At 45.7% G+C, this 144,179-nt stretch overlaps 3 protein-coding genes and 1 long non-coding RNA gene across 6 annotated transcripts in view; 3 read left to right on the forward strand and 1 right to left on the reverse strand.

Moving 5' to 3' along the window:
• The first annotated feature begins 16,976 nt into the window (after positions 1 to 16,976).
• On the forward strand, positions 16,977 to 60,128 carry LOC142575901 (uncharacterized). 3 transcript variants are annotated; one of them, XM_075685690.1, is made up of 10 exons: positions 16,977 to 17,124; positions 42,147 to 42,298; positions 44,411 to 44,500; positions 44,952 to 45,704; positions 46,369 to 46,947; positions 50,354 to 50,463; positions 51,916 to 52,031; positions 52,748 to 52,998; positions 54,858 to 55,021; positions 56,055 to 60,128. In XM_075685690.1, the coding sequence occupies exons 3-10, from the start codon at positions 44,413 to 44,415 to the stop codon at positions 56,220 to 56,222; spliced, it is 2,229 nt and encodes a 742-aa protein (XP_075541805.1). In that variant the 5' UTR covers positions 16,977 to 17,124; positions 42,147 to 42,298; positions 44,411 to 44,412; the 3' UTR covers positions 56,223 to 60,128. The 3 variants fall into 3 exon arrangements, with proteins under 3 accessions (XP_075541805.1, XP_075541804.1, XP_075541806.1); XM_075685689.1 differs by lacking the exon at positions 42,147 to 42,298; XM_075685691.1 differs by lacking the exon at positions 42,147 to 42,298 and having other exon boundaries at positions 44,952 to 45,065.
• A 10,360-nt stretch (positions 60,129 to 70,488) lies between these two features.
• Positions 70,489 to 82,320, forward strand: LOC142573996 (uncharacterized). The gene is made up of 4 exons (XM_075683196.1): positions 70,489 to 70,772; positions 74,466 to 74,539; positions 78,280 to 78,412; positions 82,095 to 82,320. Exons 1-4 carry the CDS (start codon positions 70,682 to 70,684, stop codon positions 82,262 to 82,264), a joined length of 468 nt encoding a protein of 155 aa, XP_075539311.1. The 5' UTR covers positions 70,489 to 70,681; the 3' UTR covers positions 82,265 to 82,320.
• A 17,910-nt stretch (positions 82,321 to 100,230) lies between these two features.
• Positions 100,231 to 103,708, reverse strand: LOC142575902 (uncharacterized). The gene is made up of 3 exons (XR_012826730.1): positions 103,687 to 103,708; positions 102,783 to 102,971; positions 100,231 to 100,886 (listed from the first exon to the last, which is right to left on the reverse strand). It is a non-coding gene; the product is annotated as an uncharacterized LOC142575902 (long non-coding RNA).
• A 20,450-nt stretch (positions 103,709 to 124,158) lies between these two features.
• Positions 124,159 to 144,179, forward strand: part of LOC142575903 (ribosomal RNA small subunit methyltransferase NEP1) — a 25,161-nt gene continuing 5,140 nt past the window's right edge. The window contains exons 1-5 of the mRNA XM_075685692.1: positions 124,159 to 124,299; positions 124,404 to 124,505; positions 125,294 to 125,435; positions 131,806 to 131,864; positions 133,225 to 133,377. Coding sequence (XP_075541807.1) covers positions 124,165 to 124,299; positions 124,404 to 124,505; positions 125,294 to 125,435; positions 131,806 to 131,864; positions 133,225 to 133,377 — 591 coding nt within the window. The 5' untranslated portion in view covers positions 124,159 to 124,164. The remainder of the gene's footprint in view (positions 124,300 to 124,403; positions 124,506 to 125,293; positions 125,436 to 131,805; positions 131,865 to 133,224; positions 133,378 to 144,179) is intronic.

A 144,179-nucleotide genomic window follows, 5' to 3' on the forward strand; every position in this document is an offset into this window, starting at 1 on the left:
TAAGAACTCGAATTAGCCTAGACCTGAGGAGGGAACGGAAGAAACTAGTACATAAGAAGCCGATCAATGAGTTAGCGGTAAGAGGGAAAATAGAGGAATTCCAGATCAAGCTACAGAACAGGTATTCAGCTTTAACTCAGGAAGATGACCTTAGTGTTGAAGCAATGAACGACAATCTTGTGGGCATCATTAAGGAGTATGCAATGGAAGTCGGTGGTAACTCCGCTAGGCAGGATACCAGCAAACTATCGCAGGAGACGAAAGATCTGATCAAGAAACGCCAATGTATGAAAGCATCTAACTCTACAGCTAGAATAGAACTGGCAGAACTTTCAAAGTTAATCAACAAGCGTAGGACAGCTGACATAAGGAAGTATAATATGGATAGAATTGAACATGCTCTCAGGAGCGGAGGAAGCCTAAAAACAGTGAAGAAGAAACTAGGAATTGGCAAGAATCAGATGTATGCGTTAAGAGACAAAGCCGGCAATATCATTACTAATATGGATGAGATAGTTCAAGTGGCTGAGGAGTTCTATAGAGATTTATACAGTACCAGTGGCACCCACGACGATAATGGAAGAGAAAATAGTCTAGAGGAATTCGAAATCCCGAAGGTAACGCCGGAAGAAGTAATGAAAGCCTTAGGAGATATGCAAAGGGGGAAGGCAGCTGGGGAGGATCAGGTAACAGCAGATTTGTTGAAGGATGGTGGACAGATTGTTCTAGAGAAACTGGCCACCCTGTATACGCAATGCCTCATGACCTCGAGCGTACCGGAATCTTGGAAGATCGCTAACATAATCGTAATCCATAAGAAAGGGGACGCCAAAGACTTGAAAAATTATAGACCGATCAGCTTACTGTCCGTTGCTTACAAACTATTTACTAAGGTAATTGCAAATAGAATCAGGAACACCTTAGACTTCTGTCAACCAAAGGACCAGGCAGGATTCCGTAAAGGCTACTCAACAATAGACCATATTCACACTATCAATCAAGTGATAGAGAAATGTGCAGAATATAACCAACCCTTATATATAGCTTTCATTGATTACGAGAAAGCGTTTGATTCAGTCGAAACCTCAGCAGTCATGGAGGCATTACGGAATCAGGGTGTAGATGAGCCATATGTAAAAATACTGGAAGATATCTATAGCGGCTCCACAGCCACCGTAGTCCTCCATAAAGCAAGCAACAAAATCCCAATAAAGAAAGGCGTCAGGCAGGGAGATACGATATCTCCAATGCTATTCACAGCGTGTTTACAGGAGGTATTCAGAGACCTGGATTGGGAAGAATTGGGGATAAAAGTTAATGGAGAATACCTTATTAACTTGCGATTCGCTGATGATATTGCCTTGCTTAGTAACTCAGGGGACCAATTGCAATGCATGCTCACTGACCTGGAGAGGCAAAGCAGAAGAGTGGGTCTAAAAATTAACATGCAGAAAACTAAAGTCATGTTTAATACTCTCGGAAGAGAACAGTAGTTTACGATAGGTAGCGAGGCACTGGGAGTGGTAAGGGAATACATCTACTTAGGACAGGTAGTGATCGCGGATCCGGATCATGAGACGGAAATAATCAGAATAATAAGAATGGGCTGGAGTGCGTTTGGCAGGCAGTCCCAAATCATGAACAGCAGGTTGCCGTTATCCCTCAAGAGAAAAGTATATAATAGCTGTGTCTTACCAGTACTCACCTACGGGGCAGAAACCTGGAGGCTTACGAAAAGGGTTCTACTCAAATTGAGGACGACACAACGAGCTATGGAAAGAAGAATGATAGGTGTAACGTTAAGGGATAAGAAAAGAGCAGATTGGGTGAGGGAACAAACGCGAGTTAATGACATCTTAGTTGAAATCAAGAAAAAGAAATGGGCATGGGCAGGACATGTAATGAGGAGGGAAGATAACCGATGGTCATTAAGGGTTACGGACTGGATCCCAAGGGAAGGGAAGCGTAGCAGGGGGCGGCAGAAAGTTAGGTGGGCGGATGAGATTAAGAAGTTTGCAGGGACGGCATGGCCACAAGTAGTACATGACCGGGGTTGTTGGAGAAGTATGGGAGAGTCCTTTGCCCTGCAGTGGGCGTAACCAGGCTGATGATGATGATGATGATGATGTGGAGCAGCAAGGATGGCGGCGGGTTCTGCAGCTGTCGATGATGTAAAATGCGATGTCTTGAATTTTATGGTGATGGACTTCGCGGCAATAACCACTGCTCCTGCTGAGCTTACAGAAGAAACTGAACCATCCGCGTAAATGTGAAGACGTCCTTTGTGTTTCTCATACTGGATATGTAGTGTGGCTTGTTGTAGGGCTAAAAATGACGATTGTGATTTCTTTTGGATTTCAGGAACGGTTAGGAGTGCTTCGAGGGGATGCAGGTACCACAACGGTAATGTTGGTCCAGCTGCAGACGGGAAGGTCGAGGGAAGCACTGAACGATCCGAAGCAATAATATCGCTGAACGCAGAGTGTGGCCTAGAAGCAGGAAGTAAGGCGAGGTGGTGTGACAGAAACAGGTTGAAATGCCCGAAGTGCATTCTTAAGGCATCGGCGCGAATATGCGTTGTGATTGGGCGATGACGAGCGGCGATGACAGTCGCTGCTGAAGATGCACACTTCGGAAGGCCAAGGCATATTATCAGTGCTTGAGCTTGAATCGACCGGAGGACGTGTACGTTTGTTTTTCGGATCCTGCCCAGCACAGGTAAGCTGTAGCGCATGAACCGGAGGAAGAGTACAGTATAATGTTGAAGCATCGCTCGTACAGATGCACCCCATAATTTTCCCGTAAGAAATCTTAGCATGTGGTGAGTTGATGATCATGATGAGTTTCTTCTCCATGTGGGCAAGATGAGGGCTCCAGGAAAGGTCGCGATCTATTATTACTTCTAGAAAGCGGTGGGTCTTCTCATAACTAATAGCTCTTTACAGATTTTAATGACATATGGGCCCATTGCCTTGCACGTGAAGGCAACCAGCGAGCACTTCTCAGATGACAGCTCTAGTCAACGTCATTGAAGGCAGTTTGACATCAGCGTAGCCGCTCTCTGAAGCCTGGCACGTAAGTGTAGACACGTCACCCCTGATGCCCAGATGCAGATGCCGTCTGCGTAGATTGACAGATACACGGACCGTGGAAGTACAAGGTCGATGAGCCGCAAGGTTAAAGAGAGTGGGGCCCAGGACTCCGCCTTGAGGCACACCGCGACAAGAACAATGGTGCGTTGTTGCACTAGCTTCTGTTTGTACAAAGAAGCTTCTGCCCTTCAAATAACTGTAAATCCATTAGTAGACATGGCTCTCAATCCAATATTCTCCAAGGCACCCAGCAAAGCTTCATACGATACATTGCCGTATGAGCCTTTCACGTCCAATTACATCGCCGAAGATAATCCCTTTAGGCTTTTTTATTGCTGTGCAGACGAGACAAGGCCAATCAGTTTATCTATCGAGGACCGTCCACTCCGAAATCCGATCATGGCATCAAGGTATATCTTGTTATGCTCCAGGTAGGTACCACTCCAGGCGAGTCAGTGCCCATCCTCTCCATCACGTTTTCAAAACAGCTGGCAAGTGCTATGGGGCGACAGGAGGCCAGGTCGAGGGGAGGTTTACCTAATTAGAGCAAAGGAACGAGGCGGCTTCACTTACAGGAGGGAGGAACCGATTTGTTGCGTCACGAGTAGTTGTATAAGGTTAGGACCCACCGAGCTATTTGACCGACGTTACACAGGACCATGTGTAACACGTACTTCCACAGAGGACCAACACGTTCTAACACAGGACCAACACTTACTTCCACTCCTACGTGCCGAATACATCATCCTAATGGAATCCCCGCCTCCATCGCTAGCACCCCTGAGGATGCATCATTCAAAACTGCTACTTTGAACTTGTGACATCACTTCTCTCTGTAATGCCCCAATGGCATTGAAAGCAAGTAAATAAATAAATAAATAACTGAGTCAACACACGCGGTTGGAATCGAATAAGTGCAATTATTTTAATCAAAATGAAAAGAGCACGATAATCCGTCTCACGACCCGTCGTATTCCACTAATAAAAAAATAACGGCCTGCTCCTGCAAGAGGAAAAGGACTTGTTCTAGGTCAAGCCGATCTTCGATTTTATCGCATTGTGCGGCCGGTGCGGTCATGCAGGCATAATGGATTTAAGAGGCTGCGCTTTCCTGCGCCCACCAACAGGCGTGCTCTTCGTGGCTGTGATTCCCGTTCCCCGTGTCGCGGAATTTCCAACATGGCGGGAATCCTAGCAACGAAAATCAGTACTTTTCGAGGTCCTATCGTCTTTTTTCGAAGACGCCTAACAACTGGTTTATGAGGAAAAACTCATAAGTGCCAATAAAGACGGGAAGAAATGCACGAAATAGGCCAGTCCATACATTCTTGGCGCATACCTTGTGTATATGGGTGTCCCTCTCGTTGTAGCCATCGTCGTCACCGTAGTGGTGTTAGTAATTGTTGTTCCTGTTGTTGGGGGAGAGAATTTTTAGAGGTCGCCTTTGGTATATGTGGCAGAATTTTCTTCTCGCTGGGCTTGGATTAGTCTAAAAAGTGGACAGAACTTTCACGAGAAATCTAAATGTACGTTCGACTATTTGCGAAAAATTATACTTCAGTGCATAAAAGCGTGTTTTTTAAAGAAAATCCAAATGAAACAACAATGAATTTTCACCGAAAGTTTGACGGCGCTTATCTCAGAACTGGTGCTAGATTCAAATTTGCTTCATGTAAATGTGCCTTGAAAACTCAACGACTTCAATTCGCAAATTGCAATATGCGCCCCACAGTAACTAGTTTGAAAGTTTATTAATAAACTTTTGATAATTTATCACTCATACATATTGATGTCCACCTCTTCTACTATTTCAGCTGAAGGAGTAAATTTGTTATATGATCCCTCAGGCGATATTTAAAAATTCGATAAGCTAAAAGAAAAAAAAAAGTTTGATGTATGATTATAAAGAAAGTAGGTGCGAAGTACATAGTACAAGTTGCCTCCTGCAACTGCGCAAAAGCTAAACAGCCAGTGGAGTGTGGTCGCCAGATTTAAACGACCAGCAAGACAGAGAAATAGTGAGCCCGCATATGCACACTGCTAATGACGCGAAAAATAATTGTTCACTGCAAACCGGCTAACTGTATACGCAATTTTCCTGTTGCTCCAAAATGAACGTCGGCGCATGAAGGAATATGAATAAGAACGAAACCAAATTATTTTATCAACAAGATCACTTGCTCGGGAAATCCGGCTTTTAATGGTGATTACCATCTGAAAACGCCGAAGTAGGGAGCCGCGCCAAGGCAAATACTGAGTGAAAGATCTTAGAAGCGCTCAGAGCGATGTCATTGGGACATTTCATCAATGCGCAAGCGGCACTTCTATCAGAAAGCGAAGTCGAGTTTTATTTGCTGCCCTGTAGTTCATTTTTTGTTGTCGTTGCTGAAATGTTGTAAGTTTGACAAATGCACCGAAACAATATAGCTGCCAAACCCATATATCGCCGTTGTCTTACCAGCCAGACAAGGGTTAATCTCTTCGGAATGCGTTGAGGCATTCAGCTGCGCTCTGTAAACTGCAATTCTAGAATACAACCAGCGAGTTCGGAGAAAAAAGATTATGCAAATCCAGCGCGCATTTTGAAATCGATGTGCAGCGAAGCCTTCGTGAAGGAGTTAATGAAATGCTATAAATCTTTCCATTTCTGCGTCCTTGGCGTAAAGGAAACTGGCATGAGCGCATGTGCCCTGGCGCACCCATGCTGCGAGATGCGACAGCTCTTACATTGTCGCGTCTTTCTTCTTTTCTTATTTCTCGCCGCCGTTAATTCGCTTTCTTTTTTTTTTTCAAAGTGAGGAGGAATCGGCGGCAACCCGACCAGCGACCGACCTCCTCATCCAGGCAAAGCCACTGGATGGGAGGCAGGAAAAGCTTCGCTTTAAAAATGATTATCAGCTCGTAAACAACACACAACATACAAAAAGAACCAAAAAAGTTCACCGACGATTACGATACTCTCTATAGTGAAATTTGAGCGCAGCGCTACACGTGGAAGAAGTATGCACGACAATATTTCCTATTATGATTATACGGTTGGGTGGTTTATATCAGGCAGAGAACGCTCTGAGTAGCGTGGCTGGCGCGGACAATCTGTCTCGTGCGTCACGTTGCTAACGGAGAGAAGTGTGGCGCGACTTTCTCGCTAGTAGTGAGATCGTGAGAGGCCGCGCGTGGGTGACGCGTGGGCGCAATTCACAGCGTTCACCGCAGACAGACCACCGCTCATGCAGCGCTTTGTTTCCATATATGAAATCGATGGACGCGCTTGCCGCACGCCTTATCGATGGCGTCATCGCTGAACAGACGACGGCGCGCTACTCTGGCGCGTTGTCGTCGAGGTCATCACCGCAGAGCCCGTCTTGCGCGCCACTACGCTCTCCTTTTTCCCCCTACGCTTTCGCCATCCCCTCCTTATCCGCTTTCGCCGTCTTTCACCCTACTCCGCGCTCCGCGTCCGCTATTTCATCCTGAGTTGAGCTCGTTCGCATGGTTACGCCTGTTACGCTCAGTGCAGGAACGGGCGCCTAAGAGCTGAACTTTAAGAACAGTGCTGCCCCGTTGTCCATGGCAATAGCTGTGAAACTGTAGCATCACATCTGGTGTTCCGCGACTGGTATTTAATTTCTAAGGCACTGGAGATACCGTGTTGCAAGAAAGAAACAGCTGGAGCAGTATGATTGTGACGAACCACATAAACGTAAAATAACAGATAGCTGTGTTTAGTCCTCAAGAAGTGACAGTGACTTTAGCATTTAGACAGTCAAGAGACATCCATTAAATTAGTTGACATTCTCATTCGAATGCGTTGTTACTTCTTATTACTTGCTCTTTCCCACCAACAGCGGTGGGTTCGAGTGCATTTATTGACGCTACCTTAATAAACTGTTCCTTAATTTCGTCCTGATTAACACCAAAGATTATGGGTTCGACTCCCACCAATGGCCCTGGGTTCGAGTGCCTTAATCTACACTGTATTAATTAACTGCGCCTTAATTAACTTAGCCTTAACACCAAAGGTCATGGGTTCGACTTCCACATAAGCTCGAGGGTTTGATTCCCAGCGAAAGTCGGGGATTCGAGTGCCTGAATTAACTCTATCTTCATTAACTTTGCTTTTTTAGCATGATGAGCGGCATCGGAGCCAGCTGTGGAAGAAGACGACGAACGCGAGAGCAGTGGCACGTGCATGTGTCTGCACGAGGTGAGCTCACATGACTTTCTGTACTGCACGCCGCGTTTTCCTGACCATCGGGTTAAAGCTGGCGCCTTAATAATTCACCTTGGACACTAGTATTGTATGAAACAAGTTCGCTACACTGGCGACGCAACGTAGCGTTCTGCACTTAGTGCCTGTGTTTCACCGCCGTGAGAATCCTGTTTACAATATTTTACAGGCAGAAGAGGTTTTCAAGATTTCAAGATGGGGGTAGATACATAAATGAGTAAAAGCAGATAACTTGAAGCGGCGATGAGCAATTCTCGAGATTTCATTTTTAGTTTTTTGTTTGCAAGGTAGGAGCATAAAACAGCTTTAGCATTAATAATCACCGTTATCATATTTCAGGTCCGTGCCGGACATCTGAAAACGATTTTCGATTATACTGTATGCACTGTATGCACCAATCATATCTCCACCACGACTTAAAATTTCATGTTCTTATTCCTGCATTTATCTTTTGGGACAATAATTCGCCTTCTCTCTACTTTGAGAATTTTTTGTACATTTTCTTAATGCGAAAGCGTTATATGCCCCATTACGCAAAACTCCGTCGGCGTCGGCGTGAGCGAGAGCTATTACCAAGTACTTATTGTTTTACGGCTCCACGGAAGCTTGCTGGCCTCTGCCCACGCATCTCAGACCTGCTGAAGTTTACCCTTTGTGACAAAAACCACACAACGCCGTATGTGACTTGCGCGATCGTTGTGGTGTACGAAATTCCACTTAAGTGCGACTGGTTATATATCGGCCAGACAGGCTGTTGCATCAACGATAGGGTAAGGGAACACGAGCTGCCTGTCGAGAATAAGATTAATGCACATTTGCCTATGCACTGCGATTCCTGCGCGTGCGAACCAGATCTTTTCCATATCCGCATTCTTAAACCGTAAAAACGAATATTCCTTCGCGCGGGAATTAATGGAGGCCTATTTGATCAACATGAAACGTGACGCCTGTGTCAGCGATACGTCTGTGGCTTTGCGCAGAAGTGAACGACATTCTCTGCACTGTACGATTTCATAACGATGCAAGCTTTGTTTGAATATTGTGCGCAAGCATACGTGGGCACATGGCCAGCTTCTCCTACAAATGTCACCCAGTCCGCTTTCAATAAACTAGTTGCAAGTGACGCTCTTTCCTGTCCTAAAGCCTTTTTTCCGCCCTTCGTTGCGTCTTAACTTCGCTGAACAAGATAAGTCAACTAGCCCAGCAACAAGTATTTATAGATATCCTGTCGTCCCAGCAAAACTACATGGTTTGATCAGCAGTCTAAGAGCTCGGAGTTATACTTTATAGACCCCTGTATAAACCTATCAGTTCCGTCAAATCTTAGAGAAAACAGAAAAATTTGGAGGATGGTTAACCTTCGCCTTTAAAAATGGAACGCGATAGCATTCAAAGATCTCGGACTGCTTCTCATGCCTCCCGGCAACTGTAGCTTAAATAACCGTAATGCTTACCGGGAAACGCTGGCGCCGAACGCTATGCAAGAAGACGAGCTTTCTGGTAGAAACGGGGCCTCTTGCTTGGGCCGCGAGGCGGCAGAGGCGAGCGCAATCCGGAGGTGTTGCAAGGAACCGGGCGCGCCTCCTCGTGGCCTCCAAGATTTGCGGGCGCCATGGGCGGTCTATGTATGGTAGAAACGCTGCAAAAGGGGTTTGTTTGAGTTTCCGCGTAATAATTATGTTTTCTCGTATATTCAAGTTAAAATCAGACGTTTCATGTCTGTAGGTTGTGTGTAAGTTGTATTGTACGATTTCTCTGACGCATTTTACTTTTGAGAAATTCAATTAGTTCAGTAACTTCTTTGCGCTACACGGAAGGCCTACGTGGTTGGGCTTGCATAGTTTGGAATGATTTTTGCCGAGACGAAAGGCGACGCGGGATGGCCGACGCTGGATTTTCTGCGACACGGGACCCTTCACGCTATTGCGGTAAAGTTCGAAACATTAGTGCACCGCCGGCGGCTTGGTACTTCGTTTACGTGACACTTTTTATACAGTATAAGACATGCCTCTTGTCAAATGTGTTATTACGGCCATCCATACTAATATGTGCATCATAAAAAAAATTAAATTATGGGGGGTTTTACGTGCCAAAACCACTGTCTGATTATGAGGCATGCCATAGTGGAGGACTCCGGAAATTTTGACCACCTGGGGTTCTTTAACGTGCACCTAAATCTAAGTACACGGGTGTTTTCGCATTTGGCCCCCATCTAAATGCGGCCGCCGTGGCCGGGATTCGATCCCGCGACCTCGTTCTCAGCAGCCCAACACCATAGCCACTGAGCAACCACGGCGGGTGTTTTCTGTGCGCAGGCAACCTTCCTGTCGGCTTTCCAAACGTCCTGCTCAGCCGCCATCTTGTTTGAACAGGGAAGTAGCCTGCATCGTTTTTGACTTCGATGCTGTCTTCGCGAAGCTCGTTCTCAGCAGCCCAACACCATAGCCACTGAACAACCACGGCGGGTAATATATGTGCATCATCTCCTCCTCGAGTGCACAAAGTATGATTCACCACGAAGAGTATTCCAAGCAAATTTGTTAAATTAAGATAGAAGACCAGTCACACTAGAAAAGGTATAGGTTCATGGCCAATAGTGGGCCTTCAGAAAAGATAACTTCTTGCTTTGAAAAAGTTTTTCGAAGACACAAGCGTTGTGGGAAAATACGAAATTTCGGTTTATCCTAATAAGCTAATTGTGTGATATAAATGTTCTGTGTTCAGAATTGGTTTATGAGGTGATCCCGTCTTTTACGCTATGTGTATTTACTTCTGTTATGAGTTTCGCAGCGTGATGACTTGTATTCTGGGATTTGGCCAGTCAAAATATTTCATTTTATATATGCTACATATGCACATGTGTACTGAATTCATGCACAGAACTTTGCAATTCATGTGCTGTTGGGTTGTATTGTGTTCATACTTTTGATGTTCTACTGAATACCATATTGTGTGACACTATTTACTCTTTTGGCGCATATTTGTTTCCTTCGCTAAGTGAGAACGAGTAGCCGGTGCCGCAATAAAAGCGCCAACCTCTCCTATTTATCATTTCGATTAAAAATATTCACACGAGCACGACACTAGAAATATTAGTTAAACAAACAAGCCTGGAACGATCCTAGGAATGACAGGATGTCTCCTTGAGGTCTGATACATAGACGCTGACATATTATAAAGGCACCATGCATTAAAAACAGAACCCCTACAAAAAATAAAGCATACAATCGACCAGGTTAAAATATGCTACTCTGCTTTCACAAAAATGCTCAGCTAAGTGTACTTCTCGTCATACTCAAGCCATATATTAAGCAAATGACGAAGATGCGGCTGGCTCATACATACATACATACATACATACATACATACATACATACATACATACATACATACATACATACATACATACATACATACATACATACATACATACATACATACATACATACATACATACATACATACATACATACATACATACATACATACATACATACATACATACATACATACATACATACATACATACATACATACATACATACATACACGCACGCACGCACGCACACGCACTGTTTCTACAGCAACTCGGGCCAATGTCAACTGTCACTGAGGTTCAATAACTGTTTTCCGCAGAGGATGTGTGGTGAGCGATTCTCTTTGCGCACTGAAACGAGGACAATCACACAGAAGGAGGACTGACAGCGCATGGGCCGAGAATTTCGACTATATGCCAAAGGGAGACGCAGATCTAACTTTATTGAGAGAAACCACAATATATATATATATATATATATATATATATATATATATATATATATATATATATATATATATATATATATATATATAGTACAATATAGATATATGTAAATTTTGTGCATTTGTCATCAGAGTGTGCTCCCCTAATAGATATACATCTTCGCGACGGAATACCGGCGCACTCGTGGTTTCTCTTGCGCTGCATTAGACCGGCGTATTCTAATGCAGGAGAGAAAGTTCCGGTTCAAGATCGAAGCACTTCGAGAGAATGAATTCCTATTGCTTCACGGGCCTGAAAGCTGAGCGGACGCTCCATGCATCTACAGCTCGCGGCGATGTCCGGTGTTGCACAGGCAAGAATAGCTGCATTCCTTGGCGTCTGCGATGGTGACTGGACGTTCTCGTTATGATAGCCGCTATAGCAAATGTGAAGTCACTTTTACTCCCGTCGCGTCGCTGGTGCATATTAGCAATGCAAAAATCGAGCGGGAACAGTATTGGAAACATTTGGAGCAGACAGGGAGCAACAGTGTAGTTACTACTAAGACTGGGATTTTACGCGCGAGTCCAAAGAAAAAAAGAAAAGAAATGACATATTCGCCGAGAGCATTGCCAGGGTCTTTCAATACTTTATAGAAAACTCTGGTAGAACGTAGTAGTTGGCTCGCTTGGATTCTCTCGTGCTTGGCTATCCGCCTCAGACACGTTTCGCAACACAGCTGAAAAATTCCAACTGCGTCATTATACATAGTCTCTCTCTCACACCGCCTCATCTCTCGCTCGCTCTTATGCTGGTGTCACACGCACACTTCTGATCGCAGTCGGGGCCGATCCGCATCAAATTGCTCGATCGCTATTAACAATGGTCGCTAATACAAGGTCCAACGATCCGATATGAGTTTGGGTCAGATCAAGTGCACCAAGGGGCATGCAATGCACGTACTGCGCTTTGCAAGTTCTCTGTTTGGACAATTTGGACAATATTTAAATTTTACAGCTATTAGTATTTCACTTTTACAGTTGCTGATAAAAAGCATATTCATTCATTCATTCATTCATTTACAAAACTTTATTAGTGTCCTGAAGCCCGGTCTTTTCAGACCGAAGCGGGCCGCGTCCACGTCGGCACCGCCAGGCCGAGCCTTATGGCGTCATTGTGGACCCTCTGGACAGCCCGTAGTTGATCTTGATATGAAGAGCTTGATATTATCTTGCATATTAATTCATTTTTTTTCATTCAGCTGCCTTGCATTCTTGTTTTCAGCGTTTTCAGAATATTGCGCTACAGAGCGCAGAAGTGAGCCAACAGTCGCGATCAAGAAACATGGCGGCGATCCGCGATCCCACGATCGCGATCGTCGGATCGCGATCACGATCTTACAGTGACCGTGTAGCAGCAGGTGGATCCGCATCTAGCTTAATCCTGATCGGCGCCGATCGCGATCAGAAGTGTACGTTTGAAACCGGTGTTGCTGTTTTTATTACGACAGCGACTATATGGACACACGAGGCACGTTCGCACCGTCAGTGCTGTCGCTGTGTTATCCGGCTATTGACGACGCGTGGGTACGACGATGGTTTGGTCTCCATAGACGCAAAAGGCGCGCAGTGTGTTCGGTTGATAAAACGACCAGGCCAAGCAGACGCACCCTCGTGCTCCGCCCAGTGGGGTCTGCAGCGGAACCAGGGCAACCTTGCACCTCCCATTGCGGGTGGCATGAGCGTTTGTGTGCCTAAACACTAGCTTTCCTACTGAGCATATGCGTCCGCATAAAGCCCAACGTGGTGCTTACAGTTATCCGAGCGGAACGGCAATGCACTTCAAGCTGCAAAGGCTGGCGGCTTTCTGTCAGTCTCACGTCGTGCACGATTGAGGTGCGTTACCTGCAACGCCGGTGGCAGCGCTCCCCATCGTGCTATCGTTATGAGCCACCTGGCTATATATATATATATATATATATATATATATAATATTTGCCTAACGGGTTGAGCGAGACATTCTAAACTGGATATTGTTACGTTGGACCTGCGTAGGCTGGCGATCTTCGGGGACGCGACCGTCGGAAAGGCGCCACCCTGTCTGCTGCGACGACTCGCTTTGAAAGGACGAAATCTGCCTGGCCCGCTGCGGTGACTCACTTTGTGAAAACAACGATGCGCCGAGTCAACAGGACATCGGCGCCACCATGTCTGCGGCGGCGACTCCTCTTGAAAGAACAACAATACGTCAGTCCCCAGCCCGACGGCGCTACATGTCTAGGGGCGGGCGGCGGAGCAAGTATTGTTAGTATGTACGCCGTCCCCGGCGCGGTCTGTTTGGAGCAGGGGAGCTCCTGGAAGATATTTTGCGGTGCCGTCTCATGCAGCTTAGAAGTCGTCAGTCAATGGACAGACGCGGCGGCCACTGACGGCGGAGTCGACTCTGGGATAGAGAGGTGCCTGCTCGGGGTAGCACCGTGTCTGCGAGGACCCATTCACCTCGATGTGGTTAGTGAAGCCTGTGTGGAAGTGTGTGTGTAAACCCTCCCCCTCGAAGGCGGGTCGGCTACGATGACTGGACGCTCCAAAGTGGTCGACGGTGAACTGCCGTTTTCCCTCACCTAGGGATCTAGGGAGGACAGAGTGTATTTAAGGAGCCGTTGGCGGCTCCTCAGTGTGCATTCCTCTTTCAGTCATGTTAGACCGATCAACTGTAACGTTCTCATGTAGACACTGTAAATAAATAACATATTCCTCGTTCTCCATGAGAACAAGTCTCTCCCTTCAACAACGTCCTGAGCGTGGGTAAGTTGGACGACGGCATGGGCAAGCTACCGTCTACTTCATGTCCGACTCCGATCATTACAATATCCGTTTCTCCTAAATTTTAGCCCTTATATCTCCTTCCAATGATTCAGTTAGGAAATTAGGTCATTCTTCACTGTCTTCATCGGCTTCACTGTCTTAATTCTGCTTCATATTTATTTATTTACTAAGACCACTATATGCACCAAGAAGCCATTATTGTGGCGGCAGTTATATACAAACAACATAAACAAAAGAAGTAGAAGAAAGTCTGTACATACCAAACAAAAAGAAACAAAACAACAGCGTCAATTAGTAACAATCACGCATGTTCAGTTGCAGAAAAACGCAAAGCGAAAAACAAACGTACTGCGATAAGTGGTATGACATACAGCCCGGCATACAGCCCGGTATGACATGCTGCGTATCATGCAGGTGTAGCTAATTGTGGCGATAAACGATTCGTTTTATTTGACCGGGAAATGTAGCTTTGCTTCACCCAAGACAATTCCCCCTTGGTTCGCGTTATTATGCTCGCTCCCCGCGTACTATCAGCGTACCTTTCTTTTGCCTGGCTTATCAGTTTAGCCTACCTAAAACTTGAAATATTAAAACGTCCTCGACCGATCAAAATGCACTGAACAGATATGCCAGCTCAATGATCATGCTTGTGAGCAAAAGCGATTCTCTTGTGTATAGAGCAGCGCTCTCTAAGACAACAGGGTGTTCATCCAAGAAACTACAAGGAATTGGATGCTTGCCTTCCGGTTAACCTCCCTTGCCTTTCGCCTTTAATTATTCTCTATTTCTCTCCAAGACAAGGTGCAGGCTCTGACAGAGAAAATTCCACTTCCAGGGGTCGTTTTCAAGTTGCGTCTAATGTTTACGTTCATTGGCGACGTGCAGAATCGCTGTCGTCGTTTTAGTCATGTCGAGGAGCTTGGTGCGTGGCATTGGCAGTTCCCGACGACAAATACATAGGAGAAAAAGAAAATGAAAATTTTGAGGGAGAGAGAGAGAGAAACAAATTTTAATGATATGCTGGAGATGTCAGCTTGGCTGTTCGCCTGACATGCTACTCCAGGTGCCGGGTGATGATTATCGTATGTATAGTGATAAACTCTTAACAGCACATACAGTCATACACACACGTATATATGAAATACTAATTGAACGGTGCAAGAAGCGAATCCACTGGAATGTCTAATAGTTTCAAGTATTCTTTTTTTTTTAATTAGTCAACATCCTTTTTCACAATTGATATGAAGCAATCTTCGCATCACTCAGAACGCTAGCAAGTTTCGGTCACTGCATTGTACATAACAAAGTAGGCTTTATTAAGAACAGAGAAGAGAAAAGGTAAACGGCCAACCAGACACGAGTCCGATTCGCTACCCAACAAAGGGCGTTAATAAAAGCAGAAATGGAGCATTAGGAACAGCTAAGCAGGACCCGTATTCGCAGAAAGCTCTTACGGGAGAATTTTTCGCGAGAACGAATTCGATCCAATCCTGATGTTTGACATTCCATTAGCGACGGCTGCCAGTGAATGGCAACGATCACGTACAAGCTAAAAGCATTGTGAATTCAACTCTAATCTGTTCGCAAACCCGGGACTTTTCGGAGCGTACGCTCATTATTAAAACAAAGCTTTAAAAGCAGTCATGAGAGCCCGTTAACGTCTGTGCTCATTTTAAAACTAAAACAGATATGACTGAAAAAAAATGTAAAGTTTTTCATTAGTTTGAATAGTCGCGGCAGATGGTGTGCCTAATATGTCAAAAAATGTGTCCGGGAAGCGCATCAAGAGAAACTTAAGTACTAAATTCGTAAGTCCACAGACAAACAGTATATCGTTATAATAGTTAACGGTAGTATAGTACATAAATAAACAGAAAATTCAAGATCGTACCATACAACGCCCACTGCCAATTGTTTTGTCTGAAGGAAATTTAAGTGCGAATAAGCGTGATTTAGCCGGATATGTGTGGTTCCCTGAGCAATCCACCGTGCTTTGTTACGTAACTTGACAGTTTATGTCCATTACCGCCGGGATAAAATTTATCGCACTTGAGCGTCAGTTTCGTTTTTGATCGTGCTTGTTCCACGATCCATGTTTCATTTTGGTCCCGATGATTACCGCAGTGGGGGGAATCCCCTGCCTCGGAAGCCGCAACTGTCTCTCTCAAAGCTTACACCTCAATAATTCCATGGAACAGGATGATCCTATGAGGTCACACCTTTATCGGGTGGTCAGCTTCGCAAGAGCTGAGCGAACCCTATAGGGGTTTGCATCAATGCTCTGAGGATAACCAGGGCCAGTGTCCACAAATTTGTTTTTACGTTAAAGCTGTCTATAAGAGTAGCTGCTAGACCATCATGAGGCCGGGTTATCATTAGAGAAGGCGGGTGGCCAATGGCAAAAAAGTAGTTAACGAACGAAAAGCTTTGTGAATTTGCTTCAGATTATCCAACATGATATGGCCGGTGGCAAAGTGTGGACGACTCCGACAACTGAGCTGGCGTGGTGCCGTACATCCGAGAGAGGCTTCATCTGCATCAAGCGCGATAGGGCGGTTGATAACAATGACACTGATGATAGCAACGAAGCAGGAATGGAGTGGCGTCGTTGATTATGAAGAAGCTACACAGAAACCGAAGGATGCCGTCGTGCTGTATCCCCTGTATGAAAATGGTGTGGTTCTACAGCTTGCTACAGCGATCAAAACAAAACAAAATGTTATGCAAACACTAGGACGCTTCCACGTCCCCGAAGACGTTTATTGTCGCTGCACGTGGTTGCTCCAATGCAGTTCGAAGGCGCGCATAATTGTATGCGCTGTCGCTTCGAAATGCGATCGTCGTCGAGCGCAAGGGCTGCATGCGCACACTTCTACGCGCTTGGCGAACCGGTAGGCACAGAGTCGTTCGGACGCGCGTGGACTCCATAACAAAAGATCATCTCTTTCTCAAGGCTGCCTCCTGGGCATCCTGCTAGGGCGGCCAGCCCCAACCGGTTATGACGTCATGGCACCGCCGAAGAAGTCGCACGCATTCGCGACACCACTCACTTTTTTTTCTCTCACTCTTTCCTCAAACTCATTTGAGAAAGTGCCGGCGCCACCGCAGCACACAGAAAGACGTGCGCGATCCGCTATCCCACTGTCCCTCGGTGCTTTCCGCTATTCAACGCTTCGATGATTTGCCGCCTGACGCTGCCCGCTCACCACAGCTGAAAGGATACCACATACAATTCGCGTGAGTGCCATCTACCAGCGTCCATTTATGAACTCACTGGTCGACTGCGAACAGCAGTGGTCTTTGTCGAGCCGTGCGTACTGTCGTAAGTCTCGAACGTTGGAGCCCGTAATTTCGAGTGCGTACGTTGACATCTTGTGATAACCAAAGCAAATGCGAGACAGCTAGACGACAATCAGTCGTTTATTGGCTCACGTAAATAGGATACGGGAAACATGGGATGGCGTGCCACAAGTGAGAAATCGGGGAGCCGGAACGGCTACATGCAAGCGCCATTGCGCCGTTAACAGCATTCTATTTCTGTGGATCATATATTCCTTATATCAAAAGTACACGAATTTACTTATCCCTATTGCCTGGTTTTCGCATAGTATGCCATAAATCTACTAACACTTCGCTCACGTGCTAACGGTTACGGACGAAGCTCCGAGCTAAGCTCGCTATGTTTGCAAGCAGAGTACAACATAGTGCAGGATTACATGGGGCCAGATAAATTATTGCGGACACGCGAAGACCGAAGCCACAACTATAATAGCGGCTTGTCGCTACGAAATCAGGATGCTTTCGTCGTTTTACAGCGCTGCCGTGGCACTAACGCGAAGGCGATTGCATCGCTTACCTGGCAGTGATCATTTGAGAGCGGTCAGCTTGGGACAGGCCAACGGCTAGTTGCGGAGTTTGTCCTAGTGCAACAAAAAAGAAAAAAAAAAGAAAACTGTCATGTCTGCGTGTTGCGTGAAAAATAGCAAAAAGCTGAGAAGACACTTCTATAGCCAAATATATTTTGAGCAAATTCTTAGTGCTAAACATATTGCTCTACATTCCAGAATTCGTGATTTACCTCCTATGGAAATGAAGCGAGTTGAGCATAAAATTTAAGCTAGTATCGCTTCTAGCATATTAAAAGATGCTAGCGCGAAATAATGCCACGAATTTGTATCCGTCTCCTAGGTTCGACGGCTAGGAAAGCTTGAACTGTTTAATGCACGGGGAATGAGTGCAAACTCGATATTATAATTTAGAAATCTTCGCACCTAGTAAGTGACGCTTGCTACACGTTAACATATATGATGGATGTGTACTAAAATTGCAGATTACAGTTACAGCGTAAGTAAAGCGATTACAGATTACAGCGTAAGTAAAGCGAGCGTAAACCGTGAAATTATACACCTACCACCAACGTGCGCGATAGATGTTTGCTAAAACAATCTCCGAAAAACGAAATGAAGGTGGCATCTGTACTAATGTGGCCGTTGTGGCTACATCGCTACTGTCATGGAACATCGCATCAGAACTTTCCATGGGGTATACCCGCTGATATTGTCTTAGAGTGGAGAGAGAGAGAGAGAGCAAATGATAAGGAAAGGTAGGGAGGTTAACTAGGACTGAGCCCGGTTGGCTACCCTACACTGGGGAAAGGGAAAAGGGGACGGAAAGATTAAAAGAAGAAGAGAAAGTCCACCGGGGATATCGTTCAGTCACTCAGTCCGGATCATAGTCGCTGACTCAATCCAGTAGCCTTCAAATATCGCAGCAGAGCTTTTGTGGCCTTTTGTAGCTGCGATATGCGAGGCCATGGTCCCAAGATCTTCTTCAAGGTGAACGGTGTTCTATCGAGCTGATTGAGAGCTGTGCAGAGGTCATGTCTTTCGTTTTGAAAAGATGGGCAGTAGCACAGTAGATGTTCTATAGTTTCCTCGGCACCGCAGACATTGCAGTCGGCGCTATCAGTCATTCCAATCAAAAACGTATATGCATTGGTGAATGCGACGCCCAAGCGTAAGCGGCACAGCATTGTTTCTTCATTTCGCAGAAGTCCTGGTAACAGCCGCAGTTGCATAGAGGGGTCGAGGGAATTCAATCGTTCTTGGGTGAATTCAGGTGTGTGCCACTTCTGTAATGTCATACGGTGCGCTACCTTGCTTAGGTGTTGGGCTGCGTCGGTCCGCGATAAAGGTACAGAAACAAGGGTTGCTCCTTCGTGCGCTTTCCTGGCAGCTTCGTCAGCGAGGTCATTGCCGGAGATACCGCAATGGCTAGGCAGCCACTGAAACACGACGTCGTGTCCTTTCGCTATCATATGATGGTGCACTTCTCGTATCTCCGACACTAGTTGTTCACACGACCCGCGACGAAGAGATGACAGAAGACATTGTAAGGCCGCCTTCGAGTCGCAGAATATTGCCCACCGATTAGCGGGTTGGTTGTTAATGTAATCAACGGCACCTCGGAGGGCAACAAGCTCCGATCCGGTCGATGTTGTCATGTGAGAAATCTTGTATTGGACGCTAATTGATCGTGATGGTATAACCACTGCGCCGGTGGAGCTGGTCTGAGTGGAAGAGCCATCCGTATATATGTGGACTCGGTCAAAGTAGAAAGTGTTCAAACAATCCAGAGCTGCTTGCTTCAGGGCAAAGGTAGGCAGGTCGGTCTTCTTTCTTATACCTGGAACCGTGAGACGCACTCGAGGTTGTTCTAAACACCACAAAGCTGAGGTTGAACGTGCTGAGGGTGTGAAGCCCGATGGTAGACAGGCACGATGGATGCTGACCTCGTTGGAGAAGGACGCCTTTGGTCGTCGTTCTGGCAGGCAGGCAAGAGAGCTTGACTGCATGCGTGAAACATGACGAACATGGGCCCTAAGCGTGTCGATGCTAATGTAAGTCGTGATCGGATGGTCTCGAGCCAATATAATGGTTCCTGCTGTTGAGGCGCTCCGCGGAAGTCCTAGGCAAACACGTAGTGCCTGTGCTTGCACACTCTGTAGTTCTCGAAGATTTGACTTGCATGTTTTAGCAAGCATGGGAGAACTATAACGTAGCAATCCGATAAAAAGTGCTCGATATAACTGCAGCATGGAGCCCACTGACGATCCCCATGTTTTCCCGGCGATAAACCTGAAGACATGAACAATAGATGTGAGCTTCTTCTTCAAGTGGGCAACATGAGGGCTCCAAGAGAGGTCCCGGTCCACAATGACACCCAAAAACCGATGATTTATCTTGTAGGAGATAGGCTGGCCATTAATGCATACTGGATAACGAGACATTGGTTTTCGTGTAAAAGCGACTAACGCACATTTTTCTGTTGAGATGGTAAGGCCTTGTGTGTGAAGATAGTGAGATGCCTGTGTTGCTGCCTTCTGCAGCCTTGCGCGAACCTGCAGACGAGTGACCGCTGACGACCAGATGCAGATATCGTCGGCGTAGATTGAGACACTCACTGTTTCCGGTAGGGATTCGGCCAGCCCAAGAAGCGCGAGGTTGAAAAGAATAGGGCTTAGAACCCCACCTTGGGGAACTCCTCGGCATATGTAGTGGTCGGCAGTCGGACCATCTTCCGTACGTACGAACAAGCACCTTTGTGTCAAGTAGTTTCTGATCCATCGATATACTCGCCCTCCTAGTTCAAGTGTCAAAAGTGCGTCTAGAATGGGTTGATGGGAAACGTTGTCGTAAGCGCCTTTCACGTCCAGAAAGAGCGCTACTGATAATCGTTTCCAAGATTTTTGCTGTTCTACAGATGACACTAAGTCGATGACACTGTCAATCGATGAACGGCCTCGTCGAAATCCCGCCATAGAATCAGGGCCCAAGAGTAATGAGTGAGGCCATCAGTGGATGTATTTGTCGAGTAACAACAAAGAAAGTAGTACGTTCCATCTGTTCAAACTGCGCTTTCGCCTGCTATCAAGTAACCTTTTCGAACGTCAAATCCCAAAGTTGACAGCACCGTGAGAAGTGCTTAGAGGGCACGTTAACAGCATGGTACTGTGCTCTCTGCATAGAAACTATACATCAGGCCACCCAGTTTTGTTGGTTTGGGCTAGCGCTGCAGCGTTACAGGGGCGGTCCCCGTCTTTCTTGGCAGCATATGTAAACGCTGAGAAACATTCTTTCACGGTTATTACGTATTTACGTGTTTGGTCATTCCAACCCTCTCTTTAAACAGAGCAATGTTTTCAGCATTCTATCAAGCAGTGGAATCTGTAGAATATCTGCTAAAGATCAGACATACCAACAATTTTATGCTAAATATGTGATGAGGTTACGACGCTTCATAAGACCGTAATTACGCATTCCGGCCTATTACGCGAAGTTCTACGAGACGAAGACTTTCGACCATCAACAGTTCAAACCTTCCAATTATTTATATACTTACAAAATAAAGCTGGTCGTCACGAAATTATGTTCCACATGCCTTCTGTCGCCACGCGAAAGCGGCACTTCCTGCTGTACGCTGCGTGGAGGAAGTGAAAGAATTGGCAAATAGTGGATGGGCGGTCTTGCGACTGGTATTAATGAAATCGAGAATGGTCGATAATAGTCGCAACAACAGGGAAGCAAGCGAGCGAAACATTCAGTTATTGCCGCTTCGGTGAATACCTAGCTACCGTCTTTACGAGTCACATAACCACGATTCAGCCAGGCTAGAAGGGGCTTCTTCACCCAGCGGAATGTAAACATTTTGATGGCGCCTATCATATCTGCATGCATCCGAAGTTGCAACATTAAAGCTCGCGTTTCGTGAGCATGATTCCCTGGTTAACTGGGTATTCCTGACAATCAGGTGACACTTTTTTATAGCTCAAGCAAGCTTGCCAAAAGGAAGTTATAAGAGTTTTTATAAAGTGCCTTTTAAATATTCAAGGCAAGAAATCTTCGTTCGGCCTTAGTGCTTGAAGTTACGCTGGTTAAATGTGGCTTGACAATTTTATGATTGTTCTAAAGTTTTGGATGTCTGCCAGGACTATCTCAAGCACTGCAGAAGTTTCTTAGTCTTTGAAATGCGAGGTGGTGCTGTGCAACTTGGCAGCATTTACAATGAGGTACAAGATACCATGACCTCGCTGCGTCAGGTCACGAAACGAGCGAACATCTGAAGTGTCTGCAACTTGTAAATTGCAGGGACAATCTAAGGGCAACTGACGACGCTAACGCCTGCGACTTGTGGCGCTAGGTCTCGTTATGCGTATGCTTAAATCCGTTAAAAAGCCGCGCGGAACGGTACTATCGCAGGTGGCAATAATTAGAGCATTTTCTTATCTATCATAGTACTGCACGCAATGTTGTCACAGGCTTATCAGAATCGTCTGTGTAATCGCCATCACAGGGATACATGTTGCTTTTCCGGTTTCATTGGCATCCTGTGGTATTCTCTCAACTTTGAGCTCCCGGCGAATCCCTGCCACACTGTGCAGCAGTCCTTGCGACTCTTTTTGCTTCATGGCGCGCTTCCAGTGGCAGTATTCACGTCCGGGTCACTAAACTGTGGGAGTCGGCCACGAAACGACCACAGGCCCCCTATTTCAGAAACCTTCTTAGCCAACAGCGTCGTTGTTTGTCTCATCCAATCTGCCACTGCAATTCTCGCATTGCTTTTACAGCTCTTCGAATGGACAATAGCTTTCCTATGCCGGAAACACACATTTTTAGTCGTTTTTCTTCTACTACTGCCAACCCCGCGCGCTTCACCTAAAACTTCGGGTTTCTGCCCAAGAGCTTGCAATAAGCCGTATGTTCCTTGAAAGACAAAAATTGCTCGTCTATTAGTAGCTGTTTCCACCTAGTTATTCGATGCCTTTACTCTTCGATACCTCACTTGAGAGTGCACGGCCCCCATCGAGCATCAAAAACAATGCTGCGTTGGCACATTGGTACCTCACCTCTGCGATCGCATGTCCCAACGCCTTTGAGCATGCCCGTTTCATGGTCGCTAATGATTTCAGTTGTTTCACATTTGGTTAGATGATCTTGTCATGTCCTTATCATTTTTGTCCTGATGTTAAATGATATCAGAAAATTCGGCGGCTAGGTAGACCTCCACGAGCTTACGCCATGGGATTCTGAAGCGATGAGGTACAAGTCATCAACAAACTAGTGTCTGTCTCTGTCTTGTCCCGTTTATTGCGATGCCTTCGTTCTTAATAAGCACCGCTGTACTATTAACATGTTCACATTACTCACGTTTAAGGTGCAACTGGCATTTTACGAGGCATGGTTTCTCTCCCTCAAGGTCCATACTCACTGAAAATTCCAAAGAAAAACATTTCTTCAGCACCTAAAACTATATTGCCGATGCTTATTTGAATAAAGACGCCGTTAACTGTAATCTGGTGATGTCATTCATCTTCTACAGTCCTTAGAGATGATCGTTTGTGACAGGCAATAAATTATCGCCATTCCAAAAAAGAGCGTAAAAAAGGAATAGTATGGTTGTAGATTCTGGAGTCCCGTAGAAAAAGTCGCTGAGCTAAAATTTTTGCTTGACCCATCTCCTCTATCTTACCTTGTAAGCACGCACGCACGCACGCACGCACGCACGCATACATACATACATACATACATACATACATACATACATACATACATACATACATACATACATACATACATACATACATACATACATACATACATACATACACACACACACACACACACACACACACACACACACACACACACACACACACACACACACACACACACACACACACACACACACACACACACACACACACACACAGTGAGAGAGATAACCAGAACAGAAGAAAATCAGGGAGGTTGACCAGACTCATGTCCGGTTTGCTACTCTCCAATAAGCAAAGGGGATAGAGGTACGAAAAGAGAGAAATAATTGAGAGCGCAGTTCGTGGGCATGTGAACGTGCGCATAGAATGTATGAGCGGTCGCAGAGAGCCGTCGACTTGTAGTGAAATAACGATTTCATTGCTTTTTGTGCCACGGACGCACGCGGCCATAGTCCACTGATTTCCGAAAAGTAGTTTAGACTGCAGCCTGTTTATTGCTGTCAGGAAGGGAACACGCTCGACATTGTACCGGGGACGAAGCTCCCTGGTAAATAAAGCAGTTTTCTTCCGAAGTTAGGGTTCCTTTAACTCAAAAACACTCCGCGCGCGTGCATATGCCATCTGGCGTCGCCGTTGTATGTTTAAGAAACCTGTTGCTCCAACGGCGCAGCGATCGGATAGTTGCATGCTTCAAAATGGTCACGCGCATATTGCATAAGGTCTGCGTGCGCGGCGACATCCAAAAATGCCAAAGGTAACTCGTGTTTGCTTGTTTCTCCTTCGCATTTAGACGATGCTTAGGACGCGAAGCAAAGGCGCGTCACGAGCTTCTATGCGGTCGCAGACGTTGACGACGTGACAATAAGGAAAAACCCGGCAAGTGCATTCGGCTGTCCGCGCGCGCGTATGGCGACGCCGTCACCAGTTACACAACCCCTTAACGACGAACCTGCGATCGGCGCTTCCTCCTCCTCCGGGGCGATCTTCTCTGAAACGGATCGCTTGGCTTTCGTTTGCTTCTGTTTTATTTTCTCGACCTTTGGGGCATCAAGGACTGAGCCAGTACAGATGCGCGTTATGCGGATTGCGCGAAATTTGCGGCGCCAGTGGCAGCTGGCTCTTGTACGCGTCGGTACGGTCTGAATATATATATCGCTGTCGAGGCAACGCGCTATGCTTTTCATTGGGTGATTTTGTAAATTTCTCGCCCTAGAAGAGCTTCTTCGATGCTCGGCACGTTCGCAGTACTTTATCAACCGCCCGCACTGGTTTCGCTTTCAGGTTTTTTCCTTGTGCGTTATCTAAGGACACTACCGGGACGTTGAGGACATACATTTTCTGCAGTTATGTCATTGGAAGCTTCTCACAGGCACACTAGAAACAGTGGAGCATAGCGTATTAGTGTGCACTGCTGTCCAACATCCAAGTGCGTCGTTAAGACAACCTTACAAAGCAGAGCAGTGTCTAACGTGCTTTAACACTAAGCCGGTTATTCGTACCTGCGGTAGCATTTTACGTCCGAGTGTGGAGTAATGGGAACGGCGCTAACCTGTTGCACGGTACTTTCTTCCAGCGCGTAACATTCAACCAACTGTGAGCTGTTTTGAGATCATTTTCTGCCCTACGGCATCGAAGGATGGGGCTGTCGCTGACGTATACCCGATGTTTGTGTGCGAGCGCAACTTTCCGCTATTCATCGGTATTAGTACACCATTTGCACCGAATGTTTGACGGGATATTAGTGTACATTTTCACGCGAGTCCTCGTCATCAAATCTTGAAGTCCTTGAAGCCAGATATACGTAGGCAATTCCACTGTCTTGTTCTTTAAAGGGAATATTTCTTAGCCTCTCGCCCCTATATTACTGTCCATTTCCAACCGCTGTCGACTGCGCAGTTGCACAATGCTCCCACAATTCTTAGAAACTATACTAGAAACTTAGAAAATATACTGCCAGATATAGCCACAAGATATACGTACAGTCTTGTGTCGGCTTCGATTGTGGCCTAATTCGAACCACACATTAATTCTGCAGCCCTTCCACACCCTTAAATCTCATGGGTACCTAATTAGCCCCGGCGGACTGTGGCGTTTCACTACAGGTTGTACGCTGCATGTGTTCTTAGCTCACTCACGTGATTTATGACGCATGTGCACAGTAGCAAGCGACTTAAGCGCGCGGAAACCAGCACGGGTCTATCGGCCGTAGGAATCTCAGGTACGATTTACAACTGCTCGCCAGTGTTAGACGACGCGATGCCCATCCGTGGGGATTTGGTGGACATATATGTATCACGTGTTGAGCAGAGGAATTGTCAACATGGAAGTCGTTACGCACGCGCTTCCTGCTGCCATCCACGGACTTGTATTATGATACGAAACGACGGACACGTCGTAACTATGAATAAATGGACCTGCTCGTGGTACATACCATGTGTTGTATTTCATTGCTCCGTTCTCCAAAACTAAGAATAGCTTCGCTTACATGGACAGACATCAGGAATGCGCTGTGCCTGAATTTTCCTTTCCATCCCGTAGCTGTTTTGGGATGCTAATAATCATCCGGAGTAGGCAGTCGATTATCTCCTCTCATGGTCGATTGTAATTAGTCGGCAACTGTGTTTGCATGCGTCTGAATGCTCGAGCGTGGCGTGCGCGTATATGAAGAACTTGTTGCTGCATAGTTGGGGCTCTGAGACATAATTGCCGCTAAAAGGCAACTCTTTCTTTCATGTCGGTGGCTTGCGTGCGTCCTTTGTGGCGGCAATTATGTCGCACACTGCTTGTTTCTCCGTTATGAGCGCGCGCGTGCATATACGTTTTCGCGAATCTCTATATCTCCCTCCTTTTGCGTGTGTAGATGCGAGTGTGCCCGTGGCTGCGTGCGTTACGCGTTGAACTCAGGCCCGCGGAAAAAATTGATATGACTCTTTGGAAACGATCCTGTAGGCGATGCCATGTTTGATTACGTGGTGACGCTTCCATTGGTTGGCTCAGCTGCCTCCGTTGCCTCCGACGCCAGTGTGGATGTATATTAGCGCCGACGGTGACTGGGTGCACGACAGGAAGCTTTGGCCACAGTTTCAGAGAACACGTAAAAGCGCTTTCGGAGTTGATTAAGCCATGCCCAAACCGCGCGAGCAGCGCATATGGTGCTTGTTCTAAATACGGAGCTAAAAATCTGTTCCAAGCTATCCAAACTTGCCGCTTATGAATTGAATCAGGATCAGCGTGTTTTTCTCTTCGTCCTTTATTTGGCAAATAATCTGAATCAGTGGCTTGTCACGTTTCTGACTCAGCAATGTTCCTCGATGCGGTTACTATCTGATTTTTTTGTGCCTAATCGCTCGTGGGTGTGCCTCAGTTCCGATATTTTTCTTACAGAGTACAAGGCTAGAAACGTAGCTGTTCTGTTCATTGCAATACCTTGTAGCGCCTCCCCCCCCCCCTCCAAAGATGTAATACCCCTAGTAATTCGCTTACTCTTGTGGACCGCCACGAAACATTCAGCTACAACCATTCATGTGCTGTCGGTGTTTTTTTTTATTGATATGATATAAGGAGATGTTGGCGCACAATTTAAAGCGCCGACTACTCCTTATCTCTTGGGTGGTTCCGTCATACATCATACAGGGTTCAAGATTACATATCAAGTAATCTTTTCTCGCAAGCACCAGGACTTATCACGCAACGTTTCCACAGGAAGACTATGACGTAAGGAACGCATGGTACATACAATATACAAGGTAAATGTCTCCACACTTACGTAGATGAAAGTCCCAAAAGTACAAACGATACTGTCGCCTAATAACACATTGTCTAGTAGTCCGTCATTAATTGTGCGTATGAAGTGCGCACATATTCTAGTGTGCGCCCATTCACTTATTCTTGATACGCTGGCTACAGAGTCGGCGTGAGTATGCTCGCGTGCCAGTAGGGGTAGATGCGTGTAGATAACGTGAGCGAAACTTACTATGACAGGAGACGGAGCTACTTCCTTTGTCATTGTTTAGCGAGCGGTGATCACTGTTGCCGACGTTCTGGGGTTGAGGTCCTTTCTTTGGAGGGTAGCGATACAGCGCTGGCGGATGAGTAAAGTCTTTTATTCGCGGGGAAAGTCGTGCATCGCGAAGGGTCGGCAACACAGGCTGTCCTTATGTAGCAGCGGTCCGTGAGCTTGGTCACACAGGTCCATTTCTTAATATGCCAGTCACTATTTTTTTCAGCCAACTACTGCACACGTCTTCAATCTACCACTCCGCTGTTTGCAGCGCGATTGGAGCACAGTGCATTAGCGAAAACTCAGTTGTATTTCCGACAGCTGATCGCACAGAAACAAGGTGTTAAGCGGACAAGCGGTAATGGTTTCGTATTCGTGCACTGTCGCTGAGGCCACGTGCGGCGCCCCCCCCCCCTCCCAAGCGCCATTTCGTTTCTCTATAACAAACTTCTCCGCGAAAGAAGTCAATAAGCGTACCTGTCTGAGAATTTCTTTGACGTGGAATGCTACACGGATGCAGTGTGCGTTCAATGGAGCTTGTACTTGAGAAATAACGGTTGTGCACCGGTTGTACAGGCATCAAACACACTAAACGAGAAGCCGGAGACAGACGATGCTGCAATGATGCGTCTGGCGTCATTCGAGTAATAGTGCGTCACAGAAACACACACAAGCGCCCGCGCGCGCTCACGCACGCAAACACGCACACACTCATTCCCAAACAAACGCGCAGGCGGGAGCACGCGGGCACACATGAACGCAGGCACAGGAATGCGAAGATTCCCCCCAGCAATTGAAAACGTTGAAAAGTACAAATGACAGGGCGCTACTAGCGTACTTGACATCAGCAGTTAGATACCGCAGACGCATCCGACCCTTTTATCTCGCTTCAAGTGGCTCTCACGCGAAGCGCCAAGCCAGTATGCAATGAAGCATCACCGAGAAAGCCACTCGAGAACATACGCACAAACAACCAACATTTTACCTGGGGGACTACTCTTGTCTGTGCGAAGACAAGTCCCTTTGTCAAATTGTTTGCTCGATATGTTTGTGGTAGAGGCTTATTTTGTGATACCATTCGGTGATCTTATGCCCGGAAAAAAAGTGACGTAGTTTGAAACACGGCTGCCAGCAAAGCTAAGCTTATCAAAGCAGCCGGGTATATGAAAGCTTTATTTGACGCGCATTTTATTTTTTGAAATATATATCCGTGCTCTTGAATTTCCTGCGTAAGTAGTGGTGGGTGACGTTGTACGTGTCGCTTTTTACTCAATCGATGTTTCAGATGTCTCTGCGGGCGTGTTTTAGAGCGCGGCTCCTAGGCGCCCGTTCCTGCGTTGAACGTCGGCGTCCCTCGGCGTAACCGAGCGAACGAGCACAGCGAAGTGGGAAAGAGCGAATACGGAGTGCAGCGGGGAATGAAAAACAGGGATAGCGAAGAGTGCGCGAGGAGGAAAGCGGAGGAGGACGGTATGGCAAAAGCGTGATAAGAGCGTAGAGCCGCGCAAGACGTGTTCTGCGGCGACGATCGCTGCAAGATGGCGCCAGAGTAGCGTGTCATCTGTTCACCATTGACGCCATCGATAAGGCATGCGGCGAGCGCTTTCACCGATACCATATAAGCAAACAAAGCGCTGCATGAGCGGAGGTCTGCCTGCGGCGGCTGCTGTGATTCGCGCCCACGCGTGATTCGCCCCGTTTGCAACGTGCCGCAAGAGACAGAGTATCCACGCCAGCCAATACATCGCGAAATGAAAACAGGTATGGAGCTGCACTCAAATTTCCCGTTCTACCGTGTCGTAATCGTCAGTGAACTGTTTCTCTCGCATTTTATCATTTATTAATTAAGCTACTTAGAGTCTTAGCGCAAACAATCCTCCAAGAAGAACCCGTATGATGATTTCTAAATTTTTACTATTGCTTACAATTTGCTAGTAATCAAATCTTCTGCGCATTGTAGCGCGCCACAATGGCTGCCACGTGAGCCAATACTCGTGCTCCTTATGCTTGCACTTCGCAAACGAATTAAAAAAAACACAGTTGCTAAGACGAAACATTGATTTGGAACGTATTGCAAAAGATTTTGAATAAACCCTTGAAACTGAGTCCAGACAGAGTCTGATGTTTGGTTGCGTCTAATGAAGAGAAGCGCCCTTTGATGTGCCTTTCGTCATCTTGCAGTAAAGCATGCTAACGTATAGAAAATGTGTTGGACCACACTGCCGGGGCGCTGTAACATTAAGCTATTGCAAACTGTTTCTATTCCATTTCTGCCACTAGCCCTCCACGATTGGCCAAAAATATTTTGGGCCACCCCCGCTTCGCCTGTTACGCGACGTCAGGAAAGCCGCGAGAACTCGCCATTTGATATGACGTCCATACACTGATTATGCATGATTAGGCCAAACAACAAAAAAATAATTATTTTCTAGTCTACGCCGTTTTCACTGTTAGCCCTTCGCTATTGTTCAAAATCCTTCGTGCCGCGCCCACTTCGCCTGTTTGTCACACAACGTCCCAAAAACGCTAAAAGTCTTCACATCAAAGTGGCGCGTACGTCCTAAAGATCCATGTCGAACAAAGCTGGATTTTTTTTTAGAATAGTCGGCAACTTACTGCCCCGTTCCGAAAGGAATAAAGTATACGAGTCGATCGCTATGGCACTGGCTACTTTGAGCTGCCTGGGAGAATGGATTTCTATGCGTGTAATAATTTTTTTTTGTTTTGCTTAGCACCATAACGTCATTGAGCCCTTTCGGCAAGTATACGAGATCGTTTTGCCAACTCTGCTTCACTGAGGATTCTATTTCGCTGAATTTTAACCTTCCGTTGCACGCAGCCTCGATTTCCGACCAGCCACCGGAAGCTAAGTAAGGGGAAGCGGACCAATCGCAGACGCTGGCACCGCCACCCTCGTCCGGTTACATACTTTCACTTCGCTACGTTGGCTCCACCGAAACCGACACTTCTGCGCACGCCTCGGCTCTTGTCAGCTAATTCGATAAGAAAAAGTTGTCGAGATAGACAATGCTATTTGCTTTTAAAGCAAATAAAGGTGACCCGTAAACGAAGAAAGCGTGTGATTGGGCTGTTCAAACGACGCTCCGAGTTGCCGCACGAGTCTCCGCCGACGCAGTAGTTAGGGAAATCCGACGCCAGGAGTTTGAAATAAAGTCAGAATGAAATAGTTTTATGTTATAGCGCCCCTGAACTCGTCGTCATCACAAAGTTTCACTTTCTACAGAGCATAATTGACTTGAAGCACGGGCATCAACACACAGGCTCTTAGCTGTACTGATGTCCTTTCTTTTCAGTTTTGTGTCACTGCCACACTTGTTGTTTTATTCAGCTTAGAGTTAATTTCTTTCCCCCAGTAATTAGCCCTCTTCCGCCAGCTACAGGCAAATAGAATTTGAAAGAATGGTCTGCAAGTCTATGCTATCTCTGTGTCGCTCTTTATAGTCTTTTCAACACACTCGCTTCCTGCGGCTTCTTTCCAAGCTACGTATGCGTTCATCTCTTGTTTCTTCCGCGTGTCTTCACCTTTCAGTGGTGAAATGCCTAGGGCCATCAGTCGTTCCTTTCTTCTGTGATGTGCGCTCCTCGGTTCTGGCCTTCGGCTTTGGTCGTTATGTGGCGCCTTATCGGTGCTTATAGCAGACGGAAAGTGCCAGAGACGTCCTGGATGACCTTATGGCTTCGGCTACGCTGAGTCATCTGTGAGAGACAGGCCATCAGTGGCTGTGCTATAAAGGAGATACACTGCAGCGAACTTTTCCAACAACTTGCACCGGTGCAAATTCTCAACTTTTATTTTCAAAGGACACAAAATAAAAAAAAATGTACGAGAAGGCGCATGCTCAATATACAAGTGATAGAATCAAACTTATGCGCGTTTTTTATGTGATTCGAGGTATGTTCACGGATTACGTGTTTCGCATTGTGTGTCTATGCTCCTTCCTTTCCTTATCTCTACTTTGTTACCACTTTACCTCCCCCTCCCCTCTCTCCCCAGCGTAGGGTAGCCAACCGGATCTTTTTTCTCTGGTTAACCTCCCTGCCTTCCCCTTTCCTCTCTCTCTCTCTCTCTCTCTCGCATAAGGCGGGCTGTCGAGCCCACGGTCCCCACGCTGCTGCAGCAAGTATAGCGTTACGAATCATCATTCCTACCCACGCTGCTCTAAATTCGTGGCGATAGTCACAGCTGTGTAAACCCACATGCTTTTTTTTCTCAATCGGACTTTATCGCATATACTTGCCTTCTCTACGGCGAGAGTTTGGTCATGAGGAAGTCCCATTGAACATCATATACACAGGGTTCAGCATTGTTGCTTTCAGCCTGCAAGTATGTAACCTCCTTGGTTTCAGTGGTTTCAGGAATGCGGTTTCAACCTAAAGCATTCAATGAAAGCAAATTTAGTAGAACTTCTATTCCCAGCCACAGCAGGAACTCTTCGACGAGTGCGGAATGCAAAAGCGCTCGCGCACTTATACGGTGCACGTAAAATAAGCACAGGGGGTCAAAATAAATTCGCGTACTGCATCACCACGTTCTTGATGTAGTCAGTCATATACGCCGAGTTGAATTACCCGGCCAAATGACTACAATATGTTTTCCTTGTTTTTGCATTTACTCTATACTCTATCGCTATTCTTGCTGTCGAAAACTGGTGCATTTAATCTCGTACATTGTATTGGTTAAGTTGCATCTAATTTTACTCTTGGAAACCTCAATTTGGGGTTCTTGTTTTTAAGTTGTACAAAAGCAACAACCAGCGACGAAAACGTTCTTGTCAAGTGCATCACCGAATGCGATATGAAGTATCTTAACACACCTACCGACAACGAACAAACCGAACAAAAAGCGATGTTCAGCGTCCTGCGTCCTATGCAACGTCCGCTACAACGTTGGCTTCACTTTGCGCCGTGAGGTTGGAATAGGCGATTTTTTTTTCATATAGTAGTATAACCCAGTCTAGCCAATCGACTATAGCCCCCCAGCCAAGTTCTAAACCATGTTTTTAATTTGCAGTTAGAGGAAAAGCAGACGGGGGATACAATGGCTGCACTTGGCGCTTGCGGAAAAAAAGAATATAGCATATATAACTCTATCTCACAGCTTAGAGAGAGTGATTTATTTTAAATGAAAAGCTGAGAGGTTGGCCTGAATTAGACAGACTAGTTACTCGGTGAAAGCGTGAAGCCCGTTCTACTGTTGTTCAAAAGACCATGTCATCTCTTGAATTTCCCGTAAAAGCCTAGTATAAAAAAAGTATGGCCAGAATGCAAGCTGTGCTGTCGCCATAAATTCAAGCACAAACGAGTAAAAAAAGACAAATCGTTAACCTTTTAATAAGTTAGCTTACGCAAGCATCAAGATGTCAGTGGCAGTCACGCTGCTGGCTCGATAAAAACAAAAGGAGGCCTCCAGCCTTCCGTCACAAACGCGCGGACGTGAGTGACGCCTGCTGTCGAGACGGCGACGGACCGCAATGTAAATAAGTATGGCCGCGAACAAACTTTCAATCTTCGAGTTCGCACATCTCGTTACTTTGCCCATCCATTTCTACAGGGCCGAGATCCATGCGAAGCGCGGCTTCTGGCGTGGATTCCGCTTGGATCGCATGGTTGCGCAAGGGCCGCCTTCGCAGTTGAAGCGGAACTAATTTCCATGCGGAATACGCCCCCCTTCGCCTACCGACGGACAGATTAGGATAGATCGCACAACGCTGAGCTTTGAAACTAGCCGCTGCCGTGGACAAGACCTTGGCCTTTCTCGGAAAATGTTAGCAGGCAGTGCCGGCTACGACTCGCAAGAGGCCACTTGAGAGGCTGAGCTGCGCGCGAATCGCATAGATGCAATTAAGAGAAGAAAAAAAAATTGAAGGTAGAACGTTACATAGTTGGGTGCAGTTCTGAGAAACAGTGCTGCGTTGTTGCAAGGAGATAGGAGAAAAAAAGTGAGGAAAACACAGGGAGGTTAGCCAGCGTAAGTACCGGCCGGCTACCCTGTGCTGGGGAAAGGGTTAAGGAAATAGAAGGTGATGGAAGGAATAAAAACAAAAAATAAACGCTCCGAGGGGGCCTTGAATGGCACCGACTAAGCTAATGTGACCGCCAAAGGAGATGCAAAAGGAGTAAGACGAGCTGCGTTTCAAATTCCTACTGGCTTACGCCACGTGTATTCATGTACGTTCGGTGCTCGGATCTTAAAAAAAACTGAATGGAATAAGCGACGCAGCGCGGATGATCTGCAAGAAATCTTAGAAAACGCAAGAATTTTCGAGCACGTCAGGTTTCAAGAACGTTGACATTTTGTAACAGGGGACAGCCATGGTGCAGCTTGTGAGCCACATCATGCTGGTCCAACAAGTTAATATATTCAATTGCGTCTTTACGCACTGTTCGCTATTGCTTTTTTTAAGTGTAGATATAATTTAACGAAAATTGGCACCAGGAACGGCCAGATACCTGGGAAGAATTTTTCAAAGAACACGATAAACAGCCAAAACAAAATTATGGTATAGCCCTCGAGTTCTGCATTTGCAGAGGCTACTTGTAAAGACGCCGTCATTTCTCTGAGCATTAAAACTATGTTTGGCTTGTTTGATCGCTCCTGGGTGGCCTAATTCACCAAGCTTTACACTCGCAAGAACAGTTTGCCATTTATTGGCCGATTTCGCTCCTAATATATTTAATATCGCGATTGGCTTGCAGTTGTTACGAACGCTACATACGGTAGAACTGGTTTGTACATGTGAGAGCCGAATTATATAGGATACATCGCACCACCATCGTTCCCTCGCGCACCGCCTTCTACTTGCGAAGCCACATTCAGAACAGCAGTCAGAATAATACTCCGAGAAATATTAATACTCTGACGCACTGCGTCAACGTGAACGCCACGTGCGGAATAAGTGGTGTCTCCGTGCTCAGCGGTTAGCAGAAAAAAAAGTATTAGAGGACGCGACTCTTTCCGCAAGCATGAGGCATTCGGATCAGATAAGGTTTCTTAAATTTGACCTAAGCACACTCGTCAACGATACCGTTACGTCACAACTATGTACAACAGCACTAATTCATCAACGTTGCGAAAACATATCTCATGCTTCGCATAGGCTTCTGAAATCGTTATGCGTTCCGAAGAAGGATGTCTCCGAAGAAGCATAAGTAGGGATCTGGAAGTTAACAGCTCAAGCAAGACAAGCACTTTGCGGCACGTTTGTTCACATGGAGTAAAAATGAAGAAAGAAAAGAAAAGAACCTTGAACACAATATGAGCTTTACGCGTTTTGCGGACCGAATGCAAAGAAATACGATGACCTTCTTGGAGAAACCCAGAACAATGTGGTACGGGAAGCAAGCGCAGCGTTCGCAACACATAAGCAAAACGTACGCGGTGAAGCCCATTTTCTCACTGGTGTGTCGGTCGGGACCATTTTCCGATAGCACTGGAGAGAAGGGAGTTAGTGCAGCGGGTGCCTGCGACGCTGGATCGTGTTTACCTGCCGCGAAATGCCCTTTTTCGTAATGACTGCTTCACGTATTGCCGTCGTCACTGACGCTGAAAAATGCCAAACTTAACGGACGTCAGCACGCTGTCGTCATCAGTTCTGCGGACCGCGTTAAATTGCAGCGTCTAGACCTTTCTTACATGCGGTGTCTAGCTAAAATTGCAGTACTGTCCGAGACCATTAACTGCTCAGACCAATAAACACGCTAAATGTCGTTAGAAGCTTTAGGTTTGTCAACACTGTCCATTACTCCCTGAGAACTCTGCCTGGCTGCAGGGAGAATAAAGGGTCATTTCACATTTTTATTTCACAGTTAATATAGTTTTCCCGATTGCATTGGTTCTCCTAATTCCCGGGCTCAGATTGCTGTTCGGTCGTCGGCAAAGTTCACGAGCGACCAAAATATTTACCACTTCACGACGTGAAGCTACAGGGGCTCTCTTTGTGCTTGAGCAGATGTGAAGCAGTAAAAACAGTTTTTACGATGAGTAGCAATGTTCATGGTTCGGCAATGACTGGAGGTCGACAAATATTCGGGTGTCGCGCCAGGTGGTTCGAATTCGGCAAATACCTCGTTTATGTTTTTTTTAGGACGATGCAGCTACATTGGCTTCTGATTGCTAATTGGTGCCTTTTATCATATCATTGCTGGAGTACGCATTATTCTATGTTCTTAAACCATATAATTTCGCCGAAAACAGTGACATCTTGTGCATATCGCGGTCGTAAAGTGGAATTATTCGTCGTGAATAAGCAGAACCAGTCGTAGTTGAGTCTGTGACATTAACAAGCTCGCAGAGTCTCCATAGAAAAAACTTATCGAAGGAAACAAAAACAACGGATTTCCACGCGGTGCGCCTAGCTAGAGGTATCGCTTGACTCCAGACACTTTGTCGATCACAATTATTTGACGTTGACACGAGCATGTGCTGGCTGTGCGGCTGGCCTGTCATAGAGAACATGAAATCTTCGAGAAGACAGTTTCAGACCTCTTCATCATCACGCGGCTGTAGTCCGCCTGCGAGAAGTGGAAATTTCCTGTAGCATACCTTTGACGTTCATCTTTCTCGAGTGCAATAGAGAAAACCAAGAGGTGGGAATTATCCCGCAACCTTCTAGAATAAGGTTTCTCAGTGTATGAGTTGCCTTTTAGACCTTAAGCCCCATATTTCAAACTATTTTGGAATGGAATTGTGATGAGATATATTAAATTAATTTGGATGCGTTCTCAACTGTCCAAGTACTATGTCCACATTTCTCGTATTCACAAACGCGTCTTGCCTCACAGGCCGTGGTGGCTTAGTAGCATTAGTGTTATGCTGCAAAACCCGACGGCACGAAGTCGAATCCCGGCCATGGCAGCCGCATTTCAATGATGGTGACATGCAAGAACAGCTGTGTACCGTGCATTGGGTGCACGTTAAAGAACCTCAGGTGTCCAAAATTAATGGGAAGTCCCTATAGTATGGCGTGCATCTTAATCATATCTTAGTTTTGGTACGTAAAACCTGAGAATTAAAAAAAAGTAAACTTTTCCTGGAAAATGTTTCTCTACTTCTCGGAGTGCAACACAGCGCTGCTCATGGAAAGAGAGACTCAGAGTGCACGATTGCGAAACGTTAGCGAAGGAATCGCTGAGAAACATTATTTAAACGTTTCATCTGATGTTGCGCCTACACGTACGCTTCGTGGAGTATTCGACAACGAACGTGTTATTCTGGGGGAGGAGGAGGAGGAAAAACTTTATTTGCTCTAATTGGTTACAAATTAGCGGTGGCAGATGTGTTCGGCCGCCCCATCTGCGCAGGGTCGACGCCCCTCTTCCAGGGCACCACTGAAGGTGGCTACACGGTGAGCGTGCCTTACTAGTCCATGCTGGACTTTCGGGTCGCTGCTGGAGAGCACCCTCTCCCACTGGTCCGCACTCGGGTCTTTTATTTGAAGGAATTGTTGATTTTGAACGCATTCCCATGTAATGTGGTATAAGCTGGGCTTGGCGCCGCACCAGGGGCAAATGTCTCTATACTGGGTGGGAAACATCTTGCTTAGTGTGTTTAGATTTGGGTATGTTCCTGTTTGCAGCCTCCTCCAAAAGGTTGCTCCATGCTGATTTAGGCTGTTGTGGGGTGGAGGGTATTTGATTTGGACCCCCTTATAGTAATTCAGAATGTCTGAGTAGCTTGGGTTGACTGGTATGGGTTCCTCAGGGTCGGTGCTTGTGGCCGCTCGGTTTGTGTGCTCTCGAGCTGCCTTGTCCGCCCTTAGGTTCCCTTCTATTCCAGCGTGTCCCGGTACCCAGAAAATTGTATGCCTGACTTTGTTGTTAGCCCTGCAGGAGCGGAGGATGTGAAGCGCTCTGCGTCCTATTCTGCCGTTCATGTAAGAGCAATTTCGCGTTCATGTAAGAGCAATTTCGCGTTGTTACGAACTGTTAGTGAGGTCTGTGTATCGTGTGTTGTTGGTGTTGGTCATGATGTTCATTGTCTTTGTTCACTGGTGCTTAAAAAAATTTGCTGATGCACAGTACCGACACTTCTACATGGCATTTTATGTCTGCGGGTTTCAATACATTAGCCGATGTGTTGCAGGAACCTCGTTCGGAAAATCGCACTTTTTTAGTAGCATGCATTTAAGGCCTCTCTTTTCCCTTCTTCTGCCATGTCCTTATTTTGTAGCTAATCTCTGATTTCCATTAGTTTTTATTCAACCAAGCATTTCCTTATAATATTATAAACTTTTGTTTAAAAAATATCATTCAACTGCCCTATATCATGAGTATTGCGTTAGCGCCTTTCTAGCACTGTGAGTTCTCGTCAGTAAATCAGTTTTCAGTAAATCCCCGAGCTACAGGCACCAACCAAGAAAGAAATTAATCTTCGAGGTGCTCGCGCAGGGCAAACACATTTTTAGTATCGCGCAACAGTCTCACGTGGAAGCGCCGATGGTTACACGGCTTAATTCTTCTGTGTAAATGCAACCGACAGACCAAATAATGTTAACAATTGTGAAACATCCCACGCCGAATGCGCAGTGCTGAGAAACATTGAAGGCGTGCTGATAGCTCAGCCACGAAGTATGGAGGCCGTCACGTCTATTACCGGAAATCTCGCGCTCCCATGTAACAGAAAGCATATTACCGTGTAATAACCCATGCATCAGGGATCTAGAATTGTATGACTTGAATCTCTCAGGGTAGGTGCACCAAACCACGGCCGCCCTTGTCTCGGCCCACGCTCGCCTACAGTAGGAACCAATCATGCTCTTTAATAAGTAAATGTCAAGTGATTCCAAGAAACCTGCATAGCCCTTATGCCACTTTGGGGCATCCTAAACCACAGCTCCAGTGCACTTTTGACTGGGGTAAATGTAGGTCAAGCTATAACACACCCACCAATTCGGCAAACGCAACGTGCCTTTCGTCGATATGCTCTTGCAAGAAAAATATCTGCCACACCTGACGATGCAATATCAGGAAGATTAAACAAAACGCCAACAGAAAACTGATCACAGAAAATTTTAATAGTGATCTTGTATACGAAATTTACACTCCTGTAAGAGCGTTAACGCTCTGACCACGGGCTAAATATAGAACCTCCCTCTGTTTACTGACACTCTGAAATGCCCTGAACATTCAGAATTTAAACACCAAACACTGAGTAGCAGAATGAAATATTAGAATGATAATTTGTTGTAATTTAAGTGATAGGCTCGGAGAAGCCAAGATGCCAATTTTGTGACATCAGCAGCTGCAACCTGAAGATCCAACAATCTCAGATGGGCATTAATGACCACGTTTTGCAGTGACCTTGTCCATTGTGTAAACGCCTCTACGTACCACAGAACAAGTAGGTCTGCATCTCGGCTGATTTTGCTGATAGTCTAGCATCGCACTTTCCGTCGAAGTCAATAATCAGCTGATGTGAAGACGCCTTGTTCCACGTCGCAGACAGCTTGCGGGAGCGATTCCCTTTTGAAGTTACGTCACGCCGATCCCATGTCACATCACCTATCAAGCAAAGTACCTCAGGTGGCTCATTCGACTGTTTCCGAAAAGTAGCACGGCTGTCCTCTCCCCATCTTCATAAGCACTTGGGCTGGCTAAGCCTCCCGATGAGCCCTGCAGTGCTGGAATGTCTTCACAAAACGACCCCATCGTGGCTGTCCGACACTCCTCAGCTGTCGCGAGAAACTACTAGGATATCGAAGTGTAGCCCGCTGCATTCGAAGGAATATTTACTGCTCTAGGTTCTTCAACAGAAACCCCATCGATTTCCTCTGGTCGCGCCGTCACAACCACCCTTGATCATTCGGTAGTCCCGACCGCCACTGAATTTAAGCAAGACCTAAGGCCGTCTACAGGAACCTGCTTATCCACACAGCCTCGTCTGGAGGCCTTACGGCCATCTACTGAGTGGCCAGACAACTTTATGAGATCAGCTTCTACGCCGCACTAGGCGCAGACGCGACAAACTTCTGAGTATTCTGAATCTGGTAAGTAACTAACTGGGCCGAAACGGGAGTGGCACGCAATTTACAACCACCCTTCGGACCACCGGCAAGCTAATTTAATGACCTCGTGATGCCGTAAATAAAACTGCTTCTCTCTCTCACTTACTATTCTGTGGTGTAGTTGTAACTCTTCGAAAAAAAGGGAAGTCTGCAAACTGCATTGATATATTCATGAGAGATACACTCCCGTTCCAAAGTGAAAGCGGTTCTTCAAGCGAGGATCCTGAATGGACAAAAGCTTATTTCCTAATAGGCCAAGGGTTTCAGTGACAACAGTGTCTCCGACGAACGCTGAAACAGGCAAAAGCGTCATGTAAACAGTCAGCAGTCCAAGTTGGGTCACATGAACTGACCCACCATTTGAAACGAATGAATTCACGTAAAACAAACTGTTCAGCTGGACTAGTGGTTGAAATGGCTGAGCAAAATTTCCCACCTACCAGGTGGTGGAGGCTCACGAGAACTTGGGACTATACGACATCCTCGATAGCATTACTAATATAGTTGGCAGTAGTTTCTCCAGGTGCAATGAACTAGAAGTATTACTGCTGCAATGGTGCAGCTGACTGGTGATGACAACGCGAAGCCCTTGGGCTGCCCAGCCTGGCTTTACGAAGCTTCTGTAGTCAAATAGATGCAGAGTTGGTGTCACAAAATTCACCGACGAATATAATACTCTCTAATACGAAATTTGAGTGCAGCTCTATACGTGTTTTCATTTCGCGATATATTGCCTTGTGCGGACAATGTGTCTAGTGCGGTACGTTGCAAACGGAGCGATGTGTGGCGCCACTGCCTCCCTAATCTAGAGATCGCGAGAGGCAGGGCGTGGGTGACGCGTGGGCGCGATTAACAGCAGCCTCTTCAAACAGACCTCCGCTCATGCAGCGTTTTGTTTCCATACATACGATGCGCGCTACTCTGGTGCCATCTCGTAGCCATCGTCGCCGCAGAGCCCGTCTTGCATGGCAGTACGCTTTTCTTCTCACGCTTTCGCCATACCTTCCTCCACCGCTTACTTCCTCACGGTCTCTTCGCTATCGCAGTCTTTCATCCCCCGCTGCGCTCCACGTTCACTATTTCATCCTTGGGCGTGCTCGTCTGCTCGGTTACGAGGGACGCCGACTCTCGCCACAGGAACAGGTGTCTAAGAGCTGCGCACTAACGAACACACAAGCACACAGGCGGCAGTTACTTTAGGACCTTAACACCTGACCCATGCACCCCCCCCCCTCCCCTATAGAAGAGGTAGTATAAACACAAACCAATAGGCCATCTTTCAAAATTATACCTTAGATTGCTGAGGAACCAACTTCGCGATGGCCAATATAACTGCAAGAAATTTTGATAGAAGAATTGGGTATAATTTAGCAGAGGGAGATCAAAACGTCAGCTTCCGAAAGAACTTCATGACCACACGTAAGCGAAGAAGGTGCGTGCTTTGGAAATACTCCATCGCAAATTAGATCAACTTGATTCAAATTCGAGCTGGTTCAAATTAAACAGGGCATGTTAAAATACAAAGTCCAATTGATCATCACCAATTTTTTCTCTCTCGTGCATTCAAGTGCGTGTGTTTCGAAATAAAATCTTCTTACAGAAATACTGATACGAAATTTACGAGCCACAGTAACGACAGAATACCACCAGAACAATACATTGCCAGTTATTGGGCACTATGCAGATAGCTGGGATTTACAGAAATCTTAGTTGCTAATTAGGCAAACAGATAACACAAATACGATGGTATATAAACGAATCGTAACATTACGTACACGACGTTTAATGCATCGAAATATACGTGCAAGATACGTACAACTGAGGAAAAAACTACCACAGGCAATCAAATTAACTATTCGGTAGTTATAAAATCTATTGTGTTGCATTCCTGGGTGAGCCGGAGATTCGTTTACTCGGTATCCTTGTCGTTATTTAGTTCTTGCCCCATTTGTCAATTTCAATAAGATGTTGTATTTGTTCTAATGCCACTGCGTTTGTCGAACGTATCGTCTGCTGCAAGAGGCCTATATTCAGGTGAATGCTGACGTTAACTTTTGTCTTGATACTCGCGTCTGTCATATCTTGATAATGACCCGCCATGGTTGCTCAGTGGCTTTTGTGTTTCGCTACTAAGCACGAGGTCATGGGATGATCAAATCCCTGCTACGGCGGCTGCATTTAGATGGAGGCACAATGCAAGAAAACCCGCGTTCTTAGATTTAGGGGCTCGTTAAAGAACCCTAGGTAGTAAAAATTAACCCGGAGTCCCCCACTACAGCGTTCCTCAAAAGCAGGTCGTTGTTTTGGCAAGTGAAACCCCATAATTTAATATCTTGTTAATGAAACAAAAAAGTCAACAGTAAAGAGATGTGCGCACTAGGCCTATATACCTGCAGTGTAATGGACAAGAATTCAACCAACAATAAGAGCAGAAATTGACTAAGTGTAACAATAACGTTGCCGTGTAAGCGCGAGCGAAAGAACGGGCCACATTTTCCTCTGCACCGAGCATTCCACAAATACTTCGCTCAACGGCCATTCGTTATGTACACTCGTGTATGGCGGCTGGATGCGCTGCATGCTGGATATATTCTACGTGTCTAGACTCCGATATTAACCCTGTACTTTCCTCGGACATCTCCGAATCCGCCCAAGGATGATGCTCACGCGTGCTGGCTTCTAGGTTGTTTTCTATCCAAGAGGCGCGGCTGCCGCCTTTTTGCGCAAGAGGGACTCAGAGGGAAAGAAGGAAGAGAAATGGCGCCTACTCAGATGTCCCGGCAGCTAATGGATGGGATCTCCGGAGTGGCCGGTTCACTGCTACATACCTCTACGGTCGGTGAATGGTCCTTTGTCTGCTACGTTTTGAAAATGTCCTTGCAGTGCAATCGCAGCTTTCTTTTTTTTTATCGCAGCATCCTAGCGTTAGTCAGACGTCAGATAGTGCTGTCCACATGCAGCGCAGTTAAAACCCGATTTTTGTTTTTCTGCGATGATTAGGGACGTGCCTACCACAGTGTTTAGGCGCATCATGTAGACCAATTCAAGTGTGTGAGAACGCTTAATCCTTAGGCATAAAAATTTCGATAGTAATACAACACACAAGCAAATGAGGAATCGTAAGACACCTTACCGTGCCACGTCCTCGCACTTATCATGCTTATCACCCTAATTTTACCGTTAAAAGAAACTTGTGGCTGATAGGAAAGGGGCGGGACGTTTCTGCTTCGTTCATATCCTGCAGTAAAATTCTGAGCAAACCTCCACTGCACTGACGCTAAGACATAGATCGCAATTGGCATATAAACTGGAAGTATCAAGATTTGCAAGTACAGCTGCTATGCGGTTGCCCGATGACAAGGGAATTTTCTCTTCTGCAGTACGAATTTCTGTTGCAATGTAAAACACTGCGAACCCACAAATGTATGTCCTGGCAGTAAAATAACGGCCAGCAACAAGTCAATGTCGTCGGCAACGATTCCGGCGTTACTATTTGTCATTCGCCATCCACCTTTCTTTCACAACCGCACCGAAGGAAAAGCAGCGTTTGACCATACCAGTGCAAAGTTGTTTCTTCTTTGAAATACCGCTTAAACGCAAACATTAGAGCCGTTATTTCTGATATATGAAAGCAATAAAGGGGAGAAGTTCTGATAGAATAAATTATACTCTTTGTAGGAGTGTCTTAAGTCACCAATATTGAATACCTCCTCTTGAACGTCTCTGTGCGCTCCCCATCTTCGTCTCTCTCACTCTCTCTCTCTCACGCGGCGCTCTGGATCCCCTGTTTCGCTGGTCATAAAATTGCATTGATTAACTTCAAGCGGTAGGGATTGCAAATGTGAAGAAAAAGGGGGGGCTGCGAGTAGGGGAACTAGACGGCATATGCACGAACCGTAACATTCGTATATTATTAATTTTAACATACATGAAATAATCATACGAGTACACAGGTATCCTTCACTGGCGACATCATGGGGTGCCGATGCTGTTTCTGTGTACTCCTCCGATGTCGGCCGGTGGCAAACGCTTGGTCACCATTGGAAATGGGGCAACATTCTAAAGAAGACCGGGCACGCTGTTACTTCACTGCTTTTCTTGCTTTGGTAATTCAATCTATAAATATTCGTGATTACTTGCGAGCCGTTTGGCTCTCCAGCCGTTCAAATGCGAAGTGCGGAGTTCAAGCCTTGTTGAGTGGGTCTAATATTTTGCACTTTCCTTCGATGTTTTCATTTCTGCGCAGTCCCGCCTACGTCAGCTGCCCAGCGCCTTCTTGCGATGTATATTGTGGCGGCCAGCCGACTGTACAGAAGTCACGTTTCCGGAATGATAAAATTTTCACGTCTATTTCAGTTTATCAAGAAACTTTTCTTTCACAAATACGTGACCACTGTTTGATACATAATTGTCTTCTAATCCGGTTAACATTCGAACAGTAACGCTAGTAATGGCAAAATTCTGCCTACTATTCCAAACAACCCCTCTACTTCAAAAGGTCTAAACACAGTGCAGCGCTAGCTGCAATGGACTGAATTCACACCTCACAAGCTCAACATTGATCGAGTCGGGGCCTTAATCGACGACGGTGGGTACAAGCTTGCGCTAAAGTTCCGACTTCCTGTTATCAGCGTGCTTCTAGCGAATCACTCTTAATATGCATCATATGCGACTGCTAGTAGCTCCAGACCATGTGCCCCGCTAAAACTGCACAGCTTGACATGTGAGTTCACATAAATTACTATCGCAGGATCAGCGCGTGCTGTCCTGCCCTCATCATGCGGGAAAGATTGCCAAAGGGCGTGTTGCATGAAAGTTAGAACACATTTCGGATTGCACATTTAGCCCGTTCAGCCATCTACCATGGTACGCCCATAAGTTCTTTCATGTGTTGTCATCTTATCACGTTAACATGCTGCTATTTTTCTTTTTCTTATCCTCTTGCAGTCATGTCGTTCACCCAACACCTATTTATTACCATTATCGTGGGCTTTGCCCTCTTCACCTGCCAACCGTCTGCTGCTGAAACAGAGGAGAGTAAGTTATATGATCTTCAATTCCTCAATTTCTGAATCTACACTGCGTAAAGTAAGAGACCACTTAACGGAGGACGCGTCCTTTTCTCCTACGTGTTACATGTGAATCAGTTGGAAGGTGTAATTGAGTAAGCACGCGCACGATTTGGATCATCTGTTATCCAAGTTTTATATAAGGTCTTGTCTGTGTTTAAAAGGATTTAACACGCTATATTCTTACGAGGTCATACGTATGTGACTGTATCTCATGGTCATGATAAGGCGGCGACCTACAGTGTGTACACACGGGACACGAAGCGTTATGTGTGTTATTGGTTTACTACGCGTGACTCCGGGTCCCTGAAATCTGGTCAGATGCCCTCACAACGGTCCAGGAGAGATGCATTATGTGCCGAATGACCTTCGTCGATGATATGTTTACAAAATATGTCTTGTCTCTCTCGCTACCACAGGCTTACGGAACGCGAAGGAAAACGAAAGCCGACCAGCTACGAGAGTAGAGCGCTCAGCAGTGCTCTGCGGCGACGGCGACCCTCCGCCGGCCATCACCGAGCCGAGGAAGAACAGTGAGTCAAAGTCACGGGTCAAGCGCACGCGCAGATTACCATATAGGTGGGCGCGGCAAGCGCCACCAGCCGTCGGGGTCGGATGGACACAGTACCAGGGTCAAACGGACACCTTCCAGCAGTCCTGGTACACGGACTCATCGGGCCGTGTCGTTGCTAGCGATCCGACTGTAAACGGTCGTCATCTCCCGCCGTCGGCCCCGGCGATCGCATGGGTCGCCGGACCGAGCGGTCCCTTGCCTCCGGGTTCGGTGGTTCCCCCAGGTTTGCAGGACGCATTAACGAAGCTAATAGTTGGCGCCGTGCAGCCGGTGAATCCGGCTGGACCTGGACCCCAAGTAATTCCGACGTCACCGGTCGGAGGGGAAGGACCAGCGGGCCAACCAGCAGCACCCGCACAGCAGCCGTACGGAGTGGGTAGCGGTGCTCAACCCGTTCCGGGAGTCGTTGGAATCCCAGACACTGCGGCTGCCTTACAAGACGAAGCCGAGCAGGATATTAATGGGCCGGAGAAATCACAGAAACCGAGGCAAGGCATGCAGAACGCCAGGGCTGGCGCACAGCCGAAGCTGGTGCTCTCTTTCAAGAAGGCAGTGCCCCCGAAGGAGGAGGAAGATGAGAAGGATGAGAAGGAAGAAAGTAGGTGACTGCGAGAAGAGATTTCTCAGCCTGCTGTTCATTCGCTACGGCTGCTGTGTGGGCGCCTCCGCCTTGTCTCTGTCTCGGCTGTGGGCTTCGCGCGACGCTTCACTCTGCTGCTTCCGCCGCTGCCGCTTGTGCTTTGTAGTCATTGTCATAGAAGGGCGCTTGTGGTCATGCTGACTGGGTTATCGGGCTCATTATTGCTAAAGCTTGGCTGCTTTCGGGGATGCGATCTTCTTTACTCGCAGCACGCGGTGTTCAAAGGAGCATAAGTACAGTAATGTTTAGCATCGCGTTTTTCGCCTTAATAGGTAGACATAGACCCACGAAATCAAACAGTGAATCCCCATTTATAATCGACAAATAAACAATCTACATTCTTTTTGTGACAAATCCAAAATAGGTTCAAATTAAAGAGTCAGAACATGGTTAAGGCGAAGTTATGAGAATCGCAGCAGATGATCACGTGATATGATTAACTCCTGATGCAGAGATTAACAGGCTACGCAGCGTTTCTTAAATATGAGTGTTAGCCATCATCGATTAGTAAATGTAGTAAAGTTGGGCTTGTAGTTAAGATGGTGCGCATTCTACGTCCAAAAATATGACCTTCTGAAAAGCTACAGGCTCACATCAAAACCCTCTTTTTCTCTACGACCAGGGTTACCCCGCATGCCCCCCTGGCAAGGCGGAGGAGGCTTCGTTCCTCCAGGTCACGGCGGAGGTCCGCCTGGCCATGCCAAGAGAGGTGGTGGCAAAGGGAGGAAAGGCGGTGGCCGCGGTGGTGGCCGTGGTCATGGCCCTGGTCATGGCCCTGGTCGTGGCCCTGGTGGACGCGGTCCTCCCGGCCATCGTGATTATGACTACTACGACACCCAAGAAGGCCGCGGAGGTCGCGGTCCTCCCCGTGGTGAAGACTATCCCGATGGTCCGCACCCGGGACATGGAGGCCATGGTCATCCTCCGCCGCATGGAGACTACCCAGAAGACCCGCACCGCGAGCCGCGGCCACCACCACATCGACCACACCATAGGCCACCTCCCGAAGAAGGACCGCGACAACAGCACCCTCCGCCGACGCAGGACCAGTACCAGCCTCCGCCACCACGGGAGAGGCCTCCGGCACAGAGACCCACTCCGCCTCTTCCGTACGACCCCAGCGAACCTGAAGAACAGCCTGAGGACGCCCCCGCAGCCGGGCAGCCGTCGCAGAGTCCTAACCTGCGAGACTTGCAGCCACGTGAGTACCTTTTCAGGACGAAGTAGCAAAAGAACACGTCGCAGAAGCGGCAAAGTGCTCTTTCTTTCGAGACAACTTTCTTGGGAGAACCTGCAATGGAACATATTACATGGTTGCCGAAAATTTCAATCATCGTCGTTAGAGTTTTAGTCAGGATGGCATGGAAAAAATGCAAGAGTGCAAGCCTACAGTTCGCAAACGTTGTCTTCTTATGACTCTATCACAATGGCCAACAAATTGGCCTAACACTTGTCCGCAAACAAAATCTTGTCGACGGCACTGCCACACCGCAGCAACAAAATCAATGTTTTTTTTTAGTTTACGCGTTCATCGCGTATCCGAATTATCGCCGTTGCATCTGCGTGACGTAACTGCTTACATGAAGTTATCTGCATGCGAACCTGGTCTTGGCGATATTGTCGTTCTCACTAACATGGTCCTTATGCATTCTATAATGCGTTTTGGTATGATTGGCTCACTGTAAAGCTGGTTAGGGACGGTGTGAGAGCACAGAACAGTTTTTGTAGTTCGACCACAGGGTTCAGTAGTGCTCACAGTATGCCAGTGTTCTTCAAGAAGCTTCGGTATTTCCACCGCAAAACAACTGTCGACACACCTAGTAAGGTGAAAGATTGGGCCAGTTGTTTTTGCGTCAAGGTCACAACAGCACAAACTAAAACATATATACAAAGAAAGAGACACACGGGGAAAAGGTCAACACACCATCACAATACTAACATGCATCACTACAAACACAGAAGACAAATAAATATATATTTAAAGGCAGCCAGGCACTTTACATCCCCACGCTATCAATATCAGGGTCATCGGGATTGAAGAAAAGGACCAACGTAATGTCAGTCATCTTCGTTGCTCTAATAATTACATAATATTCCAGGACTGCATTCATAAAACGCTCTTACGCTAAAACAATTCCTGAAGGCAGGCGCGCCAGCGAATCCTGTTATTGGGTATATTGTTAGCGAAGGCATATGGTCAATAGAAAAGAGCCCTTACGCACGAAAAGATTCCGGAATTCGGCGGCGGTTTTTTAAAGAAATGGCATGAATGGGTGTGTAGTCCTAATTATATGTTTGCTTGCTACGAAAGCACTCAGTACTTATTAAGTCAAGGACCTTCACTCTTACGTACGCAGAACTGTAACAGCTTCCAATGCAGCCTGTTCGCTACACAATAATGTTTCTTTCTTTTTAGTCTTAATAAGATTGGTCACGAAGTTAAGGAAAAAAATAAATGATGGAAGGAGGAACTTATATCCTGTGCAAGAATAACCTTGCGTAAGCGGCACCAGGTTGGAATTTTTTTCTTCCTTTTATATTGTTCTTAAGTAGACGTCCACTGCAGTGACATTAATGCTAGCATCTTGTGCAAGTGCAGCGCAAGTCAGAAAACGGAATGTGACCCGACGGTCGGCACCACTTATATTTAGATGCGTTTCTTTTTAGTTCTAACAAGAAATTTATCTCCGCGAATAATAAAGGTGTCAGTAAGCAGCAACCTTTGGCGATGATAAAATTATTAAGCCGTTTCAATACGTCCGAAAAAGAAAACATGATACAATTTTGCGTTCTTTCCGTACACGCAACATTTCTGCGGCCAAGTGAAATGCAGTGTGACCGAATTCAAGCAATTACAGCAAGTATTTCGCAGTTCGCAGTTCGCGATGACGGATACAGAAAAATGACGCAAGGACGAAAGTATCGCATCCATGAAGCCCAAATTAAAGTCAAAGTGCTGTAGCCCTGTGTTATAGAAGGATTTCAACAGTTAATAATAATAATAATAATAATAATAATAATAATAATAATAATAATAATAATAATAATAATAATAATAATAATAATAATAATAATAATAATAATAATCTTTATTGCACGAAGGAATACAGAATACAAGAAACGGGCCTGCCAAAGCCACAAGAGGCTTGAGGGACTTGGCCCGGCAAATCAGCGGACGAGCGTGCAATATTTACTTTACCATAGACATCTGGCAAGATAATGCAGGAGGACTAACAGTTGGGAAGCATAACACGAACAAGAAGCAAAACATATAGCAAGAATCAATAATCGACACCAAGACGGCAAGATGTACATTTTTTTTAAAATGATGAACAGCATTTATTTTATTTTATTTTTTTATTTAAGAATACCTTACAGGCCTCAAAGTTAGCCATTGAGTAAGGGGGGCAGTACATAGAAGATACATTGAATACAAGACATCTATAAACCGTATCTGTTTACAACCTTCAACCAAAGTAGAACTGAGATGAAAAAAGAATTATTTAGATCACGATTCACTAGGGAAAAGAAGAAACATAAAAAAACATAATATAATAACAAGGAATAAATCATACAGATTGTTGTCAGTGAAGTCGTGTAATTAATAAAAACAGTAATGATGAAAAACAATGACAGAAAAGTTACGGACGCGACATTCCAACGAAACGGTAAACATAGCGACATAACAGTAATAATGCGAAAATAAGCTGTAAATATAGTGCAAGTATAGAAAGCATTGTGCGACAAACGTAAAACTTCACTTTTCTTTAGTCATGTATTCAATCAAGGCATCACGGAATGAATCGTAGTTAGATTGGCTTGCAATACTGTCCGGGAGTGAATTCCATATTCTGATAGCACGAGGAAGAGCAGAGTAATGGAATGCCTTTGTAGACCCGTGTTACAAATGTTGAGAATAATAATAATAATAATAATAATAATAATAATAATATGGCGGACATGTTAGAATCTATGGGAAGCGAATCTTTCGTTAAGCTGTTTATTCGCGTACACATGCTGCGGACATGATGCATGTGCCAATCATTTCTAAGAGCTACTTGGCATTGGCACGAAAGAAGCATGCGTGTGATGATGACCTAAATAAAAAAAATGTGGCGTAATGGTAACAGCATCGGGCTGTCACGTGGAAGAGCGAAGTTCGAACCCACCTTAGGACACATAACTTGCTCCTTTTCTATGCGTGCCATTAATATCGCAAGGGAGCAGGATTCACAGCCACTGTAAGCAATGTCCAGGAGGGTTTGCTAAGGAGGCTTCGCTTTAAATACTTTCGGCTACCTTAAATGACATGCTTTACGCGTGAACAAGCAAGCAGGATGTTTCATTTATATAGTAGCGGTTGTACGTTAGATGGAATTTTCGTATAGTGACAGAGAACTGTGAAGGGTGACAGACGGTCATTCAATATCTGCCCTCCATTTTGGTCTGTACAGACACAGTTATCTCAAGACATTCATACGCATTAATAGTTCTTCGAAGATTACATAAGGGCCAAATAAAGTGTCTCCGCTGCGTTGTGATTATACTGTTATGCAAACGGAGCTGTGGGTGGTTTATTTTTATTATTTTTTTTTCTGTCCGCGCAGTGTGCGGAGTCCGGAGTCTCGCGTTTGCCGAAGACAAGTCGAGCGACTACCAGACTGTGCCCTTCATCGTGGGCGGCAACGTGACCTCCCACCGGAGCTGGCCATGGATGGTATGTGCGAGGAAGTGGCCGGATCTGGCGACGCAACCTTTTCGCCGAATCTCGCGCCCGCATCGCGTTGCGGCGCGAGCTGGCGTTCCATCGCACTGCTCCTTTCCTTTCTCGAACGGCCTGCCGCGAAAGAAAGCTTGCACAAGGCGCAGTTTTCTCTTTTGTCACATGTACTTTCGTCCGCTCCCAGCGTTTTCCTGGGAGGGTTTCGCATGCTTGAGTTGCGCTGTTCCTTGCAAGCAGTTCGCACAAACAAGAGATTTGCGCTCAAGGAGAGAGCGTGAGCGAGTGTGCGTGATGTTGCGGCACCAGCGGCTCTGGTACTTCGTTTCTTGAGGCAGGCCGAAGCGGCTCAGTTCTGACGACGAACGTATTTTCGGATACGATAATGGTACAATATGTTTGTAGAATAACCTATCTCCGACAGAACTGTCACCATCATCATCCTATTTATGCTCACTGTATGACGAAGACCGCTTCCAGCTATCTACATTTAACCCTGTCTTGCATCAGCTGTCTCCTTCCTAAGCACGCAAGTTTTTCAGTTTCCGTCATACTAGTTAATCCTTTACCGGCCTCGACTGTGTTTTTCGTGCCTTGTGATCTACGCTGTAAATCTATGAGACCACCTGTTATCTGATCGGCACATTGCGCAACCTGCCCAGCTCCATGCTTTCTCTGAATCTTAATGAGAAGACAGCTACACCTCTTTTCTTTCTAATGCATACCGTCGTCTTCGTATCTCCTTGCGCCACCATTATCTTTCTTCTTTTTTCGTTCCATCACACGTTGCGTGCTACATTTTCTTTCCACTTTCTTTGTTGACCTCCAGTTTTTCTTCCTTTTTTTCATAGGCTATTACTGGTAGAATTGCACACTTTTCGTTAATGATAACGTCAGAGAGCGAGAGAAAAATGGCGTGGGAAAGGCAAAGAGTTTAACCGGAAGAAATTCCGATTTGCTGTTGCACGGGGGAAAGGTAAAGAGAAATGAAACACGGAAAGAATAGCGGAGAGATAAAGCGAAGGCGTGAAAAAAAATAGAGGAGGTGGGGAATGTCCGTTAGTACTATAGTCTCTCTAATAGGCCACTGGAACGCTAAAACTCCACGATCTAAGGACAACACGGCACACTCAAAAGAAGATACGCAACACAGATAAACTGGAGTCGGAGCGATGGACAAAATATTGTGAGCGATGGACAAAATATTGGACGCCTTGTTCAATCTGTAATCAAGGCTTCCGTGTGTCAGCCGAAACGTCTAACTATTCTGCTGTCTTTCTAACACGAGTTCTTATTTTATATTTACATGATTCTACTAGGTTAAAAGAAGCACGGACTAACAGCTTCAATCTTACAAGAGAGGCTTGTTCTTAGATGAGAGCATTTACAGCGAGTGGGCAAGAGTTCATAGTGACAACGAGAGTTTTTAATCATTTTTCTCTCTTGCAGGCAAAACTTGAAGTGCTCAATCCCGACGAGATAACATACAAATTCTTATGTGGAGGCAGCCTCATCAGTGCCCGCTACATGATCACTGCTGCACATTGCTTCAGCCCCATACCAGAGTAAGTTTCTCGTCCTTTTATTTCTTTTCAAGATTGAAAATACTAATGTTAAATTGACAACATATTAGCAGAGCGCTTTAATATTTTTTTAATATTAGTTACGTTTGCAACTATATAGATATATAGCACCAAATTGTTCTCCAGAAGCCAAGAAAGAATATGAGACGCTTCAAGATTTGGAACCATTTTTCTTGCTTAACGTGGTATCTCTCGAGATCTTTCATTTACATTCATCCATCACAGTTCTAAGTAGACTATAAAAAGTAGCAGCTGCTTAAGATATATCGGTAGGTCACAGTTCCAGCGTTATATAGAGGTTTGTCTAATCAGCCTTCTGTAAGCATGCAAGAGGTAAACAGTAAAGACGTCTGATGAGGACGCCTTGAAATTTTTGCATCACATGATGGCCTCACATATTTCGGCAGTTTGTGTACGGAGTAACGTTCTATTTCATTTAATAACAATTTAGCTATATTGCATTCAAAAAACGAACGAGATAACTCGAGTTCTCAACACATAATAGAAATAGTTGCGTGTTACAGGTGAGCAGTATTCAAAAGGAGATGCCCCGCTTTCGCAAGCAGTCCGAAATGAAAGCTCCTGTCGGCAACGTTATTGTCGCAGGACTAGTGAGTCACTCGCGCCTTCACATAGCATGATTTATTGAAAGGTCCCCTCTTTTTTTGACAAACGAAACGCAATCTCACCAAATGCAGGCGAGCACAGAACTACCGCGTGGTATTCTTCTCGCCCCGGCCGGGCTTCACGCTGGAGCGTATCGTGGAGAAGATCATCATCCACGACAAGTACAACAGCTACTCGCACTACTACGACATCGCGGCGGTGCGTTTCAACCGCGACCTGCTGCGGCCTTTCATGCCGATCTGCCTGCCCACGCCGACTTTCACTGGCCGAGCCCTCGCAGATCAGGAGGCATACGTCATCGGATGGGGGTCCACAAAATTCGGTGCGTAGACATGTAGCTACTGAACTACGGTACGTTCTCGGGTCGCGGTGGTGTCATGGCTCTGAACTGCGCCCAAATAAAGCGCTTTAAAATTCCTGCGGGATACAGGCTTCTGTGCTACTCTGTAAATAGCTTCTGTGGTAGTGAATTTCATGTTCGTGTATGTATTAAAGAGTGTGCGTGTGTGCTTTTTGTTCAGCTTGCTCTTTATCACTGAAAAGTACATTGTGTCCTTGGGTGTACGTATTTATAATTCACGCACATCTAAGGAAAAGGAAGTACTTGCAGTACAATCTTTTCTTTTTCTCGCCAAATTTAAGCAACTTGCTGTCCTGACTTTTCCGAAGCTATACGATGCACCCGTCTCCCGTTTGCCATACATCTTCATCGATTCTCCCTATTCATCTTTCAGGACACATTGGCGACGTTATCGACAACCTCAAGTTGTTGTCAAGATGAGTTTATCAAAACTGCATGTTCGGCTACCGTGCCTGATTTCTCCAAAAACTAATTGGTTAAAGGTAAAACTTATATATCATGAGATTTCACCAAAACACGCAAGAATTCTTCCAGCGCGCATACTTGAAGGTCGCCTTCAAGAACATCTTAGTAAATTTTCGTCTCACTTGGTTATTTCTGGGGATGCAACACAATATTTAAAGAATGCCAGAGTTGGTATCTTTCAAAATCAGTTTAGCCGGTATTTCACTCTCTGTCTCGCTGATTATACCGCAATATTTCTTGCAGAATTTCTAGCAGTTGTTCTAGTCATGAGAAAATCGGGTCCATAGAATTATAAAGTAATAGTTGACGCCGATGCGCTTTCGGTTTGTACGCATTTAAGTTCTAATAATCGGTCACACCTTCTGAGTATATATTCAACGCGTGCGTCAGTAACTTGTCTTAAGTCCGCTTTGTCTGGGTCGCTGGTCATAGTGGAATCTTTTAAAATGAATCAGCTGACTGGCTCGTTTCCTCGCCACTAAATGGCCTAGTCTTAAATATTCTTCCTGATTTCGCTTTTAAAACAGGAGCTAGAAATAAACGTCTTGTATTTTTAAATTGTAATGATTCATCCCTACTTTCCACAGATGATTTTCTACATCTCAATTTCCGGTGAAACGTGAGCAAATGCCTTTCGCTACAATGCGAGGCGACCTTAACGAGCTTCCGTTTTAGAGTTGCCCCCTAAGTTTTTACTCTCATAGACCTGGTTTATCCATAACTCACTCCCCCGCTCTTTTTGCAATGACCCAGAAACTATTGAAAATTTCTTTTTTTCTTGCCGCCGCACTTCCCCCCCCCCCCTGCAGAGTGTTCCTCTTGCTTCCAACTAGTAAACTGGGTGTAGCGCTTACACCAAACATCTTGTCCTTTGGCGCCAATCAATTAGGCACAAGCCATGGGTCAATTACTGCTATACACAAGTTCATTAAAGCGTCAGCAAGGTTTCGCTGCTAGTGTACCGACTGTGGAATGCTTTACTTTATTTTCATTTTATCCTAAGTTTATGTATGAGACCCTCAAGACATTTAGATTAGCATTTAGTTTCCTAATGCTTCGTTTTGAATCTATGCCTTTACCCCCTTTCGGTATTTCATTCGATGCATTCTTCAGCCAATCTAGTGTGGCCGATTCCCCCCTGTGGGTACGTGCGATGTTTCGAGGCAACAACAACAACCACTCCACACACAAAACGTTTACTTTTTAAACTCCAACGTTCAAATTGCTTACTCCCTTGTTTTTATACGCCTAATTTAACCACCCGATTCATGGCCTATCCCTAGCTGTGGGTATGTGCCACGGCCACTCAGGACAACAACAACAACAACTGCTTTGTCCTACGCTTACCACCGCAGGTGGGCCCAGCAGCAAGGAGCTTCGCGAAGTGTCGCTGCCCATCTGGTCGAACTCGGAGTGCAAGAAGGTCTACGACCCGCTCAACTCGCAGCACATCGACCGGGGCATCACGAAAGAACAGCTCTGCGCGGGCCGCAAGGAGGGCGGCGTCGACGCGTGCCAGGCGAGTGCTTGTCGACGTTCGCCGACCTGGATCCTAGATTGTGGCAAACCCGCAATCCAGGATTCATGGTAACGTTAGGTTACATAGCTTTCCGAAACGTCTCATTCGGGGAATATAGATGGATATATCCGGCAGCCTTGCCAAACGCACTGCGCGTGAGCTCCGCCTCGAGGGACAGCCATGCGCGTGACCCATTTCAACTGTCACATCTGCGTGAGCATGGAGATACCTTCAAAAATTGCCTGAGGGAACTGTGACGCAGGTGTTTTTGCGGAAGCAGCAAGTATGGCATTCAGCCAGCGTGGGAGTCACGGGAAGTACATGTATTTACCTAGACTTCGCCCCCTTTTTGCCTTCGCACGTGTACGTCCTGACACTGCAATTGATGATTTAGAAAAATATTGTTGCCCCGTGAATACAGCCATTCATAATTGTTACGCTTGCAGGCAGAGTCGAATGGTCTCGCTGTGCTTAGATGAGTGCTTAGAAATCGAGAAACGTGAAGTAATGTCACAAAAAGCATTTGAAACCATGATCACAAAAAAAAAAGCGTTTGAAGCCATGATCGAGCACGAAGGTAAGACATATCCATGTGCTGACTATCGCTCTCATGGTACCGGAATGATTGCAGTGGCGGATTTCTATAGTACGTAACTTACAGAAGGCCATGAAAGCGCCCTTGAAATACCTCAAGTCGGCAGGTCTTGAGAACCGTGTATAGACTCGGTGCGAACCTTCCACTGTGTGCGAAACTGGGCTCTCTCTCTCTTCTCTCTCCCTCTTCACCCCTATACCCCTTGCCCCAATGCAGTGTAGCAAACTGGACGTGCGTCTGGTTAGCCTCCCTGCCTTTCCTGTCTTCCATTTCTGTCTCTCTGTAGTAAACTTTTTTGGGCGCGAGAAGTGCCCAACGTAAAAAGAGACGTAAAAGCGTCGAGTCGCAAATACGCGTGAAATACGCTTCATGTGGTTGTCGATCTTTCGTCAGTTCGAAATAGGCCGGTGACAAGTGCAATTCTCTTTGCACCTGCAGGGTGACTCCGGTGGGCCTCTCATGGTGCTAGACGGCAACAAGAGGTGGACGCTGGTGGGCATCGTCTCGTTCGGCCACTCGTGCGCAAGCCCAAACTTTCCGGGCGTGTACACGCGGACGGACTCTTACCTCGACTGGATACGGCAGAACGTCAACTTCACGGCGTGACCCCACTGTCGTTCCGTTTTAGGATCTTTGAAATTCGTTTCTATTTTTAAAAAAGAATGCGCCCCAATGGGTGCTCTCTTTTTTTTAATGCTAAGAAATCTGCGCTGGTCGCACAAACAAATGTTAAAGAATTTTAACGGGACCTACATTAGCATGAGCTTTTCTTTCGCGGCAAAACTGTACTGCAGTTGCGCTCACTTTGTAATACTAACAACAGTCTGGAATAAGGAAATGCTCATTGCCGCTGGCTTTTCTTCTGATAGAACGTCGATGGAGCGTTTTTATTTTATTTTTCGGTACTTTCTCAAGCGCAGATTTCCTAGAAAGAGATTTGCGAGTGCAAGATCTCCTAGCCAGCGGCTTCCTGGACTTATGCGTGAACATGAACAGCCGCAGCGATTCTACTTTAAAGTATGGTTCACTCGATGAATCCTCTTCGACAATGTGTGATTATCGCTGTAATTCCGAGCCACAGTACTTAGTTGGAAAAGGAATTTTTTGAAAGAATTACTTGTATATGTGCGCATAGGTTTCCTAAAGATGGGAAACTTCATGTTGTGCTTAGAGTTAAAACTTCTCATTTGAAAATTCACAAACTCGGGGGGGAAAAGTTGTGTTATTGCCCTGAAACGAGGCGTGTTGTCTACACGCCAGGAAGCGGTAAAATGGCAACAATGACAGCTCACCGGAGACTCACCAGACGCTGTAAGAAGCAAAAGTGTAATAAATCAAAATCAGGATAGCCAAGATCACGGAAGAAGCCGACGTATACGCCGATACATCGGGTATGCAGAATTGGAATCATGTATGCACCAGATTACAAGGCACTTAAACCAACACGAAGACATGGGCTATACTCCAATCGCTGCTGGCTAAGACGGAAGCGAAGACGGTCACACGCCTGCACGGAAGACGACTCATACACAGCTTCCAAGGCATGTAGGAAGATATCCTCAAGGCAGTCCCAAGCATGTTGCTGGGAGACGGTAATGTAGGACGTGTCCACCCGGAATTCTGAGAACACAAAGGCAACGTCATCCAGAACTGGACCGTGCTTTTACAAGAGCAATAGTGGTAGAGCCCCTAAGCAACCTGACCAGAAAAACTGCACCAGGCAAAGACAAAATCAACTATAAGGCACTGCGCAACCTAGAAGCCACAGCGATAACCTCCTTCCTAGAATTTATCAATGATTGTTGGGAAGCGGACAAGATGGCCGGCTGAGTGGAAACACGCCGATGTCACCACAATTCCTAAGCCTGGAAATCCGTTAGCCATATAGAACTTGAGGTCGATTTGGCAGACTTCGTGCGCGGGAAGGTTATATGAGCATATGATGCTCAACAGGCTTTCGCTGTGCTTGGAAGACAACGAGCACTTCCCAAACACGATGTTTCGCTTTCGGCAGCACCTATCAACACAAGATATCGTCCATCACATCGAGGAGGAGATAACGGATAAGTTAAGCACAAACAACAACAGAGCCATTCTAATGGTAAACGTAAAGGGCGCTTTCGACAATGTCTCACATAAAGTGATATTTGTGCATGTCAGCAGCTTCAACTACGGGGAGAGCATTTTCTGTTATGTCGAAGACTTCCTATCCGAGTGTATGGCAACGGTGGGCATAGGAAATCTTAGATGCGAAAAAAATCAAGGTCCTGGCCAAAAGCACGCTGCAGGGCTCGATAGTTTCTCTTCTGCTCTCCAACCTGGTGTTGAGCACCCTACCGAACGTTCTTGGTGAAGTGGAGTAAACTGAACATGCCCTGTATGCTGATGACTTAACCATATGGAGTCTTAGGGGGTCGACGAGAAGACAGGAAGAATCAAGAAGAAGACAGGACTGAGTAGAGAGGAGTGAAAGGTACCTGGGTGCTTGTGGACTATCGTGTGCGCCTGAGAAATCGGAGCTCCTGATTCTGAAAATGAGAACAAGAGGGCGCCCCCCCCCTCACAACAAACTCCTGATCTTGATGTAACGCCGAATGGAATCTACATCCGAAAGGTTATACACTTCGTATCCTTGGAATGGTCTTCCAGGAGTATAGAGCGAGGCATGCCTGCATCATTAGTTGTATCATTAGTTGCTAGAAACATTGATACAGCCGAACAGGTCGCCACAGCAATGGCCACAAGGACCTGCCGTGATACATGTTGGTCATCGTCGTCACAGACTCTCAGGCAGGCTGTCGCCATTTTCGCGCAAGAAGAATCAGCAAGACTGCACTCAACATCATCAACAACAAACATTCCTCAAACGTACACTGACTGAACCTCGAGACACGAATCCTTGGAGGGAAACCAAGCGGCCTACGCCGCCACCCAAGAACATGTACGCCGGACAACCCCACCAGTACATCGTCTACCGCCACACGAAGGCGAAATGACACAAAGAAAATACTAAAACATTCTAGAACATTGCCAAAAGAACAGCCGAGAATATCTGCCACCACACTGCAAGTTTAACAGAGAAGGAGCCGTCATACTACGCCGACTTCAGATGGGCAATTACTTCCACGGCACGATATTACACGCTACGTACCGCTCAACATATGTACCAGAGGCTGCTAATTCTGCAATACGCCAAACACCCTAAACCCCACAGTCTGGGAATGCAAAAAGAACCCGCGGAGAACGTCCATCCGAGCACCCTCAAAAGACCAGGGGAGGCCGAGCTGACAAGTCCAAGACCTGAGGACCAGCTGCGGCTGGTGAACAGGTTTAGGTTGTCAGCACAGGGCCACGGCTACCTGAAATAGGGTAGCCGCCCACCTTTGGGCATTAACAGCTTGGTCTCCGTAATAAAGTTTATTTACTCAACTATTTGTTTTTAATAGATTAAGCAAGTACTGAATTCTGAATGCCTTATTGTATTGTATATAGCCACAGCAGATCTTCATGAAAAGGATTCTATTCAGATGTAGTTCTACTTTTGTGATTATGACCACTTACAGCTTACTGTACATACTGCTCAAGTCATACAGGGATACTAACTAGTAGAAGAATTCAAACGACTTCAATTTTCGGCGTTTTGTTTTATAAATATTTCTTTTATCAAGACTTAGGGAAGCAGCATTGAGGGTCTTCACCTCTTACCATTTCATTTCGCGATTGGGCTCTCTCGCTGCTACCTCTGGTCTACTGTATCATGACAGTAAGGCTCATTACGTTGGTGCTTAATGTTTGACTGCCTTTTGTTTTACCATTTTCGTCGATAGTGTTGTGGTCTGTTCGAGTGCTTTTGTGCTGTGATCCACCGCTATTATGCGTGTTCGTGTAAATGGTATATTAGAGTGTTTGTGTATCTTATTTAATATTACCATTTGTTAGGCTTTACGTGTTTTGTGCTGCATACTCCAGCTGATGTATACGTGAACGAAAATGTGGACACATGTATTGCGCGACAGTTAATTGTTCGGCTTCCGCTCATGAACACCTTCACAACTACCAGTTGGCCGAAACCATGAAGCGTCGGGTGTGTCGAAGAGCATGTGGTAGCATTGAGTATCTTAAAACAGCAGGGGCCGAATCCACGAAGCTTTTCTTTAGTAAGAGCTCCAAAGCGCCCTTCACTAATTATAGGTCCAGCATCAGGATTAGCTGGAATTTTCTTTTACGAACAAATCTAGCGTAATAGCTTTTTGTGAAAAATGGACCCAGCTTCCTTCTCAAATCATTTGTTGGTTTCTATCCTCAAAATTCGATGTCATGCCATTACGTTTGCCGACCATGAAAGACGCCACGATGTTTACCTGACGACAGTGTTACTGAACACCCTCTATGCAATTCATGAAGATGTCGTGCAATTGACTGAGAATCATTCGAGCGCGCTTCGTGACGACGGCTACGCGGATGTTCACTATATTTTACGCCTATGAGGAATAAACTTTTCACCAAGTGCCATTTTCTCGAGCCTGTTCTTTACGCTATTACCGCAGTGTGTTTCTCTTCCTTATTTTAAATCGTGAGATGGAGAAAGCAAGGACAGGAAAGGCAGGGAGGTGAACCAAAAGAGCACGAGGTTTGCTACCCTACACTGGGGGTGGGTGAACGAGGAATAGAAAGATGAAGAAAGGGAGAGAGTAAGCGCTGAGTGCGTGTGGGCGGAACACTATACACAGGGACACAATAAACGGTCTCTTAAGCCGGTGCACTTCAAGTATTGTACTAGTGCACGAATTGCTTTTCGTGCCAGGGACGGGTGTGGCCACGGTCCCAGTATCTTTGACTCGGTGGACGGTCTTGCGTCCAGTTGGTGTAAAGTTTCCCGCAGAGAGGTGTTGTACATCGTAGCGAGGGCAAGTACACAACCGGTGATCGATGGTTTCCTCGCACCCACAGGAGTCGCATATTGGGCTCTCGGCCATTCCCAAACGATAGCAGTATACGTTCGTGAACGCCACTCCCAGGCATAAGCGGCACAGCAAGGTTGTTTCGCCGCGGGAAAGGCTAGAAGACTGTTGTAGCCATAGCGTGGTGTCCATTGTATGTAATCGGAAATTGAAGGCACTTGAACTCCAGAGATCTTGTGCAATTTTTGCGTGCAAGTAGGCGAAGTTGCCTGGCAGCGTCCGACCTCGCCAAAAGTGTTGGACGCGTATGGGTATCTTCTTAGGCAGACCAGGCAGCCTTGTCAGCTAGGTTGTTGCCGACGATTACGCGGTGAGCAGGAATCCATTGGAATATAACGTTGCGCCCTCTTTCCAGAGCATGGTGGTGCACTTCCTTGATGTCAGTTATCATCTGCTCATAAGTTCTGTGATGTAATGCAGACTTGATACTGTGAAGAGCTGCCTTAGAATCACAAAATACGACCCATTTCTCTGTTGGCTCTTCGGCGACGTACGTCATAGCGGCATGGAGAGCTGCAAGTTCGGCCGACGTAGATGTAGTATTGTGTGACAATTTGAATCTAACTGTAACCTGCTTAGCTGGAGCGACGAATGCGGCAGTTGAGCTGGTGGGTGAGATCCAACCATCGGTATATATATGTATGTGGTCATGATACGTCTGGTGCAGTAATAGGAGCGTACGTTGCTTTAGAGCCGGCGATGGATGATTGGCCTTCTTAGTAATTCCAAGAATAGCAAAATTCACTTGAGGCTCTCGCAGGCACCACAGGCGAGATGAAGGCTTCGCCGCCCCGGTGTAAACGATTACGGTATGCACTCTTGATGAGCGCTAATCACTTTTGAAAGGATCGCTTGAGGTCTCTCGGCTGGTAGGGAGGGCAAATGATGGTCGGGGATCCTTGTCAGATGGCGAATGTGCGCTGTGAGAGTCGACAGCTACATGTGTCTGGATCATATGGTCTCCCGCGATGGCAATTGTTGCTGCTGTTGAGGTGCACCGAGGCAGCGCTAAACACGTGCGTAGGGCTTGACCTTGTATGCTCTCCAAAGCGCGAATATTTGTCTTGAATGTACTTGACAAAACTCGTAGACTGTAACGTATCAGTCGGAGAAACAGCACCCTGCACAGCTGCATCATAGAGTGGACTGGTGCACCCCAGTTTTTCCCGCTGAGAAATTTGAAGACCTGAGCAATGGCAACTAACTTGTTCTTCAGATAGACGTAGTGAGTGCTCCACAAGAGGTTGCGGTCAATGATGACACCTAAAAAGCGATGCGTCATAACATAGGACACATCTTGACCAGTGATTGAAACAGGATAAATTACATTTATTTGCACGTAAAGCCAACCAATGCGCATTTTTCAGTGGACACACTGAGGCCTTGTTCTCGGAAATAAAACACAGTCATGGTTGCCGCCCGCTGAAGCCTGGCTCATATTTGAGGGCTAGTCACCGCACAGGCCCAGATGCAAATGTAGTCGGCGTATATTGAGACATGAACTGTCGGCGGTAAGTACTCCGCTAGTCCTACCAGGACGACGTCGAACAAAATGGGGCTCAACACTCCACCACTGCATATGTAATGTTTTGAAGTAGGGCCGTCTTCGGTCTGTAAGAAAAAGCACCTCTCAGTCAAATAGTCCCGAACTCATTGATACATCTGGCCACCAACTCCCACAGCTTCAAGTGAGTTCAGTATGGCCTCATGGGCGACCTTGTCGTATACTCCTTTCATATCGAGAAAAAGTTGCACTGATAGGATCTTGAGGTTACGATGTCAATGACGTTGTCGATGGACTAGTGACCTCGACGAAAGCCTGTCATGGTGTCCGGATAGATGTTGAATCGCTCTAGGTACCATTCCAAGCGAGTAAGAATTATTCTTTCTATCACTTTGCCGACGCAGCTCGAAAGCGCAATATGATGAAAGCTCAAGCGGAGACCTTCCAGGTTTCAGAATGGGGATCAAGCGGCTCGATTTCCATTGTTTAGGAGCGGCGCCGTTCTGCAAAGACTCATTGTAGTATTTGAGCAGCTCATCACGTGCGTCATGTCCAAGGTGGCATAGGGCAGTATACGTGATGCCATCAGGTCCTTGTGAGGAAGAACGCCTGCAGGTCGCCAACGCAGCATCGAGCTCTTCGAGTGAAAATAGCACGTTCATTTCTAGTACACGTGCATAAGGGATGTCATTCAGTGCTGTGTCAGTAATGATGACCACGGACTCAGCAACCCATGCACAGAACTCTTCTGCCACTTGAAGTTCCGAGCGGAGTTGGTATAGGGCCAGAGCAGCAAAGGGCTTCCTTTGATGCGGAGATGAGCGAAGTCCTCTAACAGTTCTCCATATGTGCGAGAGTGATTTTCGGGGATCAAGCTACTGACAGAAACCTTTCCATCGCTTGTCTTCCAATTTATCCCTACGACGCTGGACTTTCTTTTGTATGCGTCGTGAAGCCCTTAGATCCAAGACGGACTTCGTGCGCCGATACCTCCTCTCACACTGTCGGCGTGCCGCACGCAGCCTGTCCAGTTCCATGTCCAAGTCTGTTCGCCTTGCTGACCTTCCAATCGAGCAGATGGATGTTTTCAATGCTTTTGTGATTGCATCTTCGATAGTGTGTGAAAGGCCTTCCCGACATGCGTCATCCATATCCTTCTTAACCTTTGGCCAATCAACTGCACGCAAGACAGTAGAGGTGCGTTGCTCAACTCCTCTAATCTTTATGTATATTGGAATATGGTCGCTTCCATGTGTTTCTATGTTCATAAACCATTGGACACTCGAAGCAAAGCGCCGTGACACCATTGTCAATAAACAATGTGAGCTTACTTGTCTGACGTGTTTTTTTGTTAGTTGAGGCCTCTCGGTCACCTGGCGATATAATAAAGGTATCGATAGTCATTTTAGAGTATCGTACACACGAACACCGCTCCGAAAGCGGTAGCAAAACACCCAAAACCAAGCGAGCGAGCAGCACAACGAACCCCACCATCGGCTACCGTAGCGGACATATTGCTCACTACGTAATGATAATGATAATAATGCCAGCGCCACCTCTCCGTCGCATACTTTAATTTGCAACGCCACCGATACTCTTATTTCCGTTGCACTGTGGAAGGTACAGCTTCCCTTCTCTATATGCAGGTTGCGAACGTAGTTCCCGCGCCTACTAGGGCGCCCCTCGCGGCGGCGAGCGCGGAACCGGCAGGATACGACCGGCCCGCTTGCGTTTGGAAAGCCTGTATGTGCACGGTTTCGCGCGTAGTTGTTGCCTTTTCTGAGCAATGCCGAAGTGCAACCCGAGCTGTTGAGTAGTGGGCTGCAACAGCACGTACACCAACTCACGAGGAACAGTTTTACAGGTTTCCAAGCCGACCGTATGAAGCAGAACGGCGTCAACACTGGATAGCGCTCGTCCGACGGCATAAGCTGTTTTATGTTCCGGCGTTATGCCAAGTGCGTTATAAGGCTGAATTCTTTGCTTTTACAGCAATGATGGCAGCAACGGGACACCTGCAGTCGATGGCGTAGCTAGGTCGTCTGGCACCCGGGGCCCATAGGTCTTCTGTCCCCCCCCCCCTCTCCCAGGTTTATTCGAGGAAGGCGAGGATATCAACAATTTCCGTGTATCTCCAGACGTATATGACGCCCCCCTCCCACTGGCCCCTTGCACCCGGAGCCCACGCCCCCCCCCCCCCCTTTGCTACGACACTGCCTGCAGTGCGTACCAGGACATGCAGCAAACAAAGTAGTTTGTTCCCACACTGTACCGCAGTAAAGCTGTGGAACTCTTTCCCAATCCTCTCCCATTCAAACAGCGCTAGGGCTTGCTGAGAGATTTGAGGAGGGGTTGCAGCCGGCTGAGCTGGCATACACCCTTCTGCGCCCAGCATATCAACGAAGGGGCAGATGAGATCACCAAATTTTTTCACAACGTGGTTTATTGGAACCTCCTTTGCATGCACTGAAAAATCGCAACATAAAAGTATCGCTCTTCCAGTAACTTGGGCGAAAATATTTTCCCAGCGTAGTCTAACACAACTGGTAAGTTCATCCCCTTTTCTTGTGTTTGGGGAGAGCAACGTTAGAATACCTCTGGTAGGTCTTACGAGTCGTTTGTACGCCCCACGTTCTTGGATGAGATGTTTTGGATTCGTATTTGCCGTCCTGTATGTACAGGGAAACTACCGCGGCGTCCTTGCACTTCCCTGCGATGCCAGCACGGCAATCGCAGCTCCCCGCTAGGATTTTTCTGCTGTCGCCGATCTTCAAGAATCAATGTCGCCTATAATTTCACGCGTCCACACCGTAGATAACGAAGTAACTTACGCTGAGCTTCACGCATCTCGCTGGTGCATTATTTTTCGTTTGCGGAATAAACCTAGCAGTTACTTTCGATCAGCGCGAGTTCAACACTTCCCTCACGTCGTAGACGTGCCCCACTTCACATAGACGACATCCTTTCTCTAAATTCTTTTCACGAAAAAAACTATGAAGATCTTGTAATTCCCGAAACCCGGTTAAAACTAATATCGGCACGCTGTTTCGCGCCATCGCTACCGTTTGACAGGACGCCAAACACGCAGCGCGGGCTGCTGACGCCGTGAATAATCCTACCACATTCGCGCAACTATTCGTCAGATGGCGCTAGGGGTCGGAAAGACAGGGCGCCGCCTAGCACTTGCAACGTGCCCATAGGTAGTCTGTGGTGCTAACCTGACCATGGGTGAGAGCGCGGCCGGGCCGTCTTCTCTGAGCTTTGTGCGTGGGCCAGAGGCTTTGACACGTCGTCGCCATGCGGCGTCAGAGCCCCCCGCGGATATCGCCCGGCGAACTGCTTCGCTGGAGAAGGTCCGGAATGCAAGAAGCGTCGCACCGTCGAGATCTATGTAGCGATCGCATTCGCGCCCTGTCCATTTGTGCTTCGACGCTGCGCATGTTCGCGGCGTCTTTTGCATGCCTATAGCAGTTGTGCTTTCCCTGTGACACAATAAACGTCGCACCGTCGAACGATGCATGTCTACTCGAGCCTAATCACAATCATGTCTACCCACCGACCTAGGCACAGCCGTAATACCAGGCTTAACGATGATTATATACCTATGTATAATAATTACAGTAAATAAAAGGTTAACCAAGTGAAACCAAGACCTAACCAGGCTAAACCAAGCTTTCGCTTTGTATATATGAAGGGTTAACTGAGCTAAACCGCAGGCAATTATTTTGTTTATATCGTGTGGCGCCTGACAACACACTGCGGTATCTTGGTCAAAACTTCCATACCATGATCCGTGCTTTTGAAAATCGCATCCATGTTTGTGTGAGCAGGCTTCGTGAAGGGAAGAAGTATTCCATGTTTGCCTGGGATATGTAGCCACCAAAATGAACACACGCTCAAGTAAAGAAATTTGCGGGATGATAACTGTGCAGACGGTGTAAATAGAATATTCAGCATAATCTAGAAAAGTCCTCAACAATTTTTGAGTTTACAGTGAGTGCACGAAATACGTGCATGCCTCGCCTTCTTGCATGGAAATTACAACACGGAGAGAACATACGTAAACGTAATATGTTCCCGTGGTGTCGTTCCTCGCTCTTTTTTGTGCGCACTTGCCGGGCATACTTTTCTGTAGCTGGCGGCGTTTAGGGCTACATTGAAAAATAAAGAAATGTAATAACAAGTGGCGACCTGAACGGTAATCGAAAGATATAAAAGGAGGCAATGCGTTCTTTCAGTTTGGTGGGGCATAGTGCCTCTGTCGGGAGATAATTGCTGACTTCTTCACTTTCTGGGCACGAGATAGGTGTAAATGCGTAATAATAATAATAATCATAATAATAATAATAATAATAATAATAATAATAATAATAATAATAATAATAATAATAATAATAATAATAATAATAATAATAATAATAATATTCTTCATTGCCATCAAAAACACAAAACCACATAAACAGGCCGGTCTAAGCCTCAGTTGTCTTGTAGGACCTTGCCTATGAATATGATACATATGGCGAAAAAGAAAAAAAAACATAAATTTATGAGACATGTAGAATAAAAAAATTAAGGAAAAAATGGAGAAGAACAAGATAACATTTGTTTATACTATTTAAACGAAGGAATTTGAAGGAACTAATACAATACAAAAAACGCTGTGGAGCTTAATTTCACCATCTCTGCTTTAATATATCTTTCAGCGTAGTTTTTGAAATCGCATGAAAATTTTCAGCTGGTAATTTGTTAAATATGGGTCCGGCACATATGCACAGCGTCTGGCGACATCATACCTTGTGGCTGAACGAGGAAATACATACCGGACGTGTTTTTAAGTTCTCTTGTGGCGGATCTTTTTTGTTTAAAAGAGGAATCCCAAAAATGTTTGACTACAACTGTTTCTATAAACAATGAATGAAAATTTGGTAGAATAAGTTCACGGAAGATATTCGGAGGTATTAGTCTTGGGGAATTGCAAGCAATATTTTTAAGAATATTTTTATAATCCTGTCTACCGTGCATGTCCAACGATCCGAATAGAAGCCGAAGACTGCGATACGGTATCTCAACACACTGTAACCCAGAGCATGTACAATCATCTTTTTTGCAGACAAAGGTGCAAAACTTTTGATATTAAACAACAGCCAAGCTACTGACCTCAGTTTAGAACAAACAAGTGATAAATGATGTTGCCACGAGAAGGTACTATCGAAATAGATTCCGAGATATTTCACAGTGTCCACGTATGGGATAGGCGCACATTTACATGAAACGCAGTCTGACTCATGCAAGTAGAGAGGCGTGTTAATTACAGTAGTCTTGAGTGGAGAGCGAAAACAAACACGTTGCGTTTTTTGGGCATTAACTACAATTCCGTTATTAGTGAACCAAAGCATTGCCTTGTACACGTCATTTTGCAATATTTCGGTGGAGATATTGTAAGAAAGGTGTTTTGCCAGTAACACAGTCTCATCCGCACACTGGAACACGGTATATTTGGAAATTTCCAAAGTAAAATCATTAACGAAGATATTAAGCAACAATGGCGATAAAATGGACCCCTGAGGAACTCCAGCTTTCAACGACAGCTTAGAACTAAAAACGCCCTTATCCTCCGTAGCGATCACTTGAAATCTGTTGCTCAAGTGATTTTCGAGAATGTCATAAAAAGGCCCGCGAAATCCCCAAAAATGCAGTTTACTTAACACGATTTGATGATTAAGTGATTCAAACGCTTTCGCTACATCTAAGAACAGCGCACACGTGAAAAGATTCCGATCGAAAGCGTAGAACAGTTCGTATGAAAATTCCTCAAGCAGTGCCACAGTACCACGCCCTGAACCAAAGCCAAAATGTCGATCAGTTAGGATGGAAAATTTGTTAAGAAAAGAAGACATAGTGTGGAAAATAATTTTTTCTAAGACCTGAGCAATAACCAGCAATATAGAAATTGGCCGATAGCTTTCAATACTATTTTTCTTCCCTGACTTGTGTAGTGATACAACAACTGCAGTTTTTAGGCACTCTGGAATTTCGTCGCCTTCCAAAAAATCATTCAGTATATGCAAGATAATATCTGACAGCGCATTGAAATTCATTTTGATGCTGTGTAAAGATATTCCACCATATCCAGTGGGCTTGTCAGGACGGAAACTAAATAATTCCTTCCAGGTGTACGTACATGACAGCGTGCCAAAGGGAGCTTAGAGTGCTCCAGAATGTTACTAGTTCTATAGAGAATTCCAACTGATTGTTGAAACTGAAAGTGCACTCGTCGCGGCAACCATGTCCCCCGTATGCATGAAGTTCCACGCGAGGGTGCGCCACTGAAGCGTCTCAGGGAAAACAGGGTTAATTGCTGAAACATTTCGGACATCATACTGTATTACCGTTAGTCATATATCAACAGGAAGGAGGAGAGCCGAAGGCAAATCACTTCTGTCCTTCTTCGTTACTGTGCTCGGGTGCACCGGTGTGCACGGCGTATGATACATATAGTTAGAAATCGCGTCATGGCGCTCAGGCGTTGCCATTGTCTCTTGTGGGCTGTTTTTTTCTTTTAGCGAGAGACTCGCCACAGGCTATCACATTTAATAATTTCGGAATAAAAATCAGTGCAAGTTTGTAGGTACCTTCCATTCAAGTGTTGTGCATGTAAGCTCTCTACGCAAGATTAGCGTATATATAGAGAGCCGCCTATAGATCCGAGCACAATACATGTTCTGCGTCTTGTCAGTGTCATCAAGAATGATGGGGGTACGCAGCCGAACAATCATTGCGAACGACTGTTGTCGAGACGCCTCCGCGACCTTTGATGTGGCCACCTATGGGCACCTGAAAAGCACTCGTTGACCATTGTTCGAACGAAGGCCATCGGCGCAGTCCTTACAAAACCTGTTACATCATTTGTGTTACGTCTTTGTTGACTTCCTATTGCATTCAAGTAGTTGCTGCTGAAATGCATGATAATGTCAAGCGTACATTCCTTGTAAGGGAACAGAGCAAAAAATATTTAAGGCAATGCTGACCATTTTTTACTGAAGAAGAACAAGTACGATATGCGCGACGATTATCCTTAAGGTCTTTGCAGAACCGCTCCTGTCCGGTTGAGGCCGTTCAGGAAAGCTAGCACAAGATTCTCTGCAAGATGTGAACGCTGGACGATTCGCCAATTCGGCATGTTTTATAACGAGACTAAATAAAAAATAGTTGCATTGCAAAATTAGTGCAGCGTAAAATGGCCATATATATGTCTCAACTGGCTTCGTACAAGGCACATTCCGTTTCGCATATGCAAAGTTTGCGCATGCAAGCAACGCGAATCGATTGCGAGTAATATGTGAGTGTCGGTTTGAGTGGTTTGTGTCAGTTTAGGGGTTGAAGTACAAACGCCCTAAAAGACGGGCTAGTCGAGTGTTCAACTGCTTTAACAACTATAAGCTTTGGACATGAAGCAGCTTCTGTCAAACACAAGCACACAAAGAAACTTACAGGCGCTCACGCTCGCACACACCACGTACGTACCTCACATGCCCAAACAAATCTCATGTTTACGAGCGTATACGCCTGTAACCATGATTCTATGACGACAGATTCGCCACACGCCAACGAGTCGCCAAGATTCACCAACGAGTCGCTAGAAGCACACAAATAGATGTATGGTTTTCTGAAACACGGCCTTTGTCTAAACCGGCCAACAATTTCCTGGTCTGCTAGACTCCGAATATGAAAGTTTTTTTTTTCTTCTTTGCTGACAAATAGGTCGAAATATATTGTTGGGATAGTTGATTTGTCATGATTGCAAACAGTGCTAGTTGACACGAATGATCGTCTTGCTGTCTCTTTTCTTTTGTCATTCATAGGCCCTAGCGCTGTCATGACAAATTTTAAATCTGTCATCTGTTACGGAAGTGATGTCAGGGTGCACAGGACGGCGTAGCAATTTTCGCGCTCTCTGCACAAAGTCACGAGTCCGGCACACTCACATTGCGTCGAATTCAGTAAGGGCTAGTCGGGAGTGGGCTTGCCGCTCATGTATATATATTTTTGGTTTTTTCACGGTACAGTAATAATTTTATAAAATGCCTTCAGTGACAAGTTTTTCAGGTTTGGTAACCTGGTTAGCAAAACGCGGGCCTTATTGGTCACTCGTATTTAATTCGGTATATTTGTTGTTGTTTTACGCCTCATCCGAATCACTCCTGGAGCGTTGACTCACAGGTGCCGACAAGAGGACGTAGATAGGGCTTCGACGCACGGCGATGGCAGCTGCAGTCACGTTTATGTCACCACTCATCTTGATCTGCTTTTATCGCTTTCTTCTTCTTTTTTTTGCAAGCACACGAGCCCGCTAGGCGGCGCTGAAAGCGCCAGTGGAAGCACAGGTGCTATGGCTCAGTACATATTTAACGCTTTAATTTTTCTCGCTTAATGTATTTTGATTCATTTTGTACTCTTTGTCTTCGTTTTTTTTTTCTTTCGGCACCGTTGTTCCCGCGTCGCGCGGAAGTATATCCCGAGGTTCAGACTTCCTCTGTCCCTAGGCAGGCGACGACCTCTATTGCAGAACCAGAGGCCGTGCAACACACCACGTGACGTCCATGGGTAGAGCGTGTCGTATCGTCAACGAGCCTCCTCCCACAGGCTGTAGCGACACCGCACTGTTGGCCGCAGCACTACTGCTTACGCTGCGTGAGTACGCAAGTCCGAATGCTTTTTGCTTACGCACTTGTGACGTCAAAACTAAGTGCAAGTGCTCCATAGGTACCCGCAGGCACAAATGATTTCGATTTCACGCTTACAGTGTGGTCCAGAATGGAAGGGAACTTCTAGCACGTATTCAAGTGACGACTATGGCTGTAACGAGAGTTCGAACCTCATTTGAGCGGGTATATGCTAAGTAACATGCTTACTTTTGGTGTTAAAGGATCTCTCTCGGTACTTTTTCTTTTGAATTTTTAACTGTTGGCCATTCGGCGTTCACTCTCACGTGAATTTTTTTATTGAGTACAAAAGTACATGTACTAGTCATTTACATTAAATGTACTTGCCTGGTAAATTATGGCCCATCTCTTTTAATTAATACTTGCGCTGAGGCTACTTGGAGTTATATAATTAGAATACAGTGCTGCAGAGTTAAGACAGACACGTTCGTGTTCGCGTTGTGTGTCTGTGTTAACGCTACTGCGCTGTATTCTAACCCTTTTAATATTTTCATTAGCCATCATTACCCGGCCCATCACAACGTGAGAGCGGCCCGCTGCGCGTTAATCGCGTATCTCAGAACTCTCAATAAAGTTTTCCATCCAGAAATTCATCCAACGATCGTGTAAGTGTAGTTTCAGCAAGGGTGGCGTAACCGTGGTCCATTGGTACTTCTGGCACTTTAAAGCTGCAAAAGTTAATTCAAACACGATCTTTATCCTCAGCGGGCTTAGAAATACATTGATAATGGGTTGGATTTTGGATCTCAAATCACCCGCTTAGCTACGATATATTATACATCGTAGAACAGAACCCTAGATGAATTCTTTATCAATCGTAGTTCTTTAATGTTCCTGCAGATAGCATATACGGGCGCTATTGTTTCAGCCCATGCTGCGAGGGTGGCGGCCTTGCCACATTTGAAGAAGGCTGTACTTGCGAGTCACGACATCATTTAACCGCCGTTTACAACTCTCACTGTGTTATGTGCTATAGCTCAGCCCAGTATGACAGCGGCTGCCGTATGTCTTCTATTTGCTCAATTGTTGGATGTGATCGCAGTTACAATTATGCAACAAAACCATTTGTTTGAAAACGATGGCTGTGCCCTTCACTTATTTTGTTCATGTTACAGAAAACAGTCGGCGCCTTTTTCAGGCAGTGACGTTCCCTAAGCGCTGATAAACACGAAATTAATTACATCGAAAGATGCGAAGGTCACCAAAACAGGCAATTTAGCACTTGCATGCAAGCAAATGCACTACGCATATCATAACCTGGTAATTGGAACTTGTCAATTAATTACACAGTCTAAAATGGCACATGATAAATGAAAAGTTCACATCAGCTTGTACGTAATTCTATACTGGCCACCTTTAAAGTTTCAACCAAATATATTTATAAACTTGTCTGTTGTAATTGTCTTCGCACCCCAGGGCGTACGAATCCATTAGATTTAACTGCGATTATTGCAACTTTGACAAATCATTATAGGTCTTACAATATCAACATGCATTCTTCAAGGTTTTTCACGAGTACCGACACATATTCTACGCGGTTCCTGCAAGGCTTCTCCTAAATGCTCCTTCTCGTCGTCCTGCAGAAACAGTTTCAAATTTTTTCCATAAATGTGAAATGCAGCAACTGTCGCGTAGTTAGGCGCCCGTTAAGGAATCGCAAGGGGTCAAAATTATTCCGCAGCCGCAGTGTACGACCAGAGAATACACACGCACACGCACGCACACACACACACACACACACACACATACGCGCGCACACGCACATACACACGCGTGCGCGCGCGCACACACATACGTACATAGGGTGTCCCAGCAATCATCCATCGCGTTTTTGAAAACGCGAAATAACCAAGTACATATTGTTCTCAAATAAAAATGGCGCACACGAACAGGGACAAGATAGTAGGATAGAAAACACGGACTGTGCTCGTCCGTGTTTTTTATTTTGTCCCTGTTCGTGTGCGCCATGCTTATTTGATTATGGATTACCAACACGCCCAACAGTTAGTACTTCTAAATTACATGTTGTTCACAGCCGAGTAGACTAACAACCATTAATATTTTTGTTGATGCCACTCAATTTAATGATTAATTGCAATTTCCTATATTTTAATGACTGCTCTGAATGCCGTGCTGTCAATGAAGAATTTGTAGGAAATTGCAAGAAAGTTAAAGCTGGCATGCTGTCAGCCAGGTACATTTTGTCTGTTTATGTTTTCCGGTTGATAAGGAAAGCCCGCGAAAAATGAAAAGTATCATGTGAATAACCGTCACGATGCGGGTGGACGGTCAGTCACGTGACTGGACACTTGTTGGAGGCGCAAGTGTAATCAAGCAGACACTCGGCCATCCGCCAGAACGCCTATCTTAATTATTTCTTCTTCCTTGTTTTCCCCACTTGACATTCCGTGCACTTCTTCGTTACAATACATATATTCATAAGGCCGGACCCCCGCCGAAACGTCGGAAAGAAAGCATCGTTTTTTTCGTGCGTGCGTCCGCACTCAACCTGCAAGTGCCTGTTCAACAACAGGGTCTCGGCAGACCCTTATATACTTTATATATTGAACGAGAAGAAAGGAAACCGAGGGGCCTGATTTTTATTAGTGAAATCATAAGCAGGCCAACAAACAATGGCATGAAGGATAGTTGCTAATTGAAGAATAAAAGTGACAAATAAATGAAAATGAAAGTAGATGAAAAACAGCTGGCCGCAGGTGGGATGAGAACCCACGTCATCGCATTGCGCGTAAGATGCTCTATACCAATTGAGCTACCGTGGCGCCGTTTTCCCATCCATTTTTAGGGGTATTCTTTTTTGTCTACTAGAATTAACTTTGGGCCCCTCGGTTTTCTTTCTTCTCGTTCATTACATAGCGAGTGTCTGGACTCCGACAGCTTTTATGCCTTCAGGTAGTATGGGCTGGTCTATTGACCAGTTACCTTCAACTGAAAAAGCTCATGGACTATTTAGGATAGATAGGATGTTCTATATCCACTGCCATGGTTATGTATGGTGGTGCTCGTTAACACTCCGTTACTTGCAACACTCGACTGCGACATGTGTCTCAAGATAACTTTATTTTAATTATCTCATTACTTATCGTGATTTTTTGCATAAGAACTCGTCTCCTTTTGAAGTATTTCAGCTCAAGTGAAAGAATAACACAGCCTAACACCGACAATTTTAAAAATCTCATTGAAAGAAAAGAAGCAGGTGTATGATTGCGTTTTTCATGGCCGGGCTTCCAAAATCCGACAATGCAAATATTATCCGTTCGAAGTTATAAGGCTTTTCAGGCATATTCGTCAGAATACGGTTTCGCAAGTTGCGCTTCACATCAATTTGGAACATGGTGTGTTCCTCAAAAACATTTGTTTTTTATTCTTTTCTAAATTTGTAACCACTCTCTGCTTTAATACCTCTGGCCCTGAAGGTATCACAAATGCTTAAGCAAATACAGATAACGAGTCACAATATTAGGCGCACGTGTAAATGAAAGCTGCTTGCTCATTTTCCCTTACTCCTCTCATGTCATTTATGTCTGTTCATTCCACAATGAAATGATGTGGAATAGCCGGCGAAGAAAGTCCTAACATTTCTTACATCATCAAATAACTAAATTAGTCAGAGCGGTTAACTTCAAAGAGTCTCGCATAGTTTCAGATTACACTCCGCTTGAAGAGGACTCAGAAGAATCTGACGAAGAACGCGGGGGAAACCACAGTCAAAATGTACGTATACGTCTATACGTGCGCAGTAAGTACTTCCTAAGTACTTTATTTCTTGGTTTAGTTAGTTACATGACTGCATCCTTCCATACCATCTGTGTCTTAAAGTAACATTTTAAATGCATACTCTGTATCATAGCAGTAGCCAACAGCCCATTTTATTACTTTTGTGGGTTCAGCAAAATAATTGCGCATGTTGAAATTAAGAGTTCGACGAAAACTCGTCTGGTCGGGATTGCTCGTAGTCAAGGGTAAAACGGACGCCTATCAAAAACATTAAAAGAAAAGAAACCAAGATGTTTCGGTTGCCATATGGGGGCCTTGGTCACAATGAAAGTAAGCGAAATGGGGGAGATGATTATGTACGTGTGAATAGATGGCCCCCGTATGGGAGCCGAAACGTCTTGGTTTCTTTTCTTTTAATGTTTTTGGTCGGCGTCCGTTTTACCATTGACCAATTTCGCATCTTCTTTGTCAGTTCCCCCGTTTAAACCAACTAAGAGCAGCACTCTCCTCCACAATTGTCTAGTGACAAGCGTCCACTTACGGAAAGCAAAATTCTTGCAAACTAACCTACGAGGACATTAGCGTCAGCCGCTATAAAGGCGCTGCTGGGTTACCTAATCGATACCGGACGGTGCGATATTTTGTGACTGTGTTACACGGCACAATAGTGCGCGACGTGTCTTGTATGTCTGATTCATTGACGATGTGATTATGCTCCTCCTTCACAGACAGTGCCCGCAAAGGCAGTTAATGCGATCAGCATACTTTACCTACTTTAGGCACTTTCAATCTATCTATCTATCTAGCCTCTTACTTCGATCCAGTGACCCAAGTTGTCTGCTGGCCTATGCCGCTGAGTGTGTGATCGCGGTTGTGATGCCGTCGTGGACGTTTCATCGTATACTACAGTAATTCCAGTTGCTTCATCCGACTCCCGACATGCCGTTGTCATCGCGTCATTATTGTCACAGTGTAGTCGCCATTCCACTGTCATCATGCCATCGTCGTAACGCTGCCGTCGTCGTACCGTCGTTCACGATTTCAGAAACGCCTTCCATTCATCTAGCTGCTGTCATCTTACGGCATTCGTCGTTAGAGCTCATTCCTTCTTCGTCATTTATTCGTATAATCACGCTGTCCTCATTCAATCGTCAATATGTAGTCTTTATCATACCACCATGATTATGCTGCCGTTGTCATGTCATCGTCGTTATGCATTCGTTGTCATACCATCGTCGAGGTACCAGTCGTGGTCCTCCAATCGTCCTAATTCAAGATTTGTCATACGGATCTTGTCATACCGTCGTCATCACACCATCATTGTCACACTGTCGTCGTTATAGAGTCATCATCACGCATTAGATGTCATGCCGTCGTCGTTATGCCGTCGTTCCATCATCGTCGTTCCAGTTTCGTCCTCCGAGTTTTGTCATACCGTCGTCCCCAGGCCATCATGGTCATGACATCATCGTCATACACTCGTCCTCATCCCAGTGCCGTCATGCTGTAGTTGTCACGCTGTCGTCGTACCATCGTCATCACTTAAGAAAAGTCCTCCCATTGTCTTCATAGTCGTTCCATAGTGATTACGTCGCCGTTGTCAGGCCATCGTAGTCATTGCGTCGTCGTCCTACATTCAACGTCACGCATTCGTTTTCTTACCGATGTCATGACGCCGTCGTGGTCCTTCCGTTCCCGCCATTCTAGCTTCGTCATACGGTCTTCGTCACGCCATTGTCGTCATACACTCATTGTCATTCCATTGTCATCATGCGGTTGTCGTCACGCGGTCGCCGTTATAAAACCACGATTTCAGAAGCGTCATCTCATCTTTCCTGTCCTACCTACCACATTCGTCACTCCATCGCCGTCGTTCCTTCTTCATTTCATCGCAGTCACTCCGTTATGTTCGTACAGTCGTCGTCGTACCCTCATGGTCATGACAACGACTGTGCACTCACTCGCCGACTGTGGCAAGTCTGTGTCATAGGAAAGTACGCCGATCCCGGAAGAGTGTATGCTGCTTATAGCTGAAGCAACGGAAATCTCAACATGGCCCCTACCAATATTACATAAAAGTGTCTTAGCAATACGGTGTGTCTCTACATTGGTTTAATGATAATCGAACTAACGTTGGCAGTCACCGTGAGAGCGGTTCTGCCGAATTTTATAGCATTTAATTAACCACTTTACGAAAACCTCGCTTCGCATATATTCAGAAATGTGGGTGGAGTCTGCAAATTTTTGTCCGTGCGTCCATTCTTTTAGGCCGAAGCTTTCTCAGCCTGTTTCTTTTACTTTCCCGTAGCTGATGCTGCTGTTTTGCCGATTGGCCATTACTTGGCGTAGTGCAAACGAGCACCGGATATAGCGCAAACAGAGGCGGCCTGGGGGGATCAGTTGATGCACGTAAGCGTGCACGTGAGCTCTGACATAGAGACGCCATTGTCGTCATACCACCGTCGACGTTTCATCTATTCGTTTCATTTTCGTTATTCCTTTGTTGTCGTCCCATCGTAAACGCCCCGCTGTCTTCGCTCTGCCATCGTCACTGCGTTGTCATGTCGTCGTCAGCATGCCACCGAAGTCACGTCATCATTAACCAATCATCGTCATTCCGCAGCCATCGTTTTGTCGTCGCCATGCCAGCGTGGTCACATACTCGTCCCTATTTAGTAGTCGTCTTACCGTTGTCATCATGTTGTCGTCGTTTTGTCTTCGTCACGTCGGCAACGCGTCGTCTACATCGTTGTCATGCATCCGTGGTCATTATGATGCCGCCATGGCCATACCATCGCCGTCATTCATTCCATCGTCGTGATGCATTTATGGCGTCGAGTATTCCCAGGATACGCGAAGCTGCAGCATATGGTGTTTGGTGCAAATGTGCTCCTGTGGAAAGCGTTGTTCGTGGGTACTGAAATAGGTTTGTTTAATTCATTCCTTTAGTAAGTTATTGAATGGTTGATTGATCGATCGGACCTCATGCACGTGTTCCAATCACCAGTGGCGTAGCCAGAAAGTTTTGTTCAGGCGGGAGAGGGGAACGGGCGGGGCGCACGCTCCTTACCGCGGGCGCGGGGAGGGAGAGGAAGGGGGCAGTGGGCAAGGAAGACTGCATACAAACACAGACATTTCGGCGTGTAGTGCCTCTGTGCATCTTCCCACGTGCACTCAGTGGTCCCTCTTCATCTTTTCCTATTTCTATTCCTCCTTTCCCTTACCCACAGTGTAGGGTAGCAAACTGGACGCTCGTCTGGTTGCCCTCCCTGTCTTTTCTCTCCTCGCTTTCTCTCTCACTCTCTCTCTCGGCCGGGAGGGGGGCAGGCTTGGTGTGCCACCCCCTGATAGAGAGAGAGAGAGAATATTTAATGGCAGAAAGGGGGAGAGGTCGGCCTGAGTGAAGTGCCTCTAGCCTGCTATACCACACTGGGGAAGGGGTTTGGGGAATAACAGAGGTAGGATGTAAAGAGGAAGGAGGGTGGTGGTATGGTGAACATGATGAGGGCTGCACAGCATACTGTTTCTGTGGAATGCGTACGTGTACGCTTCACAGCACAGCACAGTCATCTTCGCGGGCAGAGGTAGAAGTTACTACTTAGGTAGAAGTTACTGCAGTGCAGCTAGGAGACTGTCTATAGCGTTCATAATTTTTTTTGCCGCTGTTAGCGCTGCTGTTAGCGCCACTGGAACTATCCCCTGGCTACACGCCACTGCTAATCTCACGCATCACACAGGGTAATGATGGTCGGAAGACTGGGGTGCCTGGTCGCCCACAACCACCAGCGACGTGTGCACCGATTGCGTCAATTGAGGAAATCGACTGCTTCGACAACGACATTGAACAGCCATCAGGCGACGAATCACCAGGTAAAAAAAAAAAACCGCGCAGTGGCGAGTGCATGAAATAAGGCATTGTTGCCGCTCCACAGTCAATGCTAAATTACATGTCATCTCTCTTTCATATTTTTGTGTTTAACCTGAGGCAAAAATGGCCACTGCTTTTGATCGTTCAGTGATTTGCATTCTTTTCCCCCCAAATCACCTTATCCGCATCCAATAATTTCATATATTTTCCACATTATTACGAATATGACGCGCAGTCTACCTGCAGTTCACATGATGTAGATAAGATTCATACAGAAAACATATGTGGAGTTATTGAGATACGTACGGAAATGAGTTGTTACTGTATGCGTAGATTTTTGGCGCGTTCTCTTCTTTTTCGATTTTCAGGTGAGTGACGGTGGCGCATTCTAACATAGCAAGCCATAGCAGGCCATTAAAATCGATGCCTCTATGTCACCACTTTAAAGTTCTGTACGATAGTTTGCTCAGGCGTTCAAGCTAGGCACGGACTTATGATGAAAACCGTGCTGCATTGGCGCTTGCGCAAACTTATTCTCTTTCAATACCGCATTTCACAGCGACTAAATGGAATCCTATTTTTGTCGTGGTGTTACACGGCATCCATGCATCCATTTTTAAGCCGCGCGATATCCGCGGCGTAATCTCGCTCTATATACGTGTCCCTCGTTGGGTCTACCAACTTGAGTATTCCATGACACATGTTTAGGTCATGATAGCAGCCTGACCATAATAGCTACGTTGCTGGGCATGAGCATCTGCTGCGGTTTACAAAGACTGCACCCAGCAAGAGATTGTCGCTGAAGCCATATATGATGTCTATGAGAATGTGATAGAATGTCAGCGTTTCAGTGCATTACGATACGACTCATATATATGTATGTGCTTACTGCGACTGGAGGAATTCCGGATCAAGCTACAGAACAGGTATTCGGCTTTAACTCAGGAAGAGGACCTTAGTGTTGAAGCAATGAACGACTATCTCATGGGAACCATTAAGGAGTGCGCAATAGAAGTCGGTGGTAACTCCGTTAGACAGGAAACCAGTAAGCTATCGCAGGAGACGAAAGATCTGATCAAGAAACGCCAATGTATGAAAGCCTCTAACCCTACAGCTAGAATAGAACTGGCAGAACTTTCTAAGTTAATCAACAAGCGTAAGACAGCGGACATCAGGAACTATAATATGGATAGAATTGAACAGGCTCTCAGGAACGGAGGAAGCCTAAAAACAGTGAAGAAGAAACTAGGAATAGGCAAGAATCAGATGTGTGCGTTAAGAGACAAAGCCGGCAATATCGTTACTAATATGGATGAGATAGTTCAAGTGGCTGAGGAGTTCTATAGAGATTTATACAGTACCAGTGGCACCCACGACGATAGTGGAAGAGAGAATAGCCTAGAGGAATTCGAAATCCCACAGGTAACGCCAGAAGAAGTAAAGAAAGCCTTAGGAGCTATGCAAAGGGGGAAGGCAGCCGGGGAGGATCAGGTAACAGCAGATTTGTTGAAGGATGGTGGTCAGATTGTTCTAGAGAAACTGGCCACCCTGTATACGCAATGCCTCATAACCTCGAGCGTACCGGAATCTTGGAAGAACGCTAACATAATCCTAATCCATAAGAAAGGGGACGCCAAAGACTTGAAAAATTAAAGACCGATCAGCTTACTGTCCGTTGCCTACAAAGTATTTACTAAGGTAATCGCAAATAGAATCAGGAACACCTTAGACTTCTGTCAACCAAAGGACCAGGCAGGATTCCGTAAAGGCTACTCAACAATAGACCATATTCACACTATCAATCAAGTGATAGAGAAATGTGCAGAATATAACCAACCCTTATATATAGCTTTCATTGATTACGAGAAAGCGTTTGATTCAGTCGAAACCTCAGCAGTCATGGAGGCATTACGGAATCAGGGTGTAGATGAGCCATATGTAAAGATACTGGAAGATATCTATAGCGGCTCCACAGCCACCGTAGTCCTCCACAAAGAAAGCAACAAAATCCCTATAAAGAAAGGCGTCAGACAGGGAGATACGATATCTCCAATGCTATTCACAGCATGTTTACAGGAGGTATTCAGAGGCCTGGAGTGGGAAGAATTGGGGATAAAAGTTGATGGAGAATACCTTAGCAACTTGCGATTCGCTGATGATATTGCCTTGCTTAGTAACTCAGGAGACCAATTGCAATGCATGCTCACTGACCTGGAGAGGCAAAGCAGAAGGGTGGGTCTGAAAATTAATCTGCAGAAAACTAAAGTAATGTTTAACAGGCTCGGAAGAGAACAGCAGTTTACGATAGGTAGCGAAGCACTGGAAGGAGTAAGGAACTACATCTACTTAGGGCAGGTAGTGACCACGGATCCGGATCATGAGACTGAAATAACCAGAAGAATAAGAATGGGCTGGGGTGCGTTTGGGAGGCATTCTCAAATCATGAACAGCAGCTTGCCACTATCCCTCAAAAGGAAAGTGTATAACAGCTGTGTGTTACCAGTACTCACATATGGGGCAGAAACCTGGAGACTTACGAAAAGGGTTCTGCTGAAATTGAGGACGACGCAATGAGCTATGGAAAGAAGAATGATGGGTGTGACATTAAGGGATAAGAAAAGAGCAGATTGGGTGAGGCAACAAACGCGGGTAAACGACATCTTAGTTGAAATCAAGAAAAAGAAATGGGCATGGGCCGGACATGTAATGAGGAGGGAAGATAACCGATGGTCACTAAGGGTTACGGACTGGATTCCAAGGGAAGGGATGCGTAGCAGGGGGCGGCAGAAAGTTAGGTGGGCGGATGACATTAAGACGTTTGCAGGGACAACATGGCCACAATTAGTACATGACCGGGGTAGTTGGAGAAGTATGGGAGAGGCCTTTGCCCTGCAGTGGGCGTAACTAGGCTGATGATGATGATGATTATGACTGCGACTGGGCATTTTCTGTAACTCAAAAGGTGTTTGGAGCCTGGTCGCGCCCTCCCTCCTCCCCCCCCCCCCCCCAAAAAAAAGATAGAGATTAGCTCTGAAGGCTCTACGGGATTTTTTCGTGGACAGCGTTTCGATATTTTTTTGTGAATAGTATATATTGCGTGCCTCTTAATTTTCTCGGGATTCCCTTGACTTGTTCACGCTTGTGCTTTTCTTCTACTCTCATCAAATTTTGAAATTTAATATCTTTTCGCCTGTGATTCATAAACTTGCTGTCTTAGTGTTTTGTTATTTGACTATAGACTTCTGACAAATTTTTGTAATTTCCTTCTTTTCTTTGTACCTTCTTTTCTTGTTTTTGATGTTTTTCTTCACTAAGACATTTTTAGAAAGCTGCTCCTTACTGCCACCAAACTTCGCCTATTTTACGAATAACAAAAAGGAATTGACTGCTATCTATGTCTAATCGTTCCTGAGTCTGGTGCAATCGTTTTTCCGTCTGATGATAATCACGTTCTACCATAAGAAAGTTTTCTCGTAAGAGGAAGTATTTAAAATTCTGCGCTCATGTTGTCCGCACGTAGTCTCTTTTTTTATACCGTCCTCCTAAGTCGTTGTCGGCAATGTAGAGATCGCCGTGACCAAAAATAGGTAATCTGACTCATCAAGTGGTCAGTTGCACCCCTCTGGGCTGTGGTTGTTTATCGCGGCGCTCTCGGTTTTTTTTTCGTCTGTCTCTCGCGTACAGGCACACAAGCATCGCAGCGGCACCTGTTGCGGCGCCAGCGGCCGCAGCAACGGGGACAACCGCACCGTTCCTCCGAACAACCTGCCGCGCCTGGAACCGGGCCAGCAGCGCCAGGCGGCAAGGAGAAGCGCCGCAGCTGTGCAACGACGCAGAGGCTAGAACTCCTCTAGTGGCGCCCGCTTATAGGGACCCGAAAAAGTAGAGAATAAACTTTGTTGTAATTGAACGCACCTTGTTCGACGGCTCTTGTTTGTGATTGTCTTTGACTATGCCAGGCCTCCCCCGGAGAGAGAAAATCGTACAAGGACGACCTAAGTAAGGGGGTGAAAAGAACAAAAAAAGAAAAAGGGGGAGAATAACAAGTTAACAATGCCAAAAAAAAAAAGAAGACGATGAACAAAGAAACGAGATAGGACCTGTGCTGGTCCTGTCGTTTCTTTGCTCGTCGTCTTTTGCTCGCGCTGTTGACTTGTTACCATGAGTTACCAATTTGTAAAAAACCAATACCTTGCAGAAATGGAGAGAATGACGATAGCGACGATTCGGGAGGGAAAGGCGATGTGCCCCCATGCGCGAATGTAGCTGACCCACATTTCTGTTTTAACCCTCATTTTTACATTGGCTAGCACATATGTCGGCGTCGCTTCTACTCGAAGATTTGTTATTGGGCGTATGAATACAGAGTACCTTAAACAAGAATTAAAAGTAACAGTTTAGTTCCGCTCGTAAAAGCAACAATGGCTTCCATGGCCTGCCCAGCACCCACAAGCAGGAAGTGTATATGTGTGTGTGTTTGAGGGGTGCTTTGGAACATTGAACTTGTAACGGCACAAGTATCGCCTCCAGAGCCGGCGAAGAAGGAGAAGGCTCATGTGCATGTCGCGCGAGGTTAGAACATCCTGCATCCCGTCCGTCCACATCTCTAGAAGCCACAATTTCGGCCGCAGTAGTCGCAGCTATTGACAAGGCGATCCCAATAGTTATGGAGCGACTTTTTAACACTTTTGCCGAAGGTATAACCGAGATGCTAACTGCCAAACTCAGTTGCCTCCTCCAATCGCACTCTGCTGCCGCACCCCTCAGTTCAACTAGTATTCCTGCGCAAGACAAGACCACCAAATGGATAATCTGGCTCTTTTTTCTTTTGTACAGCGCATGTAGTTTACAGTCTATCCAAGACAAGAGAGAGAGGTATTTATCATGGTAGAAAAGCTGAGAGGTCGGCCTGAATCAAAGTTCTGACCTGCTACTCGGCGTTGTGGGAAGGGGAAAGAGCGTAGACAGAAAGAATAGAGAAGACGTTGATTATGAGGATGAAGATGGTGGGGAAAATCTTGCACGCTCGAAGACTCCTCAACGTCTCTTGTCCAAACCACTCTCATACCAAAATTTGTTGGGAGCCTTCAGACTATCAGGCTGATGACGAGGTTCAAGCGAAGGTCCCAATAGAATCTTTTCAGTTAATGGTGAAACGACAAATTGGGACAATATCGCTGACATCTTGTCCAAAACGACGGCAATAAATGCAACAGTAATGAACACCGGAACACTTGTTACTCACGACAAGGGCTTCATACCATGCCTGATTGTCAAAATGCGAATCAGTTCCAGCAGCTCCCTAGCCAATAACAGCCCGTAAACTGCATAACGCCGAAACATCGGAAGGCGCTTAACGCGTTTCAAATAGACAGGAAAATAACTCATGCTGCTAAACTTTTCATAAAAGAGACCCGAAAAAAAATCTTCCAAATGTATTGTCAAACCCAATGCCTTCAGTTTGAAGCGTGTAAAGGTGCTTCCCCGAGCGTCTAATTTATTGTTCTCTAACTTTTTCGGCTAAGTTGCTAAGCTACAAGTGACTGAACTCATCGCAGGTTTCGTGCTGCGGAAGCTTTTACGGTAGCACATATTTGGATTGGCTGCTGGGAGCCTTAAAAATACTGCTACTTCTATATACGAGAGCGATATGTGCAAGCTATGCAAGTCTGTTAAAGCCACCCTTTAATATATGTTGTGGGTATGTGAAATATATCAAGATAAAATGGCAGCCTCTCCGGAAAATCTACGGGCGCGTTGGTCGGCCGCGCTGCTCAGCCCAGAACTCCAAGACCAACTTTGGGCCGTCAAGCGAGCCATATAGGCCGCACGGGAGCAGCAGCTCCCAGTGGCCATCCAGGCGGCCCCAGGCCCGGGCCTCCCAATTCTCATGGCGCAGTTGTTGAGAATTCAAATTGACGTGGACAGACGGCGTGCCGCCGGTGCTGCCATTGCGCAGGCGCAGGCGCTTAAGGTGACGAGGTTTTACGCGCTCCGAGAAGTCCGAGCATCTTTTCCCTTTTCATTTCTCTCTCTCTTTCTCTCTGCGCGCCATGCGCGCGAAATGGGTTGCTTTTCTTTTCCATTTTTCAGTTTTTTTTATGGATGAAGGAAATACGTTGGCGCATTGTATTATTACAAACGCTGTGGGCTATCGTATGGAACTGGAACGCACACTTGGATGAATGCGCTATTTGTAAAAGCCTTTACAGGGCCCGTCAGGCGTTTGCACTATCGCCAGCGACGATGAGTAATACAGTGCATTTCTAGCATATCTTCCGGCGTACCGCCAAATGTGATGCCCGTACATATGTTAGTGCTAATTTTCTTTTCCGGTGATAGGTCAAAGCAATCAGTAATGCAATGACGTACTCATGTGCGTGGCCGCGCAGGCATACCGCCTGCGAATGACTGGGTGGGCTCAGAGGATTTGGCACATATTTTAAGTGAATGAGAAACCTTGATGAGTTTATAGTGTAGGATACCAGTCAACTAAAAACCACCCGAAGTTAGTGATGCAGCCAAGTTATGAGGACAACGTGAAAAGCATCTGAGAATCGGACGATACACAACGCGCACACCACATGCGTGACATTGTTTCATCGCACACTCACAAAATCTTGGCTGTAAGCGACAAACATTACGAGTCTCTGTGCTGTTAGCTTGATGCCTGTTTGGAATCCGCTGCAACTAAAGTTGTCGTTCATAACATCTATTATCACGATTGAATCGGCGTTTTATTTTGTTTATTCTACTGCCGCAAAAGTGACCCTACGACAACTGTGAAGACTGTCTTGGGATTGCCGAGAGCGACTACGTAGGTCATATTTTGCCAACTAATGCGGAGGTATATAGCCTATGTGTATACTAAAGTCTACAAATAGGCTCTAAAGCAATCTCAGCAGTATGCAACTCCAGTGGCTTATATCTACCACAGCTCCGTATTATCCACCGGTACCTGCGCTTGGTTACAGCGTACACGGTTTGGGCCGAGATTAATGACTTTTTTCTATAGTTAATTTTTCTAAGTTAATGTAAACCTGAAGCAATAAGACTTTTACAGCACCGGCTGTTTTCTAGTTCATCTCACGCCTTACCACAAACGGTATACGAGCTGTTCACTCAAGTTAACATGGCCTTTGGTGACGTTCCACCCTGTCGCCTTCATCGGCGGTGATATAGGAAACCGTAAAGAATAATTTGTATCGCAAAGAAGTATAGAGGGTGTTTCACTTAATTTGAGCCAAATTCTAAAATACGCAAATGCTACGTAGCTGGAGACTACCAAGGTAATATCGTTTGCCATCGCTTGGAGATACTCATATTGTTTTTGCATTTCCCCTGGTTAGACAAGTAGTCTTAATTAATAAATCAACTTATTAGTTATTATAATTATACATCAAAAGACTCAATGAAAAAATTGTAGAGCAACATGCGAAACTCCCGATACCGCTTTCTGTTGGTCAACACGGGCTACATAAAAGTGTTTTTCCGAGTGTGAAAGAAGCCCGCGAATACTAAAATGTGCCTCGAGCGGCCAATCGCGCGGCAATTTTGCGTATATTCAAAGACTCCTTTCACGCTCGGAAAAACACTTTTATGTAGCACGTATTGAACAACAGAAAGCTGTATCGGGAGTTTCGCATGTTGCTCTACAAGTATCTCACTGACACTTTTCATCTAACTACAATACCTAAAAGTTGAATAATTAATAAAAAGTAATGATCTAATTAAGCCGAATGGAAAAATAATATTATAGTATCTCCAAGCGACAGCAAACATTACCTTGGTTTTTACCAGGTACGTGGGATTTGCATATTTTAAAATCTTGGTGCATGATAGTTAATTGGGACACTCCTTATAATGACGCCGGCCTCGGAGTTACAATTCCACAGAAAATGAACAATATTCATTGTCTTTTGCCCGATATATGTCTGACGTTTTGCCTAGTGGGCCAACTTCAATAATATATATATATATATATATATATATATATATATATATATATATATATATGTGTGTGTGTATGTGCGTTTGTGTGTGTGTGTGTGTGGGCACGTGAAAGTGTGTGTCAAGAAATTTACAGACTGGGAATAGACAAAAGGAAATGTACACCTTATCGAATTTTTTCTACAGGTAATTTATAGGGCGGAAGTATAAAAAAAACAAGCATCATGCCGACTCTTTTCTATAGACAGACTACGAAATGGCAGTAGACGAAAAGAAATAGAAACCTTATCGACTTTTGTCTTTAGACAATCAATAAACTGGGAGTAGACAAAAATAATCAACACCTTATCGAGTCTTGTTTATAGACAGTCCATGGACCAAGAATGAACAACAATTAATAGAGATCGTATTGACTTTTGTCTATAGGTAGTCTATAGAGGGGAACCAGACAAAAAGAAACAAACAGCTTATCAACTTTTGTCTATCGGCAATCTATAAACGAGGCGTAGACAAAAATAATCAACATGTTATCGACTCTCGTCTATAGACAGTCTATAGATGAATAATCAGCAAGAATGGAGTCTGTATCGACTTTTGTCTAGAGGTAGTGAAGTAGACAAAAATAAGCAAACAGCTTATAGACTTCCTTCTGTAGAAAATCTATAGACCGGGAGTAGACAAAAAGAAATAGAAAACTTATCGGCTCTCGTCTTTAGACAGTCTATAGACAAAGAATAAACAAAAATAAATAGAGTCTGTATCGACTTTCGTCTATAGGTAGTCTATAGAGGAGAAGTAGACAAAAAGAAACAAACACCTTATCGACTTTCGTGTATAGGTAGTCTATAGAGGAGAAGTAGACAAGAGGAAACAAGCACCTTATCGACATTTTCCACAGAGCGACTATAGAATGCGAGTAGAGAAAAGAAATAGAAACCTTATCCCCTTTTGTCAACAGACAGACTGTCTCTGTATCAACAAAATACCAAATCTATAGAAAGTCAAAGTCGTCTAGAAGAAGTCTATAGACTTTCTATACACCCTCTAAACTCCTTTTTGTAAGGGATACGCCACTTCGAGCGCTCAGTTACAATAGATCTCGCCATTTGAACCGTAGCGTCATTCTCCCTCTTGTCCCACATCGCCTGCGTCCACCCATGCCGATCGTCAGCACGCGCCGGTCCCAACATCGCGGTACGTGGGCCTCCGCCCCATCTCAAAGGCAGCTGCGCGACTACTCTTCTCGAAGAATTCACGGGGCCAAACACAAGCGCTTTCGGCTACGCTACGGTCCGCCGCTCTCCTTCCTTGGACGTTCCCGCAAGCTGTCCGCTTTCCGTTCGGGGGCAGCTCACTCATCACCGGTTCAGAACCTCTCCCACAGGCTCCACTAGGCGCAAATTCCACTCTCGCTGGCATGGTGATGACACAAGCACAACATTCGCGATGCCTTCTGCGACCACCACAACCCTGATGCCATTGGCATTCGAGATTTCACTGCAAGCAGCAGCAGGCGATCCTTCCGATGTTCTGTGCTCGCACCTTCCGCGGATGCACGGCTTATCGAAGTTTTGCAGGAGCGGCTCTGCCATCTGGGTTTCTTCAGCTCGAGAATCACTTTTACGTCAACAATGTGAGTGGCCAACACTTGCGTTATCTCTGCACAAGTCGCGAGCTGCCAGACGGCCTTCATTTGGAGCTCAGACATCTACAGGTCCGGGTATCTACGAGAGCTTATGGCAGGTCGTTGTTTCGCACTACAGCATCACTGCAGCGGCGCCTCCCTCTCAACGTATGCGCTGCCAGTGCTGCCTGCTACATCTCTCTCGGATTGCGTGAATTCGACGCTACCAACGACGACAGCATCTGCTTTCCGTATGGCCTATCTGACGAAAACTCTGGCAAATTACACAACAAACGAGCCGCCATCTCCAGACAAGGTTTTGCTGGTCGTCGCAGTACGCACAACCGTATACCCGCAGTTGAAATGGTGACGCAGCATTAATCTAGAACGACGCTACCAACGACGACAGCATCTGCTTTCCGTATGGCCTATCTGACGAAAACTCTGGCAAATTACACAACAAACGAGCCGCCATCTCCAGACAAGGTTTTGCTGGTCGTCGCAGTACGCACAACCGTATACCCGCAGTTGAAATGGTGACGCAGCATTAATCTAGAAGAGCGGCAATGCACACTGACACTCGCAGTTCTCCGCCACTGCCACCGTTGCACGCTGTTCGACGACACTGTCCTCAGCGTTATTCCCCTCAAGGATCTGAACTCTCGACCCGCGCCAAGAACCGGCCAGTACGTATCAACTCTACTCGCCTAGTTGCACCGCACTGAGTATGCAGATGTTGACAAGGTAAGACGACGTCCTCAACGCAAAAGTCAATGTACCCTGTTTCAAAGACTCAGCCACGACCACCATATAACCATTTGTGCCCTTCTCCGCGACACGGACTTTACTTGGACTTGTTAAGGGACGCTGCGAATTGCCACTTATGTATTAATAGTCTTGCAGTCTCTCTTCTTTCTATACGCGCGCCTTTTGCACATATTTCCGTCACGATTCGCACTATAGAAGGAGGGTCCTGTAGCGGCGCGACTATCGCCTCCAGAGCCGGTGAAGAAGACAGCGGCTCACGTCCATGTAGCGCGAGAGCAGAACACGCTGGCGCTCGACCTGAGCGGTCGCGGTATCGGCCGCTCCAGAGATCCTGCGGCACCATGGCTGGCCGGTCTAAATGAACAGTGGCCACGGCGGCTACCTCTTCCGGCCGCCTCACAGAATCTCAATAAGGCAATGAGGAATCAAGGCTGTGTCTAAGTATTTGGACATAATTCTCTAGCATAACTAAGTATTTGGACTATCTGCCACTTTTGCCACCCTATTCTCAAGGAATGTCCAATAGTTGTTTAAAGTGTCCCGTGGAGTCAACCATTTTCGCACGCGTCTGTACATGATTAAATGTCGGGTTAAAGTGACAGTACTTCGTAACGTCATTTTCAATGTCGCACAGCCTGTTCGTTGTCCCTCAGAAAAGACACAGTGGCCTTCAAGGACTGAAGAGCAAGGCATAAGCCGTGGCAGAGTGGAGCAACAGTTTGAAGGTGAACATGCGTGTTGCTTTGAGCATGAGGCAGTCATTCAAGGAGGTGGGATGCAGAGACTAACTGACCTATGTCGAATGTGTTGACGGTGAATATTTTCGTTTAACACCCGCCGCGCATTGTTACAGGGCCTATGGCGTTACCTTAATGAGCACGAGATAGTGATCGCGGCAAAATTCAAAAACTATCGTGACTCTCATGTTGTCTTACGGTGACTCTCATGTTGCTCGTGTATTCGTTTGTGACCGTTGAACTCAACAAATCAAAACATCATTTTGGCTTGTTGATCTTGTATCACGGAAGGCAGGGGGAAGGCAGCTGGGAAGGATCAGATAACAGCAGAATTGTTGAAGGATGGTGGGCAGATTGTTGTAGAGAAGCTGGCCACCCTGTATGCGCAATGCCTCATGATCTTGAGAGCGTACCGGAATCTCGGAAGAACGCTAACATAATCCTAATCCATAAGAAAGGGGACGACAAAAACTTGAAAAATTATAGACCGATCAGCTTATTGTCAGTTGCCTACAAAGTATTTACTAAGGTAATCGCAAATAGAATCAGGAACACCTTAGACTTCTGTCAAGCAAAGGACCAGGCAGGATTCCGTAAAGGCTACTCAACAATAGACCATATTTACACTATCAATCAGGTGATAGAGAAATGTGCCGAATATAACCAACCCTTATATATAGCTTTCATTGATTACGAGAAAGCGTTTGATTCTGTCGAAACCTCAGCAGTCATGGAGGCATTACGGAATCAGGGTGTAGACGAGCCGTATGTAAAAATACTGAAACATATCTATAGCGGCTCCACAGCCACCATAGTCTTCAACAAAGAAAGTAACGAAATCCCTATAAAGAAAGGCGTTAGGCAGGGAGATACGATCTCTCCAATGCTATTCACAGCGTGTTTACAGGAAGTATTCAGAGACCTCGATTGTGAAGAATTGGGGATAGGAATTAATGGAGAATACCTTAGCAACTTGCGATTCGCTGATGATATTGCCTTGCTTAGTAACTCAGGAGACCAATTGCAATGCATGCTCACTGACCTGGAGAGGCAAAGCATAAAGGGTGGGTCTGAAAATTAATCTGCAGAAAACTAAAGTATTGTTTAACAGTCTCGGAAGAGAACAGCAGTTTACGATAGGTAGCGAAGCACTGGAAGTGGTAAGGGAATACATCTACTTAGGACAGGTAGTGACTGCGGATCCGGATCACGAGACTGAAATAACCAGAAGAATAAGAATGGGCTGGGGTGCGTTTGGCAGGCATTCTCAGATCATGAACAGCAGGTTGCCATTATCCCTCAAGAGAAAAGTGTATAATAGCTGTGTCATACCAGCATTCACCTACGGGGCAGAAACCTGGAGGCTTACGAAAAGGGTTCTACTTAAATTGAGGACGACGCAACGAGCTATGGAAAGAATAATGATAGGTGTAACGTTAAGGGATAACAAAAGAGCAGATTGGATGAGGGAACAAACGCGAGTTAATGACATCTTAGTTGAAATCAAGAAAAAGAAATGGGCATGGGCAGTACATGTAATGAGGAGGGAAGATAACCGATGGTCATTAAGGGTTACGGACTGGATCCCAAGGGAAGGGAAGCGTAGCAGGGGGCGGCAGAAAGTTAGGTGGGCGGATGAGACTAAGAAGTTTGCAGGGACGACATGGTCACAATTAGTACATGACCGGGGTTGTTGGAGAAGTATAGGAGAGGCCTTTGTCCTGCAGTGGGCGTAACCAGGCTGACGATGATGATGATGATGATGATGATGATGATGATGATGATCTTGTATCTGTGTACAATATGTGAAATCCTTAAGACACTTTTCCGTAACATCATCTAAATTCACCAGTGACTTCTGTGGCCAAATTTTCGACAGACCTCGATTTTATCGTTAGATTAGATCCATAATTTTCACGAATGCCAAAAGAACAACACGAAGGTTGACAGCACCGTAGTTGAATTCGAGGCAATGTTGAAGTTAATGACTGTCGCAACGTCAAGCGTGAATTCAGACATTTTTCCTTAATCTCGATAACGAGTTCAGTAACCTGCCAAAATGTTTAACAAATATTACATACAAAGAAAATTTTCATTTAAACAAGCCCGATCTTTACAAACATTCATTGGTTGAACTATTTATTTCGCTGGTCTTGAGATACTTTTAAGGGTGAAATGTCGCTTATTGGGCATCGCCGAGCGCTACACGATAGCTGGTCAGAATTCATTTTGTCACACTGCTGCGCTACTATAGTAATTCTTGAGCTATACGTGACATTCACGTAGTATGTGCGAGAGTCGGGAAATTGCCACGCTGAAAGCTGGTAGAGGGTCTAGTGCTTTTATAAAGCTGCTAATCGTGAGTAAAGATATAAGAAAACTGATGCGTCCTTACGCGAGTGTCCCAGATATTTGAGGCTCTCTAGGCGTCCGAAACCGTCGCTAAAAAAAGAAAGAAAAGAAGAACTGTGCGATCGGTTGCTTCAATTGCCAGGATTATGCATCTTAACTAAAATAAATACATATTTATTTCATACTGCATCCCCTTCAGGCGTCAGTTGATTCGGTGTACTAAAATTTATTTTCACCATATTTCTTGGAACTTCTTACTCATGAAAAGCACTTTTGCGGAGCGAGTTAAGCATTTTTCACTCTCCTGTCAGTTTTGTCAAGATCGCAGATTGTGGACTCCAAGCGACAACTCACTACATGAAGGTCACATGTGAGAACATTAACTGTTTCCTGTCCAGCATGTTTGGGAAACACCTATCCAGCCACCTGTAAGATATTTTTGATGTAAAACATTGTAAAAAGATATGCTAACCTGCTAGGTGACGCTATACTGACACCGAGAAAAAGTAGCCTACAAATTACTTTCGAAGTCATTTCATTAGAAAAACACTGCACACATATTGTTTTAACTTTTCACTCTTCCTTCTCCTTTTATTCCCTTTACCTCTCTCCCCAGCACAGGGTAGCCAGCCAGTATTTTCACTGGTTAACCTCCCTGTCTTTCCTTCCCTTTTGTCTCTCTCTCTCTTGTAGCACATACCCAATTGGACAGGTTTTCAAATGTGTGTGACCCTTTTTAAATATTTACATAATTGATGTTGCTTTTAATGCACTCTTGACGTGCGCAATTGCGTACACAGCGCCTGAAGGAATTGTTTCTCCATGGTGTTCGGACGCTTTTACCGCGTGTTCTGCGCAATCCGCAATCTGCGCTCGGCTAAAAGTGATCGATAATGCTGGAATACGATAAGGACGTGCAGGGCTGCCGGCGGGTTGCGGTAAAAAAGCGAAAACCGCCGTACGCGGGTTATCAGAAAGGTTAGCAAGAGGGCAACAGGTCGCATTTAGTACCAAAGCCGCTCATTGATACGCTCCAATGAACTGCGTTCAAAGGATATGAGCGGAAAAATTGCAATGATATCCTTACACACAAGTGTAAGACACACACACACACACACACACACACACACACACACACACACACACTCAAAAATAATCATTGCGGACTTTCCGATCCCCACTGATATATATCATAACTGTGCAGGATCCATATACGTAGAGCTATTTATAATTTTAGCATCATGAAACCGCGCAAGGAGTGTGATAGCGTATTGTCCACACAAAGAATGAGATAAAAACGCAATAGCGAGCAAACGAGAGGGGTAAATAAATAAAGATCGCTTGATCCCCCGCGGCGCAGTCATACAATTTCGAAATAATATCACTAGAGAAAATTTTCATGGCTGCATGAACTTGCCCCACCGTAGAATATAAATATGCAGAATGTTTCTACCTGCTCTCCTCGCCACCATTCGACTTGGGGTGGAGACAACCACGCCATCGTCAGCACTACCTGTCCTTACCACTACTTATGAAGTACCATGTCAATGCGCGTTATGGACTCATCTCGTTATAACCAAACATCTTTTTTGCCCATAAAACGGGAACTGAAAACCTGTATTTATGCAATGTCATTCGTGGATCACACTGCTAGGTTTCAGAGTCCGCGTTTCCTTAATATAACGCCGAGTGTGAATTTAAAGTTGAGCTCTATGAGTAAATTGCACTTCTGTAATAGCAAAGTGACCGATCTTACCGTTAGAGGAGGCTGGGTACACCAGAAATAATGTAAGAACGGAATAGTGATGGCGTCACACCACCTCCCTCTGACGGCACACTGGCGAACCGGTGCAGCGGCTCGAAGAAAGGATGTTTAGCCTCGATCTTCTCCCGTAACGATTATCTTTTTTTACGCCAAATAAACACATATTAGTTTTTAAACAATACATAACTAGTGTAAACTGTTCTAATGTAGCTCTTTAGTGCTCATTTAAATCTATTTTATACAGGTGTCTCCTGTTGCCGAACGATATCGGTATCCTCCGTGGTGGGGCGAACTTTCATGCGCTTGGTATACCACTTATTGTGCGCGTCGAAACAATCCTATACAGACATGGTGGTTTCTATCACCAGAACAATATAGATATAAAAAATCATCAAAATCTTTCACAAGAAACCAACAGCATGTCATAAAATGGCAAATTTATGCATATCGTGCGTAATGTAGAGTCAACGCATGGCCTCTAATTAGAGGCGATACTCACGCTGCTTTCAGCTGCGATTTTGGCATAGTGGGAACTATGCCGTACTTTATTAGCCATACTTCCCCTAGTGTCATTGTTGTTAAACAACAACGAGCAATCTATTACCGGATATTGCAAAACGTTCGCGTCGGCTTTTCAAACCTACAGCGTAGAAGGGCAGTGGTCCCTCATAAGAATGGCCATGACCTTTATGTTCCCTGTACGTCTACTTTTTGTGCCCTGTGTGAACTTTATGTTCCGTTGTACTTAATATGAACTTCAGAACATACACTTCGTGAGCACCGCATCTTTACTCATCCTTTTGTATGACTCCAGGAAGCAAACAATCTTTCCTGTAGGATGTGTCCCCTGTGTTTATTGCAGGATGTTACTTGGGTGTATATTACCTGTGTGTGCACTCTTAATTACCTCGAGTGCCCATCCAGGTCGCATAGAGAGTGCACACAGTAATTACCTGTTGACACCTACTACAGTTAGATTTACTCCCCTTCTTCCAGCGTCCGATGCATCGAGAGCCAGACGCCATCAGCAGTGCACATGCATTAAAGCCTAACCTTCACTTACATTTTGAATGGACGCTAAGAGAAAAATAATTTGAGCAGTATTACTAAATTACGCTGCTATAAAACAACAAAAACAACTCTTACCGTGCGAGGAGGCTTACTGAGCCAGAAAAAAACGTAGAAATTGAATACAGATGGCGACGCTGCCTCGAAGTTCTCGCACCAAACAGTTTACCGTTCGGTCATGGATATAGACGGCTTCTGTTCGGGCCTATATAGTCAAACTATATAGTCATAGTTAAACGGCCATGAGCATTATGCCTCAATTTCCACGCTTCTGCCTTTTACAGGCGTTTGAGCCATACTCTTCCTACGCTAAGAAAAATTATAACCGTTGTTTGGTCCTGCTTCCATGCCCGGGACGGCTTGCTAACATTACCTGTGACTGTTCTTTTCATTGTTTTTTTTTGTGACTTCATTCTGGCGATGCGGAAGCTTATTCGGGCCCTGACAGACGAACTAAGGCTTTGCTCGATATGGATTCATTGCCCGATGATCCCTCCGAAAAGACGACAGTCATATTTACCCTCATTAAAGACCTTCATACGCGCTCGACTCATTCCGCTAAAGTGCAGAACTAGTTAGCAACTGATGTCAAAGATATAAGGACGAGCAAAAAGAAAATAGAAGCTTAGGTTACATCAATTCAGAAGAGGCTTGATGAGCTTGAAGCAAAGACTAAATCGACTGAGCACCTATAGAGCGTGCCGTTGATAACGTAGATGACTCAGTGAAGTCGGTTGACGCCCATCTTGGCCACTTCGAATCCCGTCTTGAGGAGCAAGAGGACCGTTCGCAGCTCAATAACTTAATTCTTCGAGGCACTCCAGATTCTCAAGAATCGTGGGAACAATCCGAATCCAAGATGAAGTCCATCTTAACAAGTGCGTTTGAAGCCCTGTCAGAGATCGCGATGAAGCGCCCACATCGCTTAGGATCGGTGCCAATACTGAAAGAGAAAAATATAAGCGTTAGCGAAGGCTTTTGCATAGTCGCACGTGAAGTGAGGCAAAAACGATTCCGGTTTGCTAAAGATCGACCTGCATCCGCCTGCCAAGTGAGTTACAAAATGTCAATCATAAGTAAGAAACAATATGTCTACGACCCGATAAGCTCAATGTGTCAAAGAAAATGAGTCGTCACGAACACACAGAGCTGCGTACAATACAGAGCACCTGTGAGCCTGTTACCGGGCAGTCGACGTCCACTGCTCGCTCTGTGAGAGAGGAACGCGACAGGGTCAGCAAACGCAACGTGTCGGATACGTCACTTCTTTTTATTAACATCCGCAGCAATATCAACAAGGGCGGTGCACTGGAATCGGCCATCGACCCATGCGGACCTGATATCATCGCGTTAACCGAAACATGGCGTCATACACAAATCTGAGACCAGTAATTATCCACGAACTCGTGCGTTTTCTCTATTCACCGCTGTGACCGCGACACACGCCAAGATGGTGGTGCACTGCTGGCGATAATTAAAAGGCTGCCTTCGGATCGGATTAAAATGGCATCCAGTTTCGAGATTGTGTGGGCATTCGTAAAACTAGCTTATCAAAAAAAAAATAATTTTGGGTGTCTTTTATGGCACCCCAAATTTCACAGCAACATTTGCGAGTGATTTGCACGATGCGATTCATAATGTGTGTTCTCCTCACACCCCTGTGCCAATTTTCTTCCTTGGTGATCTTAATATGCCGATTATTATGTAGAAAAATTATGTAGATCTGTAGATTATGTAGACATTACGCAGATCTTATTTTCGAAATAACATGCCTGCCAAGTATCAGTGATCACTGCTTCTTTAATATAAAGTTTGCCTCGAATGACTTAAACCGATTTAAAAAAATTAAATTATGGGGTTTTACGTGCCAAAACCACTTTCTGATTATGAGGCACGCCGTAGTGGAGTACTCCGGAAATTTCGACCACCTGGGGTTCTTTAACGTGCGCCTAAATCTAAGCACACGGGTGTTTTCGCATTTCGCCCCCATCGAAATGCGGCCGCCGTGGCCGGGATTCGATCCCGCGACCTCGTGCTCAGCAGCGCAACACCATAGCCACTGAGCAACCACGGCGGGTTCGATTAAAAAGATCAAGATATTAAGAAAGTGTAGCAAGGCTGACTTTCTTTCAATTAATAATGAACGCGCAGTGTTTCTCCGTGAATACTTGCGTGAATTTGACTGCCGCAATGTTCAGTTAACTGATGAATCTTTTTTAATCAACGTTACTGAGTTAAGAGATAAGCACATCCCTGCTGTCTGTATATTTGTGATCTTGCAACTACTTTTTTTTTGGAACCAATAAATCTGAATCTGAATCTGAATCTGTTTACATGATCACATCTAATCTAAAGAAAAAACATGCTATAATCGTCAGCTAAAGCGCTTGTCTAATAAAAAAAGCACCTGCCTAAATCAGCTAAACTAAGCCATAGCAATGCTCGTTGATCAGCCTACAAAAAGAGCGTTGATGAAAACGCGCAGGCCCTAAAAGATGTCAAAGATAACTTCCTAGGCAGTACAGTACCTTCCATGCTTAAAACTCATCCGAAACAATTTTGGCGCGCGGTTAATTCTAAAGACGATAATATAATAACGCTCAAGGGGTTAGTGATGATGCTATACTGGCCAAACAGTGCCCCGAAATACTAAATGAACTTTTCACAAAAAGTTTTCGTTGCCCAGCCATTCCACTCCGCCCCACGTACGACCATAGGACCATAATGAAATGTTTCCTCTCATTGTCAGTTATGACGGGGTCGCAAGTATAATAACTGCTTTACAAAATTATCTTGACAGCATTTTCACTTGGTGTGATCTCTGGCAAATGAAAATTAACACTTCTAAAACCAAAATTATAACTTTTACGACTGCTGCTAACCCCCCACGGAATACCCACGTGATTAACACATTGCCTATTGAACACGTTTCTTCGTTTAAGTACTTAGGCGTGCACCTATCTGGTGACCTAACATGGAATACCCACATTGACGTAATAACTTCTAAAGCATTCAAAACACTGGGATTTATCAGTCACTTGCATCAAGCTAACCCGAAGACAAAACTTATGGCATAAACCTCTATGATTCGCTGTAAATTAGAACATGCGTAATTCATTTGGAACCCACATCAAATATACTTAATTAGTAAACTAGAGTCTGTACAAAATAAGGCTGCCCGATTTATAACAAGAAATTACTTACGTCATTCCAGCATCACTAAACGTTCCATCACTAGAGAAAAGGAGACTTCTGGCATTATTATCTCACTGTCACAAACTTTATTATAATCAATGGCCATTTGCAGCCCCTTAGATACAGCCTGCACATTGCATACTCCAGCGCCTAAATCACCCTTTCAAGGTTGCAATGCAGCACGCACGTACAAACCTCTTAAATACCTCGCCACTAATGCGTGCCATCCGTCATTGGAATACTCTACCACATGATGTCGTGTCTATAATAAACCACGATATATTTGTACATATCCTGAATAGTTAGCTTAGCATCGATTAATATGTTTGAATCCTTATGTCTACAACCTACGCTATATTTTGTATAGTATTTTATAGCACTTATATTATTTTATAGTATAATTTGCGAGTGTAGTTTATTGTCTGTTTCATTGATGTTGCTGTTACTGAATGTTAACCTGTTTCACTGCAACCCCACTATGTTTACTGTGACCTCCCCCCCTCCCCCCTATGTAATGCCCGGAAGGGCCTCTAGGGTATGTGAATAAAAATACAGATCGCTAAAACCATGCTCTGCGCCGGGTAGTGATCAGATTAATGTGAAATTCTTTCAAACAGTTTAAAACAGGCCTTGAAGAAGACAAGTGCACTTGTCAAAACGCTGGCTCCTGCTTTCACCTTGTTCTCGTTTTGCTCATCGTCTTCAAAGCAGTTTGCTACACGTCAGTCATCTTAACTGAAAATTTTCAGCAATCACTGAACGATGGTGTTCTTTCATCCGAGTGGAAAAAATCGGGAAGGTAACTCCAATTCATAAATCACGCAATGGACATTCGATTCTCAAATCCAGACGAATTTCACTCACTAGTATATCTTGTAAGATACTAGACGATATCTCGGCTTCTCAGTTAGCTACTTCTTTGGAGACACATTCATTTTTATAGCGGAGCTGTATATGGCTAGCCGATATTTCCGTCCGTCTGTCTGTCGCCTGTACGCCGAAAACACTTCCTGCGCAACCCCATGCGCATGCGCGAAAGTAAAAGAGAGAAAGGGGCGCACAATTGGCTGCGCCAGTAGTGACGTCGTTGCTCTCAATCGCAGCTGAGCGCGCGCAGCAGTTTCTCTTCGGCTCCGAAATGGGTAGGCCGCGCGCCATACGTACTCCTGAGGAGCAGGCAGCTTTCAATCAGCTACGCCGGGAGCAGAACCGGGAACGAACTCGTCTACGCGGTGCCGGTGCTGCAGCCTAGGCACAAGTACAGACTCGGTCAGCCCAGCGTGAGCAGCAACTGAGCACCGAGGATTCGGCAGCGTATACCAAGTCCTCGTTTAATGAACCGTCGGGATTAAGCCAGTAATAAACACCTGGGCTGCGCGTGCCAGCTTAGCTGGTTAACCACCTGTATGGAGTGCTTGGGCGGTGCTTTTTGTATCATCACAGCATGCATTTCGCAAATCATACTCGTGTGAAACCCAATTAACACGTTTTATGCACATAATAAGCACCATTCTTGACAATAGGTCCTTGGCTGACTGTATTTTTCTTGACTTTTCTAAAGCCTTTGACAAAATGTGTCACAAATTGCTCATTTATGAATTATGACTACTTAAGCTTGATCCCTGCATTTTAACCTGGACTGAAAGCTTTCTTGCTAACCGCTCTCACTTTGTCTCAGCTAACGACACGAATTCCAAAGAATGCACAGTCCATTCTGGTGTACCGCAAGGCTCAGTGCTCGGTCCTCTTCTTTTTCACATCTATAATATACCATCTTGCGTTGCCTCTTGAGTTCATTTGTTGGCCGATTGTTGCGTAATTTTCCGAAAAATAAAGGTCCAAACGACGCCGCTCTTCTTCAATCTGACATTAACGCCACCTCTGGCTGGTGCACGCTAAATTGCCGCTCGACTGGCCGCTCGAGGCACTTTGCGTGTATTCGCGGGCTTCTTTCACGCTCGGAAAAATACTTTTATGTGGCACGCATTGAGCAACAGAAAGCCGTATCGGGAGTTTTTCATGTTGCTCTACAATTTTCTCATTAATACTTTTCATCTAATGATAATATTTGAGAAAATGGTTGATTAATTAAGACTAATTATCTAATTAGACAGAATGAAAAAAAGATAATTTGAATATGTCCAAGCGACTGCAAACAACATTACCTTCTGTGCGTTCTGTGCAGCTACGTGGCATTCGAATATTTTTAAACTCTGGCTAAAGTTAGTCGGGACACTCTGTATGCGCGGCTTGTACAACCAAGATAGTTCACTTGAAGAATTATTGACCGTGCTTTTTTTGCACTTGGAATACAGAATTGAAGAACGAACAAAGACCATAGAATACAATTCTAATGCAGGTACTGAGTCCTCGACAACATCAAATAACAAAGTAATTTCTTTATTGCATTTCTTTCCATACAAAAGCCACTCTATTTAATGAACATGTAGGTATACCGATGTACGTTTACTATAGAAAACACATTGTTAGGTCACTTCAGTCATCGCAGCACACATATATCTTCGTCAACTGTTCGTATTCTACATTCAAAAATAGCATGTGTCAGTCACTTCAAAGCACGTAATTGCATGGACGGGTTAGCAAAGACAAAACCAATACAATTTTCTGCACAGACACAATCATTTCATTTCTTTTCTCACCGCAATCATCCCATATTGTTAGGGAAGCAAGGATGGACCGTAAATAGAGGCCCACGTGCTGGCCCATTCACGCAAACGAGGTTACGTCGCAAAACACATGGTTTCAAAAATTTATTTATTTATTTATTTACTTATTTATTTATTTATTTATTCATTTATTTATTTATTTATTTAGTAGAAGTTAAAACTCCAAGAATCTTCCTAAAGCAGTGGTTTTAGGAGCAAAACGAAAATAGGTAAATGGTTGGGCACTGCCAATTGAAGTTCGTGGTGTCCGGGAAGGTGGCGATGGACGCAGCAAGGAGGTACCAGTACTGATGTGTTTTCGGAGTAAAAGAGTCATAGAATAAGTTGGTCCTGCAAGAGGGCATACAAACCTTTAGACTGCGTTAATAGCGAGGAGGAGGTCTACGTAGGTTAGTATAGCTTCTAGACAGTTATAGTTTAGCGTGTTTAGCGTAATATAGCGGGCTTAGCGGAATTGCAGTATCGAAATGCGCATGCAAAGAACGCTAAACGACCCATAGTGTTTAGCATACCCACGCTATTTCTCAGATTTAACTTTACCGTCTTTGTGTGGTTTACGCAGTAAACGCTAAATACGAACTGAATTGCTAACTGAATTTGTCGTTGCTTTTGTATAATTCACTTCGTTCATAGCAAATGACTGCGTAAGTAGATTTCGCTTAGCCTCAGGCCACTTAAACGACAAAGTATTATGGAGAACCTTGCGGAGTTCTGGAGATCGCTTCTCGTTTCGAACGTGGTGAGGCATAACGAGAGAGAGAGAGACAGACAGACGGACGGACGGACGGACAGATGGATGGATGGATGGATGGATGGATGGATGGATGGATGGATGGATGGATGGATGGATGGATGGATGGATGGATGGATGGATGGATGGATGGATGTTATTAGCATCCCCATTGGAACGGGGCGGTAGGTTGTGCCACCAAGCTCTTGTTCTTATTTTACCTAATGTACTACATATAAAAAAGAACACATACATAAAGAATTCCCAGCATCAAAATTTCTGAGCCACTATTGGCAGCTTTGTTTCTGCTCGCCTCTGTTTATGGTCTCAACATTTTTTCCAACAAACCTCCAATCGCATTTTACTGATATCTATTGCGGACATGTTTGCTTTGCCCCTGCTATCCCTGAACTCAAGGACTTCAAGGAGGCCAACGGAGGCTAAACCGACAACTGGGTAGAAATCTTCGCATTATAATAAAACATGTTCCAGCGTTTCTCTAGCTTTACCACATCAAGCACATGCTTCTTCGTCCTTGTTGTACCACTCTTTGTAATTACGCATTCTAAAGCATCACGATCTCGTTTCGAAATGTAAAGAGCTTTCCTCTGAGTTGTCATAAATTGTCTTTTTTTATTTCGAAAGAGATTATGATGATGTATGGTGATGACGAGTTATTGGCATCCCCTTTGAAACAGGGCGGTGACAAATAGTCACCTCCTGGTTGATTTAATCAGGTATGCCATATAAGACTTTCATTCTAGCATTTGCCTATACATCTCCGCAATATTCTTCCTCGTACCGCTACCTATGGCAGATACAGTTCTATCAATATCTTCCCTGCTTTTTTCCACCAATACTCTTTCTTTTCTCAACCCGCCGCGGTTGCTCAGTGGCCATGGTGTAAGGATGCTGAGCACGAGGTCGCGGGATCGAATCCCGGCCACGGCGGCCGCATTTCGATGGGGGCGAAATGCGAAAACACCCGTGTACTTAGATTTAGGTGAACGTTAAAGAACCCCAGGTGGTCAAAATTTCCGGAGTCCTCCACTACGGCGTGCCTCATAATCAGAAAGTGGTTTTGGCACGTAAAACCCCATAATTTATTTTTTTTTTCTTTTCTCGACTGCCGACCGGTTGATGCTTCCGCCCACTTCAAATCCAAGCGCTTCTGGAAGGTGTACGTCACCAACGGCTCTCACTGGGTGGATCCCTTCGCATTTTATTAGGACGTGCTGAATGGTCTGTGGATTTTCGCTGCAGCCTACACATGCTTCATCTTGTTGCAAATATTTGCTCCAGTCTGTGCATGTTGATATGTCTCCCGTTATGCTAAATCACTCCTTTCACAGCGCCGTCAGTTTTTCCGGCGACGTTTGGTCATCTTGCGTTGCGTTCTGCTGTTCAAGCATTATGTCCACACGCAATGAGCCATGTTTTTCGCGCAGCCTTACGACTGATGCTCATTTGCGAGAGTAACTTATGCTTGCACGCACCGATTCTTCGATGGTGAACGTCTTGCTGTGCCGCATGTAGTTTAGTCGCAACCGGCTTTTGACGTTGTCGGCAGCAGGGTTCCCGACTACTAAATCACGTGACGGAGTCTGTTGTCGCTTGTTTGCAATGGTCCTGATGCTTCTCGCAACATGAACGCCTGGTAGATGCTTTGGGCGAGAGATGACGTCCTGAAAGCGTATGTAAGGTATAAAGAGTTATTCTTTTATCGAAGCACCATTGAAATTATATAGCCCTATCAACTAGATTTATATAGACAAAGCACCGTGAAAACACAATATAAAAGAAAGAAAGATGGAAAGAAAGAAAGAAAGAAAGAAAGAAAGAAAGAAAGAAAGAAAGAAAGAAAGAAAGAAAGAAAGAAAGAAAGAAAGAAAGACGAACAAACGGCGCACGCTACCTAATGAGAGCCAATCATGCCCTTGTAGCCACATGCTAAGTACGCATTTACTGTGAGAGAGGCATTGTAAATATCTCGAACGTTAAGCCTTTCCAAAATTATACAGCCAACTTGGAGCAACAAGGTGAATCAAGAAAAAGTAATAATTATGACAAAGGTGCAGTTCCAGTTAGGTGGTGAACGCAGCAACACACCGGCATCAGTTGCCTCTTGTGCTCGTATAGAAGAGCAGCAGTGCTAATTATGTATACACTAATAACAGCAGGAACAGCGTGTTAGCAATGTTGCTAGTAAAGAGAGCAGAAAGAGCAACAGCCGAGAACACAATTTTGTGGGAGTTGAGAAAAAAGACAGAATGTTCTAACAAGTTAGAAATTTGCGCTACATAGAGTTGAGTTCCTGACCTCTTGCCCTGTCTCAACAGGTGTCCCTTTTGTAGAAAGAGAGAAAACAAAATACTTGGTAGAAATGCTTAGGCGACGTACCTAAATGTCTCGTAATGTTTTGAAGGGTCTGCAGGCGAGCTCGTTGGTATGCATCCATGGTAGAAAAACAGCGCTGAAAACATGGACAGAAGGAAGAACACATGACAACGCATGCCCTGTGCTCTTCCCTCTGTACGTATTTTCAGTGGTGTTTTTCCACCACCGCGATAAACTTATTCGAAGCAAATTTACGCTGGCAAAAGCAAGAAGCACAAATACACGGCACCCCTTCCTACTTTTTCACGCAAAGATATCTAGAGGCTTACCGCGCGGGCACCGTAAATAAACATGAAAGAATCTGTGCAGTCGACCGCAAAGGTTTTCGAAGCCATGCATTAAGTCGCGAAAGAAGTTAGAATTTGTTTCGACCTCACCGTTCAGTTTGAGGCTTCGGTTGACGACTTCTTTGAGTTTGAGACTTTAAAGGAAAAGTATCCACTGTGGTATTTGAATTCGAAGGCCGCTAAATTTAATGCGACATTTCTGAATCTCGTGCTCCGAAAAAAAAAAAAATTTCTTTTTTGCTGTTGCGCGCGCGGGGAGTCAAGTTGAAATAACATACATAGCTTATAAGCTGCGAATAATTGGTCAATACGTGCATAGTAATTGGTGACAAAAAGAAATAAAGCATGCGCAAGCCAGGAACACATTTTTTTTCGGCTGCATAGTGCCGCACGTTTTAAGCACAAGCGCATGCGATGGTATGAACGTATAGAGAGACAAGATGTCACAAACAAAGCTCGACTCTGAACTACAAGAAGTAAATCAGACGGCGTGCACATGTATTCAAAATTAAGAAAAGGAGCATGCATGCGCAGCACCATGACAGTGTCCCTGCAGAACAATCGAAAGTGTGCTCAAAAGTGCAAAATTGAACAGTGATCAAGCTGAAAACTGTGAAAGATGGACTATGGACAACACATTTTACAAGTCATTGTTGCAGCATCTCCACGAAACTGGCCTGCAAGTTTATATTTAGCTCCATTATGACGTTATGCCGCGTGATAGATGTTTCACTAACGGAGTCGCCTGAAAGCTTGTTTGGCTCTGTATAAGCAGTCAAAGTCACGTGTGCTGGACCCGTGATTAAGAACCAGTTGTCTATCTGAATATTTTAGGTAATAATAGTTACAATCACATGTAGGACAGAGTAGCAGGTGTTGAAAGTCGCAACGAGCACCATACATTGTTGCACCCGTGGTTGGGGGACCGACGACACAAGGGAAAGAGGGAGCCGGCGAACGGACGAGAGGCGCCCCACTGCAGCACGTGCCGGCCGGCGCATCTACAAACAACCTGATCCGTTCCACCGCCTTTTCGGCGAACCGCCTACTCAGTGCGAGGCGCGGGCGCCCCGACAAGGACGAAGGCCTCGGTGCGGCCAAAAGAGAACGTGGACTTTGTGTAACTTCTCCCTTTCCCCTCTCCTTTCTTCGATCTATCTTTTGTAAATAAACCAGTCTCGAAACGTATCCCAACGAGTAAAGTTCCTTCCTTCGAGGCTCCTGCGTGCACGGCCGACGCCGTCGACCTTAGTAAACGCGCAGCAAATTCAGCGGAGTCGTCCAAGAGCGACAGCAATTAGAGTTAGCCCAAAGGCCCGAGCATTCATTTACATTTTTGGTGCCGAAACCCGGGAATACTTCGCCTGCTGACATCGAAAGCGCCATGGAACGACTACAGAAGAAGCAAGCTGCCCTGCGACAAGCAATCGAAAAAATCATCGCAGCTGCCAGCGACCTACTGCAATCGCCAACCATCCAAGTCGGTGAGCTTGAGGAACACCTCGACCTTATCCTCGAACAAGCGGATGAGTTGAAATCTGTTAACGAGAGCATCGAAAAGAAGATAGATCTTCAAGAATTAGATGCAGAATTAGAAGCCTGCGCTGCATACACGGAGAAGATCTGCTCCATCAAAACAAAGATCAAGAGAGCTCTCAGGAGTCAGACAGCCAACGAGAGCCGGTCGACAACTCCGTCAGTCACAGGCAACGCATCAGAGCAGGAAGCATACCACATCGGTTCCGTTCCACCTGCGACATTCCAGCCAGTATCAGCAACAACCAAGTTACCGAAGTTAGAAATCGGAAAATTCAGCGGGGACCTGCGCTCGTGGCAGAAATTTTGGAACCAATTTGAATCGACTATTCACAAGAACAGCACCCTGCCTGCAATAGCGAAGTTCCAATACTTAACCAGTTATCTAACCGGAAAAGCCGCCGCTGCCATAGAGGGGTTGCCGATCAGCGATAGAAATTACGACATCGCAGTGAAGACCCTCATTGAGAGATTTGGGAAGGAGGACGTCATAATTGAGGACCACATGTCGCGCTTGCTTGACGTCCGCCCAGTGCACGATCTGCGGGACATCGAAAGGCTGAGGAGCCTCTACGACGAAATCCGCTCGGGAGTCCGAAGTCTAGAGGCACTGGGAGTGTCGTCGAGCACCTACGGCACGTTGCTTCTCACCGTCCTTCGTAAAAGTATCCCAAGTGAGCTTTGCTTGGCGTACTTCCGACGGAAGGCTGCCTCACCTGAAACGCCACAACACGAGCTTCTCAGTTTCCTCGATTTTATGAGAGAGGAGGTTGAGAGCAGAGAGAGAGTACAGAGTGCACTACGCCGTGGGTACCAGGACGCCGCTATCAGACAGAAAGCGCCAATCAAAGGGGATGTTCGTCTGCAAAACCCATCGGCATCTGTTCTCACCGTAACCGACGGCGAAACGCAATGCGCATTTTGTGGTGCAGAGGGACATCAACCAGCAAACTGTGTCGCCCCCGTGCCCATGGCCAAGAAAAAGGAGGTGATGTCAAGAGAGAGGCGCTGTTACAAGTGTGCGAAAAAGAAGCACCGTGCCGCTGAATGTAGAACTGCAAGGTGGCTGAAGTGTGCCAAATGCTCTGGACGACACGCAACTGGCGTCTGCGAGCTCAATCAAAGACCGACACACCCTCCTTCAATCGGAGATGCTGCACCAGCAGAGACAGCAGTACAATCATCGCTTCAGGTGGGACCAGCACTGGGAAAGACCCGCGTGCTTCTGCAGACTGCACGAGCGTATGCGGAGGGCCAGCACAACAGTGCTCTGGTGAGAATGCTGCTTGACGGTGGCAGCCAGAGAACGTTTGTACGACAGGATGTTTCCCGGCGCCTCAATCTTCGCGTCATAGGAGGGGAGAAGCTAGCTATCTACGCCTTCGGAAGCGAGAGACCGTCTGAAGAAAGAAGGTGTCATCGCGTGGAATGCTGGCTGCGAAACTGGCGCAACAACACCAGAGTTCGGATCGAAGCATTAGAGGTGCCCGAGATCTGCGGAGACCTCCTCCCACCACCTGACGACTCCACGGCTAGCATCGCTCGTGAACAAGACCTCCAGCTTGCTGACACCTTGCCTGACGGCTACCATCCTGGTGTTGGAGTTGAGCTGCTTATCGGGGCCGATCACTACTGGGATATAGCAACAGGAAATGTCAAGCGTCTTGGTGAGAAGCTCGTGGCCATGGAGACTGCGTTTGGATGGACATTGCAGGGCACAGAGTCTACATCGTCCGTCGCAACCTTTCTATCGAGCACCGGAGTGATGCGGGTAGGTGTGACCACAGCACCCGACGAAATCTCTCGTCAACTGAGGTCATTCTGGGAGCTGGAGCACCTTGGGATCGTCAACGATACACAGCTGACCGCCAAAGAAGACAGCGTTCTTCGGGCCTTTGAAGAAACCATCACCCAGAAGAACGGTAGATACCAAGTAGCTCTCCCATGGAAAGAAAACGCGTCAGACTTAACAGACAACAAGAGCATAGCATCGCACAGACTTCACTCATTAACGGCGAAGCTGCTCCGACATGAAGAAACCGTTCTAGACTACGATCAGGCAATCAGGAACTACCTGCAAGCTGGACACGCCGAGGAAGCGAACGAACTGGGTGAGTCCCCGCTGGGGCCCATTTACTACATGCCGCACCGAGGTGTTGTCCGGCCTGGTAGCGAAACAACTAAGTTGAGAGTCGTATTCGATGCCTCCTCCAAAGCGGCGGGAAAGCTGTCACTGAACGACGTCCTCTTCGCAGGACCTAATCTAAATCCAAACCTAGCGGACATCCTGATTCGATTCCGAGTGCATAATGTGGCCATAATGTCCGATATAGAAAAGGCTTTCCTTCAAATCGAGCTTGCAGAGAGTGCGCGCGACGCTGTCCGCTTTCTGTGGTATCAAAGTACACCAGGGCAGGGCGACGCGCTCCCTCCAATCAAAGAGTACCGCATGACAAGGGTGCCATTCGGCGTTATGCCCCAACCACTGGCACGCGCTGGAAAGCTTCGGCGCGCGCCGAAGGGTCAAATGCGTCAAAGCGTCGGTCGGGAACTCGCTGAAGCGGAACGTCGCGCAGCGATTATGTCTACTGCCGATGCTAGAAGTTTGCCGGCGCGCGGCGAAGCTGCGCCGGCGTGCACCAATGGGAGGCTGCGACGCCTCGCAGGCGTCAACCAATCGGAGGCTGCGGAGCCTCCGGCTGCTAGGCCTGTAATGGCCGACCGTGCGGAGACGCCGGCACCAACGATCGTCCGAGTGTTTTGGACGCACGACGCGCGCGACAGTGTTCCTGAAAGACAGTGTTGTAAAAGTAGGCCGACAACGACACGATCAACCGACCGACGACCGTGGGTTGTGGCAGTGCGACGTGGATCCGAAGCGACTTCGAACGACGCCGACTAATCCAACCTGCCCACTGGGTTCCGCCGGGCTCAGTGCGATCGTCTGCTAAAACAGCCAACCGAATCACGATTACCGCAACGTCCGTGCTTGTTGTGTGTGTATTTTGTTGTGCTCAAAACATGTTTACGAGCTCCGAAGTCTGGATAATCAACACTCGCCTATCGCCGATGTTGTTTACGTTACGCGTAGGCCTAGCGCGTCCATCGAGTTCGTAACTGGCGAGTGAACGAACTCACCTGAGAAACTCTGTCCAAGGAAATGAATTTTCAGGTCCGTTTGGTGCTGCAGTGATTTAAAATATGGCACTCTTGACTTCGTGTGACCTGTGATGTGGTGAATGAACCGTGTGGAAGTTGGGTTGGTCAACCGCGGCGTGTTTCGTGTGGTGTCGGTTGACTCAAGTTTAACGGGCAAGCTCTGCGCTGTTTCCAGTGGTAAAGATAACTTCCGAAAGCGAAATACACTAGTAGCCGAACTGTTGGAAGTACTTACATAATCAGCCGTGCCGCCTGTTTCAGCTGACACTGCGCTCTTCTATTCGTCATGTGAATCCAGTTCAGTACAAGTTCACTGTACTCATTCACTCACTTCTTTCTAGTGCGTCCGTCTTTTGGGCTAGTTGGGCATAAATCGCTCTTGTAGCAATCAAGAACACTGACGCACTGAAGCATACGTGACAACGCAGTCATGTTTGAGTCAGTGTGTCGTTATAATTGAGCACTGCAAAAAGAAATTATCTGTTTGCAACGTGTGCCCTGTGTGCAGTACATAGCAGGACCTGCATCATGCAAGACCTATGCATGTAGCAGCGTATGTCACGATTGCTTCGATGCCCGCTTCAGAAGCAGTAAATACTGAGTCAATGAAACTGTAATTGATTTTTTATCTCACTTTTTGCTTATGGAAAGTGTAGATGGTGTGAGTGCATTGTGGGGAAGGTGAAAAGGTGTCATCACTGTTTTGTGCAGTCAGTATGCCTTCAGCCCCTACTAAAATGTTTCTTGCTGCGATACTATAAATTGTAGTCAGGACAAAGATCTACTCAAAACCAAGTTACTAATGCATCTGCGCAGAATGTGTTTGATTAACAAGTTAACGCTTCCACAACAACAATATGCCGATGCACAGCATATGTGCTTACAATAAATACATTCCGTAAAGGTGAACGACTGGGCCTACAATATCAAACTTCGTAGTAGCACCGTAAAAAGTGCTGCCATGCGTATCAGCCACAACGAAACTGCTGCACGTCCAACCTTCTTCCTTGGAGGCACTTCTGTAAAGACTGTTCGGGCCCTTCCCATTCTGGGTGTAGCATTTAGCTGTTCTCTCAACTTTTCCGCATATGTCACCAGTACTGTATGTAAGCACCGGCCCTTTCTTGGGTTTGTGTCCCGTGTCTCCCTTCCCTGATGACCTAAGGTTTTCCGAGCACTACACTTCTATCATTCTGTCACGACTTGAGTACTGCTCATCAGTATAGTTCCCGTACCAAACTCGCGACGCTAACAAACTTAAGCTTGTTCAGCGCCGGACAATACGCACCCTTTACTCCTGTCTTTTCGGTTGTCACAAGCTCATGCCAGCCTTCGAGGATTGCCTCAAACCCCTCAAGTAGCACACCCTGCAATACCAACACAACATTGCACTAGTCTATACTGCAGGGTGTTTGACGTCTCTCTGGACAGCACTAATCTTTCTTCAGTTCGTCTGAACAAGTGGTCAGCACATCCTGAGCCCTCATCACGCCTCTATGGCCCGACACCACAACTCCATGATTATATCTGGCATGCAGAGCTTTCTCTCCACCCCCCTGGCGATTTGGATTCTCCTTCCTTGGAACCAGACTTCATTGGCACTCCTGTGTGTTGTGCACCTGTCGAATGTGTGCGTGTGTGCCATGCTGTGTTATTGAGCAAGTGTGTGTGCACGTGGAGGGGAAGGAAGTGTCTTCTGCATCCTGCAAATTCCTGCTTTAGATGGCTGGTTATCAGATGCTCAACATACAGGCATCAGCCTTCTCTTTAGTCTAGTGTGCCAAGTTACCACTAAGATTATTATTATTATTATTATTATTATTATTATTATTATTATTATTATTATTATTATTAGAATCATCACTTTGACCACATTGATTGTGTTGAAGCCAACGTGACACATAATTCAAAATATTTCTGGAGCTTTGTGGGCTCTTTCTTCTAAAAGGAGTGCCAAAGATGTACGTCTTCTTCATGAAAATAGTGGTGTTGTCTCGAACACTGCTGATGCCTTTGCAGAACATTTCTGTTTGCTATATGGTGTGAAATATGCTTCAAGTAACCTTCCTTCTCAGTCTGGCGTAGTGTATGCTAACAGTCAATGAAAACCTCGTTTCCAAGTATACGAAATGCCTTAAACTTTGCCTTAAACTTTCCCTTTCTTGTGGTGTTGATGGTATTTCCTCCACAGAGCTTAACCCTTTGAGACGCTGTCTACACAATTGGGCACAGCAGGAGCGTGCATCAATAGCAAAAGCACTGATGAAAGTAATGGTATTTAAAATGTGTTTCATACATCTTGAAACACTTATTATTGAAACTGTGCTGCAATTTTGAATAATGTGCAGAATGTTTGAACAAAATGAGTGGGAAGGAACAAAATGAGTGGGAAGGTAGACGGCTGGGTGTTGTTACACTGTGTCAGTACGTTGTATGTAGCGAGTTCACTTCTTTCATTGTTTTTTACAATGTCGTGCACCAGGCATAATTGTCAAGTGGCTGGATAAGTGCTTTTCAAGCTTTTCAAAACACAATAGAGTACATGTTCTCATATTTTGTGTTCCTGTAGTGAGTTTTCGCATGGAGTCGAAATTTTGTAAACTTGACAAAACTCGCTAAACAATTGAAAATTCTTAATATTTGCTGCAGCTGTACACTTTTTACGATTCTGAGTATGCAAGAGATGTGGTGAAAGCAACTTTTCAATCAACGGGATAAAGTGGTGTCTGAAAGGGTTAAGACGTATGGAAGCATACTTGTTCCTCGTTCTCACAAGCATCTTCAATAGTTCCCTAAAGTCTAGTACCTCTTCTAGCACTCGGAAGGTAGCATGAGCATTGCCCATGCACAAATCAGGTGCTGGATGTGCAGTTACTAACTGCCGACCTATATCTATCCTCTTCAGTGCGTCAGGTGTTTGAATCGATATGGGATTCCTCGCTTTCTGTTAGTGCTAAGAGCATTTTAATAAATGAACAGCATGACTTTGTGTGCCGACAACTTAAAAACTATTTCAGACTGTCAACAGTGTTCACCACTGCATCGACTTCCAAAAAGACATTTTTTCACTCTCAAACTGGTGCAGAAAAAATAAGTACTCTTAAATGCTTCCAACACTAGGGCATTAAGTTATATGCACAAAACGCACCATGTGAAATTTTGATACACCCTACGTGATGCTCCACTCCTTAGGGTCGATGAAATGAAAGATCTTGGTGTGTACTTCGACAAAATGTTAAGCTTCTCTTCACATAGATAATTACACAACATGCCCTTCACGCTCTTAGAATTGCATGCCGTATATTGCATGATTTCCATTCACCTGTTGTGTTTCTGAAATTCTGCTGTGTGCCTCCAACTACTAGAGTATGCCTCTGTAGGAGGGGGGGTGCAATGAGCAAATCTAATTCTGACCTCATTGAACGCATCCAGAATAAAATGATGTCTATCTTCAAGCACCACTTTTGCCATTCTGGCAACCACAGTTGAGCCTTCTCAAATATACTTCAACTCGCACCTCTAGATTCAAGTCTTAATTAATCGCACCTTTTGTTCCTGTATAAGGTGGTCCATGACATTATACATTCCTTAAAGCTCGTTAAGTGCACCAGTACAAAGGCTGTCTAGCTGTTCCTGGGCACTACAATAAAAATTTGAATGATTGATTATTATCGTAGTATAAAATTGTGCTTTTTAAGTATGTACTAGTATACTATTTTAGTGCAGTAGCTTTTGTGCAATTAAAAAAAGGGCATGAATTAAGAAGAGAGAGAGAAAATGATAAATGAAAGGTAGGGAGGTTAGGAGGCACGATGGATGCTGACCTTGTTAGAGAAGGACGCCTGTGGTCGTCGTTCTGGCATGAATTAGGAAAGTGCAATAATATGCTATGTGCCTGATCATATGCATTGTGCTATTAATTTCTTCTGAGTTTTAATAATGGTTGGCTACTGTATGCAGTTTTGTGCAATAAAATATGCCACAGCAATTATTGCGTGCCTCGCAGAACAAATTGAATATATCTTCCTCAGTCAAGACATCATAGCAGGCTGAAAACAATAAACTGCAATTTTTCTTTTTGTGGTGACGAAGTGTATAAATTGTGAAAATAACCTGTTTATATATTTCTTATACTATGCAAATGAGCTGCTCCCATGCATGCGAATAAGTGCTTCAATAGTACGACTTGGCAAAGGGCAACGAAAGACTCCTATTAAAACCCTCTAATTCTCAAGCTTGTATTATCTGACGGTATGTCATTTCATTAATGTAAAGAAAGGCAAACTTGATATGTGGAAACCAGTTACAATAGAACATGGCCCTTACACTGTGAAAATGTTTTGTAGCAATAAACTCAATGTGAAGGCCTCCAGATGCGGTGTTGATGCATCAAAACAACCTAGAATAATAGAGGTGCTCCAAGGGCTAGATTTGGCAGAATCAAGAATTGGGGGGAGACAAGATACGAATTACATACATTTTAGCTATTCTAGTTTTTTTTTTTTTTTTTTTGTGAGTGCTACAGATGTTTCAATTCTGTTTTGCTGATTTTCTCAGAAGCCACTTTTTCACGTTTCTCTCATGGACCAACAAGCATAATTATATTGACACGGATGCTTTATCTGTATCCGGTTACCGTATTTCACCGGCTAAAAAAATGTTAAAACGTTATCGCTCGGTGCAGGATGCGCCTGAACGTATCGGAAGTTTCGCGAATGTTATCGATGGTTCTGTCTGTTGTCGACGAACCTTGCTAATCTGATTGCATACGCGACACGAATTGTATTGTAGTTTCTGGAAGGCGCGCGGGCACCAGCGAATAGGCTAACTTTCGACGACTGACGTATGCAAACCGACGCGCTTGACCCGCAGATGAGATTTTCTACGATTGCCGACATTGCTCGCCGCTATCGTTGCCATTGAGCCGGCACTATTTATTTACCGTCACTACTACGTGGCAATATTTCCAACACAGATTTTTTTCAGTTATACCATTGCACGCCCAATTCTTACATAGTTGGCTGTGCAATAAGCTACCAAAAAATGAAATGGTACAACAGTTTTTGATATATGGCATCGTCGTGCAGGTGTTTGCAAAGCGATCTTGCAGACAGACGACGCGCGAGCGCTGATGTCGATATTTTGTACACTATTGTTACTTCAAAAATAAAAACGAACTGTTGCGGCAGGTGTATATTCATTATGCAAACGTGTTTTTTGTATCTAAAAGCACGTACAGATCACAACCTTATTGTTTCAAGCTTAGTTTACAGCAGGCTGTTTTAGGCCGGACTTTGACGGATGAAGACGGAATAGTCCAGCAACAGTGCGCCGCAGCCGAGGAGCGAGCTTCGGCGCGCGTCGGAGCTTGTCTCCAGTGGTTGCGCGCCCTTTCCCTCCAGCCGAAGCGAAGCGACGCGTTCGCTTGCCAGCGCGCGCCGAAGCTTTCGGCGCGTGCCAGTGGTTGGGGCATTACATGTAGCCCGTTTCTCCTCGCAGCTACCTTAAGTCATCATCTCAAAACGGTACAGGAGAAATTTCCTCGCACCGCCAAGATCCTGAGTGACAACCTGTATGTAGACGACTTGGTTACTGGTGCCGACAGTGTAGAAGAGGCAGAGCGCATAATCAGGGAATCGCAGTCCATACTCAAGGCTGCAGGTATGAACCTCAGGAAATGGCGATCAAACTACCCAGAACTGATTGCATCGTTTGCCGAGACTGAAAGCGCCCAAAAAACTCTACCGGAGCTAGGCCCCACAAAGATTCTCGGTGTAGAGTGGAGGCCTGACACAGACGAATTCGTTTTTGAGATGACCGCCCTGATTGGATTTTTGGCAAGTCGGCAAGACACGAAGCGATTCGTATTGCAGGCCTCGGCGCGCATTTTTGACCCATTTGGCTTTCTCTCGGCCATTTCCATCACGGCAAAGATCATGTTCCAGAGCCTCTGGGAGCGAGGTACGGCGTGGGACGAAAGGGTTCCCTCAGATTTACAGGAGACATGGGATAAATGGTGCCTGCCTGTGCTAACAATGGTGGCCGGGAATGAGCCGGCGCTCATTGCGGGGGAGGATGTTGAAAGTCGCAACGAGCACCATACATTGTTGCACCCGTGGTTGGGGGACCGACGACACAAGGGAAAGAGGGAGCCGGCGAACGGACGAGAGGCGCCCCACTGCAGCACGTGCCGGCCGGCGCATCTACAAACAACCTGATCCGTTCCACCGCCTTTTCGGCGAACCGCCTACTCAGTGCGAGGCGCGGGCGCCCCGACAAGGACGAAGGCCTCGGTGCGGCCAAAAGAGAACGTGGACTTTGTGTAACTTCTCCCTTTCCCTTCTCCTTTCTTCGATCTATCTTTTGTAAATAAACCAGTCTCGAAACGTATCCCAACGAGTAAAGTTCCTTCCTTCGAGGCTCCTGCGTGCACGGCCGACGCCGTCGACCTTAGTAAACGCGCAGCAAATTCAGCGGAGTCGTCCAAGAGCGACAGCAATTAGAGTTAGCCCAAAGGCGCGAGCATTCATTTACAGCAGGTGCATCGATGTAAACTTAACAGAGCATAATCGATCACTAAAGAAGTCAAATGCATCGCAGCTGCCTTCCCAAGCACTGTCCCACATGTGGCTGCTCACTTTATTTGTGCATACCGAGATCCTTTAAAAAGACTTGAATCAAACTCGCGAAATGATCGAGGCTTTTCACACTGAGAAAACGGAAAACATCTGCGTTATCCGGACTTCTATTGCAGCATTGTACAGGGAGTATCATTATTTCCTTAGCAAGTGCTCTCATAACCTGGTAATTGTGACATTTCTCAAATATACCCTGCAGTTGAGAGTCAGCGTTCGTCCTGCGTTCTTCTATCTCTCTCGTCTACACTTCACGCTGCAATTAATCATGACACCAACGCGCCCAGATGTACATTCTGCTATAGAGTATTCCGCGGCAAAATGCAGTGCAAGAAATGCAGTACGATAATAACGAAAGCAAGGAAACACTAACCTTGCGCGGTTCCCAGGTGGAGCGTAAGAAGGGCCAGGAACCTGTTGAGTCGCACGATGTTCGCGGAGATGACGGACAGTCGGTGGACCCCGACGTCGCGACATGTCGACGAAGAGCCTTCGGCGCTGCCAGCGCTTCCCCTGCTTCCCCTGAAATTCCTCGTCAGTCCAGTCATCGTGAAAGTCGCGTAACTTACTCCAGAATATCCTTACGTAACACTTTGCCAGAGCGTCAAGGGGAAGTCATGCCAACGCGGAAATACCTCGTCGACCGAACGGTCCACAATTCGCAACGCGCGTCTATAATTAAGTACCAGTGCGATGATGTCGGCGCCCTCCGTGGCCACGAAAGTCCGAGCTGGCGCGCGTATCAAACGCACGGGAAGATATGAATAGGACTGATATGGCGCTTGCGACGGACTCAGCTGTGGTACATACTCCCGGTATATTTATGTCAGATCGATGTAGTGCGCGCGCGTGGCAGCTGTACTTTTCGCGAGTGGTCAGGCTCTCCGCGTGTTCTGAGAGAAAAAAAAAAGGGGGGGGGTGAGGGTTTGCTGTAATTGGGGGAATAGCGCGTATAAGCGCGTGCGTCACCTTGCCTGATTGACCAATCGCTTCGCGTGGAACGAGAGCTTGTCACGCGTGCCCGTTCGTGATTCGTGCTGACGTGCTTGCGACGCCCGTGAGCCTTGATGCGAATGTCACGTGACGCGCTGACAAAGCGTCAAAACAGCGCCGCATATGGCGCGTTCTGCCAGAGCACGCAATAAGTATACAGAAGGGATTAGTATTGCCTAACTGAGTTGATTTCTCTAATTACCTTTAGTCCCGCATAAACATAGGAAGCTTCGTGCAAGACTTTCGAGTCATCCAATTTCCTTTTCGAATCATGCTATAGGGTACCAGTTATTAGGGGTCCGAATGTTTTATTCCACGTGTGTAGGAGTAAAGCTAAAGGGGGGGGGGGGTTATTGGCATTATATGCTGAAGAATTTATTATTTCGCGGCCTCACTAATGTCCCTCGTGTTATATTCGGGTTCGGACTGCGTGCCGATCGACCCACCACGGTGGCTCTAGTGGATATATGGCGTTGCGCTGCTGAGCTCGAGGCCGTGGGTTCGATCCCAGACGCGGCGGTGCGCATTCCGATGGAAGCGGAATCCAAAAAACCTCTTCTGTACCGTGCACAGGGCGCGCGTTGAATGCGCCCAGCTCGCCTGAATCATTCCGGAGTCCTCCACTTCGATGTGCCTCGTAATAAGATGACGGTTTTTGCGCTTAAGAACCCAGAATTTAACCAAATTGTGCGCATAATTTTACAGCGCGACAATGACGGCGAGTACGCGTCCTCTTCTCCCGCCCGATCCGATCACTGCATGCGAGGAACGAGAGCTTGTTCTTTTTTTTTTTTTTTTTCTGAGTGCGCGATGCTCGTTTTGCCGACGTGACGCGATTCACGCGTGGTCCATTGCGATGAGACGGTGTGACGAGTGTCAGTGCGGCGTTAAAACTAAACAGCTGCTTGGAACATGTGCAGTGCGACCAACGACAGAAAAACACTATCGTATAGCTCCGTACGCGGGAGCAACTGGGCGCTTCCTATATATCAAGACGACGGCCTTGTACATAGTGCGTATATAGCGTGTGGTTGTTTATGCTGAACGTTTAGCACGTGGGCCGATTGTTAGACGTGATGCAAGGTGTCTTGACGAACAGGCACAGCTTTAGCGCGCTGTCGTCTCCTCTACGGACGTGTCGAATTTCGTTAACACGAGAGCTTCGCTAAAATCAAAGCACCTAAACTCTTATCCGGATAACAAAATATTTATTGAGGAGTGACGAGAAGTTTACATTTTTTTCCTACGTGTTTTCGTCTGATTTTTTTATTTTTTTTATTTTTTGGCAACGGGCGGCAGAGCAGATGGCGCCATTCGTAAGCAAATGATGAGCTTGCAATGCCGAGGCCCCTTGAACGGACATTTTTACAAAAGTAAAGCGGCCCGCCTCAAACCGGCACGATAAGATTTTTGCTGTAGCAATACGGCGAATAATGTTTTAGGCACATTGAGCAGAACGGGTTTCCCGTGACCTGCTTCCTTACTCATATCCTCCCCCAAAACATTCGTTAAATTGGGTGAGACCTCGAGTTCACTTCGTTGCTATATCGTATTTCTGTACTCATACTCGTACAAGAAGCTCGCGGAGGACTCGAAACAGTTTTGGAAATACGTTCGTCTCAATGGTAAAGAAAATACATATATTCCACCTCTAAATATTCTCACACAATCGTTGACGATGATGCGTCTAAGGCAGCCATATTTAGCAATTATTTTTCGTCCATGTTTAGTAAAAGTTGTTCACGCGTTGTTAACATGGTTTCTTCAACTGAGGCAGAAGTGATGCCTGAGATCACTTTTAGTGTGCCTGGTATGTCAAAAAATGTCAAGCCAGCTAAAACGTGTGGCCCAGATGATATTCCAGCAGCGATAATAAGGAACTGTTCGGCTACGTTATCGTTGTACTTTCACTGTTTATTTCAGAAGTGCTTAGTTGAGAAAGCACCACCTCGTGATTGGAAATTAGCACGTGTTACACCTGTCCATAAGAATGGGCCAAGAAATGACGTTGAGAACTACAGGCCGGTTTCGTTAACTAGTATAACATGTAAATTATTTGAACATGTCCTTTGTAGTTGTATAATGACACATTTGGTTAAACATAATCTTCTGCATCCTAGTCAACACGGATTTCGGCAAGGTTTTTCTTGCTCAACGCAGCTTGTTGAGTTCACGCATGATTTGGATCTAGCTGACCGACCGACCGACCGACCGACCGACCGACCAACCGACTGACTGACTGACTGATTCTATTGATTGGGTTGTTATTGAAAAATAACAACTATATTTTTATTTCTTTCCTGCAGACGAATTACTAAATTATGGCTTCTACATTCTACGTAGATAATAAAGCTTTCTTAGCCTCTTCCTGCACTTTCGAGATCATTTAAATAGTATAGGCTATTCAAGTGCACACTGAAGTCAATACGCCGCGCCCGCACAACTCATGGAAATTGTGCTATAAAATATGCACGAAGATATGTGTGATATAAACGTATACCGGGGTGTTTCAGCGAACACTTTCAAATTTTTGTAAGGGCTGTCTGGGACAGATAACACAATTCTAGTTCATGAGCTGGTCTACTCGAAGAGGCGCGGATATTGCTTGCACAAAAAATTGAAATGCATAATCGACTAATTAACAACAAGTTAACTAATTAAGTTTTAAACTAGTTACCTTATAGCCCATGTTGCAATTTACAAATTCTAGACGCAGAGCTCGCAAGGCGACTCTACTTGAAACGTATTCTCAGGATGACACCAGGTTTCGAGATATTAATTGCCGAGCTTCGCGGAGAAATCCATTGGCGTTCCAGTACTTTCTTAACAAAACGTCGTTCTATGCATTCAAGCTGAAAAATAGAGTGCTTCAGTGCCTCTTCAACAAGGAAGCCTGAAAATAATTAAGATAAGGATTGCGCAAGGAGCGATGGAAAGAAAAATGTTAGGCGTAACGTTAGGAGACAGGAAGACAGCGGTATACATAAGAGAACGAACGAAGGTAGTCAATATGCTGGTTTACATTAAAGGGGCCCTGAACCACCCCTCGGGCTTGGTGAAATAGCATAATCCGCGGGTACTAAACGCTACCGTGAACATCTCCGCCAAGTTTCCCTGTTGTACGCAGTGCGTGTAGCTCACAAGCGGATCGCGATTTCTCTCAAACGGTCTCTTTTCAACAGAAGGCCCTGTCGTCACTCTCTTCTAGACGCAATATTTCGTCAACTCAAGAACTATTTCGTCATTCCCTTAGACGGCTGATATTGGCCGATAGCTGACATCAAGCTGCGCTCGGCTACGTGGCGTAGATACCACCGCCGCCGTGGTGTGCCGCCACGAGTCCACTGGCTAAGCGCACTGCGGCTCGCTGAGAACAACCGCGTTTGACTTATGTTTAGCGTGTCGTAGGCAGCAAAGGCGGACGTCGTGGCGTCTACGTTAGCATCCAAAAGGAAATTTGAACTGCGCGCAACGGTGACATTTACAAGGCGGAGCGTTGTAGGCACGCCCCACTTCGCCGTAGCCTTAGCCGTAGGGCAAGGCATTTAAAGGGACACTAAAGGAAAATACGAACTCGATGTGGACTGTTTAAATACCATTCCAGAAACTTCACAACTCTTGTTTCGTGCCAAGGAAGGATTTAGTTTACGAGAGAATTGCATCTGAAGGATACGAATACCTCTATCGCAATTCAGATCTCCCGCCGCCCGAACGGGGAGTGGTGACGTAGCTTACGCCATCACCGCCCTTTGCGGCCGCCGGTAAGTAAAACGGCGCCCGACAGACGGCGGTACGGTGTTTAGCGCATAGCGCAAACGCCCGGCGATGGAGAAACGAAGCCACGTTGGAAAAGCGGTGGATTCGCCGCTGCAGCTGCTTTTGTTGAAGTGGCGTGGACCTTTCGGCCATGCCGCGACATCACTACTTGCTGTTTGCGCGACTTTCGATAGCCAGGAAAACCAGCGCAGCACTACGCGATAACGAAACTACCGAAAGACGAAAGCGCGGCCAGCGCAGAGTCGAGCGAAAACGCCACCTTTCGACCGCCTGCGTCGTTGTCAAGGGTGTCAATCAGTTATTTTTTTCTAAGAATAAAATAGAACTGGACAGGTAGCATTCTCTATCTTCCTATAATGCAATACAATGATGTTTTATAACGCGTGGTTGAGTACTAGTGACAGAATTTAAATGAGGAGTGCCTTCATCATCGTGCAAGTACTTGAATGTCCCTGGGAAGTCTCTTATCGTGCCCTGTATTTACCTCAGTTTCTCGATTACTAACGCTCTGTTCGCGATAAAATTGACGCCTTAGAGATTCTCGAGCACTAATATATCACTTTAGCTTGACTTAATATTTGCCTTTAGTGTCCCTTTAAAGGGACACTAAAGGTTACCAGAAACTCAAGTTAAAGTGGTAGAGCAATGTTCTAGAACGTCTAAGGCGTCAATATAATCGCGAACAGAGCTTTAGTAACCGAGAAATTGAGGTAAATGCATGACACGATTTGAGACCCCCCAGCGACATTCCGGTACTAGCCAGATGACGAAAGGACTCCTCATAATTTGTGTTACTAATACTCAACTACTCGTATTAAAAATATCATTTCATTCGATTATAAGACGGAAAAAAATGCTACTTGTCTACGTCTATTCGATTCTAAGAAAAAATAACATTTTGACGTTACCCTTCAGTAATATGGGTGTTCGAAAGGTTTCGTTTTCGCTCGACTCTGCGCGCTCGATTCTGCGCCGCGCACGCTTTGGAGTTTCAGTAGTTTCGTTATCGCGTCGTGCTGTGAGGGTTCTCCTGGCTCGCGAAACTTTCATTTGGAACAATCAGCGAGAATGCCACGTCCATGTGATGTCGTGGGAAGCCCTCGTTGCTTTCCCGCTCCGGAGAGCCGGTGTCGAGGCCTCCGTCGTCGTACGCAACGACGCCGGCAGTGCGAGCCCTCAGCAGCAGGTCGCGCTCGTCGGTGCTCAAATCGCTGAAGTTGAGCCCACCATCGCGAGCCAATCTGTCGGTGTCAGGGTCCATTGCGACGAGCGTCGAAGTTAGCGTCATAGAATGAAGTACCAGCTTATGGGCGTCTTGCGCTGGAGTTTGAGGTATAGTAGCGGCGCCTGGTGGCGGTGCGGGAAACGACATCTGGGTCGTGCCAGCTTGGGTCGTATTGAGCCCTGGCTGTGGCGAAGCACGTTTCTAGGCCGAGTTTTGCGTCGATTCGCACATTTTTATGCCCTGTTGCGAGTGCGAAAAGGTTCGTCGCTTCTCATAGACCACGCCGACCACGCTGCGAGCTCGCTGCAGCCTATAGTTTAACGAAAACGGACTCTCCGTGTGCCGTGGGACGTAATGTGGGACGTAATTCGTTTCTCCTTCCGCTAGCCACCATACTGCCGCTTTCGATCTGCTGTCGGCTCTGTCTTGGCTCTGTTTCTGGCCGCGCGTTCGCGTTTTGCGCAGAAAAGCCGTAGCGCCGTTTGCGGACGCCGTTCTACTCACCGATGGCGCAACGTCACTATGAGACCATGATGTCAGTACTCCTCGATCGGAGGGCGGGCGATTTGAACTGCGCTAGAGGTACGCGGACGCTTCAGAACGCATTTTCTCTTAAAATGAGTCTCTCCTTGGCACGAAACAAGCGTTTCGAGGTTTCTGTGATGGTATTTCAACAGTCCACGTTGACTTAATAGTAACCTTTAGTGTCCCTTTAAGAAAGAACGGGAGCACAGCGGAGGCCGTGTTTGATTGCCAATAACTCCACTTCTGCTGAACGCATTGAAGTACTTTATTGCGGCAAAGTGTTTCTCAAGTAGTCTATTTTCACTTCAAATGTATTTCTTCACTTCGATAAAAAGTGGTTCAAGGCACCTTTAAGAGGAAAAAATAGAGTTCGGCAGGCCATCTACAGCAGGATACAACTTTTAAAAATAAATAAAAATAAACAGCAGCTGGCAACCAACGCACACGGACCACGCGAGGTTGTGTTACTTTGCCAGCCAATCACAGAAGCAAACAAAATTGTCGTCAAGCGACCTTTTAAAAATGGCGTCGTACTTGATACCTCCAGAGCGTCTGCTGTTGTTGAAGAGTCTTTTCATGGGCGGAAGCGAGGAGGTGTGCAACAGACATGGACAAACTGTATGGAGTCTGAGCACTTCACTCTTCAAAAGTACGCGGTACAGTTCATTTCATTGCTGAGCCCGTTTTACTCATGAAACTTCACCGCCAACTGAAGTGAAACTTGCACAATAAATAGTTGTAGCGACGTAAGCGTGTTATTAGGCTTTCACCGTGCCGCTATAATAGACGAGTGAAAACATATAACATTACGCGCTAATAATTTTATTTTTGTGGTTACCGGCTTATTTAGGTAACAGGGACAGTTTGAAGCATGAACTATTTGCAGCCTCGCGGAGGAACAGTGGCTGGCGGTTATGAGGGCGTGGGCGGGGCTTCAGTGCAGAGTTAAGTTTTATCCGACTCTTATGCGTAGGACAGATAATCGATGGTTTGTTAGAGTGACAGAATGGGTGCCAGGGAAGGGAAGTGCAATCGATGGTGGCAGAGAATTAGGAGGTGGGATGAAATTAGAAAGTTTGCAGGCACAATCTGCAGTCAGCTAGCTCAAGACATGGGGTAATTGGAGATAGCTGAGAGAGACCTTCGTCCTTCAGTTGACCAACAATGTGTTGTAGTGGCCCGGTTGGTTCTATGACATGTTGGAACATTGCGCTGCGAAGCAATACTTTCGACACAGGTGTTAAAGGGCCCCTCACCAGGTCCTATAGAAAATTTTGGTTATACGCTAGAAGTTGTTACGTGTCCTCAAAAGAGCGTTCTGCCGCAAAAATTTTTCAAATCAATTTTAACTTTGAAGACCCTTTTTATTCAGACAATCTTATCTGAATATGTGTTCGCACACGCGGGTGTTACCTCTAAGTGACGCAGCGTGCCCGGAGAGAAGCGCGAGAGAAGAGCCCGCCTAGGGCTACCTAAAGTGGGTCACCCTGGCCCGACTACATACTCGCCTCATACATGAAGCTTTTCGGCGTTGACAGAACAGCATGTCGCTTCATTGTTTCAATGCTAATCGCATTTAACGTCGGCATTCACGGTGGGTTCATGGTCGGTTTAGATGAGTTCTGGCGGAATTTTATACGTACTGCACACGACTTTGTTTTATTTTGGGATTTTCGATCATCTCTGTAACGAAATTGATGACCTAAGTAAAAGGTTAGCTGCGAACAGGCCTCATATATTGGGTGCAGTTGATGCCGATCTTCGAGCGAAACGATTTCCAATTTCTCCGCTCCCATGAATTCCAATAAGCGCTAAGGAGGTAAAACTTTCTCTTAAAATTTATGTGATAAGGGATGCCGCAATCATTGCTGTCAGCTTGGTGCAGTAAAGGGAATCTAGAAACATAGTGACGAAGATATTCCATGCGATACTGGCATGGAATTTCGACGAAATTACCTCATCAATTTTAATATTTGGCTGCATTTGTGCAATCGCTAGAAGCCAATGATACAATTATAATGCGCAACTTCCGTAAAACCTTCATTTGAATAAACAACAACAAAAACCCAAAATGCTACAAAATGCTACCTTTGATATTTCGGCACATTATAGAATCCTAAGAGGCAAAACATAATAGTAAGTCAACCACTATAAGGCGTCTATAATAACCATCCGGAATAGCTTGAGACGTAAAACTCTATAATTATTCTAATAATTCTGCAGTTTGGCTGAGTCGGTTGCCTGAGAAGTCAACATCAATTTCAATTTTCGCGCTCCTTTTTGCAATCCTCGCCTGTTCAGCGAGTTCCCAAACTTCGGCTGGCAACAAGACATTGTTGTTATCATGGCGGCTAAGAGAAAGCGCGAAGCTGTCGAAGACAGCGGAGAATTTACAAAGTTTGACGTTCCTAAGCACATCAAAAGTCAAGAAAAGCGGCTCATTGTCGTCTTGGAAAAGGCCAACCTCGAGTCTGTCAAGGTGAGCAATGTGCTGACAACATTTAGTTCGATACGTGCGACCCACGTGCAAGCGTTGTGGACGGATGCTGGCATGTGCCTTGGCTGTTTCTGTTGCTCGCTTAGGTCGGCAAGTCATTTGAACTGCTGAACTGCGATGACCACATCCAGCAGATGCGAAAGTTCAAGAAAGACCCGGCTTTCTGTCGGCCAGACATTACTCACCAGGTGAGAGGACGCGACAAATCGCGTACACGTCGTACGAGACAGTAGACACCAAAGTTCATAGACCGCGATATGCCATGCGGCATTCGCGCACCCATTTAAAGGGAACGCCGTAGCGCACGCTCGAAGTTTAAGCTGCACGTTGATATTGCGAGGGAATTCGGTGTTCTTGCGGCGAAAGCAGTTGACACACCCTTGCCACCGGTACCGTATCGGCGGCGCACAGTTTTCCATCCTAAGGAACTACACGGAAGCAGCAGTACTGCAAGGGCGGTTTGGAGAGTGTGCCCATGCAGCGCCTCCTCAATATTGGAGGAGGCGCTGGCCCATGCGAGTGTAACGCTTACCATGTTGCCGGAAATGGGCTCATCCATTTTCGATGCTATCGCGTTCCGTCGTTTTATTTAGAAAAATAGTATGATAAGGTGGAAGCTTGGGCGAGTTAATGATTCAGTATCGACATGAGTGCGCTACGAAACGCGTGCAGTAATACATTTCTGCGAGTGAACTACTTGCCTAGCTCCTGTAGTGTTGCCTGCTAGGCAGGAAATGGAGTATAGGCGCGAGTACTCCGTTGTCATAACTATTATTGACATCCTTCTTGCATTACCTTGAAGTTATTTTTTGATAGGATACTCCTGCTACCCTACTTCTCTGCTGTAGTTGTTGTCATTGTTGTGGAAATGCTACTTTACCCTAGTAGTGTGTAACATTTAATGTTTTGTCCACTCTCTTCCTTTGGTTATATAACAGTTCATCCTAGCATGTTGATGTGACATGTTCATTTGCAGTGCCTGCTGATGCTGTTTGACAGTCCGTTGAACAGAGCTGGCCTCCTTCAGGTGTACGTCCGCACCGAAAAGAACGTCCTCATCGAAATCAACCCTCAGACCAGAATACCTAGAACCTTCAAGCGGTTTTCTGGGTTGATGGGTAAGTACATATAAACTACCCGGCATTAAAAAATTACTGCATAGATACGTGTAAAGGGTGCACCCATGTAAGGGCCGCACCCAGAACTTGGCATCCCAAAATTTGAAGAAAAGAATTTCCAGCAGAGAAGCAATTGCGTTCGGTTCCCCCATGCCTGCGCATATGCATCGGTGAACCTGAGAATGTGTATCCTCTGCTGCAGCCGTTGTATGTAGTTTAGCATCTGTGTGTGTGTGTGCGTGTGAGGCAAAGAGTGGAATAAATATATATATTTTTAAATTGTGCAGAAGCTTCAAGTACGTTAATAACAGAGCACCTCTACAAATCGGCTTGCTTCATTAAAAGAAGGATGTGCTTAAAGGCATTACATGTGTCAGTGAGGACGTTAAGTAGCATTTGTTGTTTCCATGCGTAATTCCATAGTGTACAAAACCGTTAACCTGCAGCATTTCTGGAGCCCTCTCCATCAGATCAGATCAGCCATCACATCCATGTCTGATCTCCTCCGTGTCCAAAGTCTGTCAGCAGCAGTGTGCATTTTTATTTTGCACTTGTAGACCTTATCATTTAGCGAAGGTGATGTCAGATCCGCGGGCTAGTCTGATGCTATTGTAGTAGCAGTGTGCGGGTCTACGTGCGGTTGGCTCTATGTCGGAAATATATTTGTCGACGGCGCGCAGTTTTTGCCGTGCGATACCTATCGTAAGTTGCATATTTCCGACGGGGCAGATCACATGCTTGCAATTTAATGTTGTTCCATTGCTTAGTACCACCATGCCAAAATGTCGACAAATCATAACAATTAGCAGTACATCCTTTGCTGGCCCATCTAAAGCACGCCACTTGTGTATTGTACGCATAGACCTGATCGTGATTCGTCTTTCCCGCTGATATCTGCGTGTGTGCTTATGCTTATAAAAAATATTGGATATAATGTAGGTATTTTCATGTCCAATCTGACTTCTTCATACTAACGAGATTCAACTGTAGTCTGTCTCATTTACCGTATTTGCACGATTCTACTGCGCCCCTGATTGTAACGCACAGTTGCATTACCGCCCAAAATATTGAAAATAACTTGGTGCCGATTCTACCACGCACATCAAGTAATGAAACCTGAGTCAACATGCACCAAGTTGAAACAATTTTATGGAACATACAAAGGCATGCAGCCGCTCACACAGCTGAATCTTAGTAGGTAGTCGCTATCGGAGTCCGACAGCACCTCCTTTTCACTGTCTACCGACCACAGAAAGTCATCTTCAGTTTCATCTAATGCATTAGAAATGCGACATGTACAGCAAACTTGAAAATGGCTACCACAAACCAAGGCACAAAAAAAAAAAAAAAAAAAAAAGGAAACATCCATTCGATGCCAGTTTGGCTAGCTACCTTGCACTGAGGTTTTCTTTTTTTAGTAAAAATTGGTTTCATTTTTGATTTTGAGTAGAATTATTTACGATTCTAACGTGCATGTAAATTTGAACATGCTTTTTATCCCAAAAAGGTGCGCGTTACCATCATGCAAATACGGTATTTATGTTTTAGTATTAAATGCACTCACATAACTTCTTCATAGTCGCATTGTTGTGCCTTTTATTGACTGCGTTTCGAAAACTTTTGTTATTATGTGTATAGGGTGTAACTGCAGTGTTTAACAGCAGGCTCTGCAGTTGTACAGCCCATTTTCACATTACAAACTTGCTGAATCAAACATTCACAAAAGGAAGAGGCAAGCTTGACTAGAGTTGCAATTTGGGCCTGTTGTTATGTCATTGTAAGGTATTCAAGTAATGCAAGCAGTAAGGCAGACACAAGAGGGCACAGATACTTGCACACAGTACTAAATTCCAGCAGCAGTTTATTTCTCTAAATCAGTGGCGCTTATACAGTAGACTTAAATTATTTATTAAATCTGGTTAATTCGAATTTTTGGTTCGATCCCGACCAAAGGTCCCGGCTGGCGTCCATGCATTTCTGTGGGTCCAAACTTTTGTTATTTTGATTCTAAAATTGGCCTTTGCCGGATAAAATTTGAACTTGACCAGTCAGCATGCACATACTTGATCCCTGTGGAGTACCTGATAACGAACCCTTTAGTAGTAGCATGTCTGAATGAAGCTTAGGGGACAGTGAATGCATTGAACACACATTGTCTCTAATCGAAAACTCCTATTTTCGGCCCGCTCTAGGAAGATTTTCAAGCAATAACTGTAGTTCACAATGCCTGATTACGGTATTTACCTGATTCTAAGGCACTCCTTTCTTTTTTTTTTTTTTTTGAAGAAAATCAGACCAAATATTGTTTGTGCGGTGCAATCGGACACGACACCAAAACCGCCTTTGCAACAATCGTATGCTTAGGGCATAACATAAAAAAAAAAAAATAATAATGTAGCGAAGCTGAGTTTACGAAACCGGCCGCAACTGTGCAACAATATTTCTTGCTAAAAAATTAAGTGCACTGTAGATTTCTACTTTGTTTAGGAGCTTTAATTTCACTCCTATGCTAGTTTTCTACTTTGGGCACATAGAAAGTGGGTGTGCATTTAATTAGGTGTGTGTCAGGCTGGGGAAACGATGCCAAATTAATCGGTTTGGTGTTTTGGTATTTTATTGCAATAGCCAATACATGGACACTCCAAGTGAATTTTTGCCGTTGGCATCGCCATGAGGTTCCGTATATATTTAGGTACATGTATACTATATGCCACACCATGCTATATGACATGCTGTATATGCTGTTCATATTGCCCCGCCATTCTACCACTAAAGTTGCTCATACCAAGTCTTATATTCTTGACAAAATTATTGCTCAGAATTTTGAGAATGGCAGCTCCCAAACAACTGTCATGAAATAAAACAGCCACAGAGCATTGTGTTATCTTAAATCTTCTCAGACTTCGATATTATAAGTATTAAACAATTGCAGCACTCAAACCTGAAAATTATTTCATTTGATTGGTGCGGCTGTGCACTACCTCCAGGATCGACCCAGAAAAATATTTTAAACCTACTCGATACGGAAAAATGGTGCTAAAGTCGCTAAGAAAGACATTGGCTTTAATTAATAAGCATAAATGAAAGTGTCTGATGGCAGGATTCAAACAGAACCCCTAGCACAACAGCTAATTTTTGCTTAGGCTATGTTTACTTTTCTCTGCACCTTGTTTAATTCGACCCCACTGGATAATTCACTCAATTTCATCGGTCCTGTTGGGGTTGAATTAATAGAAGTTGACAGCACCATCTACCAAAACAAGTATGTAGCACGTGCACAAGTATAGGAAAACATGTGAGCAATGAAATGATTAAAAAGAGTAACACACAAAGAAAATTCGAGGGCAGCTAAACACTTATGAGTTGTGAATGCAGAAGCATGAATGTCCATTTGAACTCTGCTGACTGGTCCTTCGAGTCAAGAACTCTTTGCGGTCAAGCGAGCACGTTGAGGCACTTGGTGCGTTTTGATTTAACTTTACCAAGGCGCAGTTAGAACACAGGCGAGAGCTTGCGCGGTGAAGAAACGCGCGGATAAGACAGGCTTCCGAGAGTGAGGGGAAAGCAGCGACGCCCTGTCTCCTCGCACAACACCTGGCACACTGGTGTTCTGTTTCACCCACTATAACCCGTTGAGGCACGCTCGTGATGTGGCATCACAGTCAATGGGAATTTAGGCTGCTACAGACACTGGATGCAGCCTTTTTTTGCTCAGTAAGCCATTTGACGCTTTTGCATCTAAACTCTACAGACAGTGGTTATTAGGAGTCGAGGTCAGGGATTGTGCAGGAAATCTAACTCCTTGCTTGACTGTGCTGCATGTGGTTTGCTTACATGTTACACCAATTGCTGTAATCTCTTATGCCTTGGTTATCAAGTTAGGTCAGCTTGCTTTGTTAACGCGATAACGTTAAGGAGCTTGTGTTGCAGAAAATCCGGTGTCGGCGTCGGACGTCGTTTCGGCAAAAAGATTTTTGAACCGTGTATACACAGGCCTTCCATGTGACGCAAGGAATTGACTCAGCTAATTGAATTTCTCAAGCTAAAATGCATGGAAAGATAGTAAACTACGACTTCCACATAACTTACGGACATGATAGCTTTCGGATTGTAATTTAATTATATGAGAAAGCATAATTCCGTTAAGTGAAAACTCATACAACGCCCTTTTCCAGCCTTTCTTCAATGCACAAACCAGAGACGGCGTCTGCCATTAGTGCACGCCGGCGCCTAAATATCCGAGTCCGTGGAGCAGTGGGCCCACTTCCTTGGAACGGAGCAGTGGGCCCACTTCCTTGAAACACTTCCAGATAGTGCTTGCCTCTGCCGCATCGCACTGCATGCAAGAGGCAGTGTCTCTACCAGAAAGCCTGCCTTCGTGCATAGCTTTCGCCGCGAGCGTTTCCCGGTAAACATTACGGTTACAGACGCACATTTTACTGGTGCTGACATATGGGGCAGAGACTTGGAGCCTGACAATGAAGCTTGAGAACAAGTTAAGGACTACAAAAAGAGTGATGGAACAAAGAATGCTAGGAATAGCCTTGAGAGACAGAAAGAGAGCAGTTTGGATCGGAGAGCAAACGGGTATAGCCGATATTGTAATTGACATGAAGAGAAAGAAATGGCACTGGGCAGGTCATGTAATGCCTGATAACCGTTGGACCATTAGGGTTACAGAATCGGTACCAAGAGAAGGGAAGTGCAGTAGAGGATGGCAGAAGACTAGGTGGTGCAATGAAATTAGGAAATCTGTGGGTGCTAGTTGGAAATGGTTGGCGCAGGACAGGGGTAATTGGAGATCTCGGGGAGAGGCCTTTGTCCTGCAGTGGGCATAAAATAGGTTGATGATGATGATGCTGCAGTTGCCGGGAAGCGTTAGAAGCAGTCAGGAATTATTGAATGCTATCGCATGCCACTCTTAAAGACGAAGCTTAGGCATCCTCCAAATTTTTGCTCAGCTCTTAGGTGCCCATTCCTGCATTGAGCTTAGGCGTGCCTCCATGTCATACCTCGTAACAGAGCAAATGCACACGGTGAAAGATGAAGAAATAGCACGGAGCACAACGGAAGATGAAAGAAGACCATGCAAGGAGGAAAGTGGAGGAGGAGCCTACAGTGAAAGCTTGAGGCAGAAAGTGGAAGAGGAGGAGAGGGGAAACGGCCTGCGTGTGTGCTTAGTTGCCGGCGGCCACATGGGTGATCTCATCTGTGCTTCTGAGGGGGCCAAGGTGGCATGAGGTGGTGGGGAGGGCTACCCTTGTCCACGGCGTCAGCTGCTGAGGTCAGTCTGTGGTACCAGCATGTGTGATGGAGATCGCTGCTCCTGCAAGGGATGATAGCAAGCGTCTACAAGTAAGACTCGACGTGACGCTCCCTTTGGTATTGTCGCCGCTGACACTAGTGGCACAATTTCCCTGCGACAGAGGGCCGCTCTCGTCATTTGTGGAACGAAAGCATGAGAAGAAAAGTGTAGTGTCGCACAAGACGGGCTTTGCAGCAACGGACGCTACGATATGGCACCAGAGTAGTGCACATCGTCGGTACATAAACTTAGTGCACTACTTACAGGATTCTCTTTCTAATATAAACCATGTGCCTATATAATCGTTATACAAAATATTGACACACGAAATGAGAGCACATGTAGAGCTACATTCGAATTTCACATTAGGGAGTATCATAGCTGTCAGTCAATTTTTACCCTCAGTGACAGCATCATTAAAAGTGATGGAGAATCTGTGTTCCTAGCAGAATACATTGAAAAAACCATCTTGCTTATATTTGCTTACTTTGTTGCAGTCTTCATGCAACCTATCATTTGAACGTCTGCCACAAGTTAAAGGAACATGGTAGACCATGCAAGTTCTGCAAGGTCTACAGCTAAAGCTGACCAAAATCATTTTTATGGGCATGTTTCGGTGTGTTTGTACACTGGCACCGATTGCAAATGGCTGAAGAAATAACAAGCTACATTATGAGTGAATTTTATGTTCCCTGCTAGGTGCGCAGTGTAATACCTGGCTCAGCTTTCCATGACAGCACGGTTTAAAATCTGGCCAGGTTCCTTTTAACAGATTCAAGAACTTTTTGGCACAATTTGGAGAATATATCCCCCTGTAGCAGAAGTAACATGGCGTATTAGTCAAGTTGCTGCTTCATGCACTGGTACCTATGAATACTATTTCAAGCATGACAGGTGTGCTGCAGCCTCTAAACAATTGCCTTCATTCTTCTTGTAACATTGATAGGCAATTCCTTTTTTGTTTTCTTTTTTCGAATAAATGACTTTTGTTGTCATATATCATTTGACAGTTCCTTGATGAGCACTTGAGTTGTAGATCATGTGGGGACAACGCTGTCTTTTCAGTTCAACTCCTGCACAAGCTTTGCATCCGAGCTGGAAGTGGATCTGTAAAGCTCTTAAAAGTGAGTAGTTGCCGTTTCCAACTTCTCTTGAGAAACTTAAGTCTGAAACTAACACAGCGCCCATTTAAAAGAAACGTGTACATGCACCGATGAATCCCTTCATCTGTAATGGCCGTCTTCTGTCTTATCCCTTGTATCCATGTCCCTGCCATCACTTTCGTTGGGTGCTTCCTTGCCACAAAAAGCCCTGCTCTGGGAGTGATAGGTCTTTGTGAGTGACAATGTGCTTGCGATCTGTGAGTGATACGTCATTGAAGGAATCCATCCCATTCAGCTCTTTCTAGTAAGTATTGAAAGTCTCGCATACCAACATATATATTAGGGAGAGAAGTGAGAATGTGGCCGCTTTGTGAACAGGGAAATCGGGTCAAGGAAATCCTTCTAGTCCCCTTTTCAAACTGACACTTTGTGCAGTGAGCTGTCTTCTTTGTCCCCACATTTGAACATTTCGGCTGCTTGTGCATGGTGGTGCGTGACATGGCATGCTCATTGTTGCTAAATAGCTAGGGCTCCTGCTTTTAGAACAGTATTTAATGCGTTAGCATTCTCTAGGTACACCACACACTTTCCAGGAACTATCTATCTATGTTTGTATGTTTTATCTCACTGTTTTCCTGCCTAGCTGGGTCACTTGGTAGTCCGTGGCTGAATGGATAGCACATCGGCTGCTTTATTTAGGGAACAAGGTTTGAAACCAACCATTGTACCAACTTGGGTCACTGAATATGTGGCAGTTTGTACATGGGAACCTCTTTCATGCTGACATGGGTACTCGGGTAACTAGGTATGCTCCACTGGGAATGTGGGTTCGCTTTTGCTCAGCATTGCAGAAATATAAGGGATCTTTTTTTTCCTTCTAGAGGTCGCACATATCTAGTCACTCAAGTTGGCATCAAAGACGTTCACTGAAGACCAGCAAAGACTGAGTAACACATACCCAGTGTTCCAAGTCGGCTTCAAAGAGTTTCTTCATATAGCGGTACCTAACCAGTCTCGCATCTGCAGTGACCCATGTCGGCATGAAAGAGGTTCACCGAAGAGCGGTCCGTATGTGCACATAGGCACATAATCTGTGACCCAAGTTGGTCTGATGGTTGGTTTCAAACCCTGTTACCTCAGCACAGCAGCCGATGCACCATCCATTCGACCACAGACTGCCCAGTGACTCAAGTAGGCGGGAGAACGGTTAAATGCAAACGCATATAGATACAAGCATAGATAGACACTTAGCCCCTGGAAATTGTGTGAAGTATCCTAAAACACATTAAAAAGTGCTTCAGGGCCCCTTTCTATTTGTAAAATATGAGAAGGGATGTAAAATTTTTGGTAAGTGCTACTTCTCTTTGTCTCATGAGTGCAGGTCATCAAGAATCCTGTTACAGACTGGCTTCCTGTAGGCTGCCGGAAGATATCCATGTCTTTACATGCCGACAAACTAGTCAGGCCGAGGGAGATTGTCCCTGAAACAGATGAGCCAATAGTTGTGGTTATTGGAGCCATGGCTCACGGTTCGGTGAGTTTATTCTGACTGCTTGCATCATCTGCATATCCTCTTTGGAGCTGTCGTTTCCTCACAGCGATTCTAATTGGACTAACGAGTTCACTGTGAAAATCTCCTTGTGTGGGCAAATGACTCAGCAGTTTCAGCATAAAGAGAGGAGGGTGTGGTAATTCATTGGTTGAGCAGGAATGAGTTCATTGCACCAAGAGCAACCAACATCAGTTCCAGTGGCTCCTTAATTTATGGTGGAGTGCGAGGAAAACAAGTCATTCTTACAGCAACATCTTCACCAGTGTGTCGTTGCTGTTCTGCTGTTTGTCCATAAGACTGAAGAAATTTTTCTGAAAGAACTATGATACATGACACCTTCCTCCCAGCTGCTTTCAGGACATATGGAACATTCCAATGGAAATGCGAGGGAACATATTCTCATTGTCCTCCCTGCAGTATGGTAGAGTACAGTCAAATCTCGATTTAATGAAATTTGCAATGTTAAGAACTATTTTCATTTTGCGATCTTAGTTTCATTGAAAACCGTGTATTTTTTTCCGTGATTTAACAAAGTAATTTCTTGACACGGTTTCAACTTGACAAAGTTTTCGGCCATATGAAGCATGTACTTGGAGCCTGTATGGTTAGTAAACCTACCAAAAAGCACTGTACAAGTGTTGCCCAAGGCAAAAGTTATTTCAAGTGTCTTCCGCATGAAAAGTTCGAGCGTAAAAAACCCGTTAAAGCGGCCGCGCCGGGACGCTGTGGGCAGGAAACGCTGCTGCATTGTTTGTCGCATTTGTAAACAACTTGTAGAGGCCAACGGCAGCTCACAGCGCTCGGAGAAACATGACAGCTAGCGATTCCTTCTGCTCAGGGGGGATGGGGAAGGCATTAACACGTGATAACGTTATCAAGCATGCTCAGGATGGGGGTGGGGGGTCAGGAACGTGAGCCTATCGGCCAAGATACGGGCCATGCGCTGTATCTTGCTCGCTCACGTTGTGACAGCAAGTTCGTGGTCATCGACTGAGATCTGTTACCCGAGTGCGTGTGACACTGATAGAACTATGGATCTTACTTCGTGTAGTTTTCTCCTTGCTGTGGCTTTTCTAGTCTTTTTTTATTCCAGGATGGATATCCATATCTTCTTGCACTTTTGTTTTCAATTTGTGAGTTCCAGCTGTGGGCACTAAGCGCGGTCACCCATGCTATGTACAAGATTTACAGCACCGCGCGATGCAACATGCACAAATCTCACACGCTGTGAGCAACCTCAATGCATTGCTGTCAGCGTGATCTGCACCGCACGGGCTGGCACTCATAACTGCACTATTATGGAGTGACCTTGCAATTTGTTTGAGTGCTTACTAACAAGATACTATCCACCGGGAATGCTCCGAGAATTTGTAAAGTTGTTGATAATGCTGGAACTTCAAAATCTTGTGTTAACGAAACTTGCAATTTAACAAAGTTTTTCACTGCGAGTGCAACATCGTTATATTGAGGTTCGACTGTATGTGCTCCCATGGGGCAAAGAATTGCGCAATGCTTGCTACCTCAAATGCTTCGAGTGCATCTCGCGCTATGAGGGGTCCTTCTTTCGGCCGGCTCGGCTTGTTTCTTTGTTTCCTTGTCGCATTGTGTACCAGTTTTAGAGTGAGAGGTCTACAGTTCATGCTCACAGGGGCAGAGCTTTACCCATTCCCAGTCTGAACTATTTTATGTGTGACACTTATGGGGCACATGGTTGTGAACTGAATAAACATGACCTTTGATAATTATTCTATTTGTTTGTATTGAATAGGAATTCTGGGAAAACTTATGCAAAGTGCAGTTAAAATCCATGCCAATCAGCAGAATTGTGTAGGCATGGCTACAAAGATTGGGCCCACGTTGAGGCACCAGTCTTGGAGGCCATAGTATTGACGCAGCAACATACCCTGCCAACTCTCCCGGTTTGTCTGGAAAACTCCCAAATTCTTGCCAATCCTTCTGATTGTACAGGCATTGCCATAACTTTTTCGAAAAACTGTCCCAACCGCACCAAGAAAAGAGAAAAACATAATTGCCATTAAGCACTAAGTAGCTAGTCGAAGTCAGATTTTAATTCACGCCATTGGTGTGTAGGCAGTGTAAGTCTAACTCAATTTGCTTCAGATTGAGATATGTATTGAGGAGTGCGCATGAGGTAAAGGCCTAACATTGCATAATGGCTGTTTGCCTGCGTACAGCACTGTTATGCACTGAAGCATATTAAGAGAGGAAAGGGGCCACTGTAAGATGCGTATGTGTTCCTTAATTACACACATGCACCATCTCTGGTCACAGTACGAGCATCAATGTCTAAGTAAATCGTACTGGCAGCCATTCAGAGCTGGTACACAAAAGGACTACATGGTGAACATAGAAAATGGAACATTTATTCTTCACTCCGCACGGCTAATAAAGGAGGTCCGTGACGTACACGTCATGTGTCTAGAGTCCTGGATGATGCCCCGGGTTGCCAGCTGAAGACGCAGCATCATCTTCCCCCTACAGACTTAGGCACACAGGAGCTCTGCGTTGTCGATTTGACCTTTGGAGTGATGTCTCTGGGTTTGGAGCTTGGACCACTGGCATAGTATCCGGATCCGACTCTGGTGGCTCAGATTTTTGGGCAACCCCGCCAGACGGTCCCGGCACAACGTTGTCTCTCAGGTCTTGATCTTATTCCGCTGGTCGACCACCCACTGTTTCTGCTGGAGCTTCTCATCATTGTACTTGGTCCCAATGTCCACGTTGAATCCCCTGCTGTGTATCTGCTGTGACCATTCTCGCTCCCTGTTGTTCCCTCACTGTGGCAGGTGTCCACCTCGATCTCGTCCAGCTTCGTGTCCACACTTGTTGACCCTGTTGCCATTTTGTAGACTCGTATTCTGCACCTTTGTATCTGTTGCTTGTATATTTGGTGTGATGCAGTCAAAGTCCGTCCTTATTTGGTACCCCACTAGCAACTCTGCCGGAGACTTTCCTTCTTTTCCTGGAGTGCGACAGTAAGTGCACAAGAATCTGGCCAGCTGTGTTTTTAGTTTCGCCTGGGCTGTTTTCTTGAGTTTTTCTTTGACTGTGCGAACCGCCCTTTCCGCCATGCCATTGGACTGTGGATGATGTGGAGCCGTGGTGAGATGATGTATGCGATTCTGGTGCAGAAAGTCCTGTAAGAAAGTACTTTTAAACTGGGTCAGTTACTATGGTTTTGGGAAGACCGAACCTAGCAAAGATGACTTGTAGAGCGTCCGCAGTGGTTTCTTATGTGGCTGTCTTCATAGGGAGTGCTTCGATCCACTTAGTTGCTGCATCTGCCACGACTAATATTGTGTGCCCCTCCAGCGGTCCGGTAAAATCTTGATACAGGTAGCTCCACTTTTCATTGGTGACTGGGCATGGTACGGGCATATACCGTGGAGGCATTGATGCGGCTTCCGTACATATTTAACATGCGCATACCAGGCGTTCGATTTCTGCGTCCACATTTGAGAACCAAAATAGTGACCTGGCTGTCTTCTTCATAGCCGCCATCCCCGAGTGACTCTCGAGTCTCGTGTAACACATTCAAGACAGGTCTGATAGCAGCTGCGGGTATGACAATACGGTGTCCCCAGAAAATAAACTCCTGTGTAAGCGTCAGTTCCTGTCTTTTATTGAAGTAGGGTCAGTATTGCTCTTGATACTCCGCTAATACATTTGACCAACTTTTAAAAGTCAACTGTCTGACTTGCTGCAATGTAGCCTCCCAGTCCATCAGCTGTACTAGTTCCCGTGCTGTTATGGCTTTGTTTGCTAAGGATTCAGTGTATAGCACATACTTGGGTGTTTCTTCAAGACACTTGGCGTCTTCCCTGGTCGGAAGTGGCAGCCGACTCAGTGTATCAGCATTGGTGTTGTCCACACAATTTCAATGCTCTAAGGTATACTGATAATTGTCCAGCAGGAGGGCCCATCTTTGTATCCTGGCTGCTGCCATGGGCGGAATGGCTTTGTTCGGATTGAAGAGACCTGTCAGCGGTTTACGATCTGTCACCAAGACAAATTTGTTTCCATACAAATAGTCTTTAAACCGGGTCACCCCAAAAACCAGTGCCAAAACTTCCGTTTCCAGCCATAAATAGTTTCGTTCTGCTTGGATAAGTGTCCTGGAATGGAATCCTATGTGGTAGCCGATTCTATTTATTCGATGGGAGAGAACTGCACCCACTCCTACTGCTGATGCATCACATTCCAACCGCAATGTTTTTTTTGGGGTCATAGTGGGCTAAAAACCTTGAAGTCTGGATGGCTTCTTTTACGTGTTTGAAGGCAGTCTCTTCTGCCATTTTCATGTGGCTCCTTTCTTTCGAAGGTCGCACGAGGGAGCCAAGTATGTAGACAAATTAGGCAAAAACTTGGCATAATAATTGATCCCAGAAATGCCTCGAGTTCGGTCACCGAGATAGGTGTAGGGCCCCTTATGACAGCTGCTATATTGTCATCCTTGGGCTTGAGGCCAGAAGCATCCATGCAGTGACCCAGAAAAGTAATAATAATAATATTTGGGGTTTTACATGCCAAAACCACACCCAGAAAAAAAAAAAGTGTCTTCCCTTTGGTGGAATTTACATATGTTGTGATTCAGCCTAAATCCATTCTTTCGTAACTGTTGAAGCACTTGCCGTAACAATGTGATGTCGGTTTTCTTCTCCGCTACGATAATGTCATCGAAATAAACTTGGACACCTGAGAGATCAATGAAGAGCAAATCCATGCGTCTTTGAAAGATGGCTGGGGCTGAACTTACTGCAAATGAAAGTCTGTTGAAGCAGAATAGGCCCTTGTGTGTGTTTAGCACTGTTAATTCTTTAGCCTTGTCATCCAACGGCAGTTGATTGTAGGCTTGTGTCAAGTCGAGGGTGGTGATACTTCATCGCCGTTTAGTCGTGCGAAAATGTCTTCTACCCGTGGCAGGGGATATTTTTCGTAACTGTAGCGGCGTTCACAATCAGACGTAAATCTCCACAAACTCGGATGGATCCATCAGGTGTCACGACAGGAACTACAGGTGTTGTCCATTTTGCAGTTGTTACCGTCTGCCACCATCCGATCCAATGCCTTCAAAACCTATTCTACCAAGGCATAAGGTAGGGAAAGAGCTTTGCAGAAATGAGGTGTTGCTTTTGGCTTGAGTTTGAATTTCACTGGCAGGCCGGTAAATCTTCCAGGTCCTGAGGCAAATGCATCCTTGAAGTCATCTAGTAAAGTTTGTAGTGTCTTATCCGCTTAGTCCAGTAGTGCTTGCATCATCGATACAAGGTTGGGTCTCAGCATTCATATCCCACACTGGTTGAAGGCCTTTATAATGTCTCTTTCACAAAGTGCCGGGCCAGTGGTGTCTACGATCACTAAAGCTCCTGCTACCATCTGCCCATCATACGACGTAGTCGTGTGTACTTGACCCATGACGAAAAGCTCTACCAAAAAACGGGAAACTAGAATAGACATAGTGGTTAACGGTGGCCAGTTGTGCCAGTGCTACACTGTAGACACAGCGCTAACTGGTGACCCAGTATCTACCATCGTGCGAAGAGGTACACCATTCCAAGTAATTTCCTTAAAAACTGGCTTCACGGTGTGTCGGTTACTGTCTTGATGTGCCACGATGGTATGAAGTGATTCGCAATCGGGTGACCAGTGTTCGGAATCCGCCAATGTTGCGTAGCTATCGTGAGTCCTCGAGTGCCAGAACGGCACACCCGGGCGAGACGTCTGCACCGACCACATTTCCAACACACGGTGTTTTGGTGATAACGTGCTTCTTCTTCGTGAGTGCCGCTTCCGCATCTCGAGCATCGTTGGACACGCTGTGGAATTCGTCCTTCTCGAGAAAACCTTCTCGTATGGTTAAACCCGGTTTCGATGTCTGCATGCTTTTGCCGTGCTCACTGGAATTTTGCGCTGAAATGGCGAAGTCTTCTGCCTCCGATAAAGTTAGGTTATGGCTTGTGAGTAAAAGCCACCAAACGTCCTCATTTGCCATCCCACAGACAATTCGATCCCGTAACATTTGCTGCACAGAGATCCTAAAGTTGGACAGTTCGGCCAGTCACCGAATCTCTGCGATGAAGTCTTGCACATTCTCACCGGGTTGCTGTGCCCGGATAAAAAATGCATAACTTGCAGTGATTCTATTGATTTCTGGCCTAGAAATATGCGATGGCTTCTTGGTATGTAAGAGCATTGACTTGTGTTGGGTGACATCTTCTCTGGATGACGTATACTGCTGAGTCTAGCAATGAGGATATAAAAATGGTGTGGCGTTTCGCTTCGTCTGTTATCTCTTGCGCTTCCAGGTGCACCTCGAGTCGGATCTTGAAGCTTGTCGATGTGCCTTCGATGCCGTCGAACACGGGTGGTTTTCCGAAGCTCATTCTTTTCTACGTTGTGAACCCGATGCGTTCAGTGTCTTCCTGGTCGCCACTGATATGTCGCGATTGGCACACAAAAGGACTACACGGTGAACATAGAAAATGTAACGTTCATTGTTTGCTCCGCACAGCTATATGTAGGAGTTTTGTGACATACACGTCACGTGCCTAGAGTCCTGGTTGCCAGCTGAATACACAGCAGTTTGTGACGTTGCTGTAGCTGAGAAAAAAAAGTGATTTCTTATCTCTTGTCGTTGTCCTTCCCCCTGCCCCTTCTCTTATGGTCGATCTCCTGAATTTCGAGGTCCCCAGGTTAGCAGGTTTGCGGCGATATCGTTCGTTACCACTGGATGGTTTGAGCATGTGATCACTCATACTATTTCTCCATTTGTGATGTTGCTAAAGGCACTGCTTCATTGGGTTTTCTAGATTGAAAGAGAATTAAAAGAAAAGTTGTGAGGTGACCTGCCTTTGAAGGGACAAGGTAAAAGGACTTGTCGAAGCCTCACTTGCAAAGTTCCACAGTGCAACAGCAACCTTCTTGTCCCTTTCTAGACAAATCCAACCTTCATATGTGGCTTCTTCTGATAGACACCTTGAAAAAATAGCACAAATTCCTTAAAATCGCAATAAACACTGATATAGCGAGGATTTCAAAGAAATTGAAGGTAATGGCATGCAATTATTTGAGCAAAATTGCAGGCTCCTTGCTACATGTGCAAGAATATTTGATACATTTTCACGAGAGCATCGCATAGCGAGTAGGCAGGTTTATGAATCATGTTTGAAAGGTCTTGTGAAGCCCCTTGAAGGCTGGACATCGCTTTCTCAATTTTAATCACTTATGAACAGAGATGAATGTGCACCATTCGTGGCCCCCTAATTGTTGGTGCAGCTTGGGAAGCTTTCTCTGAGATGTCAGTCTTGGAGGTCATGTTCTGCCATTCCTGTGAACCAGAGGGCAATGCAGGGGTCACGGTGCAAAGGGCTGCAAATATTACCAATAGAGTAGTCCGAAGAGGTACTGAAAGCTTTTCTCAGGGAAAAAGAAAACCACACAATGCGAATAAATTACATTTTCTACACAGTATAATTTTATTGTACAGCAACAACAGTTAGCAGCTTGAAACTCGGTTTGCTCTCTCCGTCCGCCCATCGTCCTTTCTACAGTAAAAGCTAATTAATTTGAATTTCATGTGGACACCTATCAAATTCGAATTTAACGAAATTCGAACAAAGGATAATGATAAGCAGAAGGCTATATTTGATGATGGAAGGAGTGTGAGCCCCTCACCTCAGGAACCATCACCATATCTTTATGAAAGAAATGCGTGATCGTTTTCCGCTCTCTTTTTTATCTGTGCTTATCATGGACTGATTGAATATGTCTGAAAGCATCTTCCTCATCCTCTTCTAAACTGAAGAACAACCATGCGTGATTCAGTCCTTCCATCGACTGTGATAACAAACGCTGTGCCGATGCTTCCTCTTCCTCATCATCATCCTCTGCGGTGTGGTCATCGCCGGCTAGTTGAGTGATGAGGTCATTGGCTGGGATGGCACTGTAGAACACAGCGCAGCTGTCGACACTCAACGTAGTCCAAAGTCCACGTCGCCCAGCATTTCATGTGCATTAACAGGAACATGATCATGCTCATCAGGTCTCCTAGCCTTCGTGCTTGGAGCACCAAACTCATTGTAATGGAAACAGTTGACTATTGTTTCTGCCTTTATGTGGTTCCAGGCACAGACAAGCAGGTGCAGCGCAGTGAGGAGAGTCACTGTGTAAGCCTTCTCATTGTTGGCACACAAGACCATTTTCTAAAGAATGCGGCATGTACATTTAAACCTCGATACAGTCGAACCCACTTATAACAACTTTCAGGGGCCACGAAAATTCTATTGTTATGACCGATAATTGTTATCACCAGGTTGCATGAAAAAAATCAAAATAGGGTGATGGCAGAGCTGTTGTGAGAAAACTATTATGGCGGGGAGGCCAGTGCCCCTCCCCACCACCTTCCTCCATCTGTCTGCTGATTGTGTTCACTCGTTTAACTGCTTCCTGGGCGCTCCCATCACGTGTAACAAGCCACGGCTCTCGCCGTTAAAAAAATTGCACGGCTATAACAACTGCAAAGAGGTGTCACGGGTGGCAAGCGATATGCGAGTACCGCCGAGGCATCGCTTTGGTGGCCCCAAAAGGGGCCTTTTAAAAATTGCAAGAATGCTGCCGCAGCAGCCTTACAGGTTGATAAATCCAGAAGAAACGCTGAGGTGGGATTGCCACAAGCATCTCTACACGTACTTCTCACTGGCTTGTACGAGAAAACCCTACGTCCCTCAGCCTTGCAGGCTTTACGCGAAGCTCGCCGACATCCCTCTCCAAGGCATCCAGGTGCTCCACGTAGTGCAGCGGAAGGTTCCTTGCGAAAACGAAGCCCCAGAGTGAATTAATCATCTGCCAGGCCTCCTGTGAGGGCAGCATTGAGGCAGCTTGCCCTACTGCGTCATTGCTGCTGCCGTCGCCATCGCTATCTGATGCAAGCGCGTTCGCGACGATCGCCTCATTGGGCAGCCTGCCCTACCGCGCAATCGCTGCCGTCGCTGTCTGATGCAAGCACGGTTGTGACGATCGCCTCATCGTTTAGAAGCACTTAGTTTCCAAATCTACAGCCGTACAGCCTACGTGAAATCCACAATAGTACAGTCGCCGATCGATTTTCTTACACAGAAAGGGGCCGCAGAATTTTTCCAATTATTGGGCAATCGAAAAAAGCAAATTTGAAGAGAAAACAATTCCTTTTGGTGAATTTGGGAGTCGGCGACGAATGCTACGGTTTCATGCCATGTCGACGGTATCTTCACATCAGTGCTGCGAATCAAGCGATTCCAGCCACACTTTCGCGTGCACTCCGCCCCCACGGCTGATAGCATTGCCTGCACTGAAACGACCCTCCAACAGGTCGCCGAAACTCGAGATTACGCAACCTCCACTACTATATGCACGGTAGAATAGATTACACGATGCCGCACCATCTCGGGTATGCCCATTCTTTGCACATGCGGCCGATCACCTCTAAAGCGGGGCGCGCAGATGTGTATGTGTTCAGCTGCGCCTACAGCCATGCGCAGCCATGGCCAAGACGTGCACCAACTTAACCCCCCCCGCCCTTGCCCCTCACGCGTGCTTGATCGCGTTATCGCGAGCTCGCTCCCCTGCTCCTTTTCCCCTTTGCTTGCGCTGAAAGGCGGCACGAGCCACTACCTCTCTTGTCTCACCGCCGCACACTTTCACTCGCATCTAAAGCATGAAGTGCGCGGGACACAATGATGCGTCTCCACTTCAGCATTCGCTCTTGTCGCGCTGCGCGCAATTTGAGAGGTGCGTTTGCAAGCAGCCGTTTGCAATTCAACCATTTGACCATCTGCATCGACGGAAGTTTCCATTTATTAGGCAGTTTCAGTAGGGCATCCGCAACCAGCCACGTATGCAGCGCGTGAGGTTGTGTGTGCATAGTAAAGTGTGCGAGCACGATATGGCAGTAGTTGGCGGGATGCAGCTTTTGAAAAGCTGCGGACGCACGCAAGATACCATGCATGCTCCTGCGTTCTGCACATGGGCACTGATGCCTCTGCAGGTTTGCTGCGTACACAGAGCTGCTGCGGACGCCCAACTAAAGCTGTCTATTGTCTTGCCATCCCCTTGCGACGGAAACGATATTTCGTTATACAGTACTGAAGTTTGTTATATCGAGGTTTAACTGTATAAGAACTGTTCAAATATTTTATTGTGCGCTGGTTCATACGCTGAAGAGGTGCAGTCATATTTGCAGGAAGAAAAAGGGCTCAGTGGATTCCAACTCGGCGTCTCCCTTGTGCACCGAGCAGTTATCTATGAGGCGGAGAACATGTCTGTTGGTAAATTCAAGCCTTCGGTCTAGCTTTCTCGGGCACTGCTTAAGCAGCTCGCCCGTCATCCATGCCTTTTGTTGTTATAGCAATTATATGTGCACTATGTAGTTATTATATATATTTATGCATTATGTTAATATATTATATTGCAGTTGTATTCTATTTTAAGCCCAAGTGCGATAAGATTGCGGCCATCTGCCGTGAGTTGTAGGTGCGAGGCTAAGGGGGTGACGGTGAGCGTAAACAAGGGTGGCTTGCTCTCGCTTACGCAAAGGGTGGAGCAGAGATGGGCATGTCCTAGGAGAAGATGGGGGTAGGTTAGCGTGCTTCTCCTCTTCTACTTCGGCCACGGCTGTGCGCGGTCTATCTTAGAAGTAATCCACGGTGGGCAACCTAAGATAGCCGACGGCTTTGTGCACGCTGTGTTCTAGTGAACATAGTTTGTGTTGAAGTGAGAGGCAGCAGTAA

The sequence above is a fragment of the Dermacentor variabilis genome, chromosome 3, assembly GCF_050947875.1.
Source record: "Dermacentor variabilis isolate Ectoservices chromosome 3, ASM5094787v1, whole genome shotgun sequence".
NCBI classification, from domain to species: Eukaryota; Metazoa; Arthropoda; class Arachnida; order Ixodida; family Ixodidae; genus Dermacentor; species Dermacentor variabilis.

Bases quoted from the DNA above. Each gene is read 5' to 3' on its own strand.
- LOC142575901 (XM_075685690.1), top strand. From the start codon at position 44,413: ATGTCGTTCACCCAACACCTATTTATTACCATTATCGTGGGCTTTGCC. The intron at 45,705-46,368 runs GTAGGTGACTGC...CTCTACGACCAG, and splicing joins GAAGGATGAGAAGGAAGAAA to GGTTACCCCGCATGCCCCCC. The intron at 52,999-54,857 runs GTGCGTAGACAT...TTACCACCGCAG, and splicing joins ATGGGGGTCCACAAAATTCG to GTGGGCCCAGCAGCAAGGAG.
- LOC142573996 (XM_075683196.1), top strand. From the start codon at position 70,682: ATGGGTAGAGCGTGTCGTATCGTCAACGAGCCTCCTCCCACAGGCTGT. The intron at 74,540-78,279 runs GTACGTATACGT...CGCATCACACAG, and splicing joins GGGGAAACCACAGTCAAAAT to GGTAATGATGGTCGGAAGAC. The intron at 78,413-82,094 runs GTAAAAAAAAAA...TCTCGCGTACAG, and splicing joins ATCAGGCGACGAATCACCAG to GCACACAAGCATCGCAGCGG.